This window comes from Chrysemys picta, chromosome 1 (genome assembly GCF_011386835.1).
Source record: "Chrysemys picta bellii isolate R12L10 chromosome 1, ASM1138683v2, whole genome shotgun sequence".
In the NCBI taxonomy this organism is placed as follows: domain Eukaryota; kingdom Metazoa; phylum Chordata; order Testudines; family Emydidae; genus Chrysemys; species Chrysemys picta.
The window spans coordinates 308,509,118-308,653,296 of record NC_088791.1 but is presented as its reverse complement, the minus strand read 5'-3'; the positions used below and the strand labels follow the sequence as shown (position 1 = coordinate 308,653,296).

The window sequence follows — 144,179 nt, the reverse complement described above, 5'->3', positions numbered from 1 at the left end:
TGCTCTGGCTCCCACCAGTTGAGCACCTACCACCCAGTGCAGATCAACCCTGGACTTCCCTTAATCAATAGCGCACTGGAGTTGGCCCGGTCTAGAGAAGTGATGATCAAGTGGGGCTATATCACTGGCCCTGGTACGTGTGGCTGCGGCAGAGAGCCTCAAAATACAAAGCATCTCCTGTGATGCCAGCTGCTTGAGTGTGATGCTCTTCCAGTGACCTGGCGAAGTGCAATGATTAGGCAATGGCATGCGCGTGGATGTGTCAGAAAGCAGTATGAGGACATGACAAGACGAATCCCTAAACCTGACTCCCTGTTATCTGTCTGCTTGGAATGAACATTGGCTCAGAAGGACAAAATGAGCATTACCCATTTGGTATTTTCCTTCAGGACATATGGCGTGGTTGGGCCATCTCTTTAATGACATGATCTTATATAAGAGGTAAATATTATAATCCATCATGGCCAAAATAGGAAATACTCTGTATGCATGTGAGAATGTCCATTTCGCCTTGACTAGTGATAACAGTTTAGGCCCAATAGCAGAGAATGTTACTTATATTAGAATCCCTGTCCTACAGATTTTAGCCCTGATTCAGCAAAGCACTTAAACATCTACTTATGTCCGATTGGAATCAATATGATTTAAGCACGTGCTTAAAGTTAAGCATGTGATTAAGTACTTTGACTATTCAAGGCATTTGAGATTATATGTGAAAAATGCAGTGGGAGCACCAGTTCACCAAAAATCTTTAGTTTCCATCAGAGAGACAAGTTGGGTGAGGTCGTATCTTTTATTGGAGAAAAGTTCTCTTCGTGAGAGAGAAGCTTTCGAGCTACACAGAACTCTGGGAAAGCTAGATACAAGGTGGAACAGATTGTTTAGCATAAGTAGTTAATACATATTTCAAGGGGAAGTGGCCTGTTAACACCTCCCCAGTCATGAGGGGGGATGGTGAAGAAGAAGAAACATGGGAGGGGGATTAGTGAGTTATAATTTGTTGTAATAAGCTTTAAATCCAGTGTCTCTAATCAGTCCATGATTTTTAGTGTCTAGCACAGTTATGAATTTAAACTCCCAGGTTTGTCTTTTGAAAGTGTTGTGCAGGTTTCCTTTAAGGATGAGGCCTGAAAGGTCAGATATAGAGAGATTGCTTTGTGAAAAGTGTTCCCCCACAGGTGATACTGTGGTTTTGGCTTTTATCATTTTTTTGTGTGAGCTCATTCAAGAGCATAGTGATTGTCTGGTTTCACCCACGTAGTTGTTGGGCCATTTAGTGCACTGGATGAGGTATACCGCATATTGTGATAGGCATGTTGCGGGACCTGTGGCTCTTGAAAGATGTATTGTGGTGGTGGTGATCATCATAGCAACAGAGATATGTTTACAGGTTTTGCATCTGTTGTTCGGACGGGGTCTGGTGCTGCTTTGAGCTGGTATGTCCTGGTCTCTGGGGAGCTTGCTTCTGATGATGAGATGATGAACTGGGAGGGTTGTTTGAAGGCCAGAAAAGGGGGTTCAGAAAATAATTCTTTCAGGATGTGGTCCCCATCGAATATGGGTTGTTACTGTTTGATAATACCCTGTATGGGTGCCAGTGTGGAGTGGTAGGTGACAACTAGGGGTGTGTGGTCGGGAGGATTCATTCTGTACCGAAGTAGGTTCTCTTGGGATATTTGGGTGGCCTGATCCATGATGCAATCTACTTCTCTGGTGGCATGTCCAGGTCTGGTGAAGGTGGTTTTAAGTGTATTAAGGTGTATATCCCAGACTTTCTCCTTGGAGCATATTTTGTGATATCTGAATGCCTGGCTGTAGATAACAGATTTCTTAGTGTGTTTACTGGATTTGTGAAGTTAGGCCAATTGCCTTCATCAACAGTACATACCCAAATCAGTTGCCACCATTCCCCAGCTCAAAACCAATCCATTATCCACGTCCCTCATTGCTTTCTCTCCCAGACTTACTGTTGTTAATGTTGAGCAGCACGTCCATAGTGCAGTCACTTACACTGCGCCACGGACACAAGGTCTTAGACACAGATAACTGTGCCACTGAGTAAGTCTGTGTCAGATAGGATGATGCCCTGTGTGGCCTGAAATATAGGAGATTAGTAAAGATCTACTGTTCATGTGCAGGGAATGTGTGGCCCTGGAAAGCCCTTACACAGCCAGGCCTGTCACAGTCAGACCTGCCTGGCGGGCAGAGGAAGGACTGGGATAAGCAACTACACCCCTGGCGGCATGTTTTAATGTATGGAAATGTGAATGATCCTCATGTGGATCTCTTTGGCAGCACTTAATGGGGCCCATTTCAGGGGCAAAAGACAGACATGTCTGCAGCCCCTATGGAAATATTCTAGTGTAAGAACATCTGGAGATTTATCTTCTGGAAATTCCAGTGCCCCCCTCCCCACGAGGATGATTTGTTGTTTTCTCTGGTATTTAATAGTCTATTATAGAAGAAAAATAACTCTCTTGGATCTTTGATTTGGTTTTACTGTGTGTATTACTGCTTTTCATACCTGAAGGACTAAAACTTCTGTTGAATCTCACTACATCTGAAGCAGCAGCTGAAAAATATCAGGCCATTATAAAACTTGGGACCATTAAAAGAATGCCTCCCATTTCCCCCACCAAAGAACTATTGTTTGGCTAATTGCTTTGTCTCGTCTCACTATTTTATTACAAGACTGGATGTGTCATTTTTAAATCCTAGTGTGTCTGATTCAAAGGTCTTGTTCCTGTCTTTGTGCTCCCCAATGGTACCTGTTGGTGTTTTGGTTGTCTATGTAGGATATCACATTATTTGGGTTGTTGTACAGCAATCTGATACTCTCTGACTGATGCTTCTTGCTCACATTTTGTTTCCTACTGTGTGACTATTAACATCACTTTATTGACTGAGCACTGTCATTGCACTGCACATACAGAGAGGAAGACACAAGGCTCAATGCTGAGTCCCACTGTGGCCCTTTTATGCTGCTCTGGGGGCACAAAGATGCCGTGACCAGCCAACTGGGGATTTCCCCTACATAAGAGGAATGTGTTGCACTCTGGCAATCCACAACTGTCAGGTAGTCCATTAGAGGCTGGTGCAGCCTGGGTATAGCTTAGAGCAGTCCTGATGCTGCTCTAACTGCTTGGGGGTCCACAGTGGCTTCCCTGACCCTGCCCCCCCAAGACCAGGGAGCCACAACCAGCTCCCCCAATTCCAGTTGCATCAAGCAAAGACTGGATACAACAATGGGTTGAACCCACTATCTCTACCCTAAAGCTCTTATATTCTAAATTAGGCAAGGCAGTACAGTTCAGACAATTAACTCTTTCCCGTTTTATTTCTGAAGCAAAATAAATGTGCAAAGTGGGGAAAAAGCAGGTACATTTTGCAAAAAGATATAACAGACCCTGCTAAATAGGTGCAGTTGGCAGGTGCTGTATGTTACGGTTATAATGCATAACATGGGCAGGAACAAAAGCAAATATGTGCAGTTCAGTTGTCTTATTGTATTTTTGTAAGAGCCAAAGTATCAGCAGGTGCATCTATGTACTGGTCATAAATTTCTTTTTATGGGAACAGTGTTCCAGTTCCTCACAATGCTAAATATTTTATGGAGATAAAGGACAAAATAAACAAAGGAATGAGAAATAGAAGTATATTAGCACAAGTCTGATTCTAGCTACCATACCAGAATCTATGCCTGCTGTCTATAGATCCTTATGCAATATGGAGCCACCTACAAGGTAATCTCCTCTTTTTATGTTCTTAGTTATTGGCACTTCTCTTCGTTCAGTCCACTTCAGCATCTTCTTGTCAGTTCTTCCCATCTCCTAAATGATAAAGTACTAAAATATCTTTGTGAAATTAAATTCTTTATTAAATTGGGAGGAAAATGCTAAAGATGACCTAGAAGGGAAAAAGAGGACAGTGAAGGGTTCATATTACTTTGGGGTTTTCTGGTCCCAGACAAACAAAACTTTATTACAAATGGTCTTTGCTGTTGTGTCAGGTTTGATATTTTAAACTTGACAGAGGAAAGTGTCTGAGTGTCTAAATGCAGACTGAAAAAACTATCCTTCAAAAGGACATCCTATAGTCCAGAGACAGTCTGAAGTTTCGAAGTGTTTATGCCACATTGAGACATTGCAAAGTGCAAAGAATAATGGCTAGCGTTGGTTGAAATTCTGCTCTGGGCAAATCTGTATTGGCACTGTAGCTTCACCTCATTTATCAATGGACATCAAAGAATGGCAGACTAAAAAGGATAGGGGAATGCGGAGGTAAAATCAGTGTTTAAAAATGTTTGAAGAAGTCATTAAAGAATAATCTATCCCACCCTCTCACTTTCGGTCACTGACATGTCATAAAGATAAGAAAAGTAATTTCTAGGAGAAATGGTAAGGGAGAATGCCAACCTCATCACTAAAAGAACCCTTACCGGTGCTCGAAGCCAGAGATAAAGTGACATCCAGCACCCAGCAATGAGCAGGGAAGGAAGGGATGGTTGAGAGCCAGAAGGCTAAAGTGGGAGCCCTTGGTGGACAGAGCCAGAATATAGATGCAGTTGCACTGACACTGGGCCCCCTTTGGCTTAAAGGGCAGCATACCCTATTTACATGTCACAAAGACCCTGTTCCAGGAACACTGGAACAAACAAAGGCTCATGAAATGTCCAAAGCTGGAAGAGAGGAAGCGGTCCCAGGGAATTAGTAGTTGAATGAGAAAAACCCAGGACACTGTTCCTTTAAGGGCCTGGGACCAGGAACCCTGTACTTTAGGGTGGGGCAGAGGTCCCCTCTCTCCCAGCCACCCAGGAGGAGCTCTCTGTAGAAAGGCAATACATGTTCTGCCTTCTGCCTCAGAACAGGAAGAGTCTGGCAGGAGAAGCAAGCCAGAGCTAGGAGTTAAGAAAGGGCTGGCAGTGGCAGCTTCAAGAGGAGCAGACGGGGACAGAAGGATAGTGCTGTGTATGGTATCAGAGCCAGAGATGAACATGAACTTTTGTGTAGTGGCGATAGACCTTATTTTGGGAGCCTGTGGATTGCTTTCAGCTCCCTCTGTTATTAAACCAGCCCTGAGTGCAGGGGCAGTTAGCCACGAGAAAGACTGAAGAAAGGAAACAGAGGCAGGGTGCTGCACACCCACCTCTGGCCACAAAGGGCACGTCTAAACAAACCCCATAGCAGTGAGTTTCAGAGCTTGGATCAACTGAGTCGGGCATGCAGGGCTGGCAGTACAGGGCTAAAAATAGCAGTGTAGATATTCCTGCTTGGCCTGGAGCAAGCCCGAATTCCAGCCCAAGTGGGGGCAGCTACACTGCTATTTTTAGCCTTGTAGTGTGAGCCCCTCAAGCCTGAGTCAGTTGGCCTGGATTCTGAGACTCGCTGGTGCAGGTCTTTTTTTGCAGGGCAGACATACCCAAAAGGGGTGATCAGGAGGCAGCTGCCCTTAAACAGAGTATTTAAGGTTAGAGTCAGAGCATCTACAATAAATCCCAGAAGGTTTAGACTTTAGCATAGATGTCCTTCATTTACTGAAGTCTGTCCATCCCTCTCCTCCCTAACAAGACACTTAACAAAGGTACGGTGATCAAGATATGCAGTCTTTGGCCTGGTCTACACTACACAGTTAAGTCAACATAAGCTGCCGTGTGTCGAGCTCACTGTGGAAGTGTCTTCACTTAAATTTGGCTCCCGCTGACATAAGTGCCTCTCTACACTGACTTAATAACACCCCCTCCTCGAGTAGCATAGAGTCATGGTCAATGTAATTACGTTGACGCAATGTAAGTGTAGACACTGCATTGGTTACGTTGGTTGTTGCTGGCTTTTAGAAGCCATCCCCTACCCCTAATGCCCCACACTGACAATACAATCGATACAAGAGCTCCTGGTGAGGACGTGCACCACCATCATGAGGAGCCAAGTGTACACACACACAAGCAATTTAATAACTACGGTGGCTGGATGCTGGCGTAAATTAAGTTGACATAATTTTGTAGTGTAGACGTGGCTTCAGGAACCTGTGAGGGCTTTGGAGGGTGAAAGGGGAAGTGACTCACATTCAAACAAGACTAACCTCTTATCAGATTAGGATATCATCCCAAGAAGGAAGAGGGCTGTCCAAGGAGTCAGTGGATATGTGACCCTGACCCTGTCTGGTATTGGTCTCCTAATATAGTCTGGAACTGGAGGAAAATACCTGTGTGGAGGGTTGGTTGGACATAGGTCTAGCCTCCATCTCAGTGGTATTTGCAAGTTCCTGCAGAACAGATGCACCATCAGACCACATCAAAATCGAGTGAGGGCTGTAAGCAAAGAAATCCACAAGATAGGATTTTTTTCCCTAGCCTTTGCAGACGGTCAGAGAGACAAGTTGGGCAAATGCTCAGAAGGCTGCACCTAAGGAGAGGAGGGGCTCCTCCATGTGGGGGGTCCAGTGATGAGCATCCCATGAAAAGATCAGCTCTGTCTGGAAGATAAACCTTTATAGACCGAAAAGGAATTCACACTTATGGCATGAGGGACTTTTAACCATCACTTGACATCATCTTAAAAAGCGGGGTGATTTTCTAGCCATAGAAAAATAATGTGATGTTGGTGGACTCTTGAATTTAGGGACAAACTACAAACTCAGTTCATAGCTCACCTGAGCACTGCCACAAAAGTCAAAGGGTACAGCAAAGCCCCTAGAACAGTGAAGAAAACTCCACACAGATTCCTTTGTGGCTGTTTCCCCATCATTCCATCAGAAGGTTCCCCCTTCACAGAACAGGCTGCAGGACCCCTATGTAGAATGCTCCTGGGGAACCTATTTACCATGCCTCACCTCGCCACAGCTGCCCCCAGGACTACACTTAAAGGAGGATGCTCATTGTGCAGGATCCATCCCGCTGGCTGTATAGCCTGTCACAGGTAATCTCTCTTTGGCCTGTGTGGGGATGCTGTGCCTTCTATGCAGTGCTTGCTCCCATTCCATTTGTGGATCCTTGAACCAGTGGAAAAGCCTCCACAGAGTCCGGCAGAGGGGTGGTGAGAGTGTGGTAGCAGCTGACCAGCTCTTTTGGGGCGGAGCGGGCCAAAGGGCAGCAGATCTACATATAGGGGTCCTCTCCGCATGGTGATTTAAAATGGGGGTGCAAAATCCCCCCCTCCCCATTGGGCCTGTTCACATAAGTAAAGTTACTCACTAAGTGTTTGTAGGACCAAGCCCTGTAGCAGTTATTATAAATATATTTATTTCTTAAGCCTCCTGTGCAACCCACCTCCATTACTAAAGCCAAGTAAAGCTCGGAACACTGCACAGGGCAGAGTTAAAATACAGCAACACACAAATGTTATATAAATTATATACTGCAGCATCACTTTAAATAATGTAGGGGGAGGGAAAGAGTCTTGCACAAAAGTTGGCATTAATTTTAATGCAAAACATTTCTGAGGGCGAGGGTTACTAGGTGAGATTTGAAATGTATGGATATTTTGAAAACGTACATCATTATAACTAGATCTAAGTAGGATATTTATTTGTGAAAGCACACATCCAAATGTATTAATGAGAAGAAAATAACCAGCAAGCATCATGTGAAATCTTTCATGTGTTAGATTCTACCTGAAAAGGGACCACCTGAACAGTAAATTCTCATTAAAAATAGTAAGTAGGAGATTATATTACTGATATTTCACTAAATCTGCTTGTCAACTACATTGGACTACAGGGTATAGATCTCCTTTAATTAATGCAAATGGGCTCCTATAGCTGCTGCTCTACAGTGATTCAGGCAGTTAAAAAAAAGTGGGGGCAGGGGGGACCTAGCATGGGACAATAACAATACAAGATCATTGTCATGCAAATTGTTTTGGTGACATGGACTGATTGCTTTTCTATCGGTCTGTGAAAGCAATCCATTTAATTAGGTTTAATTAATCTTTTTGTACATTGCTTTTTGTGCATTACTGGACCTCTTTCATTTTTGCATACGTGGCAAAGTATGAAAGATTTTTAAAAAGAATTCATTTGGGTAGGAAAACTGGGACACATCCTTTAAATCCACTGAAATACATTAGCCTAGGAGAGTTGTCTTGAGGAATGCAGTGGAAAAATGATTAACATTTCATTTCTATTTTGTTTTAAACCCTAGAGCCATGCACCTTTGAGCTTTGAGAAGTTCTGATCTGGAAGCTAACTTTGTAGTTCAGAGCCATCCCTTAATTTTTTTTTAAATGGATTGTCTTTTTCAATGGGGTAATTGTCATGTATGATCTACGAGCCACATAAATACTGAATTTTCTACCTTACATCTCTGAATATGCAGGGACACCTGCAAGAGGAAGTATTCTAAGAATGTGTGCAAGCATGTTTTCACCCATTGGTGGTCTCATTCTTGCAAGTGCTTTGGGCTTGTCTTCAATGCAAGTTCAAGTTATAACTCAAGTGTAGCCTCTAACTCAAGTCCCATCCACACACTAAAACCCTAAAGTGTGATGGTGCTGTTAACTCAAGTTGGCTGGCCCACCAGGGTATAGTTCCAGTTCAAGTTAGAGCAATTAATCAGCTGCTAACATGACCACTGTGTATTATGGGCATAGACTAGTGCCACTTGAGTGCTACTAGACTGCCAATGCTTTCCCACAATTCCCTTTGTGCCCAGAAAGGACCAGACAAGTTCCCTCAGGATTCACTGGGAAATAATTCATAAGCGACTCAGCTTAGTGTAGCACTAAAAACAATGAGATGTCCCCTTAGATGTGTTAGTGCCACACACGAGTGAGTACAGCACCAGTGCAAACATATAGATGCAGCAACTCCACGGTTATTTCACAGTGTGGCCACTCTTACTTCAAGTAGGCTAACTTGAGAGGAGTAATTCAGTTAATTCTGCAGCAAAGACATGGGGCAGGTCTACACTTAAAATGTTGCATTGGCACAGCTGCCTCAATGCGGTAGCACCACTAGAGTGCTTTAATGAAAATGCTCTGCACTGAGGGGAGAGAGCTCTTCCTTTGGCATTGTTAATCCAGTTCCCTGAGAGGTATGTTGATGGGAGAAGCTTTCCTGTCATCTACACCAGGGGTTAGGTTGGTATAAAATATCAGAGCTGGATGGGACTTCAGGAGGTCATCTAGTCCAACCCCCTGCTCAAAGCAGGACCAATCCCCAGACAGATTTTTGCCCCAGATCCCTAAATAGCCCCCTCAAGGATTGAACTCACAACCCTGGGTTTAGCAGGTTAATGCTCAAACCACTGAGCTATCCCTCCCCCCCTTTTTTTTGTTTCACACCCCTGAGCAACATAGTTATAATGATATAAGTCTGTAGTGTAGACAAACCATAGCCTTTGAGTGTGAGACTCCCACAGCAGCCAGCTGGAATTACACATGTGAGGAGGTGAAGGATCGTTATACATTTGAACATAAAAAGAAAAAATATATTTTAAAACTTTAGGGAGTGGAAGGATTTTCTGGTGTATGCACATACTTTTTGATGGAATAAGTATTTCTGTCTGATTATTCTTTTTACTTTGTATTCACCTCATGGACAAATTACTGCTGTCCCTCTCTAAGGTCTGGTCTATACTACCCGCCTGAATCGGCGGGTAGAAATCGACCTCTCGGGGATCGATTTCTCGCGTCCCGTTGGGACGCGACAATCGATCCCCGAATCGGCGCTCTAACTCCACCAGCGGAGGTGGTAGTAAGCGCCGCCGACAAAAAGCCGCAAAAGTCGATTTTGCCGCCGTCCTCACAACGGGGTAAGTCGGCTGCGATACGTCGAATTCAGCTACGCTATTCACGTAGCTGAATTTGCGTATCTTAAATCGACTCCCCGCTGTAGTGTAGATGTACCCTTAGACTGTGCATAGTTTGAGTGTAAATGACAGTATGAATGAGAAATTCACAAGTAGTTGGGTTTTCTCTGCTTGCCTTAGTGAAGTAATGACAACAAGCATTACTCAGAAAACTGAATTAACCAAAGAAAGATGTTTCTGTTGCAAATACAATGTAACCAGCATCTTCACACTTCCACAGGTATCGGTAAATTGTAAATAAGCAGTGTAGAATTTAAAGTGTAATCAGTGTGATAGATAGGAGCCCAGTATGCTCACAGATCTCACCACATCACAGTAAAGTCCAAATTGCACTTCTTTGAATTAGCTTCTTCACAGCCAGAATAAAGCCAGCAACAAAGACAAGGATGGGGAGGGCAGTGGGGGAAAAGAAATAAAAACTTCTGTGTGTCTGGAGATATAGGGCGGAAGCTAGTCCACTGGTTAATTGTGACAATGTTCTCTTTACATCGGGCTCAGATACTTCGACATAAAATTGTAGATAGATGAATAGTAAGAAAGTAGCAGGTAAAACCTGAAGTCAGTTCAAAACTTTAACTACTCATAATAATGGCCATACTGGGTCAGACCAATGGTCTATCTAGCCCAGTAGCCTGTCTTCTGACAGTGGACAATGCCAGGTGCTTCAGAGAGAAAGAACAGAACAGGCAGGAGTGATCCATCCCCTGTCACCCATTCCCAGCTTCTGGCAAACAGAGGCTAGGGACACTGAGAGCATGGGATTGCATCCCCGACCATTCTGGCTAATAGTCATTGATGGACCTATCCTCCATGAACTTACCTAGTTCTTTTTTTAACCCTGTTATAGTTTTGGCCATCAAAACATCCCCTAGCAACGATTTCCACAAGTTGACTGTGTGTTGTGTGAAGAAGTACTTCCTTTTATTTGTTTTTAAACCTGCTGCCTATTAATTTCATTGGGTGACTTCTAGTTCTTTTGTTACATGAAGGAGTAAATAACACTTCCTTATGCACTTTCTCGACACCAGTCAACATTTTATAGACCTCTAGCATACCCCTTCTTAGTCATCACTTTTCTAAGCTGAAAAGTCCCAGTCTTCTTAATCTCTCCTCATACAGAAGCTGTTCCATACCCCTAATCGTTTTTGTTGCCCTTTTCTGTACCTTTTCCAATTGTAATATATCTTTTTTGAGATGGGGCAACTAGATCTGCACAAAGTATTCAAGTTGTGGTGTACCATGGATTTATATAGTGGCATTATGATATTTTCTGCCTTATTATCTCCCTGTTTCCTAATATTCCTAACATTCTCTTTTTTGACTGCCACTGCACATTGAGCGTATGTTTTCAGAGAACTATCCACAATGACTGCAAGATCTCTTTCTTGAGTGGTAACAGCTCATTTAGACCCCATCATTTTATATGTGTAGTTGGGATTATATTTTCCAGTGTTCGTTACTTTGCATTTATCAACATTGAATTTCAGCTGCTATTTTGTTGCCCAGTCACCCAGTTTAGTGAGATCCCTTTGTAACTCTTCACAGTCTGTTTTGGATTTAACTTCTTAAGTAGTTTTGTATCATCTGCAAATTTTGCCACCTTACTGTTTTGCCACCCCCTTTTCCAAATCACTTATAAATATGTTGAACAGCACTGGTCCCAGTACAGATCCCTGGGGGACACCACTATTACTCTCCATTCTGAAAACTGACCATTTATTCCTACCCTTTGTTTCCTATCTTTTAACCAGTTACTGATCCATGGAGGACCTTCCCTTTTATCCCATGACTGCTTACTTTGCTTAAGAGCCTTTTGTGAGGGGCCTTGTTAAAGGCTTTCTGAAAGTCTACATACACTATGTCCAATGGATCACCCTTGTCCACATGTTGGTTGACCTCCCTAAAAGACTTATAATAGATTGGTGAGGTCTGATTTCCCTTTACAAAAGCCATGTTGACTCTTCCCCTACAAATCGTGTTCATCTATGTGTCTATTAATTCTGTTCTATACTGTTCTGGTACTGAAGTTAGGCTTACTGGCCTTGAATTGCCAGGATCACCTCTGGAGCCTTTTTAAAAAATTGGCATCACATTAGCTATCCTCCAGTCATCTGGTACAGAAGCTGATTTAAATTATAGGTTACATACTGCCGTTAGTAGTTCTGCAATTTCATATTTGAGTTCCTTCAGAAATCTTGGGTGAATACCATCTGGTCCTGATTATTTATGACTGTTTAATGTATCAATTTGTCCCAAAACCTCCACTACTGACACCTCAGTCTGGGAGGTGGAAACTCATATATGACACACTATGGCGCAGTTTATAGTAAGACACTGAGCCTCAACCTTCCCCCAAGAATTTGGCCCAGAGGCTCACCCCTCAAAATGGGGAGAATTGTGTATGAGGGTTACATGAGTCCATGAAATCCACAATATAAGGAAGAGATCAAGTTTTTATATTATCTCTGCAATTGAACTCTGATGTGTTAATAAAGTTACCCTGAAATGCTGCACTTATTTCAAGGAACTTTTTAATAAATTTTCCTGCATGCCTGACTTTGATTTTTGGAGTGATCATTTAGTATATTTTTGTCTTTTTATTTTTGTTTTACACCAGCTAACTTATGAAAAACTGTCTCCATTTAAAGAATGTCAGAAAATAATCACCTTCATATGTGCCAAGGAAATGGTCTTTGTCCTCTTATCTCTTACCAGGTGACTTCAAACTTGAAAAAAACACAAAGGAAAAAACTACAAGCATTAGCTGTTTCTCGTTTGACAAACGTAGTCTTTCTTCTACATCTACTTATTTATTCACATCCTTTCAGTGTCTCATAGATCACAGGATGTATGGAGTCTCTAGAGAGAATCGGATTGTTATTATTCCACAGAATCCATCATACTTCTTCTAACTTTGCTCATTTTGTCTCAAACAATGTGTGCACGGAAGTCTCATTACTCACCATGGACATGACTAGTCATGTTATCACGGAGGGAGAGGAGTAGAAGAAGCTTGGTGTGGTTGTCTATCAGTTTACAACTGGAAAACATTTCCTTGGCTTTTATATTTTTTAAACTCGCAAAATGCGTTATTAATGTATATAATATGCCTGAGGACAACTGCAGTCCAAACTCACAGCAAGTAGTTACACTGCATTGTTAATGATATATAGGGTTAGGGTTTGTTTAGGAATGAACAGTATGTTTTCAATCTGAAGGGTAAATGCAAACTGAACCAATGTTAAAGGCTGTATTATGTGGGCTTTTAAAGACTAGATTGGCAAATACACAGGAGGGATCAATGCTGCACTGGCCTCAGAAAAATGGCCTGAATAATATAATAGATGTTTTTTATTTCTAATTTCTATTATTAGATTCCAAACAGTTTGGGAAAAGACAAACACATTGTGGGGGTTTGCCCATCACCAAATTCCTGATGAATGACTCAGCACTTCTGTAGTGTTTTGATAATATAAGATCTCCCATTTTTAATTGCTACATTTGATCTTTATACCTTTATCTTTGCATCTCGAGTACAGTTTGAAGCAAATGACATAGTTCTGATTTGGAAATTTAAATATTTTTAAATACACACACGTGAACAAATGTTCAAAAGTTAGCACCTAAATTGCACAAACTGAACCCATCTTTGCACCCACTGACAGCGTGCAGTTACCCATATTGCAAACAGAAGTGCCTATTTCCACATGCAAATACAGGCTTTAAAAGAGCTACAGTACTTAAGCCAAAGCTTTTGGAAAGGTGGTACAGAGATACAACAATGAATAGCACACGGCTTGGTTCCTGGCTGCCTCAGAGACCACCTCTCTCCACAAGATCTGTCAGTTAAGGTCAGCTGCCGCACAGAATCCAACACACCGTAATGTCTGGGGGCTAATGGTGAGATGTTCTCATTGAAAAGGCCCTTGATTCATAAATCTGATCCCCCAGCTGGTCAGAGAGAAGCTACATTTTTGACTTTTAGGATATAGGGCTAGGGACAACTCTTTTCTCAAGAATTTGCCTGCGGATGATGGGCTTGGTGAGAAGGCCAGTGTTTGCTTTTGGGGATTATGCTACTTTCTTTTGCCTTTCATGGTCTTCCTAAATCCCTTCCCTCTAAACATCAGGAGGTCCACAGTGCAACAGCCAGAATACTCACCCTCCAGAAAGCAAGACTACAGTCATCAACCCCTATCATCATCATCAGCTCCTTAGCCAATCTTAAATCTAATTAGAAATTGCCCTCCTGGCTTTTAAAATTCTCCAAGGACTTGCTCCATTCTACTCCTCTGACCTTGTATCCACCTGTTCCTCACCCACTCGCTCTGCTCCACCAATCTCTGTCCCCTCTTTCCTCGTCTTCCCAGCTGGAAGTCATTCTGCCGCTGTGCTGCTCCATCTGCTTAGAATTTCCTCTTCGCCTCTCCTCGAGTCACTGAGTTGCTTTTCAAATGTAACATTACATACCTTCCCATTCATGTAGGCTGAAGGATGTCAACCCACTCCTATTTCCCTGCTTTGTTATTCATTGTTCTGTTCTTCTCTCACTGCAATATAAAATAAATTACTAAATAGCAATTTACTGTAGCTTTACTAGTTGTAGATTTCAGCCTTCATTGCTCTTGCTCTGCTCCATCTTTGCACAGTACAGTATGTTGTTTTTCCCTTGCAGCCTGCTTCAGAGCTGCTGTTCACCCCTCCGTAAAGAATTATCTGTCTATTACGCTATCCCTTGCTGCAAAATGTTCTTTGACGTTTTGTGACCTGTATTGCCATCAGTTCCGGGGTATAACTCTCATTGCTATCAGGAGAAGTAATATATGCCCTTACCATAAAGAATACTACGTAAAAAAAATTGTGTTGTACTAGTGAGGAGTTGAGTTGGTGTTTGATACCTTTCTTTCCTTGTTGCTTCCTTTATTTAAACTGAGATTTAATGTTTTGGATTTTTGCTGCCTGTCCCGTGTTTGGGGGTCAGAGCCTGTACTAATTCCCCATGAGCTCCTTGTTCAAGTCTTCTTGAAAAACAAAATAGTTTTGTATGTCCCTCGTCTCCACTGAAAGCATTTCCTTTTATCAGTATTTTCCTGAGACTTGTTTTCTGAGTGTCCTGGCAGATGGCCTACTTGTGCATCACATTTTTATTGGTAAACCACAGAAAACCCAAGGCCTCACTGCCATGAAAAAATAATTCTTGCATCTGTAACTACATAAATTATAGCTTGTAAAATGAGCTCTCTGTTTTGTCTCACAGCTCCCATCACAGGTAGCTTTCACTCAGTCACTAGTAATGAAATGGCAATATAAACCTGTTTTTATGTCCTGCTCAGTTGTGAAGTACTGTATAGCAGATGCCAGATCCAGAAAATTTATTTCCTCAGGCATTTCATTGTGAAATGTGTTAATCACAAATGTGACTCTTGGCCTCAATATTTCCAGTTTACAAATGTCCCAGAATATATTAGAAATGTTCTGAAGTCGTAGTGTAAGGGGGACTGTCCTCATTCCCAGGACTGGGGTCGCATGGAGATTCACTGATAGGCCTTTACCTTCCAGTGCTGAATGTTGAGGTGATTAGAACTTACCTGAACTTCTCAGAATGGTGCGACTCTAAGAAGATGTTAGTTCTTTTCTTTGTGTGCCATCCTACCAGCTGTTTCGGTTTGTGTTAGGCTATGTCTTCACTAGAAAGGCTGCAGTTACATTGCTATAGTGCTTCAGTGTAGATACTCACAACATCAACAGGAGAGGTTCTCCTGTCGCTGTAGTTAATTCATCTCCACAAGAGGCAGTAGCTAGGTTGACGGAAGAACTCTTCCATCGACCCAGTGTTGTCTATATCAAGGGTTAGATCGACGTAACTACGTTGCTCCAGGGTGTGGATTTTTCACAACTTTGAGCGATGTGAAGACAAGCCCTTTGACTGTGAGTCGCATCCATGGGTATCAGGTGAAAACAAAAAATCTATTAACATGTGAGACTTGTACTTACCTATAACTCTAAAAGAGATTCACCATGTCCTTCAAACTCTGTGAAAAAAATTCTAACAAGAACCTCAGTCCAAAAGTATTCTTCCCCCTGCCTCCCTTTGGAAACAAACAAAAGAATATATTATCCTGAGTGTCCTGGTTTGGGGCTAATTGTGCCCCGTCTTTTTTCTGGTCTCTCTAAGGGCACCCCCTCGTGCAGCAGCCCTCATGCCTTTTCCTGACCTGAGGCGGAATTTTGCAGTTCTCCCACTCTTAGATTGGGCCCTGGACTCCGGTATCATGTGTGTCAACCTTTCTTACCCAGCAAGTCTGACTGAGTTTGATCACCTGCGGTTCTTCCATTTGGGAATGTGTGAGCAGCGGTATGCAGTGATCAGACAGCTTTCTTAGATCAAAGGTATTGTTTGTTTTAACAAAAGGAACAAGCCATTAGAGAAAAAAAGGATTTTAAAACAATAAACTATGTACACACATGTCGATCTTACTTAAAGGCTTACCAACCCTGATGGTAACCGAGGCAGGCCTAACTTCTTCAGACACATCCAGGGGGTCCCATGTTTCAGTCCAGTTCCCCCAAACAACCTCCCACTTCTCTCTTAAAAGGGTCCCTTTTAACATTGCCAGAATGGTGGTGTTTTGTGTCTGAGGACCTTTTCTTGTTCTGATCAAAATCAGTTTTGCAGGGTTGCTGGAGGTGGAGGCAAAAATTTCTGACAAAAAACTAAACGTTCTGACATTGTCCCTTAACAAAGCTTAAGTGTTTGCTAAGGAGTAGTTATCTTGAGATATTTTTCCTTCCTATTTTTCCAGACAGACTCTTGTTGTATTAAACCAATATAGTCATACAGAAAACAATCCAATAACAAGTCCAACAAACAATATTCATAAATTATTACAGAGAAGCTCCAAATCTGTCACATAGGGCAACTGTTCTATTCTGAGGGTACATCTTCACTACCCGCCGGATCAGCAGGTAGTAATCGATCTATAGGGGATCGATTTATCGCATCTCGTCTAGATGCGATAAATCGATCCCCGAATGCGCTCCCCGTTGACTCCGGAACTCCACCAGAGCGAGAGGCGGAAGCGGAGTCAATGGGGGAGCCGCGGCCATCAATCCCGCACCGTGAGGACCCAAGGTAAATCGATCTAAGATACGTCAACTTCAGCTACGCTATTCTCATAGCTGAAGTTGCGTATCTTAGATCGATTCCCCCTGCCCCCCAGTGTAGACCAGCCCTGAGTTACAATACTGTTAATCTGGAATAATTTCACTGGTTTAACTTCAAAGTTACACTGGTATAACTAAGAGCAGAATTTAGGTCAGCCTCTGTGTTTGCTGTGACAGGAGTGCTCTATAAAAGAGAGATGTCTGTATGTAAATGGTTAATTTACAAAGTGCCAGAATGTGGCACTAAAGAATATGTAGCATAGTTCCTGGTATTGTAGGAATAATAAACTGCTTGTGCACTGCAAATGTCCTCTTGTGTGTAGCTCATTTCATGCAGCTCTTAAGATGTGGTGAAGGGAAGGTGGTGTCAAAAAACAGGGCATATCATGGGACCCAACTTGTAACTCTAACTACAGCTTTGAATATTATGAAAACTATGTTAATCCAACAAGAATTTACCTGCAGGATTTTAATCCTAATATAAGATTACCAAACTCTACTGTCCTCTCCCCGTGTGCAGCACACAGAATTGCATGAAGCAAAATGGAATAGGGTCTCAGACGTGGGACTAGTCACTGAAACTGATAATTACAAAATGTTTTTAAATTGTACCAACAGTGGCTTTGTTTTCTGCTTCAGATATCCTGCAGGGTACACAGCGCAATGTAATTGTTCTATTTGTCATTTGTCTAGCAGACATATGAATGTACATATGAAAGATGTGGAAGTTCATAATGTGAACATTGTTTATCCTCTATCAGAAACCATTTTTGTGTTCCCTTTGTTTGCATTGTATTTCCAATAGCTGTTATACAGTCTGAGAAATACAATTTAAAAAAACTGCAAGTACTAAAAATAAAAAAGGCAAACAAATGGGAAATGTATTTGAATGGTTGGCTTTTAGCTTTTGTTTTCTCATTCTTCATAACTTATGCAAGTAAAGAGCTTTTTATCATTGACTGAGTAGAATATTGTGTGTCTGTGACTGTCACATGGTAAGGAAAGCGGGAGAGCAATGTCTGCACAGTACTGTTCTCAGGGTGACTTTTAATTGTACTGTATGTTGATCGGTGGAACTGGAGATGGACGGCCCATCTTCCCTGGAGGGACTATTATTGAGGGGACACCAGCAGAACAGGAAACACAGGGCATTAGGCTGGAAGCAACTCAGCCATATGGACAGGGCAGCGCACAGGGGTTAATATCATTTTACTGATTCAACTTAAGATGCATTGGGCTTTATGCTTTGTGAATGAAACAATCATGGTGGGTAGAGGCGATAACTCTAGGCTTCGGTGGTCACATAAGCATCCAAGAGGGAAAGCAGTTCCTGGATACAAGATCTACCCTCTCTGACTGAGAAGCCTCGAGGACTGAAGAGCTTTTAAGAACCAGCTGTTGAAAAACTGCAGGTTGGAGGAGGAAATAATAAAGGCCATGTTACTTCCTCTTCCTTAAAAATTAATGGAAGGGGGAAAGCTAATACAGAGTTTCCATGGCTTCCTAGCCAATGAAATTCCCAATGCATCACTGTCAGTGGAGGGGCAGGGTGAGTGGCTGCACGGGGAGGCGTGGAACCCGCAGAGCCAGTGTTGGGTTGGTGAGTGGGCACATGCTGGGCTGCCAGTGCACTAGAACCATATGCTGGCTCAGCCTCGTGGGCAGCAAAGATAATGGCATGGATTCCTTTGGCACCTGGAGCTGCCAGATCACGTCTTGCACTGATTTGGTTGGCATTAATTTACACTTGCTATCATGGCATCAGCTATTCTGAGGGAAGCCTCTTCCTCCTTCCACCACTCTTCCCATTCCCTGGCAGACCTGTAGACCTTCAAATTTGCTGAGGAGCTATACTGGGCACAGAGGAGCCTGCCTCATAGGCTCAGCTCTGTTTCATCACAAAGTGTGAATCTGAATGTAGTTTCAATCGAACACGTGAAACTGTATTAGGCTAGGTCTACACTACAGGGGGGGGGTCGACCTAAGATATGCAACTTCAGCTACGTGAATAGCGTAGCTGAAGTGGCGTATTTTAGGTTGACTTACCTGGCTGTGAGGACGGCAGCGAGTCGACCGCTGCCGCGCCGCCGTCGACTCCGCTTCCGCCTCTTGCTGCGGTGGATTTCCGGAGTCGACGGAAGAGCCATTGGGGATCGATTTTATTGCATCTAGTGAAGACGCGATAAGTCGATCCCCAATAGATCGATTGCTACCCGCCGATTCGGCGGGTAGTGAAGACGTGCCCTTAGATCCCATGCACTGCTCTCCATGTGGCTGAGTTACTTCCAGCCTAACTCCCTGCCTTCCTTCTTCCACTGGTGTCACCTCAGTAACAGTCCCTCCAGGGAACATTGGCCCTCCAGCTCCACTGATCAGGATACATCTTTCCTATTTTACAAAAATTTTAATATAAACATAAAAACAAAATACACACCCAGACTCCTGCCCCTGTGTATCTTCAGCCAGAGGTTGCAGGCAGGTAGTCATGTTGGAGTCTCATCTTAACCACAGACTCAGCTGATTACAGTCTTTGAGATAGTTTGGTTTCCTCAACAGGCAACCACACTGGGATAGACCTATCCCTATCTCCCTGTCACCTGTCTCCGAGTCTACCAAACTGTCTCTAGCATCTCCTCCCTCCATGTGGGGCTGGCCACTCGCTGGGTCTCTGTGTGTCTATTCTGTGACGATCTCAGTATCTCCACAGGCTCTCTCTGGGTGTTGTGTCTGCTTGACTCACAAGTGTCTCCTGTTCCTTTGGATCACTTGTCCCCCTGGCATAGTCACCTTGTATGATCTGGGTGTCACTGTGCTCCTCACAACTCCTTTAGTTCACTCCTTCTGGTGTCTCTCTAATGGCTGGATCCTCACAGGAGTGCCTGGCTCCAGGACCAGTAGGTCCTTGGCTGACCCGTCATACTCTAGTGCCTGCTTTCTCTGATGGTTGGCCATCTCCTCTTAGCGGTATCACCATCCTTCTGGCTGCAACAGGTGTCCCTTCATTGGTTAACAGGGCTTTGATCCTCTGTCCCTTTGTCCCATCTGTGCCTGTGCTGGACTGGTTTGGCACCCCTGGAATGGGATATTCATGTGGTCCAAGAATGCTAACATGGGGTCAGAACCAGAAGAAACAGCTTTGAGTAACCAGCTGATTCCACTTTACCAATACTTTGCAGTATGCTGTGGAGGAGGCGTGGTAGTCAAACTCCCATTTGCATGCAAAATCCGTGAATTCTTCTGAGGCAAACTGGGGTCCGTTTTCAGTGAGTACAGTGTCTGGAATGCCATATCTCACAAAGTGGGCCTTCAGTTTGCCAGTCACTGACTTGCTTCTTGTATCAGGCAGAACATGGACCTCCAAAACCTTTGAATAGTAGCCCACTATAATTAAGTACTGCTTTTTCATGTTAGGTAAATAGGTCTGTTCCCCTCTTTTGCCATGGTTGGGTGGGCAGCTCATGTGGTAAGAGTCTCTTTCTGCTGGTGCCTATGACACAGCTGGCAGATGTCATACTCTTCTATCAAGGAGTGGAATTGTGTATTCATTCCAGGCCAATAAACACTAACTTGAGCCCATCTAAGAACCTGCCAATGCCCAGCTGTAAGGCAGGTATTTTTTGCATGACATCCTCATGTAATGGGTCAGGAACAACTGCTCTCTGTCCTCTAAATATGATTCCATCCTGCACACTCAGCTCCTTCTTGTAGTGGCTTTTGCCTTCTGTCCTCTCTGCTGGTCTCACTGTCTTGACTGACTTAGTTGGATGTCCGTAGCCTCTTTGATTTCCATCAGCTTTGCTGTTGAAACTGGGAGATTGAATCCATTAATATGCTGGACTGTATCCCTTTCCTCCAACTGGCTGATGCTGGGTATATATGTCCTGCTAAGGGTGTCAGCTAACACCAGTAATCATCCTGGATAATATCTATTCTCTAACTGGTAGTGCTGGAGATGCATCAACACATGCTGCAATCTCTTTGGAGTCGTAAGAAGAGGCTTTGCCATGACTGTCTCTAGGAGGTTGTGGTCTTATTGCAGCACTGTTATTGAGTGACCATAGGTGTACTGATAGAATCACTCCACTCCAAATACAACACCCAGAAGCTCTTTTTCCATTTAGGTGTACCCCTGTTCAGTTTCTGACAAGGCTCTATTGGCATATGCGACCGGCTTGTGATGAATTAAACAAACCCTGCACCAGCCTGGGAAGGGAACAAACCCTGCACCAGCCTGGGAAGAGAACAGGCAGTTGAGCTCCCCAGCTCCCAAGGAGAGGGCTGATAGCCAACAGAGCATCTGCTTGTGCCAAAAGGAGAACACAGATCCCCTGGGCTAAGAAGGGGAAAGAGACTGAGATTTGTACTAGAGACCCAGAGGACTCTGGGATGGACTGGGATACCGCCAGCACTGTCTGAAGTAAGAGAGGCCAATATCCTCATAGACTTTAAGCTCAGATGGGACCATCGTGATCATCTAGTCTGACCTCCTGCACATTGCAGGCCACCAAACCTCAAGATGAAGCTGCCTACAGGTTTTCTTTCTTTTCCTTTATGCTTTTATTTAACCTCGTTTGCTGACTGGGGGAACCTGAGGGGGAAAAAACATTGAGAAGGTCTCAGCCAGAGGGTTGAGCAGTGACCTCACTAGACTCATACACCCTGCAGTGTCCACCGCGATGGGGGCAACTGGACCTGCACACGTGTGCTCCCCCGTAGCTCATGAAGGGGGTGCTTTGCCATGGATAGATTTATGACACGGCTGTTTGTGGAAAAAGCACTACATCCAGCCTTTTCTCTGATGTACCACACAGGAGTGTCCGTGGCTCTCCTGACAGGTAGTATTACAAGACAGGGGCATCTGTATTCATTTATTTCAACGTGTCAAATGCTTGCTGTTGGGGACCTGTACAGTCCTACTCAACATCCTGCCTTGTGACCTGACATATGGGTTCTGTTCCTGCAGCCAGTTGTGGACAGAACTTGGACATAACATTTATCATTCCTATGAAGCACTGTATCCCTTTCACATCTGCTGGAGTTGGCATGTCTCTGACTGCCTTGATCTGATTGGGATCTGCTTTCAGTCCCTCTGCTGTGAGCAGATGTCCAGTGTGTGTCACTGGATACTGCTTCAGTTGCGTTTTTTTTTTCCTAGGTTGAGTTTCTACATCGCTGTAGAAAAGCTTGTAGTTTTCTGTCATGGTCTCGTTCAGCTTCTGTATCATTGCTCCCTTCACCTATAATGAGGATATCATCTGCGATTACTTTCACCCCAGCCAATCTTTGGGCAAGTCTTCTCTGGTACACCTCTGGTATTGGACATATGCCCAGCAGCATTTGCAGCCATCTGTAGCGACCAAATGGTGTTGCAAAGGTTATAAGCATGGTGGACTCTTAATCCAGGCTTATATACTAAAACCCATTCCCTCACATCACAGACCATAAAAATTCTGGCTTTGGAAAGTTCTGGTAAGATGTCGTCAATTGTGGGCTGTGGATAGTGGACTCCCCCTTTTGCTTCTTGCACTGCAGCTATACAATTCTGATGCTGCATCCATATCAGATCCATGTCTTGTATGGCTGTAAGAGGAGTCTGTAGTGCTTACCATCCACCACCACAAATTGCAGTTGGTGTGGTCTGTGTTTTTTGGGGTTAGTTACTAGGAGATCATAATTTCCTGTGGGCTGCATTATGCTCTCATTGTACGTTATTTGAGTGCACCTGCTCATGTAACACTGCTCTACAGCCAAAATGCTTCTGAAATAAATGTAGTCAAACTTTACTAATTCTGGGTCACTGAGAACGAAAATTATGCTTAAAATTGTTGATTGGCTCTAGTTTTCAAGATATGCTATTGGGTCAGTATATACGACCCTTGACTTGGGAATGACGGAGGATAAGTGAGTTATAAAGGGAAGGGATCTCAATTTAAACCAGAAATGACTAAAATACATCTTTGACTGGATCTATGAATAAATCTATGACTGGGTTTGGACAGTACTTGCTTTTTAGGCAAAACAATGAAGGATGCAATCTGAAGCTGGTATTGCATCATACATGATATGAATTGCATCATGTTATTCCTAGAAGTCATGGACGATGCAATCATAACGAAGCTTACATCACTCCACTGAACAAATTGCCCTATATCAGCTCTAGAAATCATACAGTGTCATGCTCTCTTATTTGTCAGTGTTTGATTTTGCAAAGGGACACATTTCTGTTTAGCCAAAGTGAGCAGAGTTGCTTCATACTTGTGTGAACAGTGCAGATAACTTCTGCTATGTTTGTAGTGAAGTGACTTTTGCATCACAAAAGTGCAATATAACTACTATGGTTAAGAAAGCCTATCACCTTTATTTTGGCTGCAAAATTGGAGATCAGGACAAGAGGTGGGCCCCACACATATGCTGCAACACTTGTGCAACAAATCTTCGCCAGTGGCTGAACAGGAAAAGGAAATCTATGCCTTTTGCAGTGCCAATGATTTGGAGAGAGCCAACAGATCATACCAGCAATTGTTACTTCTGCATGGTGCCTCCAGTTGGGAAAGGCGTGTCAAAGAAGAAAAAGTGGACTGTGCATTATCCAAACATTCCATCAGCTATACGCCCAGTACCCCACGGAGAAGGACTGCCGGTTCCTGATGCACCAGAATCATTCTCACTTGAGTCAGAAGAGGAAGAGGATGAAACTTCTGGTCCTGAACCATCAATGTCACAGGACCCACATTTTCTCCCATCCTCCTCCTCTGAACCACACCTCATAACACAAGGTGAACTGAATGACCTTGTCAGGGATTTGGAACTACCCAAGAGTAAGGCAGAGCTGTTGGGCTTCAGACTACAGCAGTGGAATCTCCTGGCAGGTGATGTTAGGGTTTCCATGTTCCGTGACCGTCAAAAGGATCTTGTCCCATTCTTCTTCATGGAAGGTGATCTTGTAGCCTGCAACAACATCGATGGTGTGATGGCAGCCCTCAACATCGTTCACAATCCAGATGAGTGGAGACTGTTCATTGATTCATCGAAGACGAGTCTTAAAGCTGTTTTACTGCATAATGGCAATGTTTTGCCATCAATTCCAGTTGGTCATGCAGTCCATATGAAGGAAACCTATGACAACATGAAACAACTTTTGAGGTGCATAAACTATGACCAACATCAGTGGCAGCTTTGTGGCGATTTGAAGGTTGTTGCTCTCTTGCTTGGTCTGCAGACTGGATACACAAAGTACTGCTGTTTTCTCTGCGAATGGGATAGTCGTGCAAGAGATTCCCACTACATCAAGAAAGATTGGCCACTCCGACAGTCATTGGAGCCTGGGAGGAAAAGTGTTCAGCATCCACTACTTGTTGAATCCAGGAAGATTTTGTTACCACCCTTACACATCAAGTTGGGTCTGATGAAGAACTTTGTCAAGGCCATTGACAAAACACAAGCAGCTTTCAAGTACCTCCATGGAAAATTTCCAAGGTTAAGTGAAGCTAAGATAAAGGAAGGTGTCTTTGTTGGTCCTCAGATTCGTGAACTTCTTCGAGATGATGCATTTGACCATGCACTGCGTGGCAAGGAAAAGACGGCATGGAAAGCCTTCCAGTTAGTGGCAATAAATTTTCTCAGAAACAACAAGGCAGACAACTACAGGTTGTTGGTGGAAAACCTCCTCAAGGCATACAAAAGCTTTGGTTGCAACATGTCACTAAAGATACATTTTTTGCACTCTCATCTAGATTTTTTTCCACCGAACTGCAGAGCAGTGAGCGGCGAGTGATTTCACCAGGACATTGCAACAATGGAGAACTACTATCAGGGCAAATGGAGCCCATCAATGCTTGCAGACTATTGCTGGACAGTGACAAGAGATGCTCCATTTAATGAATACAAGAGACAAGCCAAGAAGCGCTGAGTAGACACTGAATAGGACTAAACTATGTACATAATAGTTTTTTGCCTTTTGTTTCATAATAAATTTTATTTATATAACCCTTTTGCTGATTTTTAAAGTGTTACATAAACAGGACAGGTGAAATATTATCATGTAAAGCAACCATAAACACATGAAAAAACCTAGGTTTACAATTTATGATTAAAACTCTATCTACACAATAAACATAGACATAAAATGTAAAAACTTAAATATCTTAGAAACAGTAGCCAATCAGTTGTTTTAATTGTCATATTTGAATTCAGCACATCAAAATACATAATAAATAGCACATTTTATCTCTGAAGCAGACGACTTCTCAAAAATTGTAGACCAGTGTAATAGGAGTGTTTGAGCCAATTCACCCTGAGGAATCACATTGCAGGAGGCCCTACTATCCAGCTGAAATCACATAGGGCGTTTTCCTGTTAACGCTGCATGCATGGAGGTTGGTATTGTCTCTTGTGCTTTCCTGTCATGACAGCCTGAATCTGATATGCTCCTGGACTCAAGGAGAATAAAGCTGACATCTGACATGCCATCCCCATCTGGTACAGACCTGACTGAATCTTTCTGGGACTTTCCTCTGCTCTTGCACAAACTACTAAAGTGGTTCAAATTGCCACATTCCTTGCAATGCTGTCTTAGTGCAGGGCACTTCTCCTTTACCTGCTCATGTTGTCTCCCATAGTACATGCAGATCACTATAGGTATGGAACCCTGGCCACCTGCTCTCCCTTGCTGTTGTCTCACTGCCTGTACTTCTGAGGGTGTTGTGCCTCCTCATGCTTTCATCCTTTCTCTCAAGGCATCCACTGCACGCCCCATGGCTAAGCACCTAATGTGAGATTGCCTTCCTGGAGCAGCTGCTACTGCACATGGTGATCCCAAGTGCCACAAACTGTCCTGTCCCAAATCAGGGAGTCCCAAATCAAGGAGTCTGTCAAGTCCCCAAAATTGCATGTAACAGCTAGTGTGTGTAAAGCTGCAGCATGGGGGTGTATTCCCTCCACTTTATATTGGTCGCCAGTGAAAATCTTGTGCCGCTCCATGGTTTTGTTCTACTTTGGGGAGTACTCATTCCCTAGGGCTCCAAGGAGTTCTGTGATGCTAGAGGCAGTGGTGAGCTGCAGATCTTTCTGCCTTGGTACCCAGTAAGGTAAGGTAACAGTTTTACTTCTGTGCTGGTGTCCTCCTGCATGGCCAGATCCGTGTACTGCTCAAACTCCTCCATCCACTGGGTCCATCCCTGGGCTAGGTTTGTGTATTCCAAATCCAGGGCTCCGGGCGCCTTCAGACACAGTTCCATGGCTCACGCTGCCAGCTGCTGCACTGCAGAGAACTCACAGCTCAGATGCTGCCGCCATGTTTCACTCACAAAGCGTGACGCTGAATGCAGTTTAAATTGAACACGTGAAACTTTATTAAACCCTGGGGACTCTGGGTACCTATGGCTGAGTTGCTTCCATCCTAACTGCCCCGTGTTCCCAGTTCCACTGGTTCCCCTCAATAACAGTCCCTCCAGGGAACATGAGCTCTCTGATTCCAGTTCCACTGATCATGATACTGGCTTTGCTCTTAGCTCCGCTTTGGAGCTCATTTTGTGCAGTTCACATGGCATAACAGTGCATTCCATAGCAGGGCCCAACTCATACTCTGATCAGAGGCTCTTTACTTCAAACCTGTGTTTGTATTTGAAATTTCCCCCCAGTAGTCTGATCAATAACAAGGGAAACTTTAGTTTAGAGATGGCCTTGAGCTTTCAGGAGAGCGCTCCACTGTGCACCAAGGTGCCCAGCTAGATGAGTGAGACAACCATGTGCTCACCCTGTCAGGACTCAGAAAGTAAATGCCTGTTGGTAAGAACAGGTAAAAGCATCTCACAAATAACATGGTGCTGTAAACCAGAATAGACATCAGGTGCCAGATTTTTTAAGGATGTGTGTGTGTGTATGAGTGATGTACACCACGTGCAGAAGGCCAGAGGATCTCCAGAGTGTGCATGACTTTGTGCTGGCCCTCATTAGTGTGGTGAATTTCACCCCTATTTGCATGTGCAGAGATCCATATTTGCAGAGGTGCACGGTCAGTTAAGTGTCTAACTGGCCATGTGCTCACTGAAATACCCAGTTGGCACACAGCATCATGATATCTTCATGCATGCAATAGGCATATGTGATTGTCCACGTGCAAAGGCATATGCAAAGCTTTCAATATCTGGCCCCAAAGTAATATTGAAAAAATATTTGTGTTTTGCCATGCTGTTACACTGTTTAGAGGCATGCTTCTGTGTGATGGCAAATCAAGTAAAGATTGGGTTTCTTTTTTAAAGCAGGTTTGAAGAAAGAAGTACAAAAAGATCAAGATGCAAATAAACCCACAGTGTCATCCCCTAAGAGATTAGCAGTATCAGCCACCAAGCTCCATTCACCAGGTATTTATAAACCGCCAGAGCACGCTTTTGAGGGAAGATTTAAACTTGTCGAATTTGCAGCTCTTGTTAATAGACAAACATCTGAGACCCACTATTGTTAAAAGAAGATCGATTGTGTCCAAGTCTCATTAATCAGGCAATGAGGGCAGGAGGTTTCATCATAGCAAAGCATGAAGTGAACAGTCTTATGTTCTCCCTGGTAGTAAAGTAAAACCATCTGTCTTCCAAAACAGAGTCATTGCTATTCAATGTTTAAGGGTACAAGGATCATTTTAAAAAATCTTTATTGTTTTTACATTTAAAAAAAAGAAAACAAATATAGTGACCAAAAACCTCATGTAATACAATCACCAACAGTAACAGTACACCACTTGATATCTAAGGTCACTGATGTGCAGAAGTGTTACATTTCCTAAGTTATTTCTGTAGATAACTGGGAAAGAGATGATCTTTAGAAATAACCTTCAGACAGCTATAGCAACACTGTCAACTTAAAAAATAATGTTGTAAACAAACACATTTCTTTACTAGTGTTACCAATAAAACCTTAGATTCTTTACAGCTAAAATATTTTTTAAAAATCCAGAGTACTTCTTACTAATTATGCTCTTTGAGCCAGATTTACACATGTATTTAGGCACCTAAAGAGGCAGATAGGTGCCGTAAATCTGTCCCTTTGGGCCTGAGACAAACACCATTGAAATCATGAGCCCATTGACTTCAATGGGCTTTGGATCAGGCCCTTTGACTTTTCAGGTCAGACCTTTAAAATCACTGAAGTTAGTTTCACTTTCAGCTTCTCAGTGCTACTGTATTTGGATTAAGAAGAGTTCAAGGAGAACATTATGTTTTATCACTCTAAATTAATAAACAAAAGAGCGTGTGTCCCTTCTTCAGATGGCAGGGTTAAAAGATGAGCATTCAAGCTGTTTTGGATCATGTGGAGTCAGGGAGTGAGTTCTAAAGGGAAGGGCATCTTCATGAAGAAAGCCACGCCAGCAGCCCCCTCTTATTTATACCAAGGGGGCTCCAGTTTAAGCACCTCGCTGGTTGCAGCTGTGGCACCATGGCAGAGGGAGAGCTGGTTAAAAACAATTGTTTCCGTTAGACTTGTAAAAGAAATCACAGGAACATGTCTGTTGGCTTTGTTCAGCTGCCGGGTTTTACAAAGGCCTACATTTCCAAAAGTGACTAATCATTTTCAATGCCTTAATTTTTGGGTGCCCAGCTTGAAACAGCTTAAAGGGCCCTGATTTGCATAAAGGGCTGAGCACTTGCCCTCTGATGATCTGGTCCTTTTAGGGTATCTCAGGTTGGGGGCCCCCAAAATGAATGTACCCTAAAATCATCAGTCACTTTTGAAAATTTGGGCCTAAGTCAAAATTTAAATGAAGTCTGAGTTTCTTCAGTGGCCCTTTGCTTTCTTTAAACAAAAATAATACAATAAAATAAAATAAATAATGACAAAGGAAAATTGTACTGCAAATAGAGTAGTTTTCTATGACAGCATTCTGAAAACTTGCCAAACTATTCAAATTAGTTAGGTAATGTGCTGTGGAAAATTGCTATTCATAGTATAACACGTTTATTTTCCTTCTATTATTGTACTATTCAAATACACCACCCCACACCCCACCTCCGACTGTTGTTTTTTGGCTGTCACATAAACCCCTATTGCTGCCACAGAAGGAGGGATTATCTGGTTTGTTTTAGCAATGGATCTGACCTTCAGAGTTTGGATCAATATCTGGATCTGGATTTCCCCAAAGCTCTTGTGAGAGTGTTTTTTTAGAGTTCAACATTTCTGGACCTCTATCTGATCTATCACTATAAACCTGATCCTGCAATTTGATCTGTGGAGGACTTTGCAAAGACACAGGGGTCCACCCACATGAATGTGACTGAAGGATTAGAGCCCTCATCTCTTTTTAAGTCATTTCTAACGTGCCTATCACTGTGGTAGCTAACATTGTCCAATTTGCTTATTATCAGCCTCCTCAAAATTACTTCTTCACTTGCTTTATCTAAATCCTGGAAACTGGAGACAAAAATGTATTAGCTCATGTACCATATCTAAATCTTCATGGATTGTATTAAATATCACTAGGTATTTGTTACAATATTTTATTTCAAACAGTTAATTAGAAAAAAAAGTGCTAAAAATTTTGAAGCTATCAATGATTCCAAATGATTTCCGAGTACAGTGGGTGTGGTCCTGCTTTTCCACAGCACCCCATATTCTAATTGACAAGTGGAAGCAGGATCAGAGCCAGCATCCTTGGTGTATTTCCCATCCTGTGCAGAGCAACAGAACAGAAACACCAATGGGCAGCAAAAGTTTAGTGAGCTGCTTTTCAAACCCAGAGGAACTGAGAAGTTCAGATTTATCCCTGAGGAAAATATCAGTTTAATTTACAAGGACAACTTCTGCCATTGACAAGGACAACTTAGAGATGCACACTTCAAATGTTAGAAGGCAGGGGAAATCTAGAATGGAATTAAACAATTTGATAGTTTGTGTTAATTTAATCTTGACTGATTTCAAGGTGATTTTTTTTCTCTTTGCGTTTATGACTTTTGTTGCATCACCATCACAATGGTGTCTAAGCAGTGAAAGACTTTTGTATCAAAAAGACAGACAAACACTTACGGTGGTTATTAAATATTTTGTATTGTGGTAGCACCTACAGGCCCAGTCAGGAAGGAGCTCCACTATGTTAGGTGCCGTACAGTCGTACAGGAAGACACTTCCCTTTACTGAAGTCAGTCTAAATAGAGAAGACAAATAGTAATGAGGGAAAAGGGACCAAATGATGAGTGTCATAGTTGAGCCTGACTGAGAAGTGATCATCTATTTTACTGTTAGAGAGTTTTCTGTAGCACCCATCACTATAGTATTTAAGTGCTGCATCATAATTAGGGCCCTACCAAATTCATGTCATGAAAAATGCCCCATGGACCATGAAATCTGATCTCCCCCATGAAATCTGGCTATTGTAGGGGAGGGGGGATTCTACCATGCACCGAGCTCCAGCTGCTAGTTCCAGTAGGCTGGGGAGGGACGGGCTTCCTCTTCCCCTGCCAGGGTTGCTCCCAGGGGGGTCAGATCACCTCCAGGAACTTTCCTGGCTGCAGGAAGTTTCGCGGCTGCTGGCTGGGAGCCCAGCTTTGAAGGCAGTGCAGCCACAGAGCTTCCTGTAGCCGGGAGGAGGTTCCCAGAGATGGGTCTGACTGGCCCCGGGAGTGGCCTCTGCAGGGGAAGAGGAAGTTCCGGCCCTCCCCATAGAATCATAGACTATCAGGCATAGGCGTGCGCAACCCATTTCATTAGGGTGTGCACCCAGGGAGCCCCGCCCTAGTCCCGCCCCCACCCACTCCCTCCTACTTCCCGCCTTCTGACTTCCCCTCTCAGAATCCCCAACCCCCCCCCTGCTCCTTGTCCTCTGACTACCCCCTCCTGGGACTCCTGCCCCAACTGCCCCCCAGGATCCCACCCCCTACCTAAGCCTCCCTGCTCCTTGTCCCCTGACTGCCCCCCAGGACCCTACCCCCTACCTGTCCCCTGACTGCCCCGACCATTATCCACACCCCCGCCCCCAGACATACCCCCAGGATTCCCAAGCCTATCCAACCGCTCCCCACCCCCTGACAGGACCCCCAGAACTCCCAACCCATACAACCCCTCTGCTCCCTGCCTCCCCCAACCTTTCTCCACACCCCTGCCTCCTGACAGCTCCCCCGCAGAATTCCTGACTCATCCAACCCCCCACAGCTCCTTGTCCCCTGTCCACTCCCTCCAGAAACCCCACACACACTAACTGCCCCCCAGGACTCTTCTTGCTCCCAGTCCCCTGACCCCTATCCCCCCCCCTGCCCCCTGAAAGACCCCGGGACTCCCATGCCCCATCCAATCCCCCCTGATCCCTGACTGCCCCCTCCAGAGACCCCCCACCCCTAACTACCACCCCCTGGGATCCCAACCCCAATCCAACCCACCCTGTCCCCTGACTGCCCCCAGCCCTTATCCAACCCCCCTGGCCCTGTACCCCTTACCATGAGATGAGGCTCCTAGCCTCCTCGCAGAGCCAAACACTGCCCCGCAGGAGTGCGCAGCCCGGCCCCCAGAGCGCTGCGTGTGTGGCGGCATGGCTCTAGGGGAGGGCGAAGGGGGGGAGGGGCCGGCGGCTTGCTGCGCTCAGCCGAGCATTCCAGCCCAGGAGCGCAGACCCCGCGGCTTGCCAGGCCAGGGGAGTGGAGCCATTTGCCCACCCCGGCATTAGGGTGTGCCTGGGCACACCAGGCACACCCCGTGCTCACGCCTATGCTATCACGGTTGGAAGGGACCTCAGGAGGTCATCCAGTCCAATCCCCTGCTCAAAGCAGGACCAATCCCCAACTAAATCATCCCAGCCAGGGCTTTGTCAAGCCTGACCATAAAAACCTCTAAGGAAGGAGATTCCACCACCTCCCTAGGTAACCCATTCCAGTGCTTCACCACCCTCCTAGTGAAAAAGGTTTTCCTAATATCCAACCTAAACCTCCCCCATTGTAACTTGAGACCATTACTCCTTGTTCTGTCATCTGGTACCACTGAGAACAGTCTAGATCCATCGTCTTTGGAACCCCCTTTCAAGTAGTTGAAAGCAGCTATCAAATCCCTCCTCATTCTTCTCTTCTGCAGACTAAACAATCCCAGTTCCCTCAGCCTCAGCTCATAAGTCATGTGCCCCAGCCCCCTAATCATTTTTGTTGCCCTCCGCTGGACTCTTTCCAATTTTTCCACATCCTTCTTGTAGTGTGGGGTCCAAAACTGGACACAGTACTCCAGATGTGGCCTCACCAATGTCGAATAGATGGGAATGATCACATCCCTCGATCTGCTGGCAATGCCCCTACTTATACAGCCCAAAATGCGGTTAGCCTTCTTGGCAACAAGGGCACACTGTTGACTGATATCCAGCTTCTCGTCCACTGTAACCCCTAGGTCCTTTTCTGCAGAACTGCTGCCTAGCCATTCGGTCCCTAGTCTGTAGCAATGCATGGGATTCTTCCATCCTAAGTGTAGGACTCTGCAATTACCCCTGTTGAACCTCATCAGATTTCTTTTGGCCCAATCCTCTAATTTATCTAGGTCCCTCTGTATCCTATCCCTACCCTCCAGTGTATCTACCACTCCTCCCAGTTTTGTGTCATCTGCAAACTTGCTGAGGGTGCAGTTCACGCCAACAAAACCAGCCCTAGGACAGACTCTTGGGGCACTCTGCTTGATACCGGCTGCCAACTAGACATGGAGCCGTTGATCACTACCTGTTGAGGCTGACGATCTAGCTAGCTTTTTATCCACCTTATAGTCCATTCATCCAGCCCATACTTCTTTAACTTGCCGGCAAGAATACTGTGGGAGACCGTATCAAAAGCTTTGCTAAAGTCAAGGAATAACACATCCACTGCTTTCCCCTCATCCACAGGGCCAGTTATCTCATCATAGAAGGCAATTAGGTTAGTCAGGCATGACTTGCTCTTGGTGAATCCATGCTGACTGTTCCTGATTGCTTTCCTCTCGTCTAAGTGCTTCAGAATTGATTCCTTGAGGACCTGCTCCATGATTTTTCCAGGGACTGAGGTGAGGCTGACTGGCCTGTAGTTCCGCAGATCCTCCTCTTTCCCTTTTTTTAAAGATGGGCACTGCATTAGCCTTTTTTCAGTCTTCCGGGACCTCCCCCGATCACCATGAGTTTTCCAAGATAATGCCCAATGGCTCTGCAATCACATCCACCAACTCTTTTAGCACCCTCGGATGCAACGCATCCGGCCCCATGGGACTTGTGCTCGTCCAGCTTTTCTAAATAGTCCCAAACCACTTCTTTCTCCAAAGAGGGCTGGCCACCTCCGCCCCATGCTGTGCTGCCCAGTGCAGTAGTCTGGGAGCTGACCTTATTCGTGAAGACAGAGGCAAAAAAAGCATTGAGTACATTAGCTTTTTCCACATCCTCTGTCACTAGGTTACCTCCCTCATTCAGTAAGGGGCCCACACTTTCCTTGACTTTCTTCTTGTTGATAATGTACCTGAAAAAACCCTTCTTGTTACTCTTAACATCTCTTGCTAGCTGCAACTCCAAGTGTGATTTGGCCTTCCTCATTTCACTCCTGCATGCCTGAGCAATATTTTTATACTCCTCCCTGGTCATTTGTCCAATCTTCCACCTCTTGTGAGCTTCTTTTTTGTGTTTAAGATCAGCAAGGATTTCACTGTTAAGCCAAGCTGGTCACCTGTAGGGTTACCATATTTAACAAATAAAAAAAGAGGACCCTCCATGGGGCCCTGGCCCCGTCCCATTTCCCACCCCCAGCCCCACACCAACTCCGCCCCTTCCCCGCCCTAAATCCGCCCTAACTCCGCCCCCTCCTCCTTCCCACTCCCAGCCACGCGAAAAGGGCTGCCCGAGCACTACCGGCTTCATGGTTTGCCGGGCAGCCCCCAGACCCTGCGCCCCCGGCCGGCGCTTCCCCAGCGCAGCTGGAGCCCGGGAGGGGAAGCGCCCAGCCAGGGGCACAGGGTCTGGAGGCTGCCCGGCAAACCGTGAAGCCGGTAGCGCTTGGGCTTCGGGCAGCTCCTATGCCTCCGGACCCTGCACCCCCGGCTGGGCCCTTCCCCTCCCGGGCTCCGGCGGCGCAGGGTCCGGAGGCATAGGGGCTGCCCGAAGCCGGTAGCGCTCGAGCAGCTCGGCTCTTAAACAGAGCCGAAGAGTCAGGGGAGGAGCAGAGCCTCCGGCCGCGGCGGCTCTGCTCCTCCCCTGACTCTTCGGCTCTGTTTAAGAGCCGAGCGCTACGGGCTTCGGGCAGCCCCCATGCCTCCGGACCCTGCGCCGCCGGAGCCTGGGAGGGGAAGTGCCCGGCCGGTGGCTGGGGTCCAGAGGCAAGGGGGCTGCCTGAAGCCCATAGCGCTCGGGCAGCTCGGCTCTTAAACAGAGCCGAAGAATCAGGGGAGGAGCAGAGCAGCCGCGGGAGGGGAAGTGCCCGGCCGGCATTTTCCCGGACATGTTCGGCTTTTTGGCAATTCCCCCTGGACGGGGGTTTGATTGCCGAAAAGCCAGACATGTCCGGGAAAAACCGAACGTATGGTAACACTAGTCGTCTGCCATATTTACTATTCTTTCTACAAATCGGGATGGTTTGTTCCTGCAACCTCAATAAGGATTCTTTAAAATACAGCCAGCTCTCCTGGACTCCTTTCCCCCTCATGTTATTCTCCCAGGGGATCCTGCCCATCAGTTCCCTGAGGGAGTCAAAGTCTGCTTTTCTGAAGTCCAGGGTCCGTATTCTGCTGCTCTCCTTTCTTCCTTGTGTCAGGATCCTGAACTCGACCATCTCATGGTCACTGCCTCCCAGGTTCCCATCCACTTTTGCTTCCCCTACTAATTCTTCACGGTTTGGGAGCAGCAGGTCAAGAAGAGCTCTGCCTCTAGTTGGTTCCTCCAGCACTTGCACCAGGAAATTGTCCCCTACACTTTCCAAAAACTTCCTGGATTGTCTGTGCACTGCTGTATTGCTCTCCCAGCAGATATCAGGGTGATTGAGGTCTCCCATGAGAACCAGGGCCTGCGATCTATTAACTTCTGTTAGTTGCTGGAAGAAAGCCTCGTCCACCTCATCCCCCTGGTCTGGTGATCTATAGTAGATTCCCACTACGACATCACCCTTGTTGCTCACACTTCTAAACTTAATCCAGAGACTCTCAGGTTTTTCTTCAGTTTCATACCAGAGCTCTGAGCAGTCATGCTGCTCTCTTACATACAGTGCAACTCCCCCACCTTTTCTGCCCCGCCTGTCCTTCCTGAACAGTTTATATCCATCCATGACAGTACTCCAGTCATGTGACTTATCCCACCAAGTCTCTGTTATTCCAATCACATCACTCCCCAGCCCCACCGGAGTAGCAGCTGGTGCACTAGTGCACAGTAGAAGGCCCCGGCTGTGGGCAGGACCATGGTGCCCCCCGGACCATGGAGCCCCTGGGCAGTTGCCCACCTGTAAGGCCAACCCTGCCCCCCCCCCAAAGTGATGACCACCCCATACCCTGAGACCCTCACTTCTGCGCTGCTGCTGGCAGTGGAACTGGCTTTAGAGCTCGGTGCCCGGCCAGTAGCCGCTGCGCTTCAGCTGCCCAGCTCTGAAGGCAGCACCCCTGCCAGCAACAGTGCAGAAGTAAGGGTGGCAATCCTGCGATCCACAACTCCATTGTGGGTTCGGACCCCCCACAGTTACAATACCGTGAAATTGACTATTTTAAAAATCCTATGACCATGAAATTGACCAAAATAGACTGTGAATTTCATAGGGCCCTAATCATAATGTACTCAATTATGAAATGTTGCAAAATCTGGCCTCCTTTGCAGCCACATGTTGTGGACACAATTAATCATGAATGCTGGTTTTTTTGTTGTTTTTTTGTTTGTTTTTGTAGCTGTCATTTAAGTCATTTGCAATTCTAAGAACCTGACTGCACACTCAAATAGGGTACTTAAGCATTTACAATATTTGAATCGTGCCTGCAAATACTTGTGGGTCTCAAAATGTCAATGCTGGCCCATTAAACTGTGTAATGTCACTGGTGTGTAGACTGGCTGTCCTACAAAAATTACAGGTATTTTCTGTTGCCATATTGCCAAAAATGAGGTCAGTGAATTCCCTGAGAATTGAAGTTCATGCAGCATTTGTGTTAAAATTCTGTTTGTTCTTCTTGGCAGTTGTGTGAAATGTAAGCTCACTCATTTGTAACATAAGTTCAGAGTTCTGCATCGCTGTATGAGAGAGCTATTTATTCCTTTGTGATTGAGTTAGATTTGTCTTTTCAATGTAATAGCTACAGAAATAAGGATTCTTTTCTGTCACACTTAGTGGTGAAGGATAGTTGGAGATGAATGTCCCATTTTTATTTTTACATTTGGCAGGGCCATGCAATCTCCTTCCCTTTTCAGCCTTCCCTCACAAACGCATATTCTATTTTTAGCTTTCCCTTTCACGAATACACACACCCTTCTTCACCTTTCCCTTCCATCCACACTCACGGTATGCACATGCATGCACACACAGAAGTCTCTCTCTTCACCTCTGCCTTCCTCTAACACACACACACACTCATTTTGGGTATGGTACATAGGCCAAGTCTATCCTCTACTGGAGCACCTATTAACAAGGCATCTGACACTTTTCTTCTCTCCCTGTTGCTGAATATAGCCCCTGGGACTAAGGTTCTGGGACCAGTGAGGAAAGCTCAACCAATGAGACCCAAGGAGAGATTTAAAGTAAATGAGCCTGTAGGAGCTAAAATGTTCCAGCACAGTATGCAGGAGGGAGCTAAAAAATATAAAGAGATCAGAGATGAAGATGGAAGACAGTGTTAAAATCCATGCAAGGTGTTGCCCAGTAGAACACAAAGTGTTTGGTGAGGAAGCTTCTTAATAAAAATATGAAGCCAGTGCAAATTTCCAAAGTGATGAAGCCAACACCTCAGGAACATCACCTTTCCTCGTTTCTTCAGTGTGGCTGAGTAATAACACCTAGGGAAATGATATATGCTAGTCAAGTATCAGAGCAGGATTTGGAACATGACCATATCTTATGGAGCATATAAAGTGGCTCCAGTATGACTGACAGTTTAGACAGAGGCGGAGGCTAATCAAGTCAACATACACACAATAAGGCCCTATCTGCTCTATAACTATTAACAAGTCTTACAACCCAATAAAAAGATGTAGTGTAGACAGGACTTACTTTTGTCCGTGGAATTTCACTAAAGCCATGGACTGTCTAGGGTTTTAACATGTTTATTGGGATACAGAAGTCCCATCCATTGTACATTGTAAATTGTAACTGTTTTGCAACTGGGTTCCTGCCTGGACTCTGTTATAGCTGTAGATGGGATCTAGAAAATGGTGTATGTATATTCGAAACCAGTGAACCCCAGCAGGGTTTTGTTTTCAGGGAGAGACAACTCAAACCCACAGCAGTCCGATTTGTGGAATGGTGGTAGAAACTTTCTCCAGTGTAAAGTCTCCGGAGGGCAGACTATAGCTGTAGCTCAGAAAAATGCATCAATGTTTTCAAAAGGCTCAAAGCAGACCTGAACCCATGACAAGCCAGAGGTGCTCTAACTCCCGCCTGCAGCTTGCTGGTTATGAGTTTTGCCCAGGGCTGCTGTCACTGTGGGTGACTCCCTTAGCACTTCCCATAGCGACAGCACCAGGAAGCTGCTAATGTTGCACAGGGATAATAGAAACTTCCAAAAAAAAGGGTGTGGGTGGGGCATGATGGTAAAATTTAAGCACTATATTTCCAAGTTGATGTTTTTTATATAGACCTGAAAAGTAATTCCTGTGGGTTCCTGTGGGTTCCTGTGGGTTCTGGTGAGTCAGTCAATCAATGGAGAGTTAATTATAACTTCAGGAGGTGGAAGTTTTAAGTTCTGCTCTAAAAAGTAACTGTAAAAATAGCATATTGGGGGTTCTGTATGGCTTGTGTCTCAGTGACTCCAGAGCAGCTTTTCAAACTGCCAATCCTGCAAACTCATCCTCAGCACTGCTAGTCAGACTGGTTTATTTCTTCCTCACACATCATCACCAGGTGTAAAAGTTCTACAGCTGAACAGGCTATCAGTGATGGCTATGCAATCTTATTTTCTTTATACTGCTTCCTCAGTGACACACGTGCAACTCCGTTGTCCTCAGTTGGGTTGCACAACTGTAAGTGATTGGTCCTGTAATTGGAATTTGTTCACATATCTGTTGATGAGGCACAAAAATGAATAGAATCCAGCTTGCTGTCGATTGGCTGCACTGGCATAGCAGGGTTAACAGGAGCACAACTCTTTGGCAAAATACAGTCAGTGCTGCAGCCCTTGGGGGTTGTGTGTGTCACTAAATGCTCGTTCAATTTAGAGCAGCCCCAAAGCTGCTCTAAATTGCACCAAAGGCTGAATTGGCCATCACCCTGTTCAGAGGAGGAGCAGAAAGGTGAAGTAAAGCTACCTTTAGTGCCCTCCCAGGTACACCAATCAATTCTCTAGCACACCTGAGGTTTGGGTCCTCTGTCTCCATTCCTGTGCTTAGTCCACTGGATCCCTGTTTCCATGAATTCATTCTTTTAAAGGCAGAATCTCTTCCTGTTCCTCCTCCCCCTTTTCCAATCTCTAGCTACATGGACCCTGAATCAGAATTCAGAAAGCCACTGACCTATGAGTTTGATTACCTGTGTGCCAGATAGCATAGGAAGTACAGTATTCAGAGAAGAAGACTACCTTAAATCCATACTCACAAAACAGTTTCACAACAAGTGAGCAAACATACATGACAGTCACCCTAATTCTTGTTTAGCTTTCCTAGAAGGATATGACATTTGTCTGACCGACCATGCCTTTCCTGTTGATTTTCTGCCCGTCTTAGCTTTTATGTAACTGGAGAAGGTACAGAATACTAACAAGGAGCACAGGGTTGTTAATGAGAGGAGGACCATTGGGCCCAGTCCTGCAGTGACACCTCCTGCGAGGTGCTATCATTGCATCAGTGGGAGCTCAAGGTGCTCACCACCACGCAGGACACACTTAGGGTATGTCTACACTGCAATTAAAAACCTCTGGCTGGCCTGTGCCAGCTGACTTGGGCTAGCGGGGCTTGGACTAAGGGGCTGTTTAACTGCGGTGTAGATGTTCAGGCTTGGGCTGGAAGCTGGGCTCCAGGATCCTGCAAGGGGGGAGGATCCAGTGCTTGGACTCCAGCCTGAGCATCTACACCGCTGTTAAACAGCCCCTTAGCCCAAGCCCCACAAGCCCATGTCAGCTGGCATGGGCCAGCTGTGGGTGTCTAATTGCAGTGTAGATGCACCCTTAACTCCTTGAAGGATCAATCCCAAAGGAGTAACTTGTGCTTTGATGTGCCTGCACTTTTTACAAGTAAAATCACTGGAAAGCTTGTGTGAATGCAGCAGGCTATTTTTTTAGTAGAGTTCCAGGAGCCTTCAAAGCATGAGAGGTTGTGTCACTGCATATAGAGTAACTGATTATGGTTTTGGTTTTTTTATTTCATCTTGTAGGATACCCTAAACAAAGGGCAGCTGTTCCAAGGAATGGATTTTCCACCAAGGCAGATCTGCAGACTCGAGAGACTGAACGGCAGTTCATCCAGCAGCTGAAGGAAAAGTGTGACAAGCAGTCCAGGCAATTCAGCTATATTCAAGAGGAACTTAAAAGAGCCAGTCGTGGCTTCGAGGTCTTCGCTATAACAACACAGCATTTCTTTTGTAAGGTAAGTGCACCCCATTAGAAAGCATTCGTGAGGGTGTTTAACGCTGTGTCTGAATGCTAGTCATCTATATGAGCTACGCATTACTCCAGCCCCATTTTAACTCTGCTCTTAGGAGCCAAGGGTATAATTTCATTGTAACGGTTGCTATGAGAAGGGTATTATAATTAGATACCACGTAGCTGGGAATCGAAGATCGGTGCATTGAGATAGAGGAGAGTGCTGTAACTGATGTCTTTGTAATGAAGGTGGAGGGGATTCAGAATGGATTTAAGGATATAAGATATGCAGAAATAAAAGGTGCCAGCCATCTGTACATTAGCGCTGGAATGGACAACTTCACTAAAATTGTGACAGCTGCAATAAAGGTGCAAACTGGTCATAGACTTAATCTTTCAAAGTGTGGCAGAGGGAGGAAAAGAGACTTTCCTACTATACCTCTGCACTTCCCATTCACCACAGGCTGGGTAATACTGACTTGTCATCCAAATTACAGTGATCACTCTTATAAATCTGTCAATTCCCTTAGATACATGAAATAACGATGCCTCAGTATTTGCAGCATCCCTTATAGCAGGAACAGACTAATTATAAAATCATATCTGTTTACCAAATGCAGGACAACATTGGGAAGACTTAAAGAGAAACCACGGTATTCTTGAAGGATTTTAATTATCACTTGCCTCAAAAGCCGCTTGCTCTAGGATATGAGGCCAGATTCACCAGTCTGTTCTGTTTGCTTTGTACCCCTCCAGGTGAAGCCGGATTTGTGACTGCTTTGTGTTGCTGGAGCAGTGCAAAACAGACAGTAATCTCAGTGGATCTGGCCTGGGATTTCTGTAACATCCCAGAACTGTCAGCAGGGCCCGCTCTAGACACCAGCGTTCCAAGCATGTGCTTGGGGCGGCACTTCTCAAAGGGCAGCATTCCGGGTTTTTTTGTTTGTTTGTTGTTGTTTTTTGCTTCGGCAGCAGCACTCCGGCTTTTTTTTTTTTTTTTTTTTTTGCTCTGGGCGGCAGAAAACCTGGAGCCGGCCCTGAGTGTCAGTTTATCTCTAAGTTTGGAACAGCCGATACTATACTTTTAGCACTGAGTGGGGGGAAAAAGAGCCCAGCTTTAAACCTTCTAAAACAATTCAGGAACGCTTTACATGCTTTTTTATGTTTGGTTTGTGGTTTTGATGGGGCAGGAGAGAGCTAGCCTTTGAGGTGGCACCAGAAGCTCTGCCTTGTTCCCAAGTAGGAGTTGATCTAGCAGGCTGGCTGGGGAGTCTGAATGAGGGGGAAAGAAATTGGGTGACAGGAGGATTTTATGAAACACTAAATATTTAAAATATTTTTCTGAGGCTTTCTTTTTCCTTTATTTTTTTTTCCAGTCTTGAGACTTCAGGGCATTTTTGAAGCTCTTTTCTGAGCTGACTGTGGAGTGTCCTTGATTAAAAGCAGAGGGAAATACAAAGGAGTGCAGCAGTGCCTGCATAGCTTTGTCTATGTTCTATCTACTGGAAAGGGATTTGCCTTCTTGTGCATCATTCACAACTTGCTACAGGGATTCTACAAAATATGGGTGCATGTATAGTAGCAGACAAAGAGAGAGAATATATATTTATGCTGTTGCTTTTGTGTTAGAAATCAGGTAGATGGGCAACAGATCTAATTTTCTGTGCATGGCAACTTCATGAACAGCATTAGTAACAGAGCTACAAATCCACCTGGACACAACTATTAATGTGTTCTATTATGGAAGTGTGGTATTGGAAGGGAGCTGTAGCATGGCTCGGGATTTGGTTAAAACTTGTTTAGGTCCCATCCACAGTGCAAGGTGGAACAGTTTTGAAATTGTTTTCCCATTAAAATAATTTAGGGTAACATTTTTAAAGCAGCTAAGTTTCTTTGGCGCGTAGACACCTACGACTCATTGAATTTCAATGGGACTTAGACTTTTAAGTCAGTTAGAATGTTTTGAAAATGTGACCTTTGGGTGTTGTTCTGTGCTTGGTCTCTATTTCAAGGTGATTTTTTGTTGTTGTTGAAAGTTTGAGCAAAATCAGTCCTGCTGCTTTTGAGTGAGGGAAGTGTGAAAACAAAACAAAACCCTTTTCATGTTAAAAAAAGTATATTGTGACTGGTTTTGTTGGTTTAAAAGATGGCTACGGGCAAAATGATTGAGGGTTGAGTTAAATTTCAATTTGGCAGGGGAATAGTCCTCATTATGGAGAGAGACATAGCTTTGTTCCTTAAGAATTTAGTTCTAATTTGTACAAGCGATGAGTGCTTGAAAATTTCATGCTCTGCGTGCATGGTGATGTCCTGCTAAGCTCGCAGAGGGCCTGATCCATCACTCATTGAAATTAATGGGAATCTAAATGTGCATGTAAGGAACAATGTACTGTAGACAAGTAAAATGCTAACTTTTCTGCTGTGCCTCAGAGTTGCTCCCACCTGGTTCAGATAAATGTCCAGATTTTGGGGAAAATCCAGGATCTTATAAAAGATTCTCTCCCCTCTCCCTCCTGCTGCTCTATTCCCAGACAAAATGCTCCCTTGGGTTGAGGAATATACACAGGCCTGGGAGCCAGTTCCTGATTCCAGTCTCACCTCTTTCACGAACAAACCTTCTTTAGGGCTTGACTGTGCACCTGTTACTCAAGTTGAGTAGTAGTCACCATTGGGAGTAGTCCCATTAAGTTCAATGGTACTAACTGCACAATTGCTGCTGTTAAGGCTAGATGCTGCAGTTTGCACACAGCCCTGCATTGGGGATGGTATAGAACTGCACCACCTCATGGGTGGGAAGCACCAAAATAGATCATGTGCGAGGAGGCATCCTACAAGTTTCCCAAGGCGCTAGTCCTATCCTACAGGACAGTAGACAGGACAGGGCCATGGTCACTTCCTCCCTATCTTTCGGTAATTTGCTCACTGAAGGGATGAGCAGTCCCTGCTTATGGTGATGGCTATTGTGATTAAGCATTTGTGCAGCCATGCAAAGGAAGAGGCAAGGTTTCTTGCATGCTTTCACACTAACATTTGTGCAGATCTGGCCCTTACCAAGGTAAAGATCTCCCTCAGACAAAAACCATAGAGTTAATTTAGTTACATGGCAGTATTCTATTTCTCCTTTAGATAAAGGCTGTATTGCAGTGTGTACACCCACAGGGACAGAGTTAAGGTTACATGTGCAACCTTAACTTTGGTATGCCCTAGCTTTTAAGTGACTAACCTTGCAACTTTAAAGTTGCATGAGCTTTTTCCATTTAATTTATACTAATATGTCTTGGCAGCCATTCTGAGAGAAATGTGACTGTTCAGTGATATCTCAGAACTAATGTTCCTTTCTCCTCCTCCACTGAAAATATTCTTAAAAAAAAAAAATTAAGAACTGATGTAAAACTAATAAGTACCAAGGAATCTGAAGCACATAGTAATGCTTACTATATACCCATCAAACTGCAACTAAAACAGACCACCACCTTGTTATCTAGAAGGATAGATAATCAAATGCGGTGCTGACTCAGAGTCAGAGAGCAAAGGAAAATGAAAGCAGTGGTTCTTACACAGGCCATTAGCCAGTTATGAACGGTAATGATGGCTATGCCTGTGGACAACTGTATTTTAATTAATTATTAGTTAGCAGATTAATTAGCTATGGTCAAATTTTGCCCTCAGATATATATGCATAACTCCTATTGACTTCAGTGGGAATTTTAAATTTATCTGAAACAGGACAGTTCTTGCTTAATGTTTCATATTCATAATGCTTAATTCTATCCTCAGCTTATGTGCTGAGGATACCAGCTGTGATGGTGTATTACGTGCAGTGAAGAAACTGTCCACGTGGAATTGAATTAAGATCATCAAGTCATTTCACACAATACAATATAAACAGCATTCGGTGACTTTGGTCACTACTGACCTCCACCAGCTAGATTAGCCTGATAATCAATGACATTTCTGGCCCAGTTTCAAGCTCTGCGTTAAATAAAGCCAAAGGATTTTCTTGTGTTGCAGTTTGCCTGTTAGAAGTGGCAATACTGCCATCTACAGGAGAGTAGCCCCAAGTGACATGTTTTGGAAAGAATCCCTTATTTAAATAAAGAGTAGACAAACTATATCTAAATATTTCTATCGTATTTATAGATAGAGCTTTTTCTGCTGAACACTAGCCTGGCCACACCACCCCAGTGCATTGGGCTACTCTGTGATAATTGCATCACTTCCTCTTCTGCCAGTTCCAGCTTAGATGTAAGTTTGAAAAACAGTGGAGATATCTTGTTAACAAGCTCCTGATTCTTTGGGTAAATGAGGAGTTTATGTAAGTAGGTACAGAGCTTCCCAACCTTTCTCAAAGAAAATTGTTGCAAGAAATTGCTCTTTATATAACGTGTAGGGATGTTGTTATTGGAACATCCATTTCACTGAGGAGCGGACTTTTCTTTTTATTCCAATTAGGAACAAAACATGAACATTTTGAAATCGACTGAAAGAAAGTTCCAAAAAAAGTTCCTTTTCATTTCAATTATGACTTTTAAAAATTGAACATTCTGTCATAATACATACTATAATACAAAATAAAACCTTGCTAAACAAAGAGTCATTTTGAAAAGAAAAATCTAAGTGTTTTGGAACTTCCCCTCTCCAAAAAAAATTCAGCAAAATCAATATGATTTCAGGAAGCATTTCAATTTCAGCAGAACTGCATTCTTTGATGGAAAATGGGTCCATTAAAGATTTTTCAGCCAGCTCTAATTATTATTATTTATTTATACATTGTCATAAATATTAATGGAGCTTTACAGAGAAAGCTTTATACCTAAGGAGGGATATGTGTGCATTTGCAGTCCCCTAGGTGTTCCTTGTAGTGCTGACAGGGAAATACAGGGATACTGCAAATAATAAGGTAACCAGATCAAAGGCAAAACTGGTATATTAATAAGGGTGGCCATTGTGTGAGTGTATATATAAAATACTTCATTTATAGATCTTTGAATCAGATAAGTAGTCATAGACAGGAAACTTTTGCTGTGTCCAGAGAAATATAACAAAGCCAAGGAAAGTGACCCCAGTGGCCTAATGAATAAGGCATTGGCCTCCTAAGCCAGAGATTGTGGGCCCAAGTCCCATATGAGGTGAACAGCTATATTCTTTGTGGAGGAGGGATAGCTCAGTGCTTTGAACATTGGCCTGCCAAGGCCATGGTTGTGAGTTCAATCCTTCAGGAGGCCATTTAGGGATCTGGGGCAAAAATCTGTCTGGGGATTGGTCCTGTTTTGAGTTGGGGGGGGTGGATTCAATGACCTCCTGAGGTCCCTTCCAACCCTGATATTCTATGAAAGTGCCCCTGTCCTCTCTGTATATGTCTGAAGTGTAGCATTTTTGTCCTTTGAATGAACCCTATTGCACCAATGTAATGTGTTTTCCCAGGGGGAGCATACAAACCTTAGAACACTACATTCCCCAGCAAACATTGGAGAGAAAACCCGTGGAAGGGGGTTAAAAGGGATCAAGTCCCAGGGAGGTTGTTCTACCTGAGATTTCTTCCTTATTGTTCTGATGGAGTTTGCTGTCCTGCAGAACAGGCCATAGGGTCAGACTCCATGGATTCCCCAGGAGCTGCACAGATCTCAGGGGCTTCAGCAGGACACCAGGGCTTCTGCATAGAAGCTCCATGCCACAGCAGCAGTCGTGGCCACCCTCCTTGGCAGCATGGCTCCAGCAGCACCACATTGCCAGGGACTCCCCGGCTGCAGTTGCCTCCAGGACCCTCTCTTGTTCATGAGCAAATGCTGGCAGCCAAATAGCTCCAGAACCAGAAAACTAGCATTTTGCAACTTAGCTGCACTGATTCTGCTGGGTATGAGACTCCAGAAGGTGTCATGGATCATGAGATGGCATCACAAGATGTACCGTGAAACAAAACGTTACAGAAGATGAAGTCAGGCCATAGGCGATGCGTGGTGGGGGGAGGCCTGCGGGGTCAAGTGACTCCCCCCCAGATATCTGCTTGGCCTGCGGGGGGGAGAGGGGCTCTGTCCTTCTCCTGCTGCGCCCGCCCCCAGGGCATGCTCGGCCCCTGTCCCTGGCAGCCAGACCTGGATGGGAAGTGGCAGGACAGATACTTCTCACGCCGGCCACTCCAGGTTGCTGCTCTATGCAGTGTGATGGCTGCTTAAGAGAGCCTGCCTGGGGAAGCGGTGGCGGGTCGCCCTCCACCCCAACCCAACTGCCAGGGACAGGGGCAGAGAGAGAGCGAGCCAGAGTCCCTCTCCCACCCCTGGCACATTTCCAGATCGCTCTGCCCCTGTCCCAGCAGCCAGGCCTGGGTGAGGGGCAGCCCCCCATGTCCTCCCCAGCCAGGCTCTCTCAGACAGCCTGTGCTGACCCGAAGTGACCAGCTTCAGCTGCGTGAGAAGCAGCTTCGTCCTGCTCCCCGCCCGGGCCCGGCTGCCAGGGAGAGCGGCTGAACATGCCAGAGGTGCAGTGGGGGAAGGGCAGAGCCCTTCCCCCCACAGGTAAAGTGGGACAGGAGAGGTTGGTGGCCCCGGGCTAGGCGCAGGGTGTGGGGGAGGTTGCTGAGCAGAGGAGACATGGGGCAGTAACATGTCCTCCCCTTTAGAGTGTGCTTCCACCCCACCCCACCCCCCCAGAATGGGGAGGCTCAAGACATCTTTGTGTCAGGCATAGAAATCTAAGCACAGCATATCCATCGCTTTTACTGCAGTAAATTCTCCAGCGCTTCCCAGGGTTAGTACTCCAGAAGAAGAGAGATTTTCTGGTGGATCAAATGTGAAAAATGCTTCTTTCCATCCGCCCTTTATATCAGCCTCCTGTTTTCCATTCACAACTATTCTGCATCTCCACATTGGACTTACTTCTTCATGCTCTCTTCCTTTCCATCCCTGCTGATCTCTCACCCATTGCTGTTTGTATTATTTCCATCCAATTTAGACGTTAGTGCCATGGGCCATATCTAACCTATGCGTTTTGTAAAGGGCTGCACACGTCGGTGGCGCTGTGTAAGTAACAAATAGTGAGTATTGTACATCGCTAGGTAAATGCTGTGACGAATAGGAACTCTGGGGTTGGGGGGAGGGGAGGCTTGGGAGGTGTACACAATATTTCCTACTTTCCGAGCCAGATTTGTAAAGGTGGCTGTCCAAGCTCAGTGTGCACTAATGTGGGCAGCGTAGAGCTTGTGCTCTTACTGATTCAGAAGGAAAAACAAGTCAGGGAGAGAATGAAATTCCTAACCCAACTCTCACACACCTGTATTCCCTGGTTCTCCTCTCTTTTCCCTCTCCCAGCTCCAAACATCTGGCCGCCCATTGCTTGATGAAGATAATTAGCTTTCAATTAACACCAGATACATTTTTTTTACTTGTTCCACTTGCAAATCCCTAGGCCTCTGAACTTGTCTAGGTTTCAGAGTAGCAGCCGTGTTAGTCTGTATCCGCAAAAAGAAGAACAGGAGGACTTGTGGCACCTTAGAGACTAACAAATTTATTAGAGCATAAGCTTTCGTGGACTACAGCCCACTTCTTCGGATGCATATAGAATGGAACATATATTGAGGAGATATATATACACACATACAGAGAGCATAAACAGGTGGGAGTTGTCTTACCACCTCTGAGAGGCCAATTAATTAAGAGAAAAAAAACTTTTGAAGTGATAATCAAGCTAGCCGAGTACAGACAGTTAGATAACAAGTGTGAGAGATTCAATGTTTGTAATGGCTCAACCATTCCCAGTCCTTATTCAAACCGGAGTTGATTGTGTCTAGTTTGCATATCAATTCTAGCTCAGCAGTTTCTCGTTGGAGTCTGTTTTTGAAGTTTTTCTGTTGTAATATAGCCACCCGCAGGTCTGTCACTGAATGACCAGACAGGTTAAAGTGTTCTCCCACTGGTTTTTGAGTATTTTGATTCCTGATGTCAGATTTGTGTCCATTAATTCTTTTGCGTAGAGACTGTCCGGTTTGGCCAATGTACATGGCAGAGGGGCATTGCTGGCACATGATGGCATATATCACATTGGTAGATGTGCAGGTGAACGAGCCCCTGATGGTATGGCTGATGTGATTAGGTCCTATGATGATGTCACTGGAATAGATATGTGGACAGAGTTGACATCGGGGTTTGTTACAAGGATAGGTTCCTGGGTTAGTGGTTTTGTTCAGTGATGTGTGGTTGCTGGTGAGTATTTGTTTTAGGTTGGGGGGTTGTCTGTAAGCGAGGACAGGTCTGTCTCCCAAGATCTGTGAGAGTAAAGGATCATCTTTCAGGATAGGTTGTAGATCTCTGATGATGCGCTGGAGAGGTTTTAGTTGGGGGCTGAAGGTGACAGCTAGTGGTGTTCTGTTATTTTCTTTGTTGGGCCTGTCTTGTAGGAGGTGACTTCTGGGTACTCGTCTGGCTCTGTCAATCTGTTTTTTCACTTCAGCAGGTGGGTGTTGTAGTTTTAAGAATGCTTGATAGAGATCTTGTAGGTGCTTGTCTCTATCCGAGGGATTGGAGCAAATGCGGTTATATCTTAGAGCTTGGCTGTAGACAATGGATCGTGTGGTGTGTCCTGGATGGAAGCTGGAGGCATGTAGGTAAGTGTAGCGGTCAGTAGGTTTCCGGTATAGGGTGGTATTTATGTGACCATCGCTTATTAGCACAGTAGTGTCCAGGAAATGGACCGCTTGTGTGGATTGATCTAGGCTGAGGTTGATGGTGGGATGGAAATTATTGAAATCATGGTGAAATTCCTCAAGGGCTTCCTCAAGCTCTAAGATATAACCGCATTTGCTCCAATCCCTCGGATAGAGACAAGCACCTACAAGATCTCTATCAAGCATTCTTAAAACTACAACACCCACCTGCTGAAGTGAAAAAACAGATTGACAGAGCCAGACGAGTACCCAGAAGTCACCTCCTACAAGACAGGCCCAACAAAGAAAATAACAGAACACCACTAGCTGTCACCTTCAGCCCCCAACTAAAACCTCTCCAGCGCATCATCAGAGATCTACAACCTATCCTGAAAGATGATCCTTTACTCTCACAGATCTTGGGAGACAGACCTGTCCTCGCTTACAGACAACCCCCCAACCTAAAACAAATACTCACCAGCAACCACACATCACTGAACAAAACCACTAACCCAGGAACCTATCCTTGTAACAAACCCCGATGTCAACTCTGTCCACATATCTATTCCAGTGACATCATCATAGGACCTAATCACATCAGCCATACCATCAGGGGCTCGTTCACCTGCACATCTACCAATGTGATATATGCCATCATGTGCCAGCAATGCCCCTCTGCCATGTACATTGGCCAAACCGGACAGTCTCTACGCAAAAGAATTAATGGACACAAATCTGACATCAGGAATCAAAATACTCAAAAACCAGTGGGAGAACACTTTAACCTGTCTGGTCATTCAGTGACAGACCTGCGGGTGGCTATATTACAACAGAAAAACTTCAAAAACAGACTCCAACGAGAAACTGCTGAGCTAGAATTGATATGCAAACTAGACACAATCAACTCCGGTTTGAATAAGGACTGGGAATGGTTGAGCCATTACAAACATTGAATCTCTCACACTTGTTATCTAACTGTCTGTACTCGGCTAGCTTGATTATCACTTCAAAAGTTTTTTTTTCTCTTAATTAATTGGCCTCTCAGAGGTGGTAAGACAACTCCCACCTGTTTATGCTCTCTGTATGTGTGTATATATATCTCCTCAATATATGTTCCATTCTATATGCATCCGAAGAAGTGGGCTGTAGTCCACGAAAGCTTATGCTCTAATAAATTTGTTAGTCTCTAAGGTGCCACAAGTCCTCCTGTTCTTCTTTTTGTGAACTTGTCTAATTAGCATGTTCAGAGGCATCTCCTTCTGGCACAGAGCGAGAAAGCAGCCTTTTCATTAAGCAATTAACTCTTCATCTACCCCTTTTCTAGGTATGTCTCAGTCTGAATGAGACCAAACAGACCCTAGTACTTGTCATTAGTGTAGTTCTGTTCAGGGCCTGGGCATACTTGCCATTTGAGATAGGAAAATCAGCTTGATGCTGCCTACTTCATGCTGCTGGGCCCTCCTCACACCTGTAGCTAGTGATAAGCCCTTCCTTCTTCCTGTTTCCTCCTGGTGGGCAACTCTGGTGAGAGGAGGGGATTTTCTACCTCTGCTGCCACAGAGGACATTGGAGGTCCTGCTAGAATAGTTTTTCTGTGGAGACTGGGAGGGCAGAACAGAGAAATAGTTTTCCACCTCCATTTCTTTGAGTGGCTGGTACATGTTTTTCTTTCCCCTGCCCTGCTGCTCAGTGTAGCAGGACCTCCCTTGCTGACAGCCATATTTCAGAGCTAAACTAGAGAGAAGGAGGGGGACCATTGGGCTGAAGATGATTCCCATTTATCTGCTATTGGAAGGAGGAAAACACCATTTCGTTCTCTTGGCAATTAGGGGGCGTTCTCTGTACTATGGCAGTGAGGTTCCCCAGCGTCATAACTGCAGTGAGGGGGAAGAGGACATGCTTCCCACATTCTTGGATGATGGTGGACAGGAATCACCACCCCATTTCCAGTTCCATGCCCCCTCTAACAGATTCCATGGGCTACATGTCCCCAGTGAGGAGATATAGATAGACCCAGGAGAGGCAGTTGTGCAGCTCACAGGATGAGACTATGTACCTGTGTTCACCTCTCTGTGAGCCCCTTTCACCAGAGTTGGTCAGATTTGGTTTATGGGGGATGAACCTTTTTCAGGTCAGCTGATCTCCTGAAGAAAACCACGTGCCATAAAGGCAGTATCCAGGGCCACAGCCAAAATTTACAAGGCCTGATGAGTCCACCCTGCCCCTCTAGTGAATGCATTGTCATCATCTTCTGCAACCTTATAGCCTCCCACCAGAGGGCTCACCTCCATCTCCATTCTACCTCACCCCAGTGTTTTTATATCCCTGCATTACCCACCCAGCAACCCCCACTTTGCTCCAGCCACATGTAGACTTACTTTTCTTTCTTCATATACATTGGTAATTACATTAAAAAAACTATATTCAAAGAACGCTACAGTTGCAAAGTCAAGCACTCAGAAGTTAGGAAATGCAAGAATAGTTCAGCCCCCCTGGGTGTATGTATTATGATATCACCTTTAATTACATGTTAAAATGCCATTTATGCACAGCACTCTTGCTTTATTCTGTGAATGGCAATGGTCCAGTCCTTTCCTTCTGTGATAACAAAAATACAACTAAAAATCCAAAAACATCCCAACTAAAAAGATCTTTCTACCCTGTCTTGGGCTGTTCCTTTACCTCTCCTTTAGTCTCAGTCTTCAGTCCCAACCTGGGCTCAATAGTACTTAGATCGGGTTTCTATGCTCCTGCCCTTGGGGCTGTTAGGGGAACCCGCTTGCATCTGGTGCTCTGGGATCTGGCCCAAGGATGATATATTAAGCAGGTGGGTCTGCTCCTTTAAGATGTGCTGCTGTTTCCCTGGGCCACTTGCTACCTCTGAGCCCTATGTGCTGTTTCCCTGTAGCAGGTGCTTAATACAGTCTGTCCTCTGATTGTGAGTCCTGTGGCTTCTCCCTAGGTCCTTTCTGTTCCTTTCTGTGGTGGAACTGACCCTCAGGACTACTTCTCCATGCCTTGTCCACTTTCCAGGGCCCACCGCAGGATTAATTCTGTCCCTGTGGGCTTCTTCAGGCTGCTTCACCCAGGCCCTTCCCAAAGAGAGGGAACTCCCTACTTCCTCTCTCCTGGGTTTCTCTATTCTCTCTTTTTCAATAGCTCTTGGAGCACTGGGGAAGACAGGAAGAAAGCCAATGTTGTGCCAATTTTTTAAAAACGTAAAAGGGATGACCTGGGTAATTATAGGCCTGTCAGCCTGACATCAATCCCGGCCAAGATAATGGAGCAGCTGGTCTGAGACTTGATAAATAAAGAATTAAAGGAGGATACTATAATTAATGCCAATCAACATGAGTTTATGGAAAATAGATCCTGGCAAACTAACTTGATATCTTTTTTTTAATGAGATTACAAGTTTGGTTGCTAAAGGTAAGAGTGTTGATGTAATATACTTACACTTCTGTAAGGCATTTGACTTGGTACCACATGGCATTCTGATTAAAAAACTAAAATATTATAAAATTAACACAGCACATATTAAATGGATTAAAACTGGCTAACTGATAAATCTCAAAACATAACTAAATGGGAATCGTCATCAAGTGGGTAGGTTTCCAGTACCATCTGACGGGATTTGGTTCTTGGCCCGATGCAGTTTAACATTTATTTCAGGTCACTGATAAAAAACTTAAAATCACTACGGATAAAGTTTTCAGAGAACACAAAAATTGGGGTAATGGTAAATAAGGAAAAGGACAGGTCACTCATACAGAGTGATCTGGATTGCCTGGTAAACTAGGCTCAAGCACATAGTATGCATTTTAATGTGCCTAAATGTAAATGCATACATCTAGGAAAAAAGAATATAGGCCATACTTATAGAACGGGGACTTTATCCTGGGAAAGCAGTGACTCTGAAAAAGATTTGAGGGTCGTGGTGGATAATCAGCTGAATGTGAACTCCCAGCATGATATTACGGCCAAAGGAGCTAATGTGATCCTCGGATTCATAAACCGGAATCTCAAGTAGGAGTAGAGAGGTTATTTTGCCTCCGTATTTGGCACTGGAGCAACTGCTGCTGGAATATTGTATCCAATTCTGGTGCACACAATTCAAGAAGGATGTTGATAAATTGGAAAGGGTTCAGAGACGAGCCACAAGAATGATTAAAGGGATAGAAAACCTGCCTTTAGTGATGGAAACAAAGCGTAACTATTAATGAAATGATGTCGGATTGGAGGGAGGTCTCAAGTGGGGTTTCACAGGAATCTATTCAGGATCTGGTGTTGTTTAACATCTTTATTAATGACCTGGATGTAGGTATAGAGAGCATACTGATCAAGTTTACAGATGACAATAAAGGTTCGGGGGTGGGGGGGAGGTTGCCAAAACTTTTGAAGACAGCTAAAATTCAGAGAGATCTTGATAAATTGGAGAACAATAGACAACAAAATAAAATTCAACAAAGACAAATGTCAGGTACTACACTTAGGGAAGAAAGCACTGCTAAGAAGGATATGGGATTTGTGGTGGATCACAGCCTCAACGTGAGCCATCAATGCAATACTGTTGCAAAAAAAGCAAATGCAGTTTTAGGTTGCATTAACAGAGGCATAGCATGCAAGTCACGGGAGCTGATAGTACCACTCTACTCAGTGCTGGTTAGGCCTCAGCTAGAGTACTGTGTCCAATTTTGGTCACCAATGTATAGAAAAGATGTAGAGAAACTGGAAAGTATTCAGAGGCAAGTGACAAAGATGATCAAAGGGATGGAATGCAAGTCATATGAGCAAAGACTGAAGGAACAGGTATGTTTAGTTTGGAAAAGAGGAGATTAAGGGGGCAGGATATGATAGCTGTCTTCAGATACTTGAAAGGCTGCTGCAAAAAAAATGGAGAAAAGTTGTTCTCTTTTGTCAGAGAGGGCAGGACAAGAGGCAGTGGTTCAAACTACAGCATAGCAGATTTAGATTAAATCTCAAGAAAACTTCCTAAGAAGAAGGAACAGCAGGGCAAAGGAATAGATTGTCTTGAGAGGTTGTGGAAGCTCCTTTACTGTATGTTTTCAAAAAAAAAGTTGGAAAGCCATCTGTCTAGGATGGTTTAGATACAACAAATACTGCATCTTGGTAGGGGGTTAGACTAGAATGATGACCCTTGTAGTCCCTTCTAACCCTATGTTTCTATAGACACAAAGAGTTCAATATATTTAGATTAACAAAGAGAAGGTTAAGGGGTACTTGATTAGTCTTTAAATATCTACACGAGGAGCAAATATTTATTAATGGGCTCTTCAATCTAGCAGAGAATGGTGTAATGTGATCCAGCAGCTGGAAGTTGAAGCTAGATACATTCAAGAAGCTAGATACATTCAGAATGGAAATAAGGCATAGATTTTTGACAGTGAAGGTAATTAACCACTGGAACAATTTACCAAGGGTCATGGTAGATTCCCCATCACTGACATTTTTAAATCAAGATTGGATATGCTCTAGAGGTTATTTTGGGAAAGTTCCATGGCACGTGTTATGCAGGAGGTCAGACTACATGATAACAATGGTCCCTTCTGGGGTTTGGAATCTCTGACTCTAGTCTTAGAGAGTGACTGCAGATGCCCTCCCTACATCCTTCTTCTGCTCTCAACTCCTTCTGCTTATAGTCCTTTCCCAGTCTCTTCCCAGCTGGGCTTCATCCTCAGTTGAACATGACTCTCCCTCCAGGTGCAGCTATGTTAATTGACCATTCAGGCCCTTATTAACCTTTTTGGATCCTATGCGGGGGACACATCTCATGACAGGGTCCAACAGCCTTCTTCACGGCACAACTCTGATTCAGCCTGTGCACTGAGTGAAGCAGGAGTCCCATGGGAAAAAAATGTATCTGTTCACATAATTAAAGACCATCATAATGCATAAACACAAGGGAGACAAATTAAGGTTTGCACAGGCAACTTTAATTCTGGCATTTCATAACCTTTGAGTCCTCGATTTTGCAACTTTACATTCTGTTAATGTAGTTTTTGTATGTACTTTCCTATGTTTATTTGAAAAAACAATTTAAAAACAGAAAATCAATCATTTGGAATCGTACTGACCTCCAGCTTGGATCATCAGCAGGGCTCAGCCCTTTAGATCCAAAGCACAGAGCTCTACCACTTGAACTAACAGTAACAGGTAGCCAGTAGTAGGCTGTTATCCTCTATGTGGACCAGTCACTAGATGGAGGATGAGACGCACCTTGCAAATGGGTTTCACATCTATTTACTGACAGCACAGAAATGAAAACTCGTGGGTTCAATTCCAAGTTCTTTAAGGAAGTGTGTACTTGTGGTATAGACCCTTCTGCCCCTAGTCTGTGTCTGTCCCCCACTGTTCCTGTCCAACCCACCCCCTCTGGCTACTCCTCCTTCCGCTCCCCCACTTCATTTCTCACTCCTTTGCATTCCAGTGTAACATTTTCCTCCTCCCCCACGCTGTCTGGCACCAGAAGTAGGAGTACAGAGAGCACAAAGGAAACAGTCTCTCTACGGTCAGTTCCAGTGCCAGGGTCACAGCAGTCCCTGGCAACTGGGTGAGCAATTGCAGAGAAAGTTCAGATCAGCCCCTGCAGCCCAGGATGGGACATGCTCAGTCAATGTGGTGGCCGCCTGGGTGCAGTTAGTGGTTGTGAGGGGCTGGAGTATGCTCAGTGCCAATGGACTCTTCATCGAATTTAGCTGCCAAACGCCAGCGTCTCTACTGATCCGGCGCAAACTGACATTTTTCTGAGGCTTGTAGCCTGAACAAATTTGATTGAATTTTCATGACAGTGACAAAAGGCACATCCTTAACACAATTTCTGCAAAATCATTTAGAGCCTGCTCCAGCTCCCAGTTATAGTCAATGGAAAGACTCCCATTGGCTTCAGAGGGCTTTGGGTCAGTCCTTTGCTGCGTTAGTGCCGCGTCTTTTATGTCAGAAATATCACAGTAACTTCTATTATGCATATAAACACATGGCATGTTACAGTCCCTAATTGAAATGAGTCTTTAAAAAGTCCTTTACAGAGAATGTGCACATCCCGCCTTGAGACCTGTGGCAGACCAATTGTGTAAATATGATGTGCTTTAAATATATATATAACATCAGTTTCTATTCACCAGATAAATGGCAGTGATTATGCAATAGTTGTTCTCGTCTACTGAATTAATAATCTATGGTTTTTAAATTGCCGTCACACCAGCTGTAACATTACACCTCACTAACTAACGACTTTTACCACAAAGTGCTCCATCCCAGACTGTGCAAAGATCAGCACTTCACTAACAGCATTGACCTAGTACCCATCTCCCACACTTAGCAGTAAAATTCATTAACTGGAGTTGGGCAAAGACGGCAAAAACATTTTCTACACATGTTCATTCAGATCTTTAAAAGAACTGGCTCTGGCTGGGTCTGCCCCACTGTTGTGTTTATTTTCCACGCTTATTGTAGCAAACAAGTTTTCGGGCAGGAATATTTGGGGAAATGAAATAATTTTATATTAACCAATTATTCACACCAGAATCCTAAATCTAAGAATTATACTCACCCAATCAGGGAACACAAACATGCCATATGACCTACGTGTCCAGTAAAAAGAGATTGAATTTCTGATACTGAATATTCACAGTGGGACTGCACGCTAGCATTTATGGCTAAATGAACTGTTGTTGAAATGTTTTGAGGAGACGTATCTGTTTTGATTAAGTTTTTATGGGGGGTGTTGGGAAAGGAAGACTCAGGCTCTATAAGAAGAAGAACAGGAGTACTTGTGGCACCTTAGAGACTAACAAATTTATTAGAGCATAAGCTTTCGTGGACTACAGCCCACTTCTTCGGATGCATATAGAATGGAACATATATTGAGGAGATATATATACACACATACAGAGAGCATAAACAGGTGGGAGTTATCTTACCAACTCTGAGAGGCCAATTAATTAAGAGAAAAAAAACTTTTGAAGTGATAATCAAGCTAGCCCAGTACAGACAGTTTGATAAGAAGTGTGAGCATACTTACAAGGGGAGATAGAATCAATGTTTGTAATGGCTCAGCCATTCCCAGTCCTTAATCAAACCGGAGTTGATTGTGTCTAGTTTGCATATCAATTCTAGCTCAGCAGTCTCTCGTTGGAGTCTGTTTTTGAAGTTTTTCTGTTGTAATATAGCCACCCGCAGGTCTGTCACTGAATGACCAGACAGGTTAAAGTGTTCTCCCACTGGTTTTTGAGTATTTTGATTCCTGATGTCAGATTTGTGTCCATTAATTCTTTTGCGTAGAGACTGTCCGGTTTGGCCAATGTACATGGCAGAGGGGCATTGCTGGCACATGATGGCATATATCACATTGGTAGATGTGCAGGTGAACGAGCCCCTGATGGTATGGCTGATGTGATTAGGTCCTATGATGATGTCACTTGAATAGATATGTGGACAGAGTTGGCATCGGGGTTTGTTACAAGGATAGGTTCCTGGGTTAGTAGTTTTGTTCAGTGATGTGTGGTTGCTGGTGAGTATTTGCTTTAGGTTGGGGGGTTGTCTGTAAGCGAGGACAGGTCTGTCTCCCAAGATCTGTGAGAGTAAAGGATCATCTTTCAGGATAGGTTGTAGATCTCTGATGATGCGCTGGAGAGGTTTTAGTTGGGGGCTGAAGGTGACAGCTAGTGGTGTTCTGTTATTTTCTTTGTTGGGCCTGTCTTGTAGGTGACTTCTGGGTACTCGTCTGGCTCTGTCAATCTGTTTTTTCACTTCAGCAGGTGGGTATTGTAGTTTTAAGAATGCTTGATAGAGATCTTGTAGGTGCTTGTCTGCTGAGCTAGAATTGATATGCAAACTAGACACAATCAACCCCTGTTTGAATAAGGACTGGGAATGGCTGAGCCATTACAAACATTGATTCTATCTCCCCTTGTAAGTATGCTCACACTTCTTATCAAACTGTCTGTACTGGGCTATCTTGATTATCACTTCAAAAGTTTTTTTTCTCTTAATTAATTGGCCACTCAGAGTTGGTAAGACAACTCCCACCTGTTTATGCTCTCTGTATGTGTGTATATATATCTCCTCAATATATGTTCCATTCTATATGCATCCGAAGAAGTGGGCTGTAGTCCACGAAAGCTTATGCTCTAATAAATTTGTTAGTCTCTAAGGTGCCACAAGTACTCCTGTTCTTCTTTTTGCGGATACAGACTAACACGGCTGCTACTCTGAAATCAGGCTCTATAGTATTGCTGGGTGATTAGGGCACTGCTCAGAGAAGTAGGAACCCCAGGTTCAAGTTCCTGATTCAGAGTTATCTGGGATGAAAAACTCTGCCTTGAGTAAGGCAGAGCAGGGTCTTGAACATGAGTCTTTCATATCCCAGGCTAGTGCCCTGAGCATCCAGATACACACACCCCTGAATCAAAAAGTTCAGATTTTGATCTGAAAATGGGCATTTCTGCACAATTGCATTTTCCTGAAAACATTCAATAGGTTTTTATTTGGTTCCAGTGCAGAACAGCACCAAATTTTGAAACGTTGACAGTTGCCATGAAACAGAATTGTCGTCCTCCATTCGGCTCTGGGGCTGATATATAAACTACCAAAAATTATTTCGTGAAAAATTCTGAACAACAAATGATATCAAGAAAATCATGATCAGCCCAACGAAAGGAGCAAATAGTTTATTTATTATAAATTCTCCACCAACATCCATCGAGTTACTTGACAACTACTTATTGTTATCCAGGAGGTATTATTTCCAGGGGATAGTTATGATAGCATTATTCTGGTAGGACTCGGCACAAGAATAACAGAACCACCACACGCCTGTGAATTCAGCCGTGAAACCAAAGCCTAGCACTGGCGCTATGGGGATTTCTCCATGGTCTGGCCTGCCCTCACGTATACACTTATTCTTTCCACATGCTACTAAGGGCAGCTGCCTGAAGAGTCAGCCATGTGCACACACATATATCTCCTGGCTCCACCTGCACATGTACTGCTTTAATGGGTTTTTTTTTAAATTATGCTTTTGCACACGTGAGAATTGATGTATCCACCTGCCAACAAATGTACCTGTAGCATTTAGCTTCCTCTCCTCTCACAGTAATGCAGGCTGCCTGTCCCACCAATACCATGGAGGGTGAGCAGGTAGAGGCTGTGATTTTAGCAGCAGCGCTTTACAGGTAGGATGCACTCCAGATGCCCCTGCGGACAAGTAGAGCCAGGTTGCCTCACTGCCATACCCGCCCTCTGCTGGTATCACATCACAACTGATTTCTCAAGTGCACGCACAGTGACGCTGTAATTGTGGCATTCAGTGCTAGTGCCGTGGTGCTACCATACTTACAGTTACTTCTAATTAGGAGTTAGGGGCAGGGAATTCTTTTGTTCCAATTTTTCACCATATTCATTTGTTTGTATGTTGTATCCCCATCCCTTATGTTTTATCTGTAGATTCCGATTGTAGGTCCCTTTTAGGCAGGGATTGTCTCTCTTTCTATGTCTATGCATCACCCAGTTCAATGGGGCCCTGATCCCCATAATATAAATATTTAATAATAATGAAAGTTGGGCTTTTTATTGTTACTTTATTTTAGGGATTTTTATTGTTACTTTTGTAACATAGCAAGATGAACAACTTATTACCGATGACAAAGGGTAATGAGACTGCAATATTAAGTGTCCATCAAGCCATTTGCACTTTTCAACTGCAGAAACAACAGTCTCAGCACACAATTGCCTTGAGTTGTTTTTAACCATCACAAACCAGGAAGCTTAGCATTATTTGAAACATCCATTATTACCCATGTGTTTCCCAGCGCAATAACATCACTACAAATAACATTAGCATGTTTTGCTTAATTTAATTATGTGGAGAAAGGAGTAAACAGATGCATTCTGGACTGGAATTAGATGAATTAAAAGAAAGGAAAAAATGTGGCTAATTGAGGGCTTGTCTATATTACAGATTATGTCGGCATAATTTATGTCACTCACGCTGACCTAAGTGCCGGTGTGGACTGCACTATGTCAGCAGGAGAGCTTCTGACTATGTCAGTGCTAGGTCAGCGCTATGTCAGTGGGAGGACCTGAAGGCCAGGGTTATTTGTGTGGCTTGATTGAAATAAAGGCAACAAGGGTGGGTGTGCACACATGCACATATGAAATATGGAAGTGACTACATTAAGTGCTGTTTTCCTTTTCTGTCGATAAGGATGTTGTTGGTGTTTGTATTCATTTACACTGAATGAATGCGATTAATATTTTAATGCGATTAATATTTGACGTCCCACAACATGTTCCTTCTGTAGTGCTGTGGGACAGCCCCCAGCAACAATTCCAACTGGAATTCCTTTGGAATCCCTCAGGTTATAAGATGCCACGGCTGTACACCTCTTTCCCTTTGTTGTGTTTTAAGCACACAGTATGTGACCAGAGCTTTACAGAAATGAGCATTGTAATATTTCATAGGCAGTATTCCATAGTGATGGCACCATTGGAGATATGGTGAGTTTCTGGGGCATTCTCGTTGCCTCACTCTGATTTCACTGGTGGGCAAGTGAAATATTTTCAGTGGAATCCTTGGAGGGATTGCCTAAGAAATTGAAAAGGGGGAGCAGCTGTGAACTATATAATATGAAACATGATAACTGAAGGGAAATAAAACAGAAGAAGGAAAAACTGTAAATACTGGATGCTTATATAACAAAATGTGACTGGCTAATGTTGATAGAGGGTATGTTTGCCACAGATATGAAGATCCATACGTGACGGGTTGGATCACAGAAACCCCCTTGGGGCTGCCAACTGATGTGCCAAGACTACTTCTGCCCCTGCTTTCTGGCCCTGGCAGCTTGGGACTTCAGTGCCCTGCCTGGTTTGAGCCAGACCCGCTAGCCTGCTGCAAACCCAGACCCAGGTCTGAACCATGTCCCCTAACAGCTGTAGGCTTAATTGAAAGCAGCTTAAGAAGTGTTCATGTCTTTAACACTCAGATGCCCAACTCCCAATGGGGTCCAAACCCCAAATAAATCTGTTTACCCTGTATAAGCTTTATACAGGGTAAACTCATAAATTGTTTGCCCTGTATAACATTGATAGAGAGATATGCACAGTTGTTTACCTCCCCTCCCCCAGGTATTAATACATACTCTGGGTTAATTAATAAGTAAAAATTGATTTTATTAAATACAGAAAGTAGGATTAAATGGTTCCAAGTAGTAACAGACAGAACAAAGTGAATTAATAAGCAAAATAAAATAAAACACGCAAGTCTATGCCTAATACAGTAAGAAAACTGAATACAGATAAAACCTCACCCTCAGAAGTGTTCCAGTAAGCTTCCTTTTACAGACTAGTCTCCTCCTAGTCTGGGTCCAGCAATCACTCACACCCCCTGTAGTTAGTGTCCTTTGTTCCAGTTTCTTTCAGGTATCCTTGGGGGTGGAGAGGCTATCTCTTGAGACAGCTGAAGACAAAATGGAGGGGTCTCCCAGGGGTTTAAATAGACTTTCTCTTGTGGGTGGACACCCATCCCTCCCCCTGTGTAGAATCCAGCTACAAAATGGAATTTTGGAGTCACATGGGCAAGTCACATGTCCATGCATGACTGAGTTTCTTACAGGTAGCAGCCATGGTTCACATGCTACCTTGAAAGTCCTCATGTAGACTTCTTGTGTGGATTGGAGCCTTCCAAGATCCATTGTCCGTTAAGTGCTTCTTGATTGGGCACTTAACTTGCAAATTCCTTTCTAAAGAAGCTGACCAAATGTCTTACTAAGGCTATTTAAAATCGAACAGGTATACAGTCGATATTCATACTTCGAATACAATAATGACACATGCATACAAATAGGATGAATATATTCAGTAGATCATAACCTTTACATAGATATGTTACATGGCATGTAGCATAAAACATATTCCAATTATGTCATATATACATGCATAAGCATATTTCCATAAAGCCTTATGGGGTGCAATGTCACACCATATTTTGACACTAATGTTAATCAGACAGTGGTGTGATTTCTATAGTGCACTAGTTATGACACAGTCATAGGATGATGCTGGGGAAAGGCTAGCAATCTTTATGGAACAAAGAGCTAAACTTTAAGAAGACAGCCTGTTTGAAGCAACGATCAGGATGAGGTGATCCAAGAAGTTCTTGATTTGATGAAAATCAAGGACCAAACCCTGCTCACTTGACTGACCTGAGGAGTCTCATTGGGCCAGAGAGGAAAGCTGGCTATTTGGTCAGCCCAGGAGACGCAGGTTCAATTCCCTGTTCCACCACGGACTTCCTGTGTGACCTTTGTGAGTGACTTGGAACATGTCTACACAGCAGTTGGGAGTGTGCTTCCCAGGTCAGATAGACAGACATGCTAGCTCTGCTCGAGCTAGTGTGCTAAAAATAGCAGCATGACACAGTCAGCGGCTCAGGCTAGCCACGTGAGTACATACCTGGTGGGTGGGACAGGATTGTACTCAACTGCTGCCACTATGGCTACACTGCTATCTTCAGTGCGCTAACTCAAGCAGAGCTAGCAGGTGCCTGTCTAACTATGCTGGGAAGCATATTCCCAGCTGCTGCGTAGACATACCCTTAGTCTATCTGTGCCTCAGTTTCCCCATCTGTGAAATGGGGTTAATAGTCTCCAAGTGATGTGAGGATAAATTATTAAATATTGTGAGGCGCTCAGGTACTACAGTAATGGGGGGCCGTATCAGTACCCTAGATGGAATAAATTCATCCCTGATGTCTTGAACGGGATGGCACAGGAATTAATTTGGCCCGACAGAACACGTTTCTGAGTCTTTTCCACACTGTAAAGCCATGTCGCAACAGGAAAAAACGGTTCAGGAACCCCCTTCCATCTAAAAGAGAGGGCGGTTGTGGTCCCCAGGTTGAGAACCCATACAACAGAACTTGGCATGTGTGGGGAACTGTAAGACATCTGATTTATTTTTATGGGTAGAAAAATGTATGATCTAGTTCAGAATTGTCACTCAGTGGGTGTGAAGCAGTGAAGTTCATTCTGGAAACAGGACAGGCAATGCTCTGACTGGGGTGGAAATCACATAAGCATGTATAAACTGCCAAGGACTGTCAACCTATGAACTAAGCTATAGAATCATAGACTATTCAAAATGCAGTGTCATGTTATGCTGAGAGATACTGGTGACTGTGTGGATCACAATCCTCCTTGAGATTGATGGGAGTTAACTTTCAGTTAAAATAGCTGTAAGGATAAATTAATCACAAGCCCCCCACCTAAGACAAAAGTGGTATATGGACCCACTCAGTGAGTGGGCAGAGGACCTTTGCTAAGTATTGTCTGGGTAAGGAGTGAGGGGAGAGGAGGCAGAACACAGAGAACCACACAGACAACCTGAAGGAGCAGCTAAAAGTCCAGTGTCTGACCATGGAAGAAACCTGGGGAGAGGTTTTTGGGTCAGGGTGCAGGTTGAAAAAAGTGATTTTGGTGCTGCGAGCAAAAGAAGCTATTTCCTGGTCTTGGATTCCTTCTGTGTTCAGAAGACTTTGGGCATTCTTTGTAATCAAAACTGCATCAGAGAAATGCCTATCACCAATTTCTCCTAACTAGAATAACCTAGTAGACTGAAATTTTGGGCTAGCTGCAGGGGTCAAAAGGAGTAACAGTACTCACTTTATAAATGTTATATGTATCTGTATGGCCTGAGGGCAGTGGGGGAGTTACTGGAGTTTCCTGCAGGAACTAAAAACACTGGGGGAGGTGGCTAATTAATGGAAATCCCTAGGCAAGTAAACAAGTCAGGAGAGAAACCTCACCCTCTGGGGGGAAAATGCATATACCAGTTGAAACTGGTTAAAGGAGGCTATCCAAACAAAGCGAGTAAGAACTGAATAAACCCAAATGACCAGCCTGCTACAGAGGAGGGGTCATACTCACTGGACCCAAGAACTGATTCAACACTATGATAGGCCCTGCAGAAAGGGTTTGAAGGACTTTGATATCTGCTAGGGTCCTAGGAGTAGATAGGCATTGCCTGGTAAGTATGCAAGTACGCTGTTCATTGTTTTATATGTTTTTTTCTGTAAGGCTTTCATTGTAAATAAATACTTTGCTCTATGAAGGCTGGCTGGTTGCTGGTTAACCCTCTCTTTTCCCCTGGGAGAGAACAGAATAGCAGGTGCTGGCGTGAACTCAGACTTGCTAAGGTGGTTGCACTGAAAGGCAGGTGCAATTGCAGCCTAAATCCCTGGTCTTGGCCAATGGGAATGTGGGTTTTCATGCTGAGAGAGGTGATGGCTAGATGCCTCAGACCTGAGCAGTGGCAGGCCTCCAAGGAGGTCACAAAGGGGTGAAAGGCGCAGTCAACTCAGGAGCTGTGACAGCATGCACAAGGCAATCAAGATTTGTGCCTAGATTTGTTGATAGGACTCCAAATATTTGGCCAGAAGTTTTGTCTTTGCAACAGGAATCTCTAAGATCAGTCATACTGTAAAACAGTACAGGCTGCTCAGAAAGAAAATGACTGTAGTCACGTTACAGCTATGAGTCAAGTATCAGAGGGGTAGCCGTGTTAGTCTGGATCTGTAAAAAGCGACAAAGGGTCCTGTGGCACCTTATAGACTAACAGACATATTGGAGCATAAGCTTTCGTGGGTGAATACGTTGTGTCTGACGAAGTGGGTATTCACCCACGAAAGCTTATGCTCCAATACGTCTGTTAGTCTATAAGGTGCCACAGGACCCTTTGTTGCTTTTTACATCTATGAGTGTAATTAATAAACACAGAACTTTTGAATATATTCCACTTGCCTAAGTTCTTACACCATACCTATGACTAATATTTCAGCACCTTCCCTGTTGTATCTGAGCACTTTCTGTCTCCAATAAACCAGCTTTTCATCTACTTTTAGCCTGTAAAATGCTGGAAAATAACTATTTCTTCAGATCCAGGGGCAGGGGAAGAAGCTTTTTCCCCAAACAATTTTAATCATCAGTTGCGGAATGAAAGAGTTTGGGGGATCATTTACCATCTTCCCCTTGCTATTGCATTTAGTTAAGTTAAAAGGTCCTGCTGGTATAACTCACTGTCTCTCCTAAATTACTGTTGCAGTCCCAGAGGACAGGAATGTTAATAGCATAACTCTTCTCGTGAGAATCCATCAATCCATGAACAGAGGCATTGTATATTAGGGATTTTTGCAGCACTGTAGTTGCACAGATGTAGCTACACTGCTGCAAATTCTCAGTGTAGATGAGTTGCTCCAGTGTCAACCAGGGCTTGAAACTGGGGTAAGTTACACCAATCCAAGCCATGCTTTAAGCAACATTCAAGGGCTTGCATTGGTTTGGCTACACTGGTGCAAACATCCCTAATATAGACAAGCTCTTGAAGAAGGCTATTCGCTTTTTTCAGTCAAGCAAGCTTAGTCAAGAGTAATTAACCACTGGAACAATTTACCAAGGGATGTGGTCGATTCTCCATCACTGACAATTTTTAAATCAAGGTTGGGTGCTTTTCTAAAAGATCTGCTCTAGGAATTGTTTTGGGTAAGTTCTATGGTCTGTGTTATATAGGTCAGACTAGATGATCACAATGGTCCCTTCTGGCTTTGGAATCGATGAATCTAGGAAAGCTTCAATTTGACCTCAGATTTCCTGGATGCAATTTTGTATCTACATTCAGAATGGATTGTATTTGCAAATTTTAGCAGTTAGATATCCAAATGCTGGATTTGGAGGCATAGATCCAAGTGGTTGGGTCACCTAAGTACTATTATTTGTGCCCTCAATTATTGTAGGTGCAAATCTGAAGGGGAATTGTCTTGCAGGAGCAAAAGTGTTGTTACATCAAAGAAAATCGCATTCTTTTTTTTAGTCATACATTTAGTCATACACTTTCAGAAAGCAAGAGCAAATTAATAAAATGTCGAGGAGTCCAGTGCCACCTTAAAGACTGATTAATTTATTTTGGGATAAGCTTTCGTGGGTAAAAAGCCCACTTCTTCAGATGCACAAAAGCTTATGCCAAAAACTCTGAAGAGATTTTTCGGATTGAGTAAGATCATGTTTCAGACCTCTGCTCTCAACATCAAACAGACCTCGGCAAATTAAAAATGTTGAAAATACCATTAAGAGTTGGTTACAGTCCCCAGGCTCACACCTGATTTTTACAGGATACTTCAAAACCCCACACGACAACAATTTGAACATCAGCCTTAATTCTGCTGTTGTCCGATAAATTGCTCTTGCCTAATAGGTTGCATAAACACAAATAATTTGACAAAGACCACCTGCATATCCCCACGCCTCACATCACACATAACTGGAGTTGCTATGAAAAGCCGGCTAGAAAGACATTAGGGTGAAGAGAAATCAGGATTCCATACAATCACTTTTCCATGATCACAGGAAGTAGGCATTGCTGGAACTCAATCTTTCCTGTCATGTTTATTATCCATATCAGTAATTACAACCTTCTGCACACAAGAAACCTTCTAAATAAACTCCAAAATCTCCCACTCTTAATATATGGTTTGAATAACAGCTTCATTCTACCCAGACTGCAGCTTCCTTAGACAACAACAAGCTTCCACCCCCTGCTAAAGGTGGTGCTGGTGGGCCATCATGGAACACTAGTGCCATAATCTTCAAATGTGGATCCCTCAGGTTAGTCACTTAACTAAGTGGTCTGATTTTGACATGAGCTTGAGCACTCACAATTTTCCCTAAAGTTAATGAGAGCTGGGGATGATTAATAAATATGAAAATCAGCCCTCCCCCTCTCTTCCCCCCAGCTCTAGGTGCCTACATGTGGATTAAGATGCCTAACATTAAGCACCCAGGTTTGGCCTATATTTTATTTATTCAAAGCACCCACAGTGTGCCAGGATGCATTGACATACCAGATACAATGCAACAAGTGGGAGCGATAAACAACAAGCGAGGAAATGAGAGGATGGGCAGATGAGAGATACAGCAATAAGGTCACCGTATTATTTAGTAGCCATGTATATGTCCCATTCAAACTGTGTTCCACTCCCTTAATTCTATGTTGCCTTAACTACTGCAGCCCCCTGCTCTCTGACCTCCCTCTCTGCCATCTTACTCCATGCCCTCCAAAAGAGTGCCTCCAAAATCCTTTTCCTTTCCTGCCATGTGTCATCCCCCTCCTTGAATGTGTGTGCTGGTTTCCCCTCTTCTAAACAGCAAGGTCAAGCTCCTCCTCTTCGTCTTCAAGATGCTCTACAGTTCGGCTCCAATTCGCATCTCTGCCCTTATCCTCTCCGATATTCTTCCTGTTTTCTTCAGTCTTCTTGAGCATCACTGCTAACCTCTCACTTTATCTCCTTCCCAGTTTTATTTGTTCATCAACATGACCCCTAAACATGGAATAGCTTCCTAGGTAACGTATCCCAGGACCATATGCTCTCCTTCCAAACAACTCCTTAAGCCCATGTGTTCCCCGAGACATTCCACCTTTGTGCTTTGTTTTATTGTTCTTTACTGCACTTGAAACAGCTTGTGTCCTTGGACGATTATCCATTCAGCACAGGTTTAATATTTATTTGATATACTTCTGTGCAACTCAGTGTACACGTACAGTGCATAATAAAAGTTTAATAATAATACACGGTTCACATAAGGAAACCCCTGCTCAGTGACATAGATATTGCACCAGGATACTACCTTTATTTCCTTTCAGATGGGGTGTATTTAGTGAGTCTGTTCCCAGTGGTATCACCTCTGCAGTGAGCTGTCTCTTGTCTTCCATTCAGGCTATTTGCTCTCCCTCCCAGCAGCAGAGAGTTTACTAAAAGTCACTTGAGCTCAGACTGGCACTTTGAGGAAGTTCATGAAAGGCACAATCTGTCTCCTGTGGATATTAGCCAGCATCCATGAGGTGGAGAAGACATTGTGTACCGGCTTATGATTAGCAGCCCAAAGGTTATTATGTATATTGCTCTTGTTAGAAAAAGGATTGGCCACAGCTCTGCCAGCACAGAAAAGGGAAATTATCCTACATAGCAACATAGTCTGATTTTCCTCTCGCACTAGTGTAAATCAAGAATAATCCCACTGAAGTCAATGGAGTTACCCATTGTAAATCTGGTGTGAGTTAAATGAGAATCAGGCCTCCAGGATATTGCATTTTAGGGGCCATTGCATAAATAGACCAGCTATGAACATACTCTTTATGTAATAGAAGCACAAAACAATAATGAGTGATAGACAGCACACGTTATCCCTCATCTGTCTAGTCTGGGGTTTCTTGCAAGTTCCGAAGTATCTGGCGCTGGCCAAAGTCTGAGACTCGCCACTGGACTAGATGGACCATAGGTTTGATCTAATCTGACAATTCCTATGTTCCTATATTGATCTGATTGGTTTGTAGCCACTATCAGGTTAAGCAGCAAGTCCAGTTTCTCCCCTTGATTGGCGTTTGGACCAACCAGTGAGATGTGATGTGGGCACAGTCCATGGTCTTCACAGGGCAGGGGAATGTGTTCAGCAAAGTACACCCTGCCTGTTTCTTCAGTAAAACTGTTAAAAGAGTCTGGAGCAGGGGGCTCCTCGTGATTGTGCCCAATGTTTGTCTTGTCAGCAACTAAAAATAAAGCCCCGGGGTGGTGCATGAATTGAAAAAGCAGCAAGCACCAGCAAAGACCTTCAGCCTACCGAAAACATCACTGCTGAGATTATTGTCCCCTTCCATCATTCTGACCTCATCAACCCTCCCCAAATACTTGTGCTTGCTTCCTCTTTCCTTTCACCTTAAGTTCAAACTCCTCATCCTCACTTTAAAGCGCTACACATCTCAGCTTCTGCCTACAATTCTCCAATGATTTTTTCCTACCCCCTTCTCACTACCTGTGCCCCTCTATTCTGTCTCTCAACTACTCCCATAGCGTCAGATCCCAATACCTTTACTCATGCTAAGTGGTATCCTACTCCTCCAATCAGAGGTGCTGGAACAATTTGTATAGTGGGGGTGCTGAGAGCTATTGAACCAAACTGGAAACCCTGTATATGATAGCACCCCTAGTTCCAACACATATGCCTCTAATAGTCCCATTGATGTAATGGGGCCCACTAGAGGAGTAAGGCACTACTCCTCTAAGGGTATCATAATTTGGTCCTTAATCATCTTCTTCCACTCCCTGCTTCATACTTTCACTCATGCGTCCCGCCCCCACCTCCCTCAATGCTTGGAACAGCCTCCTATTCGTTGCTCATCAGATATCCTCCCTTTCCTTGTTCAAAGCCTTCCCTAAGGCTTGTGGTTCTACTCTGACAAGAGATTCTTTTAAGAACAGATCAGACAAACACCTGTCAGGATAGTTATTACGTAGTCCTGCCTTGAGTGCAAGGGACTGAACCAGATGACCTCTCGAGGTCCCTTCCAGTCCTACACTTCTATGATTCTATAAGGATGCTTACACACCCAGTCCTGTGCCCTGAGCACTGGACCACATAGTTTTATTTTCAGACGGATTAAAAGGGAGCATTACTCTGACTAGTAGAGCAGGATTATCTCTGACTTTGTCCAGAGCTGCGGTGTGGGGACTTCTGGAGAGAGAGACTGCTTCTTTCTTCTGGTTCAGGTGGAAGAGGACTAAAAGACTGTAACCTGAACAATGCCTGTGTTTTATCAGTGGGCCAGAACCTTGGTCCTGAGCCTCCCTCCCCTCTCCTGAACTTTGTGAAAACTTGGGGTTATTTGAATCTTGGCTTGACAGATTGCTTTTGTTTTTGTCTTTCTGTTTGTCTTTTCTTTTATGTTTGTACAGCACCATAAGGCTTCTGTGCTAGCTGTAGCCTCTAGGCACTACCGTAGTACAACTAGTGCAGTTTCCTGAGATGCAAACTGTTTGGCTCATATTACTAACACGCCGGGAAGGCCCTGCTTTTTCCTTGGAGCTGTTATTGTAGCAGTTATTTTATTGCACATTTGTAAAATTTTGTTTCCAATTACGATTTTCACTGGCAGTGTCAGATGTCTGCACCATTTGTCCTTTTATGTTGCTTACAGACCTTTTACATGTTTATTCAATGCTCCATCTGCATATGAAGAATTATAATAAAGAACAGTCTCTATCAAACCTCAGCTCCATCTCCAATATGTCATGTGGACTGAAGAAGCTGTTCACTTAGGAGTACCATGAATGGGGGATAGAGCCTTCTGCTCTAGAAGAGAGGAAGGATGGTTTTGTGGAGAAGGCACTGGAATGGGACTCTGGGCAACTGGCTTCTCTTCCTGCCTTTGAGGCAGATTTTCATAGATTCCTAGAATCTAAGGCTAGAAGGAACCACTGTGATCATCTAGTCTGACCTCCTTTTAGTTCAGTCCGTAGGACTTCCCCAAAATAAATCCTTGAGCAGATAGATCTGTTAGAAAAACATCCCTGCTTGATTTAAAATTTGTCGGTGATGGACTTTCGTGTGTGCCACTGGACAAGGCACCTCATCTCTCTGTGCCTCCATTCCCCATCTGTGGAATGAGGATAAGGGTATGTCTACACAGAAAAGAAAAACCCACAGCAAGCTGACTAGGGCTTGTGGGGCTCGGGCTGCAGGGCTGTTTCATTGCTGTGTAGACTTCTGGACTCAGGCTGGAGCCCAAGGTCTGGGGCCCTCCCACCCCACCAAATCCTAGAGCCCAGGCTGCAGCCCGAACCCAAAAGTCTACACAGCAAAGAAACAGCCCGCAGCCCGAGCCCCGTAAGCCTGAGTCAGCTGGCATGGGGCAGCCATGGGTGTCTAGTTGCTGTGTAGACATACCCTTACTGTACATTATACAGGTATTGTAAGGATAAATTCATTCATGTTTGTTAGGCACCTCAATGTTATGGTGATGAAGGCCCTAGGAAAGCCTTCAAGTACATAAATAATAAAACATGTTCTTATATAGGAAATGGCACCATCTGATGCAAACTTAAGAGAAGAGACACATATCATAGTTCTCGCACTTTTTGTGTTGTTACTAAAAAAATAAAGCTAGAGCATACGAATATTTTAAGTAGGAGACTTAAGTGTTTCTTGCATGGAAATCCTGTAAATAAAATAGCTTCACAGTTACAGGACTTTTATGTAAAGATCCTCCGCAAAACTGTAAAATATATGGTATGTTCTGTACTATTTTTAGTCTTTTGAATCTCTGCTGCAGTATTTTTAAATCCAGTAGAGCTGTTTGCAGAGCATCCATTATCTCTGTGGAGAGCACATTAGCTTTTGAACTTGCTCAGACTATAAATCATTCCGTTTGAAGGGGACCATGGGCCAGATCATCAGCTGGGGTAAATTGGCCTAGATCCAATCTGGCCTTCTGTGTTTCACGCATTGCTTTCACAATACTCCTGGTACCTATTCAGGGCTGGCTCCAGGGTTTTGGCCGCCCCAAGCAGCCAAAACATAAAAAAAAAGAAACAAAACAAAACAAAAAGCCGCGATCGCGATCTGCGGCGGCAATTCGGCGGGAGGTCCTTCACTCCCAGGCGGAGTGAGGGACCGTCCGCCGAATTGCCGCCGAATACCTGGACCTGCCGCCCGTCTCCGGAGCAGCCGCCCCAAGCACCTGCTTGAGAAGCTGGTGCCTGGAGCCGGCCCTGTACCTATTTCAAATGTTTGGGGGACAAATCCTGTGGACCTTACTTATGCCAAACTCCTACTGATTTCATCCAAGAGAGATTATTGTGGTCTGATCCTGCACCATTGAAGTCCAAGAGAATTTTGCCATTGACTTCAGTGGGAGAAGAGCAGATCCATAAGTTTATTTCGTAACTGACAATGAGTTGTGCTTTGGATTTACATTTATATAGATCTAGAAGCAGAAGCATGTAAAAAGAAATGGGACAAGCTATCTTGTGTGTATGGCTAAAATTTACAAACCATCGTTAAAAACAGCAAAATACAACACTGACCTAAAATTAAGAGATATCGGACTTTATGTTTATAATGAATTACTGCGATAATGTTGTCTGTAGAAGGCATTTTAGGGAATGTTTTACAAATAAAGCAAGGAGATGTTGGTTTAAGGCCTGATCTTGCAAGGTGCAGAGCTCCACTTCTGAGTGGACTGGAAATTCATAATAACAGGCTTCTCATGGTCTTTCCACCATGGCCTATATTCTGTTGGGCTGAAAAGATCATGAGAATGGGTTTTTTTAGGGTATTTTAGAGGGATGGACGAATAACCTGATCACTAGATGATATTCACATTCAGAGGTTTAATTGGTTGGATGATACTCTAGGGTGTTTGAAATCAGAAACGTTTGGAATAATTATGGAATAATTTAGAATATATTAGTAGAATATATAGAATTTAGAACAATAACATCCTCCATTGGAGGATCTCAAAGCATTTTACAAACAGATGATTAAACCTTACTAATCATCTCTCCCAGTTTAGCTTAGACCGAGATCAAATGAAATGTATTGGAACTGACCCTTAATTAAGAACTGTATTGGGCCTGAGTGGAGGAAAGAATTGATTCCGTCAATGCAGGAATGAATTAATGCCCACAATGCCTCTTTACCATTAGAAAACGTTGTTTATAGAGTAAGCTCCTCTGGGACATTGAGAAAATATAGAAGACCTTCTTGGGGCTTTAATTACCCTGAGGCTTCAACCTGAGAGAGGCTGAGCAGATTCAGCTTCCACTGAAGTCAGTAGGTTTCAGAGCATCAGTGCCATGCAGAACTGGAGCATTAGTTTGCGTGGTAAGTGACAATATTTTGGTGCTTTTTCATTATTTTCAATATATAATGTTTTTATGATGTTCCATCTTATCTTTGTTCCTGTTCTAGCATCCCACACTTTTGTGAGAGGGGCTTTATTATCCTTACATTACCAGTGGGGAAACTGAGGCACAGAGCCTGTAAGTGACTTGTTCAAGCTCACACAGGGAGTTTGGGGCAGAGAACCCAGATTCTCCTGATTCTTATTCCTCTGGGCCTTTTTTCTGCAAGACTCTCCTTTCTGCCCTTACTATCAGTCTTGTATTGGATCTGCCAGCATGGACCCCTATTTGAGGCAGTCTTGGCAGAGAGACACATGCAGTTTGGGTGCGTACAAGCAGCAAGTGGGAACAGAATGCGCAGCAAGTATTGGTGGTGGTGAGGACACAGGCAGGTGGAGTTCAGCACATAGGTTGGAATTCACCCAGGGACAGAGGAGCAACCCCAGGCCTTTGCCCAAATTAAGACCTAACTCTCAATTCATCATCAGGGTTTAAGTGGTGCATAGGCCTTCACTAATTCTCTCCACTTAGGTGAACATCATAAGTAGAGAAAATACATCACTAAATCAGAGTGACTAAAAAATGGGAGGTACTTCACTTCCGCATCAAGGGAGGTTAGGGGAGATATTAGAAGAAACTTTCTGTCTATCAGAATAGTTAAGCTCTGGAATAAGCTTTTAAGGGAGGTTGTGGAATCCCCATCATTGTAGGTTTGTAAGAACAGGTTGGACAAACACCTGTCAGGGATGGTCCAGGATTACTTGTTCCTGCCTCAGCACAGGGGACTGAACTAGATGACCTCTCGAGGTCCCGTCCAGCCCTATATTTCCATGACTCTATGAAAAGCAGATAAAGAGGAGAACTGAGGGTTTGGGGTTTTTTTATTGTGAATGTCAGTCAGGGTGATCTAAACATTATAATCTTAATGGCCAAGTCTCTCACACAATTTTTGTGGAAATTTGACCTCAGCAGGATTTTTTTCTTCTCCAGCACTGAGAGCAGCAATCTGGCTCCAGTCCCTCCAGTCCCCAAATCGAGTGAACAATGACTGCAAAATCCCCAACTGCCTAGATAGGACACTAGATGGGGAGGGCTCTGAGTTACTACAGGGAATTCTTTCTTTTGGCTGATGGGTCTTGCCCACATGCTCAGGGTCTAACTGATCACCATATTTGGGGTTGGGAAGGAATTTTCCCCAAGGTCAGATTGGCAGAGACCTGGGATGTTTTTCGCCTGGGGCACGGGTCAGTTGCAGGTTTAAACCAGTGTAAATGGTGGAGTCTCTGTAACTTGAAGTCTTTAAATCAAGAGTTGAGGACTTCAGTCACTCAGCCAGAGGTTACGGGTCTATTTCGGGAGTGGGCAAGGTTCTGTGGCCTGCGATGTGCAGGAGGTCAGACTAGATGATCATGATGGTGCCTTCTGACCTTAAAGTCTATGAGTCAAATCACAGATTTGGGGGGCTGGGGCTGTGTCTACACTACAAGCTAGGGATGTGATTCCCCTGCTGGTGTGCACATACTCGGCCAGCTGTGCTGAGTACAAACCCCGCTGACACCAGTGGATTTGTGCTCAGTGTGGTTCAACCGTGCCTCCAAAGCGTCTATCCCCGCTACCATGCTTACACTGCTATTTATATTTGCGCCAGCTCAATGATAGCTAGCATGAGTATTGTACCCAAGCAGGGGAATCATACCCCTAGCTTGTATTGTAGACATAGTCTGAGTCATGTGGCAGAGTCTAAATCCTCCCGCTGAGGATGAAATACTTTCACAAGAGTAAGGCATTGCCCTCTAACCTTACCCTGTTGCTCCTGAATATCCAGCAGCTAAATAATTTCCAGGTGCTATGTGGAAACCTTTGATTCTCTGAACAGGGTTGTTAAAACTCAAGGCCACAGAGTGGGATTATTCCTTTATTTTTCAAATTCACCCATCCCTGATAGTCTGACACTTTGCTCCAGCCCTCACTGGACCCAGGAAGAACAGAGGTTCACAGAAATGAAAGCTAATATGGACCAGGGAGTTATCTGAACCTTTAGATTTGGTTTGGCTCAAATTTTGACCAAAGGTTCTTTGTTGGTTCCTCTTTTATCCAAGACACTTCACACATCCCTGACCAGACTAAAAACAAAACACTGTGCCAGAACTGAAGTATGCTCAGGCCCACCGACGGGGGGACCATGAGGGGTAAAGGGGGCAATTGCCCAGGGGCCTGGGCGATTTAAAAGGGCCCGGGGAGCCCCCGGCTGGGAGTTCTGGGCCCTTTTAAATCGCCCAGGTGGGCTGCAGGGCGCCTAGGCACACAAGACCACTCTGGGCTCCGCGCTTTGGGGGGCCCTGCGGGCCAGCATGGGCCATCCCAGAAGTGACATATTCGTCACTTCTGCCCCAGGCTCTGCCCCCCCAGGGATGGCCCTGGGGCCTGGAATTTCTGCCGTGGTGCCTGGCTATGCTAGCATGACACTTAAGTAGCTCCCCCACAGTGAAAGTTGCTCTGGGTTAATTGAAGGCCAGTATAAATGTTTTGTATGTTTGATTGGTTTGAGATTAGGCTTGTGGAAAAATAATGCACTTAACTTTTCTGTTTCTACTCCTTTAACATTCACAGTACAAATGTTTCCTAAAAATAGGGAAGGGGTGGGGTGTGACTCAACAGGCTCTCTTGTCTGTTTTCAGCATTATAAAAAACCAAAGGTCTATTCTATAGATAGATAGATATAGGGTCTCTGAAGAGGACTCTCCTATAAATAGCTGCCCATTTAAGGTATTTCAGTAGAAGGATGCTTGGAGGCTACAAAGCCTTTTATAAACACAGGGTTAATTATACAAGCACTCTAACAGATTGCACTACCCAGCCACAAGCAGTCACAGACTCAATTATGTATTTAGCGTAAAAATCTCATCTAACACCAGTAATTAACTAAATAAAAATTCACAAGCAGTCACAGACTCAATTATGTATTTAGTGTAAAAATCTCATCTAACACCAGTAACTAACTAAATAAATAAATGAAAATTCACCAGGGCTGCCCAGAGGATTCAGGGGGCCTGGGGTCTTCCGCGGCGGGGGCCCCCGCTGCCGAATTGCCGCCGAAGACCCGGCACTTCGGCGGCGGGTCCCGGGGCGGAAGCCCCCCCCCCGCCGTGGGTCTTCAGGGCACTTCGGCGGTGGGTCCTGGAGCAGAAGGACCCCCCGCCGCTGAATTGCCGCCGAAGATCCGGAGAGGAAGAAGCTCCGGGGGCCCGGGCCCTGCAAGAGTTTTCCAGGGCCCCCGGAGCAAGTGAAGGATCCCGCTCCAGGGGCCCCTAAAACTCTCGTGGGGGCCCCTGTGGGGCCTGAGGCCTGGGGCAAATTGCCCCACTTGCCCCTCCTCCCCCCTCCTTGGGCTAGGAATTCTGAAAGGCAGAAAAAGGCAAACCAAACACATTCATACCATAATAATAATACTTAGCGCTTATATATCATGTTCCATCCCTCAGTCTCTCAAATGCTTTACAAAGGAGAGAAGTTAATATTATTCCCATTCTATAGATGCAGAGAGTGAGGCACACAGAAGTGAAGTCACTTACTCAAGATCACCAGGGCCAGATTTACACTTTGGAGTCCCCCTCCCCACCACCTGTGGCTCAGAGCTCCAGGGGGCCCCGCCACTTGGAAGCAGCCCAGAGCTGCAGGATACCCCCACCATCCGCAGCAGCTCAGAGCTCCTAACCACCACGAGCGGCAGGGGTACCCTGCCACTTTTAAATTTAGGCACCCCACCGCCCAGCACCCCTCCGCCCACAGACCCCCACTGCCCAGAATCCCCTGCCACCTCACTGCCCAGAGTCACCCCACAAACTGTCTCTCCAGAGACCCACTTTCCCAAGCCCTGCCTCCTGGCCCTGCTGGGAGGTGATGCTATCTGCCAGGCTGAGCGAAGAGTGCTCCAGCAGGGCTGCATGGGGCTGTCTCCCCCTCAGCTGGCCCCACCCCCTGCCGGGACCAGCAACATTCGAATTTTTAGGTGCCCCTAGAATGCCTGCTGTGCCTAATGGGAAATCTGGCCCTGAAGATCACACTGCAAGTCAGTCTCAGAGTCAGGAACAGAACCCAGGTCTCCCAATCCCAAGCCAAGGTCCTATACACTGCATCATGCTACCCCCACAGAGGGCTTAGTGATTAAAGCAATTGATTGGGAGTCAAAAAGTCTTTTGTTCCTATTGCTGCTGTTGACTTGCTGTCAGTGTGTCACTGAGCATAGCACAACAGTGTGCCTCAGTTTACCCATCCATAAAACAAGGCAAATAGTTAGGGTGGCCAACTTTCTAATCGCATAAAACCAAACACCACTGTCCCGCCCCTTCCCTCAGGCCCCGCCCCTGCCCCCTTCTCCGAGGCCCCACCCCGCTCACTCTCCCCCACCCTCACTCACTTTCACCGGGCTGCGGCAGAGGATTGGGGTGCAGGAGGGGCTGAGGACTCCAGCTGGGGGTTCAGGCTCTGGGGTGAGGCTGGGGATGAGGGGTTTGGGGTGCAGGAGGGGGCTCCTGGCTGGGACTGGGGGTTAGGGTGCGGGAGGGGGGTGAGGGCTCCAGCTGGGGGTGTGGACTCTGGTGTTTGGCCAGGAATGAGGGGCAGGGGGTTGGGGTGTTGGGGAGGTGCAGAGTGCAGGCTCCGGGAGGGAGTTTGGGTGCAGGAAGGGACTCCGGGCTGGGGCAGGGGGTTAGGGTGTGGGAGAGGGTTCAGGCTGCAGGGTCCCGGCAGCGCTTACCATGGCTCCTGGGAAGCAACTGCCAGGTTCCTGCAGCCCCTAGACTCATGGGCGACCAGGGAGGCACCACGCGCTGCCCTCGCACCCACAGGCACCGCCCCCACAGCTCCCATTGGTCGCGGTTCCCAGCCAGTGGGAGCTGTGGAGCTGGCCCTCAGGGCAGGGGTAGCAGGCAGAGCCTCCCTGGCTGCCCATTGATTTAGGGGCTTAAGGGACCTGGCGGCCGCTTCCAGGAGCCACACAGAGCTAGGGCAGGCAGGGAGCCTGCCTTAGCCCTGGGCCCCCGCTGCACCACTGACCGGACTTTTAATGACCGTTGGGTGAGCCGCTGGGGTCCCTTTTCAACCGGGCAGTCCGATCTAAAAACGGATGCCTGGCAACCCTACAAATAGTGCTTCCCTCTGGCACAGGGATGTTGTAAGAAATAATGAATGTTTATAAAGCATTTGGAGATGTTTGGATTAAAGGCAGTATATAATTGCACGGTATTATTATTATCATAGTAAATAACTCAATGTAACTTTGAGGACCAGGACAATAAAGACCCACCTTTTATGGGAACACGGATCCTCAGCTAGATTTCACTGTATTTTGTGCTTACTCTGTTAAGTTTCAAAATCTTTTTCCTTTTTTGCTTTGCTTGTATACATCCATATTATCGTGTTCTTCGTTACGGTCTTTTGTGGACAAGCATGTCAGATAAACCAGAACATAATGCTGAAGAGGCTTGAGCAGGGCAAGCTGATGGCCATTGGTTTGCAGGGAAGAGAGTCTGGCTGTCCTCGGAGGGCGATGAAATCCGTAAATGCTCTATTATTGCATCTCTATTGATCTGCCTCACTCTGAACCTTCTAGTGGCAAAGTGACTCTCCCTCCTTACATCAGGGTGCTGACAGGCTGCTCACCCTCTGCTTGCTCCGCCTCCTCTTCCTACCCCTCCTTCTTCTGGATTCCTGAAGTTATTAAGAGAAATAAGGTAGCTGAGGGGACCACATGCAAGTTGTGGCAGCCTGCAGCAGTGCGCACCTGCCTTTTGTGACATTACTGCTGCCTGGGAATTTCACTCTGAATGAAGCCGGTTTCCTTTTCAGCAAGCCTGCCAGGATGGGCCAGTGCTGCTGCAAGCTTTATTACTGCCTTCAGTGCCTGGACAAGACGGTACTTTGCATCTTCCTTTTTATGCTTCATTGAAAGGGCAGAGAGCTAGCCGTTACGCTGATTAAATCTGTGCTCCTTCCTCTAGCTAATGTAGGTAATGTGCCTGGGGTGACTAAGAGGGGTGTAATGCTCATCTTATTTAGAATGTGCTGACTTCTCATTCATTAGTATCACATCAAACCATTGGTTTCACATACACTGCAGTGCCTTACATAATTTTATCCTGCAGTCTCAAAGTGACAATTGCATTTTCATAAAAACAATAAGGTACCAGGGACATGGGCTCTAGTTACAATTGCCTTGATTTGTTGTTATGATTTTCATACATTTTTCATAGACCCGCGGAGCTCGAGTTATGCAGGATCCCTGCATGGGAGTTTTAAAGTTAGCTTTTCACTTGCAGAGATTATTCATTCTCATGCTGTCCTAAGATTTTACCTCTCTATTGTTCCTCCTTTTCTGACATTATATAATCCATTAGAAAAGAAACAAAGCAAACTATACATCTTCCTTTGTGAGGGTGAATCTGTACACAAGCAAAACCTTGAACACTGAACTGAACTGTGTTACATGTGTCAATACCAAGAGCAATATCATAGCCACAGGTAGTTAGAGGATAGCATGTGGGAGAGAATTTGTATGCCAGTTCTAATACATAGCTCGTCATGCTATTCTTTTGGACACTCGCCTAGATTTTTGAGCATACACAGAACAGGAAGAGAATGTACATACGATTTTAATTTGCTTAATAGAAAAGATCTTGGCAGGAACACTTGCTGGTGCAGTATATTTAATAAAAGGCTGGATTTTTGCAAGATCTGTATAATAGGTCTAATGAAAAGCTCTCCCTGCCTCCCATTTATTTAATATATGTTCAAATATAGCTTGAGGTATGTTGCCAGCCAGGTTAAGGAAAATATATGGTTTAATATAAAACTCATTAAAATATAGTCACTGGGGAACATCCTGGTGATCAGTTTTGCTTGGAAACTTTAACCTAAGGGGAATTGTGGGGGGAGGTTGCCTGCTATGTACTATGATTGAAATGGCACTTTTAAAGTCACCCCTTTTTGGAAAGGAAGATAGTCGATCATTATGAACATCGGTTGCAATGGGATTTCGTTATTGCGCCTGCAAGAATCAGCTGAAATGTTTATTGCGGTAAGCGTATTATGAATGTGTATGCTTGCCCTTCCAATGATAATATAAGGCCTTGCTCCAAGTGACTGTGAACCAAGCACAACGGTGACTAAGCACCATTTCCACACCAAAACATTCTGAAATATTTTCAAAGCAATAGGTGCAGAGAGGTAACGTGAAACAGTAGCTATAATAACAAATGCTATAGAGCATCTGTGTGCAACACATGTTTGTACTATGTGTAGTTCAAATGGAAGAAATGCTCAGGGCGATATTACATGTATGGTTATAACTTGGAATATAACACACCAAAAGCATCCTTATTAAAGACCTTGTGGCAGAAGGGAGTATGGTCTGAGGAAAGAGCACAGACAGGGTGTCAGGACTAAGGGTCACAAGATACAGACCAATATTGGTGAATATAATAATGATTATTATTACTCTACTTTACATCTTGACCCTATTTTTAGTTTGCACTATTCCATAATATGTGCAATGTAACCATGTGCATTACTTCATAGGATGTGGCAGCAAATGCTTCTGAGCAATAAAAATACAATTATCAAAACCAAAAATCACACTTGATAAGGCGGCGATGGAATCAAAGGCTGGTTACATGGAGAGCTTGATTCTCCAGTGTGTCTCTTCAGCTTTACCTTGGTGTAACTCTGTTAAAATCAGTGCAATTACACTGGTGTAAAACAGGCTCCATAAGCTTTGGTCCCAATCCTGTCTGCCTTAATGAGGCAAATTTCCAGTTGCCCAGTGTCTCATTTCATTGTCCCTGGTGTATCCCTTTGTCTGTAATACCAAGGCATTTTTAAAATGCCCAGTCACCATGGTACCTGGATGCAGAATGAAGCTTGCAAGTCACTTAACCAGAGATGATGGCACAACCTATCACTGTGATTAGCTGCTGTTATTTATTTGGATTAATTGATTTTTCTTTTTTGTGACTTTGTTGGAGTTACATTGGTGTAAATCCTGTGTAAGTGAGGTCAGAATCTGGGCAAAGGACGTTTTGATTGAGTGAGGTGTGTACAATCAGGCTCATAGTTTTATTCCTTTCTTATTTAGTAGAAATGGAAACACTGTAAGATGTGGCACTGGCTTCACTGGGAGTTGAGCCTTTTTACACCGGAGCTGAATTTGGCCCTCAGCCACTGTCACCTAGGGCTGGATTCAAACTGGTGACCTGGAGAAGAAAAGGCTATAGATCCCTTTAATCCCTTGAGCCCTCTAGTCATAAAGCTTGATTATTAAGGCTCAGGGCTAGGGAGCATGATTGTTCCTTTGTCTTCTGTTACATATTCTTTGTTGCTATAAATATTAATGGAGTGGATTAATTCAGTGGTCTGTCATGTTCATTTTGATTCTTACACATTTATTTTGGCAGATGTTAGCTTTTGTTTTGGGGAGTTATGTAAAAATAGTGATGTTTTTGACACTAGACCCAAATGAACCTCAGCACAGAATTTGATGATGCTGTGTTTTCTCATCGGATTCAGTTTGGCTTTGCAGTCATGTTTTGTTTAACTAGAATCCCTGATTTGCTGGTTTTATTTACCAGAATTGAAGTAGTGGCTCTGAGTAGAGTTGTGTTGATGAAGATGAAGAGAGGCTTTTTCATTTCATATTAGTGTAGTATTTACACTGGTCTCACAAATACCTACAGTCCAAACACATAATGTACCACCAACAAAGCAAATTAAGATAATAGAACATGTCAGGGATTTGTGAGTTCACTGCACATCCAGGATATTCTTGGTCGTTACGAAGATTAGCTAATGTCATACCTATCTCCTCTGTCAGAGAGAGAAATCAAAAGCGAATCGCTAAACCATCAGTTAAAGGCTCTGAAATCAATGGCTATTTCTCAAGGATGTTTATAAAGAATTGGAAAATTGAATGTATGTGGCATTGTTTTAATAAAGAGAAAAAAACTTTTTCAAAGAGGGATTATTTTAAAATATTTGGCACTGAATTTAATCTATACATTTCACATCCTGCAAACTGCAAGATGAGATCCAGGAAGGCAGTCAGAAATCTCTGGCCAATAAATAAACTGGGCTATTACTGACAGCGCAGGGCCCAGGGGATGCTAAGTGTGGTAGCACTGTGGTCTTCATATGGGTGAACTCAGTGTCCAATTACTGCCCATCCTCTGTACTCAGAGAGCATAGCACATTCAGAGAAAACATTCTGTTATTCTGGAGAGAGTAATCAATATATCAGTCATCTCCAAGACTAGGATAAGCCTTTTAATAGGAATAGTGCGGGCAAACAACACAACTAGTTTTAAGATGGAGTTTGATAAATTCATGAACAGGGTTATATGATGGGGTTGCCTGTGATAGCAGGGGTCTGGACTTGATGACTGAAGAGGTCCCTTTGAGTCCTATGTCCTCTGTTCCTAGCACTCTAGTAGCAGTAGGCATCTTTCAATCTCAAGAGACTACGGGTATGTGCCCCTGAGAGGTAAAGAATTTACTCAGTTGGTGTTATGGCAGCTGTGCCTGAAGGGACCCACTAGAGAGAGACAATCTCTGCCGTATCTGTGACATTTAAAGGTGATGTTTTGACCCTTTGGGCTCTGCCTTCTGTGAGCTCTTTTTCCCCCGCTAAGCTGGACGGCTTCCTCTCTTAACTCCGGAGACCTTTGTTAAGCTCTTGTTTCCAAAGGCTGCGGTCTTGAGTGTGATCTTCCCAGTTGTCCACATCCATGTCCATTTCTTTGACGTATCGCTTGCACACATTCTTGAAACGCAATTCTGGGCGTCCTTTGGGTCTTTTTTCAGATGCCAATTGGCTGTAGAGGATGTCCTTTGGGATGTGCCCATCATTCATTCGGCACACATGCCCAAGCCAGTGGAGGCCTCTCTGTTCGAGGAGTGTTTGCATGCTGGGTGTGCTGGCCTGCTTGAGCACCTCAGTCTTGGTGACTCTGTCCCTCCAGGGGATTCCAAAGATTTGACGAAGGCAACGCATATGAAAGCTGCTGAACCTCTTTTCCTGATGAGAGTATAAGGGCCATGTCTCACTCCCATACAAAAGTGTGCTGATAACACATGCACGATACACACAGATCTTTGTGTGTTCTGTCAGTTTGCTATTTTACTAGACCCTCTTGTTCAGTCTAGACATTGTTGTGGCGACTTTTCCAGTGAAAGGTTGACTGCGATAGGGGATCCCAAGTATGTGAACTCCTTCACCACTTCAAGTTACAAGGTAGCATAAAATGATCCTATGAAGAGAGCTTATACATTCATTCATGCTGGGTTTCATCGCGGGATTTTTTTTTTTACTTTAACTGTAAGATAAATAACTTGGCAGAAATTTGCTGAGGTTCCATTTTTAACAGTCTCTCTCTCTTTTTTTTTTTTTTGCAAAGGTGATAATTTACTTGTTTTTCAGTGTCTTCATTTAAGTAGAATAATAACAAGTGTCTGTCTGACTTCAGTATGTATGTATGTGTTTGAAATTGGTTTATGTAGTGCTTCCTTGCATTAAATAGATTTTGTTTGAAAAGGTGAGAGCTGGTGAGACGAGTGAGTGCTGCCCAGCTGCAGCAGTGTACCTGGCAATAAAATAGCCGATGTACCCCCTTGCACTCTGCCTGCAGCCCCTTCCCCCCCTCCCAATTCTTTTACATCTCTATTGACTGTATCACCTCTAAAATGCTTCTTAAAATGACCCCAGTGTGTTAGTCAACTAGTATTGGCTAATGCTGTGATGTTCGGCATAAATGGGATCCTGTTCAGGGCTGCTGCTTTGGGAAACAGCTCTCAAGATTGCCAGTATGCTGTCACCAACAGAGAGCGCTTGGCGGAAGCAGAGGAGCGTTGAACATACCCATACATTTCTCAACCAGTTCAGCTCACCTCTTTGCATGTTTTATTCAACAAAACTTTGCACGCTGCCTAGTGTAGTGGGGTCTCCAGTCCTGAGTGAGGCCTCTAGGCATTACTGCAAAACAAATATCATGTAATAATGCTGATGGGTTTACTATTTACTATAGTAAACAACAGTGGTGAAATGGTAAATAAAACTACCCCCTCCCTGCCCAGGGGCCGCAGGGACGTGTGGGCTCCTTCCGGGAGCGTCGCAGAGCCAGGGCAGGTAGGAAGCCTGTTCCCCGGCATGCTGGGAGGCAGGGGGAGGAGTTGAGGGAGGGGGAGGAATTTGTCAGCTGTGCCCGTGGACCCCCTGGAGTACCCTCAGGGACCCCCAGGGGTCCGCAGACCCCAGTTTGAGAAACGCTGTCCTATGGTGTAAACTGACTTTAACAGCTGTAGAAGCTTAGCCAGTAAATATTGTCATTTCATTCACATAGTGTTTAGAACATTTTTTTTTAAGTGGGACACAGCCCAAGTCTGATGCAGGATGTAGGCAGGGCAGGTCACAAATCTCAACTCACTTGGTCTCCGTGCTGCCAGAAACCTTCACTAATCCCCAGCGTAGCATGCCCAATGCCACTTGCTTACCTGCTGCTGGTTCCCAACCCAAAAGCTGAGGAACTAACTAGAAGAGGAGGAGGAAGGTTGGCTTGGAACATACACCGGTTGGTGTGTGAAAGCACTGGTTGGAAGCCGAAGTGGGTGATAACAGCCTGGCAGCAGTGAATAGACAGGTGGATGTGGTCACAGTATCACACTCACCGACTAATGGTTGGAACATATTTGACAACAGATATATAATATATTCTGATAAAATGGACCTTCTAATTCTTGTTGACTGTTTGGTCGGATATTTTGTGACATCGCCTTCACATTTACTAAGAGTTTAAACCAGCTGATTTATTTAAATTAAGGCCATTTTACACTGCTGTAGTCAAGTAAAAAGGACCTTTAAGTGGATGTAAATATAAATCACTTCCCATTTGGAAGCTCCCCCACACTGCCAGAGTGGTGAAAAGTGACCTAAGTGTGAATGGGAATCAGGCCCAGGGACCGTGGTGCTCTGCAGTTCTGTGGCAGTAAAAGGGGGCTGCAGAATCACCCATGACTACAGTCTGCTCCCAGCCATAAAATAGTGCATTTAACATTATTTCTAGATCTTTTCTAAGACTATAAATGATTTGTGTGTGTGTGTGTGTGTGTGTACATATAGTTTCTACTCTAAAATATGGCCTAGATTTTAGAACAATATATATATATATATATATATATATATATATATATATACACACACCTTTTTTTTTTTTCCTTTCAAAATGCTTGCTACAGTTCATCCAAGATGGCCTAAAACCAGTCAAATGGTGTTGTGTCATAGAGACAGGCACCGGGTGGGAGAGGCTGTGCTGAGACATGCCCATTACAGAGGCAATGTGAAAGCAGAACACACAGGAGCACGGGAAGGTTGCAGAGGGGATGTGCTCACTGCAGGCTAAAGAAGAAACAACAGGGACAGGAAGGGGAGTCTATTAATCTTTTTTTTTTTTTACTGTATTTCTGCCCTTTTTATAAAAAGCTTCTTCTTTAGTTCTTGATTTTATCTTTTTTATCATTTATTTTTGTTAAATTAACTGTTGGACTGCAGGGAAATAAAAATAGTTTACAGAATCACTAGCTTTCTGCCATATGTTTCATAATGCCTGCTGCTGAACTGGTCCTTAAAGTGCCTGGATTCCCTTCAGTCCTGCATGCTGCTGACCAGTTTACTTGCTGGGATTCCTTTCCATTGAATTTGCTGCTACCTTGCATGTTGCCTTGACTATGATTTTTCTGTAGTGCCTTTTAAAGACTCTGGTTCTTTTCTTACCGGGGGCATATTTATAGTAGCTTGATTTAGTTTTCCTAATTATTGGGGACGTTCCCAGTAGGATATGTTCCTTTGTCTCCTCCCTAATGTATCACAGAATATATTCCAATTTAAAAGTGGCTTTGTGTGCATGCTGTTAGTCTGGGATCACTTGTACTAAATCACTCTCCTGTGGATTTCCCTGCAGCTAGCTTTCTCTCGTGATTCATTCAGCTCTTATGAAATATCTGCTACCCAAATCCTTACTCTTTAGTAGAGACATCTTAGTATTGCCAGTATCAATATGTTTTATATTCTTCTGGCTAAATGTCTGTCTGAATTCTTTATTATATGTTAAAAGAATTCAGGGGTTCCTTTTTTGAGGTGGTATTTTTTCTTCTGGTCTAATTAAAATGTACCATGTCCATACATAAAGCTGGAAATATAGAATTGAAAGTCAGGTTATTACTGGTATTTGCGAGTGTACTGTATGCATACTATGTACAGAATGCTGTATATTAATATACACAATCAGATTTATGTGTATATTGCTCTATCTAGCTCTAGCTGTATTGCAGGGACACAAACATGTTTGTGTATGTTAATATCATTAACACCCTTTTGTATGTGCTGTCCACACAAACTGGAACCCAGACATGCACCGACACTGACTTGCAAATACAGAGGTGTGTGTAAATATAATATTGTGTTCCTTAGTCTACTGTGAAACATGATTGTGTCAATGCTGGCTTCCACAGTTGGTTTTAAAAGAGAATTAGTTCATAATGATTACAAAACTAGATCTGAAGAATTTACCTAATCTGGTTTAATAAATAAACATGTGAGAGTGCTTATCTGGGATAAATCGAGGGACTATACATATCCTTTTTTTTTTTTTTTTAACAGAATGAAAGTGCCCTTGTGAAAGAAAAGGAGCTATCAGTCGAGCTTGCAAACATCAGGGATGAAGTTGGTAAGTAGGGCTTCGGATACTAACAATGTGAAAAATGTCCTTTCTCACATGTAACAAAAGCAGTTATTCCTTGTCGTGTGGTACAAGGAAACCCGCAGAGCTGTAATAAAGTATCTTACTAAGCCCAGTGGTGAATTTTTGTGGCTTTGCAGGGAACAATAATTTTACCTCATTGTTGTTGTGGAGACAGGTTCATAACCGTACACACTGGAGCTAATCATGCATTATCTTTACTATTCACAGACGGTGATCTATAAATCTGTATCCTCTGTTCTAACAGCATCTGAACATGCCACCCAGCTCAGAAGGCCTTCAGATGTGGCAGTGCACGGTTAGCTAGGAATTCATTACTTTGGTTGTGTGAGTTTACACGTACTGCACCCTGGTTACAAACAGAAGAGCACCAAGATCAAAACCCAAAATCAGTGTTCTACAAAAACTAACACTTAGTAAATCGGTTATAATCTCTCTGTGCCTAGAAAGGCAGGGACTAACTCAGCTGGTGCCACTCATCCCATTTATTCTATGTACATCTGGGTGAGCACATTTCCCTTTTTTTTTCTGTTCTGAAAGCTGATCGGAAAGGCAGTGACCATTAGACCATTGATTGCATCTCTAGGGAGAGGAAAACGGGCCCTACTCAGGGCCCAGACATCAGGCTGAATTCTTTGTACCTGAATCTTCCCAGCATAGATGGAGTGTGTTATGCTTACCATAGAGCAAAAAGCAATTAACGGGCTGGGGAGGTGCGTGAGGGGGGGCGGGGACTGCTGAACATGTATCAATGAAAGCATGGCTGTACAGCTTCCACACTACTCCTGCCTAATGGCAAGACTAAGGCCAAAGAGGGGAGCGGGGAGCTAAGAGCCTCATTAACTTGGTTGCATTTGATATGAAGGTTGCATTTTAAAATGGTTCATAAAGGGTTAATAAGTGATCAATAGGTGTTTTATATAAATTGTTATAGAGTCCGATAGAGTAACTGATTGCTTATAATCATCGATAACCCATACTCCAACATGCTTATAACATATAGTAACCCTATATAAACAGAATCTTAATATGAAGTGTTATTATTAGCTTGATCAGGCTTGTGATTAAGTAAATAGAGATATCCTATCTCCCATGGAAGGGACCTTGAAAAGTCATCGAGTCCAGCCCCCTGCCTTCACTAGCAGGACCAAGTACTGATTTTTGCCCCAGATCCCTAAGTGGCCCCTTCAAGGCTTGAATTCACAACTGTAGGTTTAGCAGGCCAATGCTCAAACCACTGAGCTATCCATGTCTCCCCAGACCCTGCTATCCTGTGTCCCCCACACCTGATTCCTTTTTAACCCACACTCTGGAGAGTCAGAGTAGGTGTGAGACACCCACTCAGTGCAGAAGACTTTACTTCGGGCTTAACTTTATTTGCCTTCTTCCATTTTTAAAAACCCTTACACCACCCTTCCCTGACACCTGTGCTGGAGCTCAATAACCTGGGCTCCCTGCTGTGCCCCTCAAAGGGATTTGCATTACCCAGACTGTGGTAGTGCTTCGCTGCTCCATCCCCACAGAATGGTCCACCGGGGGCCGAGATCACATTTGCAATATCACTTTTATCTCTGTTTTCATCTCTACTGTGTTCTCCCCTTCCCCTCCCAAAGGAATTGCCGCAGTGTTTTTGCTTTTCAGGCAGGGAGGGAACATTTGAAGGGCTCTGCTCTGGTTCGCAGACCTATTCCTTGTTTTCAAGTTCTGTGTATCACTAACAGTCTGGCTTTGATCCTGCCTGTCTCTGAGTCTGACAAGCGCACAGTAGGGAACACAAGGTTGTTGCACTCCAGTGCATTTGTAGGCACAGAGAAGAAGAAGCACTGGCTAGGGCCAGATTCTACTTCCAGTTACTCCAGCTTTATGCCAGTGTAAATCCACTGAAATCAATAGAGCTCCTTCCACATTTACACCAGTGTTGCTAGGAGCCAAAGGTGTAAACTACTGTACACAGTCTAGAGGTCACACTGCAGCACTCTCAATAATGCAGGATCAGGTTCCTCTTTGCTTCCTGCCCTACTCATCACTATTTACCTGGCACTTATGTACACAACAATAGACACCTTTGCTGTGAAGGATCCAGTCCCAGCCGAGGAACATAGGCAGCTGTTTTAGGTGCTAGCCCAAGGAAATAAAATGCACCTGAAATGGTCTCTGCTCCTAGGCTGGGGGGAGGGATAGCTCAGTGGTTTGAGCATTGGCCTGCTAAACCCAGGGTTATGAATTCAGTCCTTGAGGGGGCCACTTAGGGATCTGGAGCAAAAATCTGCCTGGGGATTGGTCCTCCTTGGAGCAGGTGGTTGGACTAGATGACCTCCTGAGGTCCCTTCCAACCCTGATATTCTATGATTGATTCTCAGCTATAGCCCAGAGCACCAGCTGCAGGGTTTTCCCTAGACCCTACACGCCCCCTGAATTTCCCCAATTGGCAGTGTTGCCAATTTAGTTGTTGGTTGGAAATTTGAATTGAAATTCAAACTTTAATACACACTTTCAAAGCATACACAGTATATGAGAAAATACTTGTACCTGAGAAAGCAGAATGGGTTTGAAAAGTATGAACAAAGACTAGCTTCCTCATACAGCTGTTATTTATGACAATGTCGGCACATTCGTTTCGGCAATGTTGGCCTACTTTATCATTTAAAATTATGATTTGTAAGCAAGGTCTGAATGAGCTCTGCCCTGACAGCTAGTGATGAGCCAAGGGAGGGGGAAAGGCTTCAGGACCAGACTGTATTTACATGAACACACCTACTCTGCCTAGGTATCCAGCAGACAGAGCTTTGCTGCCCAATTGATCAATTTTGGCTGATGCTGGGTTACAAATCACTGAAGTATTAAATGTGGGGGTCATGACATGTTGTTATCCTTATTGTATGAGTAAAGGGCAGCAGAACTGTACTTAGCCTGACTGAATGAGGGGGGTCTCCCTCAGTGCTTAATTCGTGCTAGGGCTTGTCAGCAGGGCCGGTGCAACCACTAGGTAAACTAGGTGGTCGCCTAGGGCGCCAAGTGTTTGGGGGCGCCAAAAAGCGGCGAGCCCCAGCCATAGAGGGGCCAGCGTGGCGCAGGGTGGTCAGCAGCCCTGCAATGGTGGCGGTGCCACTAGCAGGGAGCAGCCGCGCCCCCCACCCCTCCTGCCCAGGCTGCGGCCTGGAGCCCCCACCGCTCCTGCAGGCTGCAGCAGATGCATGCGTGCGGCAGTCCCCATGCACCCCCCCGGCTTCCCCCTCACCGCACTCGGGCTCTGCAGCTCCCGGGCATGTGAACCGCTGCTGCCGCCTGGGCGCAGGGCCCTGAGCCTGGTCCCAGGAGCCACAGAGCCCGAGCGCGGTGAAGGGGGAGCTGGGAGGGTGCACGGAAGCTGCTGCCCGCATGCATCCGCTGCAGGAGTCCCCCGGGGGGGGGAAAGCATGGCGGGCTGCAGCCCGTGCAGGCGCACCCCCCAGTTCTCCCCTCACTGCACTCGGGTTCTGCGGCTCCCCGGGGTGTGAGCTGCCACTGCTGCCACTGCCCCTGCTGGAGGGCTCTGGCGATCTGTGGGGGCAGAGGCGGCGGGCAGCATCCGAGCATGCAGCCGCCTCCTCCCCAGGCTCCAACTTCCCCGACTCCTGCCGCTCTCCAGCCTGTGCGCTCCCAGCCAGGCGCTTCCCCAGCGCAGCAGCAGCCAGAGCTGGGGAGGCGGGAAGTTGCTTCGGGCCTCGCGGTTCAGGGAGCCAGGAAAGTTGGAGCCCGGGGAGGAGGCAGCTGCGCACTCGGATGCCGCCCATCGCCTCTGTTCCCCGCAGATCGCCGGAGCCCTCCGGGAGGGGCAGTGGCAGCGGGCAGCATCCGAGCGCACAGCCTCCTCCTCCACGGGCTCCAACTTTCCTGGCTCCCACTGCTCTCCAGCCCGTGCACCCCCGGCCGTGCGCTTCCCCTATGCAGCAGCAGCGGAGCTGGGGGAGGGGAGAGGGGAAGTTGCTTCGGTTCCTGTGGTTCAGGGAGCCGGGAAAGTTGGAGCCCAGGGAGGAGGCGTCTGCGCGCTCGGATGCCGCCCGCTGTCTCTGTCCCCCTCAGATCGCCAGAACCCGGCGTTGGCTCCTGCCCTGGGAGGAGCAGCGGGAGGCGACGCAGGACTAGGAGGATGCTGCTGTGAACCGTGGTCACCAGGCAGAGTGGGGTTCCCAGGAAATGTTCCTGACCATCACTGTCTGGCTGGCTTGGCAGGAAATGTTCGCAGCGCCGACCTGAACCTGGGAGTTGTAAGTTGCAGCCACTTGGGGTCCCCTTCCCCACATGTTGCATGGACCAAGCCTCCACAGCTCAAAAAACCCCTTGGACTTTCTAGTTGTATTTCCCTGTATGGATTAACCTGGGATTTCTATGAGAAAACAACCTATTTAAAAAGTTACATGATTAAATACTTGATACTTGCATTAACCTAACTTTCAAAAATATGCCCCAACTTTTTTTATTTGCAGTGTTTAAATCAAGAAAACAATTCCAGTTGCAATGATGTATCCTGCTCTTTAAACTGTTCAGAAAGCCACACCATACAAAGAAATTAATGTAGCTAACATTTTAATAAGTAATTCAACTGATTATAAAACACAGCCACAAAACTAGGAAAATCATGCCAAGACAGAGGGTCCTGTGGCATCTTTAAGACTAACAGAAGTATTGGAGCATAAGCTTTCATGGGTAAAAACCTCACTTCTTCAGATGCAAGTAATGGAAATTTCCAGAGGCAGGTATAAATCAGTATGGAGATAACGAGGTTAGTTCAATCAGGGAGGGTGAGGTGCTCTGCTAGCAGCTGAGGTGTGAACACAAAGGGAGGAGAAACTGCTTCTGTAGTTGGATAGCCATTCACAGTCTTTGTTTAATCCTGATCTGATGGTGTCAAATTTGCAAATGAACTGGAGCTCAGCAGTTTCTCTTTGGAGTCTGGTCCTGAAGTTTTTTTGCTGTAAGATGGCTACCTTTACATCTGCTATTGTGTGGCCAGGGAGGTTGAAGTGTTCTCCTACAGGTTTTTGTATATTGCCATTCCTGATATCTGACTTGTGTCCATTTATCCTCTTGCGTAGTGACTGTTCAGTTTGGCCAATGTACATAGCAGAGGGGCATTGCTGGCACATGATGGCATATATAACATTGGTGGATGTGCAAATGAATGAGCCGGTGATGTTGTAGCTGATCTGGTTAGGTACTGTGATGGTGTTGCTGGTGTAGATATGTGGGCAGAGTTGGCATCGAGGTTTATTGCATGGGTTGGTTAGAGTTGTTATGGTGCGGTGCGTGGTTGCTGGTGAGAATATGCTTAAGGTTGGCGGGTTGTCTGTGAGCGAGGACTGGCCTGCCTCCCAGGGTCTGTGAAAGTGAGGGATCATTGTCCAGGATGGGTTGTAGATCACTGAGGATGCATTGGAGAGGTTTAAGCTGAGGACTGTAGGTGATGGCCAGTGGAGTTCTGTTGGTTTCTTTTTTGGTTCCTGTCTTGTAGCAGGAGGCTTCTGGGTACACGTCTGGCTCTGTTGATTTGTTTCTTTATTTCCTTGTGTGGGTATCGTAGTTTTGAGAATGCTTGGTGAACGGCTACCCCTCTGATACTTCATGCCAAGACAGTTGGTTTCACACTTCCCAGATAAGGAAGTAATCAGTAAAGTAAGAAACACATATTATGCATAAGCGGAGTCAATGTCAAATAGAAACAGAAGTTTCAGTAAATATTAATTTAAACTTAAAGACAAACTTTACAATATGAAATCATATGGGAGGGGCCTATTTTATAAAGAACATTTCAAAAAAGCACTTGTCATCACTTGTTGGAAAGTTATCAGGTCATTTTTAAGTCGAGATATCAAAGATCTGCAAATCTGTTATTGAACTTATTACTATGAACACTTGAAAGGGACCAGGGTGATGGGATTTAGCTACAGGGACACATGATTTTTATACAATTCCTTGTGCTGTCACATTATTTAAAAGAGACAAAGTGGATGAGGTGATATCTTTTATTGGACCAACTTCTGTTAGTGAGGGGGCAAGTTTTCGAGCTACACAGAGTTCTTCTTCAGGTCTGAAAAGGTACTAACAGTGTCACAGCTAAACACTAGATTTAACAGATAGTTTAGCACAAGTAGTTAGCACATATTCAAGGACCATTCAAGGTCAAGTAGCCCATTCACTCCCTTGTAATCCCAGGACAAAAGGGGATATTAGTGGGTTGCAAGTTGTTGTACTTAACCATAAATCCAGTATCTTTATGAAGATCATGATTTTTAATGTCTAGCAACGTTTTGAATTCAAGCTCCCAGGCTCATCTTTTGAAAAGTGTTTTGCAGGTTTCCTTTGAGGATGAGGACTGATAGGTCAGATATCGAGTGAGTTTGTGGGGGCCCAACTCATGAGTTCTGAATGTTTGAGGTTGGCAATACTGAATATTACATCATGTCACCAAAGAAATTTAAGTCAAGGTTTCTCAAACTTTTTCACAGGCCGCATCTTAATACAGTTTTTGTTTCATTGGCCAAATCCTCCCTCTCTGTATTAATTCTAATGAACAATGCCACATTATGCAGTATTCATTTTTGAACGTTTATAATAAGCGATGCTTGGGGGGAGTGGAGGGGGAGGAGGGTGCAAGGTGGAAGTTTCACCTAGGGTGCAAAATATCCTTGCACCGGCCCTGCTTGCCAGGGTGAGCCCTGGCACCTCTAGGCTTGGCAGTTCATAGCCCTGGGACCTCTGGGCTTGTCACATCAGTTATGAAAGTAACAAACTTGCTTGAGCCCCAGCACCTCTTTAATTACCAATTAAGCACTGGTCACCCTGAACTGAACTGCACTCCCTAAGCAGGAGGTTTGGATGCCATATCCTAGTGAAGAGAGAAAGGGTGGGGTATAGGTGTTTTGCTTGGTGGTGTGGGCTCTGCCTAAGAGTCAGAGGCACTATTTGACCTGTCCCTCTCTCCTGTTTAGAGAGAGAGCTGATTAGGCTTCATAGAAAGTCTTTTGGTTTGTTAAGTGACCACTGGAGCTGAAATCACTGATAATCAGATCTAAGTGCTTAGACCTGCTGCAGAACAGCATTTCTGTGGAAGAGACGGCCCAGCCTGCACTCGCTGTGAGATTCCCCCACTGAGAGCTAGGTGGAACCTCGAGAGACTGACTTATAGAGCTCATGGTGGCAGCAGAAGGTGACAGTGCAGGGCCATTGGGGTGGAGCAATAGAGTGAACGGTGGCATGACAAACAACAGTGGCCAAAGCATTGGACCTTGTTTTAGTGACTTTGTTCCAGAATGCTAGATTTGTGACTGGAAAACTTATATAAATATATATTTCCTAGTAGGCCAAGATTTTTAAAATGCATTATTTGCCAAGGTATTGTCTCACATAGTCACTATCTCAAGAGGTCATTATCTTGGGGAGTTTCTGTACTAAACTTTTTGATTATTATAATTATTTTTTATGTAAGAATGGCATGTTGGGTCAGACCAATGGTCCATCTATCCCAGTATCCGGTCTTCCAACAGTGACTATTCCAGGTGCTTCAGTGGGAATGAACAGAACAGGGAATCATCGAGTGATCCATCCCCTTTCATCAACTCCCAGCTTCTGGCGAACAGAGGCTAGGAACACTCAGAGCATGGTGTTGCATTCCTGCCCATCCTGGCTAATAGCCATTGATGGACCTGTCCTCCATGAACTTATCTAGTTCTTTTTTGAACCCTCTTATAATGTTGGCCTTCATACCATCCCTGGCAAAAGTTCCAAGGGTAACTGTGCATTGTGTGAAGAAATACTTCCTTTTGTTTGTTTTAAACTTGCTGCCTATTAATTTCATCGGGTGACCCCTGGTTCTTGTGTTAAGTGAAGGGGTAAATAACACTTCCTTATTCATTTTCTTCACACCAGTCAAGATTTTATAAGCCTCTATCATATCTTCTCTTAATCATCTCTTTTCAAAGCTGAAAAGTCCCAGTCTTTTTAATCTCTCCTCATATGGAATCTGTTCCATACCCCTAATCATTTTTGTTGCCCTTCTCTGAACCTTTTCCAATTCCAATATATCTTTTTTGAGATGGGGTGACCAGAACTGCATGCAATATTCAACATGTGGGCATATCATGGATCTATATAGTAAAAGTGGAGGAGCTTGGTTTGCCAGACTGATCAGCTAAGCCAATACGGACAAGCTATATGAAAAGGTGGCAAAACACCATGCCTCTGGACTACATCAACATGCAGAAAGCCTTATAAGCCAGTTACTGTCCAAGCCAATTTTAGAAGAAGTTAATTAGGCTGTTAAGAATGCTAGAGACACAACTCAGTTTATGTGAACCAACATGGCTGTTGCATCATACTTTCTATTTAAGCAAGAGATACCTCACACTACAAACCGGACACCAGTGTTAAGTGCATTGTCACTTGTTAATCCTGAAGTTGGACACTGGTTTTGAACAAGACTGGAAAATGCTCGCTATCTTTCTGAAAAAAACTCATCTGACTCTCTAGAAGCATGCGGTGTAACAGTGAAAGACTCAGCAATTGAAAAAGTGAAGAACTCTCTCACCATATTCAAAATATGTGCATACATGGCTGATGAATGCACCAATGCAAATAGGCATCAAGTATTAAGTCATTGCATATGTTATCTTGATGTCCGTAGTAGGCCAGTAGATGCATTCCAGATGTTCAGGTTATAGAAGACACATCAGCTGCATCTGTGACATCTTAAAAGAGTTAAATGCTTGTAAATTGAACCCCAAACAGATGGCTGCTTGTGCATTTGATGGAGCTACAAACTTCTCTGGAAGACATAGTGGAGTACAAGCTTTGCTCAGAGAAAAGTGTAACCCTAATCTCTCCTATACACACTGCAGAGGCCATGTACTCCGGCTAGCACTAGTACAAGCTGCAGAATCTTCAAAAGACATTAAAACATCATAAATGTAATGGCTGTTTTATACTCTTTTCTTCAGCAAGAGTCCAAAAGAACTGAACGTCTTGGAAACAAATAGAAGATACACTGGGATTGAAGTTCAAATTAGTCCAACCTGGGAAAACCTGCTGGCTTTCTCATGAGCTATTCTTGGCTGTTGTCTTAAAATTACTGCAGCCATTATTACTGGCTTTGGAAAGTATCCACCAAGATAGGACAGATCTAAGTAGTGAGGGTGGTGGACTACCTTTGTTACTAAGTTCAGAGAAGACTATCGCCATTCTCTCTCTTGTAAGTCTACTGTTGAAACCACTTGGGTCATTAAACAATGTCATCCAGGCATCTGCTATAACAGTAGTAGATCTTTGTCCAGCAATAAAGGCTACCCTTGGATCTATCAGAGATATCCATTGAAAATGTACTGGAAGAAGCAAAGACTTCAGTCCAGAAGTTGACTAATGAAGGTACTTATATTGACTCCTTAAGTGAAGAGGACAAGAAGTGTTTGTTAAGCCAGCTGAAAAAGTACACAGATTTGATTCTTACAAATCTACAATAGCGATTTCTAGATTCTACTCAACCTCCACGTAACTTTTACAGATGCCTGTCTTATAAAACACCTATAGTTGAGTGGAGTGAGGCACTACCAGCAATAGGGATGCTATGTGATCAGGACAGACTAGAGAATTTTGAACACAGAGTGGAATAGCATATGATGAACGAATAAAGATTTAACTTCAACTTCTTTATCATCACTAGTGGTTCGACTCAATCTTTGTCCTATGTTTCCTGCGATGAAAGAAGTAGGAATTCATCTCTTGCTACTCCCAGTCACAACAGTTACAGCTGAGCGTTCTTTTTCCTCATTGAATAGAGGGCACCATAGGTGGCTTTAGGGCAGTGCACTGATCTTGTCCCCTGTGTGAGATAGAGCAGTCTGAGGTGTGAGCTATCTTGCAGTGGCTGCCAAAGGTCAAAAGGGGCCAACATAGAAGCCAGGAATCAATAGGGCACAGGAGCACCCTGGCCTGAGCCCTTTAACCCAGACCAGATCAGAACTCTTACTACGACATTGGCTCCATACCACTGGAGGGTTCCCCCTACACCGGGGTAATCCTCCCATGGTCAGCTAGAAGTCTACAGGGTCCCTTTGTGCCAGTAGGTCAACACAAAATGGCTGCAGTACAGCTAAGGATCTGGGCCATAGTACAGTATTTTTCTCTTTAAACATCTGAGTAACTTCTGCCTTCCCTACTACCCAAACAATGAACTCTCCTTATCCTTGCTAACATAGTATTGGTTTTGTATTAGAAAGTTTCTGCCTTCTCTTATTAACATTCAGAGTGAGTCAAGGACTTACAACATACTTACAGAGCTCAAATACTTGACAAGGAGATATCTTCTGGGCACACAGGGCCCCTAATCCCGTGGCCATTGAAATCAAAAGGGAGGCTTTCCATTTACCTCAATGGGTGTTGAATCAGGCTCCTATTTTGGAAAATTATTATTGCTTCTTGTTTATTATGCTTATGAAATAAAATGTTTTTAAAAAAGCAGAGACCATACACTGGAGTTGGGTGCTGAGGTGGCCTGAGGCAGTACAACAGAGCTCTGAACTGTGGATTTTTAGTTTTTATTAAAAATACCTGTAAAAAGTCAGGAGGAAGGAAATCTTGGTAGGACATTTTCAAGTCATGGATTGAAGGATGAACATGTGCAGGTATTTCACGAGGGCAGAGTATTTAAAAAACTGATCAGCAGGGCACTTTTTGATGTATATATCCATCCATATGAAATATGAACTTTTCTGCTTTTAATAGGTTTTTAAGGAAGACATGTTTTACAATAACCTGACTTGTTTAATATTTTTTCTTCATTAAAAAATCTGTTCTACACAACTTATTTTTAGCCTTTTCTTCAATAAAAGAAAAGAATTTGTGTTTTATATCTGTGGGCCTGGGGAATGGTGAGTGCAAAGATTTATGATATCTCTTCACTTTAGCACAATCTTTTACTTTTTTTTTTAATAGTAGTGATGCAAAACAGGGGCTACATATATCTTAATGAAGAAGTAATGCATAAACTCCTTATCTCGGCATGTGTAACTCAGGGAGCAGTAAGGAAGGTTTGACACTTTGCAGGGTTAACCAAGGTGTTCGGGGTGAATCACTATCATCTGCTTGCAGCAGGAGGGAGCCTTGTCTATGCCAACCGGGGAAACTCTCCCCAGCTACCAGCTGATGGCAGCACCAATATGCCATTCTGGGCTTCACAAGCCCCACTTTTTCCCTCTGCAGGTTAGCTACACACCCCACTTTGTTACACTCAAGTGCCCAGTCCCTTGTCTTCTGGACACATGCAGTGTGACCATTCCGCTGCCTCTGTGGAAGGAGTGCAATCCAATTTACAGGCTTCACCACTGTTCAGCACGTCTTTATATTACATATGGGCTTAGCACCAAGCATTTAGAAGTGTCTATAGTAAAACCAAATTGAAGTGTATTTAACAGAGCTTGAGTAAAGATTCAAACGAAAGCAGGTACAAGGATTTGGAAACAATAATGTTACAGGTAAAAGAAAAACATCCAATGCAATCTGTAGCCTATACTTATTAACTAGTTACTTTCTTGACCCAATGGTCAGTCCCTGTAGTGCTTGCCCAGTCCGGAAAGCTCGGGTTTACCTTTCATAAGACGCCACCACTGGCAGAGTGACTTCCCCATAATGGATAACACTTTGTGCCCTTTCTTATGCTCTTATACAGTTACAGACTATTGTCTCTTAGTCCAAAGGGGTTGTTTCTTGGGGTTCTTTTGTCTTTGTAAACACTGACATCTGCACCTTCCCCACAGGGCTGGGCTGAATTGAGGATGCTGATTGTTCTCAGTGTTGATTGAGTCAGTTCAGAGACCTGCTTTGCCTCCTGTGTCAAGTTTCACTTCAACAGTTTTAAAACCTACGATCCTACATTTTACTTATCTCTTAAACTCTTTCCCACACAAACATTGTGCAATAACCATGACAATTAGCGAGTTCTTAGCTTTCAGCAGAGACTGCACATGACTCTCTTCAGTGAAATATTGAGAAGAGAAGCTAGTCGGACACAGGTGTAATATGCCCACCAGGGCATTTCTGTGTCACAGAAGGCATTTTGTTCTCATATTTGTCTGGTTTTTTATTGCCAACCTTTAAGCAAACCAAGGAATGAATCATCATAGGCTAGAATGGTAGGTAAAAGTTCCATGGCAGGGATTTGGGGAAAACATATAATGCATACCTAACTCTTGGATATTCTGAATACAAAGTGTTCTGTCTAAATAAAAAGGAATGTCTCCCAGTCACTTAAAAATAATGAAGTACAGTCTGGTTAATCAGTTTGTACATTTGTCAGCTGTTCGTGATTTCCCATAAAAATACTAATAATTTAAGGCTTTCAGACATATAAACATCTGAATAAACCCATGTACCAAGCCCAGACTAGACAGGTTTGATTGGGATCATTTTCTGGAGTAAAAACATTTTGTCTATGAATCATAGAATCATAGAATATCAGGGTTGGACGGGACCTCAGGAGGTCATCTAGTCCAATCCCCTGCTCAAAGCAGGACCAATTCCCAACTAAATCATCCCAGCCAGGGCTTTGTAAAGCCTGACCTTAAAAACCTCTAAGGTATGAGGTAGTTATAGCTCAAGATTACTGCTATAGGGCCCGATCATGTGATGGGCTGAGTGACACAGCTGCCATTTTCTTCAGTGGGAGTTGGTGATAGGCCTCGTATAATCAATAGAGTAAAATAACAAAACTTAATCCTAATTTCAGAGCATTTAACATCTTGGTTTCAAAGAAAGCTTGCTTGGCAAATGTAACCCTTACTGCTAAAGTAGCAGCAGTTATAAGACTCTTAAATCTGCCATTAGAGTGAAATAGGGAAGTACATTTCCAGTCCTGGTACTCATGGGGGATGCATGGATATCCAGTGCTATAAACACTGAGGAATTTGTGTTATCTTATACAATCAAGATCTGCCCACACATTATGCCAGAAATGTGAGTGCTCTTAACACATTACACACAGTCAGTGCCAGAACTAGAAGCCAGTTCTCATAAGTGTTAAACATATGCACTTTTCAGTCGTTCCTGGGAAGCCATTGAAGCTGAAAAAAGGCCTTATCCGGAAGGTGTTGAATACCCTCAATTCCCCTTCAGATCAGTGGGAGATGAAGCCATTCCAAACCGTGTTGGATCTGGTTTTAAAATGATCAAAATAATCCATTAGTTTGCAACAAATAAAGTAATATATAGAGAGAGACATGTAAATAGCTAGATATTTAGTTAAATAGGAAATACTCACATCCTGAAGTACAATCCAGATCATCCGAATTTACAGGTGTTTAAAAACACCTGTGCATAATGCTGCTATAGATGTCTATGGGACAAATTGTGCAATCCTTATTCACAAAAATCCCATCAAAGTCTGAGAAATAAGGCCTGCAGGACTTTTCTGTTTATCTACAACGGTCAGTCAGAAATAAGGTTAAGGAAAAGAGAGCCCATATGTAATATAAAGATACGTGGATCATAATCTCTGAACAATGACTGTAGAGCCAGTCCTCTGATCAGAAACCGACAAACTGTGAGGGAAACAAGGTGGGTGAGATAATAATGTATCCTTTATTGGACCAACTTCTGTTGGTGAGAGAGACAAGCTTTCAAGCAGCTACACAGAGCTCTTCTTCAGGTCTGGGAAAGGTACTCAGAACTCACAGCTAAACACAGGTGAAACAGATTGTTTAGCATAAATAGTTAACACATATTGTAAGAGACCATTGAAGGTGAAATGGCCAGTTAGCACCTCTGCAATCATAGGACAAAAAATTGTGGGGGGGTTAGTGGGTTACAGATTGTTGTAATAAGCCATAAATCCAGGGTCTTTTTTAAAAACAGGATTTTTAGTGTCTAGCAAAGTTATGAATTTAAGCTCCCAGGCTCCTCTTTTGAAGGTGTTGCACACGTTTCCTTTGAGGATGGGGACTGATAGGTCAGATATAGAGTGATAGTTTTGCGAAAACTCTTTGCCCTCAGATAATAGGGTGTTTTTGTCTTTTATCATTTTTCTGTGTGAATTCATGTGAGAACATAATGAGTGTCTGGTTTCACCCACATAGTTGTTATTTATTTAATTCACTGGATGCGGTATACCGCATGTTGTGATAGACATGTGCAGGACCCATGGATAGGGTTGCAAATTTTGGTTGCACATATTCATGGAGTTTCATCACATGACATAATCTTTAATTAAAGATTAATCTTTAATTTCTGGAGACTCCAGGACAATCCTGGAGGGTTGGCAACCCTACCCATGGATCTTGAAAGGTGTGTTGGATGGTGGGGGGTGGGGGGAGTTTGATCATCATAACAGTGGGGATATGACTGCAGGTTTTGCATCTGTTGTTCTGTCAGGGGCTGGTGCTGCTTTGAGTTGGTGTGTCCTGGCCTGGGAGGAGCTTGCTTCTGATGATGAGCTTGGAGAGGTTGAGGGCATTGTTTAAAGGCCCAAAGAGGGGGACTAGGAAAGATTTCTTTCAGGATGGGGTCCCCATCGAGTATGGATTGTAATTGTTTAATACCCCATATGGGTTCCAATGTGATGTTGTAGGTAACAACTAGGGGTGTTCGATCGGAGATTTTTGGGTTTGGGTTTTTTTTTTTTTCATATTGAAGCAGGTTCTCTCGGTTCTCTCAGAGTATTTGGGTGACAAAAACACCATATCTCCCAACCAACCCGGCTACAACAGCACTGCAACCAGGTCAACTATATGAGTGGTTACACTGGCATCAGCACTCGGTTTCGCAGTCCACTTGAACATAAAGGCTGAGTATAAAAATACATTGCTCAGTTAAGTTTTATGCGAGAGGCGCAGGAGTGACATTCCATGGTGACATTTAGCTTTTCCTTGCATTGTGAAGTGGGCCTGCAATACATTTTGATTGTCTGTTGCACACAATAGTCTATAGGTCATTCACCAAGGGAAATAACATCAGCTTGGTGCTAGGAAAGCTGTGGAGCAGTGATGTCAACTCTGTGATTTAACCTGGAGCAGGTTGTCATCCTAGTAAATGTCATTTTATATCAAAAGTCCCTTCCAGCCTGGAAAGTACAAGTGAAATATCCACCGGGGGAAAATCCAACCTGAAATCCTCTTGATGGGATGTAGATTTTGTTTTGTTACCATGTTAGTGACTGTTGCAATTTCCAGGAGCTGATAAGTTTTAGAATTTTTGCATTAGTTTGGGCACATATGGACTTGCTGTTTGTTACCAATAAACACAGCCTTCGTCCTGACATTGGCCTTGTGCCGTTGCACCATATGCATTGTGCTTTGGACTCTCTTCTGAAGCTTTGTACTATAAAATGAAGCCCATGTCTGTTTCCAAAAGTGGGGGCTAGGGCATTCATTTTCATAGTGAAGAACTGACTGTTAAATATGGGTTAACAGACCAACCCATAAGCAAGGCCATTCCAGCCATAAATCACTGGTTATTATTATCTTCTTTTCATTAAATATATGTAGGGCCCCATTGTGAGTTTGATGCCAGGACCCAGGCTGCACTAGGAAAACCCAGGAATAATTCTCAGACAGAATTCTTCCTGGAGACTCCCAGGGAGCACATGATACAGCAGCAGCTCTGCCACCCCTTCAGTGGGTGCCACATGGATGCTCCTCTCCATGCCCAGAAAGCTCTGGTAACCAGTGCAAAGGAGATAAGAGAGATGGCCCCACCCTACCCTCTGAGCTACCTCTCTAGGTTAGTTAGCACCTGCAGGGGTAGTAGCAGAGAGAAATACCTGTATTCCCTAGTAGTTTTGTGTCTGGACAGTAGGATTGTGTCTGGAGCCTACAGAGAGGCACAAGGGAGGGAAGGGGAGGACTCCTTGTGTTCTCTGCACTTTCCTCTTAATATGCCCCAAGCTCTAACCAAATCACAGATGGTCCTTTTAAAATAATAAGTGTCAGATCAGTCCCAGGTGAACTTCAAATAATGCTGGTCCAAATTATTTCCACTTAATGTTAACTAGGAATCCTTTTTCATTTCCTGAAAATCCAAGATGTGACAACAAGGAAAATGCAGAAATGTGGGACCATATGTAGGGTTACACATGCATTAAATATGGACCTTATTTAAAAGGGGGGTTGATCTGATAATGCTATATGCTCAAGAAGAGATCCAGAAAAATCAAAGAGCATAATTATGATCTCAGTTCTATTGCTCCTACTGCACACAAAGATCCAACAATATTTTGAAGTTATGGGGTGTGGATCTTCTAAAGGGGAGAATGGAGCTCCTAAATTAAAATTCTCATTTACCTGTGGTATTTATTCTGTCTGCCTATCTCACCTAATCTATATCTGTAGGTATGTACTGCATCTAATCTAAAAGGTCACATTCTCAGCTTGTGTAAATCACTATAGCTCCACTGACTTGCTCCATCTGAGGAACATTATATTTTTTAATTTGCCATCTGTCACCGCGACAGTGAAGTGCTGGGGTTTCAGGCATTTATTTCACATTGCTCATGTTTGCATTTGTGTTGCAATTTCCTTATGTTAAGAAAAGCAAAAGATCAGTGTCACAATACCAGTGACTCACTAGCTGATAGCAAGATCCATTATCATAAGAGCGGCCATACTGGGTCAAACCAAAGGTCCATCTAGCCCAGTGCCCTGTCTTCGGACAGTGGCCAATGCCAGGTGCCCCAGAGGGAATGAACAGAACAGGTAATCATCAAGTGAGCCATAGAATCATAGACTATCAGGGTTGGAAGGGACCTCAGGAGGTCATCCAGTCCAACTCCGTGCTCAAAGCAGGACCAATCCCCAGCAAAATCATCCCAGCCAGGATTTTGTCAAGCCTGACCTTAAAAACCTCTAAAGAAGGAGATTCCACCACATCCCTAGGTACCCCATTCCAGTGCTTCACCACCCTCCTAGTGAAAAAGGTTTTCCTAATATCCAACCTAAACCTCCCCCATTGTAACTTGAGACCATTACTCCTTGTTCTGTCATCTGGTACCACTGAGAACAGTCTAGATCCATCCTCTTTGGAACCCCCTTTCAGGTAGTTGAAAGCAGCTATCAAATCCCCCCTCATTCTTCTCTTCTGCAGACTAAACAATCCCAGTTCCCTCAGACTCTCCTCATAAGTCATGTGTTCCAGCCCCCTAATCATTTTTGTTGCCCTCCGCTGGACTCTTTCCAATTTTTCCAAATCCTTCTTGTAGTGTGGGGCCCAACACTGGACACAGTATTCCAGATGAGGCCTCACCAGTGTCGAATAGAGGGGAATGATTATGTCCCTCGATCTGCTGGCAATGCCCCTACTTATACAGCCCAAAATGCTATTAGCCTTCTTGGCAACAAGGGCAAACTGTCAACTCATATCCAGCTTCTCGTCCACTGTAACCCCTAGGTCCTTTTCTGCACAACTGCTTCCTAGCCATTCGGTCCCTAGTCTGTAGCAGTGCATGGGATTCTTCCGTCCTAAGTGCAGGACTCTGCACTTGTCCTTGTTGAACCTCATCAGATTTCTTTTGGATCAAACGTCTAATTTGTCTAGGTCCCCACCCTACCCTCCAGCATACCTACCACTTCTCCCAGTTTAGTGTCATCTGCAAACTTGCTGAGGGTGCAGTCCACACCATTCTCCAGATCATTAATGAAGATATTGAACAAAACCGGCCCCAGGACCAACCCTTGGGGCACTCCGCTTGATAGTGGCTGCCAACTAGACATGGAGCCATTGATCACTACCCGTTGAGCCCAACGATTTAGCCAGCTTTCTATCCACCTTATAGTCCATTCATCCAGCCCATACTTCTTTAACTTGGCGGCAAGAATACTGTGGGAGAGCGTATCAAAAGCTTTGCTAAAGTCAAGGAATAACATGTTCACTGCTTTCCCCTCATCCACAGACCCAGTTATCTCCTCATAGAAGGCAATTAGGTTAGTCAGGCATGACTTGCCCTTGGTGAATCCATGCTGACTGTTCCTGATCATTTTCCTCTCCTCTAAGTGCTTCAGAATTGATTCCTTGAGGACCTGCTCCATCATTTTTCCATGGACTGAGGTGAGGCTGACTGGCCTGTAGTTCCCCAGATCCTCTTTCTTCCCTATTTTAAAGATGGGCACTACATTAGCCTTTTTCCAGTCATCTGGGACCTCTCCCAGTCGCCATGAGTTTTCCAAGATAATGGCCAATGGCTCTGCAATCACATCTGCCAATTCCTTTAGCACCCTCAGATGCAGCGCATCCGGCCCCATGGACTTGTGCTTCTCCAGCTTTTCTAAATAGTTCCGATCCACTTCTTTCTCTAAAGAGTGCTGGTCGCCTCCTCCCCATGCTGTGCTGCCCAGTGCAGTAGTCTGGGAGCTGACCTTGATCGTGAAGACAGAGGCAAAAAAACCATTGAATACATTAGCTTTTTCCACCTCCTCTGTCACTAGGTTGCCTCCCTCATTCAGTAAGGGGTGCACACTTTCCTTGACCTTCTTCTTGTTGCTAACATACCTGAAGAAACCCTTCTTGTTACTCTTAACATCTCTTGCTAGCTGCAACTTCAAGTGTGATTTGGCCTTCCTGGTTTCGTTCCTGCATGCCTGAGCAATATTTTTATACTCCTCCCTGGTCATTTGTCCAATCTTCCATTTCTTGTAAGCTTCTTTTTTGTGTTTAAGATCAGCATGGCATCCATCCTCCATCCCCCATTAGCAAAATTAGTGGGCTTTCTATGCAGACCTCTACAATTGCTTTGTATTTGAGGGATTTTTTTATCGTGTTGGTTTGTGGTTTGTGTTTGAGAGTTACTTCTAGTTCAAAAAGTGTCATTTCGTAGCCTATGCCTGTGTGTTGTGCAATCTCATTAAAGAGATTGCTGAAGGACAGGTTTCATTATAATTCCAATATAAAGCTTGAGTAGGTTTCAATTATAATGAATACAGACCTTGAAGCTTGATCTCATTATACTTTGGCTCGTTGATAGTTTCACACAGCAATGGAAGCTAACACAAAATGTAGCTCTGTATAGTCACGCAACAAAATAATAAGAGAGCGTTTAAAATTATAACACAAAACCGCAAGAAAAAAGAAACTTCATCTAATGTCTATATAAATTGCTGATCTTCTACTTCACGTACAAGGCATGTAATAGGACTTCATACATTGCGTATATTGATCTTGCAGAATTATTGGTTTTTCCCTCCCCCTGTAGGGTGCAGAAGACTTGGGAAGGGCAGAAACTCCATTTCAGTGCTTTCAAAAACTATCAGATGGAGGGAAACACACTCAGAGAAGCAGCAGCCACCTGCTCCCTCCAGTCCTGTGAAACCTCATCTGTGCAAAAACCCATAGCCAGGGCCCTGGATTTTGATAGGGGCATGGTTGAGTGAAGGTAGTGGCACTGGGGGATCAGCTGCTGTGCATGGCACCATTCCTCCAGGAAACCTGCTGGCAAATTCTTATGGAAGTTAATAGCGACCCTGAAATCATTAACTTCCACAAGTTCCATTCCATGCTGTCAGCCCCCACCAAAGGGGTTCCAGGGCTCAGAGGCAGGTGGCAGGCCTGGCAGCCTGGCTCCGGATCAGCCATGGTGCCATGGAAGAAGAGAATCCGAAGAGTAGCACAGAGGGGCAGATCACCTGTGTAGATGCTTCAGGATCCATGAATCTTAGAACATCAATGCCTTTGGGCCCTACTGCAGTCAGTAGAAAGATTCCCAGGGACTTCACTGGGAGCTGAATTACACCTGGTAGGGCCATGCCTTCAGGCCTCTCTGCAATTGCCATCCCACCAGCAAGACTAGGCCTCAGGAATTCAGGAAGTACAAACACACATATTTCCCTGGATCACGTTCCCCTTCGCATGGTTCTTATGCAGGAAGGAATGAGGGGAGGTGGTGGAATCCTCATCATTGCAGGATTTTAAGAGCGAGGTTAGACACAAACTTGTCAGGGATGGTCCAGGTTTACTTGGTTGTGCCTCATTGCAAGGGGCTGGATTGATGACTTCTCGAGGTCCTGTCCAGCCCGACATTTCTATGACTCTATGAATGATGAGGGGATTTCTAGAATACATAAACTAAAGAGGTGCCTCTTGGTGAGGTCTTCAATATTAGGCTGAATACATTGGAAATAGGCTGTCTCTTGAGATTATCAGTACTTCCTGCTTCCAGATGGGCGGAAATCCCACATTAAAAGCCTTTTATCCTGATGTTTCAGTACTTATGCTTATGGTTCCAGCCAGACCAAGAGCTGCAAAGGTTCATGAAAAAGGGTGTGTGGGGGGGGGGGGGAGGGGGAGATTCAAAACAGGTTAACTGAAATTTTTCAACCCTCAAACACGGTTTGGTTGGGGAGTTTGGCAGAGATCCTGGTTAGGTCTTACTTTATCCAAACCCCAAATGAGACTGTGTTTATGATTTATTAATCTTTGCCTTAATCCATTTTAAAGTATCTCTTTAAAAATAAAAAGTATCTGACACCATTGCTGTAACTAAGGCTATGTCCGTACTGCCCACCACATGTGGCGTCATGTAGGATATGGGTAGCTACGCACTTCAGGGAAAAGAAGGCTGTGTCCACACTGAAAGTGAAAGGCTGTGGCAGGGGGGAGGCAGCGGGGAAAGGCTCCGCCATCTCCCTGCAGTAGGAAAAGGCTCCAGCAGTGTAGATGGGGAGGCACAGCTTGGGTGAGAAGAGAGCCGTGTAGGATATTTACCCGGGTACACACCCACAGGGTTCAGGCACGTCTTTATTCTACTCACCTAAGCCATGCCTCACAATCTACAGTGCTGTTTATAGCCGTGTTTGTACTGTATGTACTCTACAGGCCGCTGAAAGTAATGCACAGTGTAGATGTACCTTATTTGACAAACTAGTGCTACCATGGCAGCTTCTGCATGAAGAATGAGCTCAGACTGATGACATAGCAAAAAGGAGAAAAGAGCATGAACAGTGATAAAAGTAGTAACCACTGGTTTTGGCAAGTAAGCTGAGTGAATGTGACATGGAAATTATAGAGCAAGTGTGTTTATGAAACAATATGAGCCTTGTTCACAGAGAATTGCAACAGCATCCACCATTCTAATTTAGGCCATTATTTTGGTCAGCAATCTCGAGATTTCAAAATGGGAAGGCAGGATGGGTAACTAAATTGGTGCAGCCAGTCTCATCAGAAGCTGCTGCTTCTTCCAAACAAGCTATGCCTATGGGTGGAGGATCTCAGATAAATCAATGCCATAATACAGTTCAAAACACATCTGTTTCCTTGCTTCACTAATTTTTTTCTAACTTTAAATTTCCTGTTGATTTCAATCTTCCCCTACTTGAGAGATCTCAAAAAAAGTTAGCAAGCTTGCTCTCTCCGTGGGTTCTATCCAACTTCACTCAGCTTGAACCCAGACATGGATTTTGAAACTCTCCGATGGTGCAGATGGATGAAGAAAACAAAGAACCATCCACACCATTGACGTACTCAGAGCTTTGGAACAATATCTGTATGTTCCTATAGCCAAATTCAGGCCTGGTGGAAGCAGGTTAAACTTCATTGACTTCACCGGCACTTCTGCTGGAGTTGCACCCAGTTACACCAGTTCTGATATGGCCCATTAACTCAGAGGAATAATAATAATGATGGATCATGAGAGTGTAAATCCCACCATCGCTTGTTGCCTTAAATGTTGCTCTTACATTTATATTCTCTAGGTCCATGAAACACACAAACCACTCAATACAAAAACAACTTTAAAAAGTGGGCATTTGTTTCTTCAAGCTCTTCTTTTTATATGTGATTTGTTGCTGAACCAGGTCTGTGCTGTTTAGTTTCTTTCCGGGCTCCAATTTTTCATGTCGATAGAATGATTTCTAACTGTGTCTCAGCAGAGAGCAGTGGAAATCCACTTCTTTCCTATTAATTGTTAGACAAAGCATAAAATCAGAATCAGAAAACAAAAATAAAAATTATGACATCAGAAAGTTAGACTCATATTCTAGATCCGGATAAACACGTATGACAGCAATAGAATTGCCCTCCCTAAGGCAGCACATAATGCCTTGTTAAATCTGTATTGTGAGTTGAAATGTCTGTGTGTGCGTCTGTGGTAATCATTTCTGTATCTATTGCAACTTTGTTATTATTTGTTTAATACAAATAGTACTGTGGTGGTGCCCAGGAGCTCCAGTCATGGACCAGGACTCGACTGTGCTAGGCACAATACAAATACAGACCAAAAAGATGGTCCCTGCCCATAGAGATTACTATCTCAGACTTTACCGATTGTGCTGTCTTTTCTCCACAGCCCTCAACACAGCAAGATGTGAGAAATTACAAAAAGAGAAGGAGGAACTGGAGAGAAGGTTCGAGGAGGAGGTGAGGAAGCTGCATTGGCAACAGCAAGAAGAGCTGCGTGCCTTGAGGAGAGGTTGCAGTTACAGTACAGGGGCGAAATGGACCTCTTGCAAGAGGAACACAGACTTCAACTTGTGAGGATCAAGTGTCAGCACCAGGAACAGGTCAGCAATAAGTTATTCATGTTAGGGGGATAGAGCAATGCAATTACAGTGCAGGTTACTGTCCAGCTGAATGTTGGGACCTTCTTCAGTATGAAGACATTGTAACAAGCTGATAACTAGTAGAAGATCCAAGTTTCTTACCCTTCCTAGTCTAAAGAAAAGCACATACTTCTGACTGTACAATGCCTTTCAGTCACACATCCTAAAGTGCTTTACAGATAACTCACTTGTGCAGTACCAAATATAAATATTGGGCCCCGTCCACCACCCTTACTCACAATGAGCAGTACCGTACCCCATTGATTTGACTGAATCTACATGTTAAGTAAGATACTTCTCAACGCAAATAAGGGCAGCAGAAGCTTGCCCAGTTATATTTCAAATTACAGATAAAGTGGGGCAGAGCGGTGAAGTGACGTACCCAGTGGCACATGTTTTGTCAACGACACAGGATAAAATCCAGATTTCCTGACTTCTGTTGTTCAACCATTAGACATTATTGCCTCTAACTGAGCACATAACTTTGACTATGAGCCTCAAGTATTTCTCCTGCTTTTCTTTCCTAAATAAATGGGATTACATAGCATATAGTATTTTTAGCCGTATTTTTTTAATAAGTTAACTGCATGGCCATTTTAACTCACATATGGGCCTACTACTGTACTCGTGTGTAGACCGTGGTAGAATCGGACGTGCTAGCAGGATGCTCTGCTGTGGTTTATGGAAATGACTCCTTCCATTGACTTTGATTAATTATTCATATTGCACACAATTAACAATTGACATGGTTAAAAAGATTTCAGCCCTGACAGACTTTATCCAAAGACTAAAGGCAAATCGACACTACAGCGCTACATCGGCACAGCTGCACCACTGTAGCCCGTCCGGTGAAGACACGCTAGGCCGACGGGAGAGCGCTTGCCTGTCGGCATAATTACTCCACCTCAGCAAGAAAGAGAAGCTATGTTGGCAGGAGAGTGTCTCCCACCGACACAGCACTGGCATGGACAGCGCAAAACTTGCATCTCTTGGGGGAAGCTTTTTCGCACCCCTAACAATGTACATTAAATGGACTTAAGCGGTAGTGTAGACCTGCCCTAACCAACGCTATTCATGGAAGGCTCTTCTCATTGTAATTTCTTTATCTTCATCATGTCTGGGTGGAATCTAACCCTGAAACCTAAGAGACAGACTAGTCCTGTTGCCTGCAGGGTCTCGTGGCTGAAATTTCACATAGGGATGCATGTACGGTACTTGGATTCTCTAATATGTATCTCATAGTTTCGTGTTTGGAGCAAAGCCTGGGACTCAGAATTCCAGGGTTCTAGTCTTGGCTTTGCCTCTGAAACACTGAGTGATCTTGGGAAAGTCATCAAACTTTTCTGGCCCTGATCCTTGTACCTTGTGTAGTCATTAGCAATTGTGTGAGGTGAATGTAAAGCACTAATCAATCAGAATGACCCTGACTTTGCACAACAGTAAATGGCTGCATAGTGGTGCAAGACATGAGAGTGAGACCCAATGTCTCTGAGTTCATCTGTCTGTGAAATGGGTAGGATATTATTCACCTTCTGTACCTCGTGTGTGGTAAAATACTTTGAGATCCTGGGAAGAGAGTACGAGTACAAAGTGGGGAGATGATGATTTTATTTTTATCAAATGGTTCCTTATGGAGGCTCAGAGTGTTGGCCTGGAAGAGATGGGGTGCTGCACCAAGTTATGTTGATATCTACTGTCCTGTCATCTGGATGGTATGCAGAGGAGGAAAATGGTGGAAAACTTGCATCTAGGACTCACAGCCAGAGGGTCCGGCACTAGCGTTGTCACGATTAGAATTGGGCAGGAAACAGTCTTCCCGTCCTGCGAAAATTGTTAAGATTTCAAAGCATCGGGTTGAAACTGAGACCTTCCAAAATTAAGGAGAAAGAGAGAGCGAGCCATCCTAAAATAGCCTATAGCCCAGTGGCTAGGGCACACCCTTGGGACGTGGGTGACACAAGATCCTGCTCTGAATCCCAACTAGCTCTAGCCAGGATAACTGCATAGCCACAAGCTCTCCAGTGTAGCTTAACGCTGAAAAGGAAGCTTTTTGTCTGAGAATGTACATAAAGAATATCCATCTTCCTCCGTTTCTAGCCTGAAGATGTTTGTTCACATGTTGTTTATTTTTTTTCCCCTCACAGTCAATGAACTGCTAATCTCTTATGGCAGATTCTAGTTAATGTCTTTATCAAGGATGTTTTCCTTCTGTCTCCTATGTAAGGTTTGATTCCTTTGTGGCGGGGATGGGAGTGCTCTCGCTGGGGTTTGACCATTCTGAATTGCTAAATCCTTTTATAGTTATTGATCTTAAATCCTTCCCAATTGTGCTGTTTTACCCAATGCTTTTGTCTGAGTATTGATTTCCTAGTATGTGGTGGGAAGTGTTGTGAAAGTTTGAGTCAAAAGCTCTTTGTGTTTTAAGCTAGAGAGTTTCCTTATCTTCGCTCTTAATCTTTTACCATCTATATTGACCCGTACTTCGTGTTGTTTTTACCCCTTTTATGTTGAGTCATTTTTGTTGGCTAAAGATGTCTTGTTGTGAAGTCTATGTACTATCAGACATTACTGATTGTTTGGGAACTCATAGGTGAGGTTTTCAATTGCTGAGGATTTAAGCTTTGGGGTTTTTTGTTTTTTGTTCTTTGTTTTCTTTGCAGTGCTGTGTTTCTATTTATTTCTTGGGCAGCTCTTAGAGATATTGGGCAGGATGGTGCTTTGCTGTTACTCTAGTTTTAAAATAAGCTGACTCAGGTCAGACAGGTTGTGCTGGGATTGGATTCTTAGCATATTTATCTTGCTCGTTTCCCAGTCTGTTATGGTTTAATCTGCCACATTATTGCCAGCTGAAGCAATGGGAAATAAGTCTGTGTCATTCAAGGGTTGCAGTGTCCCATACAAAAATATGAATTAGTCTTCAGGGCTGTTAGTCCAACACTAAGTTAAATCAAGATTTTTTTAAAATCCAAAGTAAAGTTGTGTTCCAGGTTTTCAAACATTTTCTTAACAATCTTAACCATGTACAGCACTCTCCAGCTCATTACACTTCTCCAGTTTGGGCCTCCTCTCAATATTTATTCATTAGTAAATGAATTAATTAATTTCATGGAGGAGAGGTCCATCAATGGCTGTTAGCCAAGATGGTCAAGGTTAGGGTGACCAAACGTCCCATTTTTAAGGGGACAGTCCTATATTTAAGTTCTCCTGCAGGTGTCCCAACTTTTTCTTTAAAAATGGGCAAATTGTCCCATATTTTCTGTCTGTCCCCTGCCCGCACCCTCCATCAGTACTGGTGAGTCCTGCTGCTGGCCGGATCCCTGATCGCCAGCCTCTTGCCCACCAGCGGTGAGGGGGGCGTCCAGTGGCTGACAATGGGGGTGGGTAGTGCAAGGCTGGTGGTGGGACAAAGCTGCAGAGCACGGGGCCAGCTTCTCCGTCTGCTGGTCCTTCAGCGCAGCCCTCGCTGGGTGCCGGCTCTTGGCTAGCAGGGCCCCACCCTCCATCCCATTTCCGGACGGCACTGGCTGCACGCTGCGGTGGCTGGTGAGTGTGGGCAGGCATCAGGCGGCGGCCAGTTACGTGTCGCCTCTGCTGCCCACCCATCGGTCCTTTACGTCCTCCCCTCTCGCTGTCCTCTCCCTGCTTTGCCCTTTCACCCCCCAGCCCAGCTGCTCCTCCATATCCCCCCCGGCGGGATGCATCCCGCTCCCAGCGCTGCACAGAGAACCAGCCTGGGTCAGAGCACTCAGCTCACCAACAGCCTGGCCGGCAGGCTCCTTCCTTCCCCCACTGCCTCTGGCTGGGCCGGCACCCTGGGAAAGCCAAAGACCCTCCGACCTGGGGCGCTGGCCAGGAGGAGTTGAGCCCTGTATGTGCCAAAGCCACACACAGCACTTGACACAGGGAAGCCTCTCCGCCCCTCAGCTAAGCTCTGGAGAGGCGGGGGTGGGGCGATTTCCAGCCTGTTCGCGCCCCAACACTGCAGTCTCCACAGCAGCACCCCAGGCAGGGGCGTAGCACCCTCTTCACCTGCGCCTCCTCCCCACCCAGGAGCGGGGCTGCTCCATCCCCTAGGTACCCTCCTCTGCTGAGCCACCTCTCTGGCCGGGTTCGCTGAAGCCACTGCAGTCAGGTTCCCTGGGCCCTGGTGCACAATGCATCATTAGGGTTTAACCCCTTCCTGCCCGCACTGTAGTGAAGGGACAGGAGGCAGCTGGGTTATGTCGGTGGCCAGCAGCAGCCTGGAGGTGTTAGCTGCCTTTGACACTGTGCGGGCAGGAAGGGACAAGCTGCTTCCAGTCACAGGTGATCTGGGAGGCGGGAGGGGAGGAGAGATGAGATCTGCAAAGAGACGGGTCAGGTCATCCCTCCTCTCCTCCCGCCCGCCCACATCTGGAAGCAGCTCCCATCCCTTCCCTCCCATACAGTGTCGAAAGGCTGCTGCTGGCCACATTCTGGTTTGAACCCTGGCTGAAATCTGGGGAGGGGGGCATGTGACCTGGCGTGCCCCCCCACGCTTGGCCTCAGGAAGATGCGGCACCAGGTACCAGGAGCGGCGAGTCCATCCCAGAGGCCCAGCCAGGCATGGAGAGCAGAGAGCACCAGACAGGGAGGGTCAGGTCGGTCGGTCACCCACCCCCACCCATGTGAGAGAGGTGTATGAGAGTGAGGTGTGTGTCGCTTCTCCCCATGTGAACCCTAAAGCCTTAACGATAAGAAGGTAAATAAAAAGCATCTGAGTATGCAGTATTTCTTTTTAACAGGGGCTCAGTCAACTTGATGTTAATTTGAATGTTTGTACTGCGTAGTTCTGATTGATTGCCGTTGAACTCTCTTGAATACAAGTAATTTTACCAGGTGTCCCGTATTCAGCATAGGAAATATGGTCACCCTAGTCAAGGTTGCAACCTCATGGGCTGGGTGTCCCTAAGGGTACGTCTACACTACCCGCTGGATCAGCGTGTAGTGATCGATCTATCGGGGATCGATTTATCACGTCTTGTCTAGACACGATAAATCGATCCCAGAACGCACTCTCCGTCAACTCCGGAACTCCACTGCTGCGAGAGGCAGAAGCGGAGTCGACTGGGGAGTGGCGGCCATCGATCCTACACCGCGAGGACGTGAAGTATGTCAATTTAAGTCGATCTAAGATACGTCGACTTCAGCTACGCTATTCTCGTAGCTGAAGTTGCGTATCTTAGATTGATTCCCCCTTTCCCCCACAGTGTAGACCAGGCCTATGCCTCTGACCGCTAGAAGCTGGGACTGGATGACAGGGGATGTATCGCTCGACAGTTGCCCTCTTCTGTTCACTCCCTCTGAAGCATCTGGCATTGGCCACTGTCAGAAGACAGGTCTTTTGAACCACTGGTCTGGCCCCACATGGCAACTCTTATGTTCTTACGCCTTATAACTCCTTTGGGAGGTAGTTGTTACAGATAGAAAAACGAGGGTAGGTGACTTTGTCAAGATGAATGAGTGAATCAGTGGTAGAGCTAAGTTTAGAACCCAGGAGACCTGATTCCATGTGCGAAAGAATCTACCTACTATGAAAAGTGGCAGAGAAGGCTACACTGGAAGAACAAAGGGAGCCAGAAGGAAAATGGGTATGGAGTCAGAAATGTAGGCTGGGCAAAATCCATGGAGAAATTTTTGAAAACTAGCTTTTTGGCTTTATTGAGAGGGAACCTGCCAGTGAAGCTGATGAAGAAAGGAACTCTGCCTCCTGTTTCCTAGATCTCAGAAGATTAGGGATTTAGCATAGTCATTCCAATGCAGTGGTGTTCATACAGAAAGCAAGTAAGGCATGAATAACGATTTAAGCAAGTACAAGGTAAAGAATTCTGGCAGTGCTTCAGAGGTGGTGATAGGCTGACATACAAACAAATAGAATATACATACCAGGGGAAGGGGCTGATGGTATTCATGCACCAGTACCAGCTCACTAAGCCACCCAGCCCTCTACTCACTCACTCTTTAGATCTCATCTCAGCAACTAAATCCCACTTTGTTTTATGAATAATTCTTAACCATAGCACTGTCTCTTCCATGTTATCATCAATTCAAGTTTGTATAATTTCAAATTCCAAACTAAATGTATATTTTTCATTCTAAATGTAAATCTTATCTAATTTAATTAGCAATTTGGCAGCTGATGTCTGAGCTAACTTTGATATTTTGAATGATTAAATGTAGTAAAACATTTATTCTTATCCACACTAGTTCTGTGGCTCTGTCTTTGTTCTTTAATCTAACATTAAGTGTAAATAAAACAGCTGTGTGCATGAAGCAACTTCACAGTGAACAGCTGTTTCACTATAAAAATACAATTGTTTGATACACCACATTACAAAACAATGCAAGAGAATATGTTTGATTAGGGAATGTAATCATTATAACTCACAAAGCCCAGAAGAGCAAGTGACTTATATAGTCCTTTATATGTGGCAATCAGAAGATTACTCTGACAGAGTCTGGTGGGCCCCGGAAATTGGAAGTGGGATACAGATCTTTTCAGCATTAGGTCATTGGGTCAATAGTGGCAAGGACTCATTGCCATCCAATGGTTTTTCATTAGCCGATGTGAGTTGATGGTATTAGTCCATTTTCATTAGGACAGTTGTCCAAATCAACAGAAACCACCATCGCAAGTGGTACTACACGGCACCATTGTAGACTAAGGTTTGAACAAGCCTGGAGACCAAACAAAGAGGCAGTTCCTCCTGCTCCAGGTTAGAATGATTAGGAGAAGCTTGTCTTGTCACAGCTGGTGATGTGTCTGTTCCATAGAGATGCCAGGTGCATCAGTCTCCAGGAGTGCCAACCTGGCACCTTTCAAGAACACTAACTGCATTCAAAATGTAAAGTGCGGGGGAAACCACCGGTAAAAGAGATTGAAATAATTCCAGAGTCTCATGTGGTAGATTAATTGTATGATCAGTGCTGTCACAAGAAACAATGTCGCTGTAGAATCCTTGCAATAGTTAATCAGAATGAGATGGTGATTATTTGTCACCGGACATGTATGTATGAATATTCAAAAGGTTGAGGCTGTTTTACTTGATTTTTTTATGAGCATTGTGTTTTGATTACAGATACATGGCACAATCCCATCATATTTGACTTGATGCACATCTCTGGTGCTAAGAATGAATCTCAGCTAAATTAAGAGGTCTTGATCCTATGTGATTTATTCAGACAAAACTCCTATTGGTCTTATTTATATATATATTTATTCTTTATTGTCTTTATCATATCAAAAATAAACCAGTGTGTGATCCACCAATGGGAGCTGAAGAATAAAGTGCACTTTGTTGAACCAGTTTTTTTAATATATTCACCTCCTTGCCTATTCAGTCACTGGATTGGCCTAATATTGCAGTCAAGTAATTCTATATTCTCACTCCTGGGTCTCATGGCCACAAGAAAAATTTGGAATCTGGCTATATCTTATCCACACGCCCTATAATAAAAGATGTGAAGGAACGATCCATTGATGCTCCTTACACAGAACCAATGGGTGTGTTATCTGCATATAGGCAGTGGAAAGTTTTCCTGTTCTATATATTATCATGTAGCTTTTGTCATTGTTTGCATCAGTAAGTTACTGCACTGACTGAACAACAGGAAAGCTCTCGGTAATCAGACGTAAGAGAAGACGAAGGGAAACTTGCTGATTTCAGTGGCATCTCAATGATTTATTTCTGCACCAACTTGAAAATGCTTGTGCATATATTAACAAAGGGTATCACTGACTTACTGGGATTGGATTAATAAGCATATGAGCATTTTATCTGGGAATAGGAGTTTGTAATGATGATTCTCTAAATAATTATTGTTCCATTTTATATTTGCCGATAGCTATTATTTTCATTGTTTTTCTATAAATAAATGCTAAATCTTTTTGGCATCTTCCATTGAGGTTAATTCAAGGTCTTAAAATAAAAATAATTGTAGTAGAATACTATGAAGGGCAATAAACCCAGGATATCTTGGAATTGGGTCTGTTTATCAGATCATACGGGAGAGTCTGGTTTGTTAATAGCATTTCAGTTTATGGGCTGCTGAAGTTTCTGAACACATAAATGGCCTTGACAAATGAAAGGTTTTCAGCCTGTGTTGGTTTTTTTTAATATCACTGTTGTTACCATTAAGTTGCAAGAGCAGCAAAGCAGGCTGTAGTGCTCACATCCCATCACTCGGGGAGTCATAACACACTTCCTGCAATTAATCATTACACTTGATAACATAAGAACTGTTGCCCTCAATCTGTGTCATCTGTAACTTTCCAAGTCCCTGGTGTTTTCTGATAGTTCCTCCCGTTGGTGCTCCATAGCACTAATATTTTTCTGTCCATAACTTCATTTTGTTGTCTTTTGAACAGGTAGAAGATATTTCAGCCACTCACGAAGCTGCAATGTTAGAGATGGAAAACAGTCACACAGTTGCCATTGCAGAACTCCAGGATGATCATGACAACAAAGTTCAAGGTAATGCTGGGACACTTATACATATGGAGCCATCCGAGTCCTAAAGTTGGAAGTGCTGTGAGATAGGCTTGAAGCTCCTTAATCCCAATCAGATGATAAAATCGCAGTTGGCTGATAACCCTGGCCCTCTAATTTTGGACTGAATTCTCACCATGTAGTTGCACTGTAGGGAGGCCTTAAAAGGAGGAAACAATATTCCACAATGAAACCCTATAAACCTTCATTGGCTGTCTTTGCTGCCAAGGACGAGAGCAGAAAAGCACCTCAGTACATGCATAACGCTTAAGATAGGGATTGACTAGAAAAGGCAGAACCCATGCCTTCCGATCGCTCAGTATACCCCGACATCCATGCCAGAACACAAGAGGACTCCAGTCACTCTTGATGGAAGCATCATTGTTGTAGACATTTAAAATTAGACTGAACCCACTAGTAAATACAGGGCAGGGAATAACTCTGCATTTTAGAGTCAGTGCTGCAATGGGCAGAGGTTTGATTTTACCAGGTATAAGTTAAGGGCCATTGCTCTGGGCGCCAGCATAGTAGAATGGCTGCTCCCCAACACCTCCCCCTTCCTGAGCAGCCAGTATCAAAATGCAAGACATTACGCACACCTTGTCATTGCAGAGAGGCTCCCAGCAGCCACATAGTATCCAGCCCAGTTTAGTCACCGATTCCTCCCCTTCGTTTTGTAAAGCTGCATGCCAGCTTTTCTGTTACACCAGGGGCTTCAATGAGAATAATGTCATAAGCCTAAACATTACTGGCCAGTTGTAGGGATTTTATACTGATTGATGTGGTGTATAATAGATACCCTATCATGTGTGCAAATGGTTTTGACCTCTGAATAATGAAAGGACAATTGTTTTTATGGCAACATGGTTACAGCCTTAAACTAGACATTGTTGGTGCTAATGTCGAGTTGGACCCTGCAAGGTGACACCTGCCCTCCACTCCCTAGGGGTTAATGAGAATTGAGAGGTACTCGGGACCGTGCTCAGTCAGGCCCTTCGTGAAATGAAACGTTAGTTTTAGCTAATTGTCTTAGGCTGTGAAGGATGGTGAGCATTAACTGTGGAGACAAAAGGAAGGAAACGGCTGCTTTGGAGAATGCAGCTGTGACATGATTTAAAATGAAGACCCTGATGCTAATGGTGTTATATATAAGCCCACTGGTGAATAGTATTAAACACCTATAAAGGGAGCTAAAAAAGGAAGAGGTTAGTGCTGCAGTGCATTTCAGACAGAAATACTGCATCGGAAGAATCTTTCACTTAGATTGGAAGGAACTGTCCTGCTGTGACCAAGCACTGGAATGGGTTACCTAGGGTTACCTAGGCAGGTGGTGGAATCTCTTCCTTAGAGGTTTTTAAGGTCAGGCTTGATAAAGCCCTGGCTGGGATGATTTAGTTGGTGTTGGTCCTGCTTTGCGCATGGGGTTGGACTAGATGACCTCCTGAGGTCCCTTCCAACCCTGATAGTCTATGATTCTATGAAACTGAGAACAACTTCAAGCCTGATCCCTCAGCTTCCCATAGCTTCACTTGACGGCTCTCTGCACCACTCAGGATTGCACAGTATAAGAAGTCTGCATTATGCCAAATGAGATTCAAATGCATGACTCCCTTTGAAGTCACTGAGAGCTGCATAGGTGCAACTGAGAGCTGAATTCTGTCTGTACTGGTGATATTCCCAGGTAATGAAGATCCAGAACTTAGGGTAAAATTTTCAAAAATGTCATTGTCTTAGAAGCCTACGTCCCATTGTCAAGAGAGATATAGACACTTAGAAGCCTAAACTTCATTGAAAGTCAATAGGAATTAGGTTTCTTAGACCTGCATTTTAAAGATATGTAGATGTTGCTCCGCTCAGCACTGTAATACCTCAAGACTTAGGAACCTAAGTTTCATTTTCAGAAGTGACTGAGGCATTTAGGAACTTAAGTCCCCTTGACTTTCACTTTTGAAAATGAGATTTAAGCTCCAAAATCACTTAGGCCTTGCAGTGCTGAGCAGAGCAACACCTAAATACCTTTTAAAATCTGGGACTAAATCTCTTTTGAAAATAGACATATGCTTCTTAGTCACTTAGACACACATAAAAATTTTACCCTCAATCCTTTGCCTTATTGTTGTGTGTCCATGTGATCTGATCAGACAGGCACTTCAGAATAAAACACAAACCACATCAATTTTCTTGTGTGGATTGATATTCAGTGGATACCACTCTTTCTTACACACACACACACACACACACACACACACACACACACCAGATGCCTAATATTTAAATAACTATGTAACGGCATGGTACCCCACCTCTCCTGAGCACCCCTTCTGATTGAGTGTGTCTGCTGTCCTTAAATAGTCCCGGCCCTGGTATCGGGCCATACCCCCAGGGCTTCCTGCCTGGAGGCAATGGTTTTGCCCTCTTAGTCTATTCTGGTTCCTAGCTCCCCAGCTGGGCCACTAAGTAGTTCAGTTCCTTTTCTGGGGGTTTATTGCTGTCCGATTGTTGGCCAGCTCCCCAGTGGCTATGGGAGGGACCTCTGGTCCACCCACTACTCTGGGTCCCAGCCCAGGGACCGTAAGAATAACAGCCACGTGCCATCGTGTCTCTAATTACACTGCTTTCAGTTCCCTGGGCCACTTCCCCAAGGCTCCAGCCTTCACCAAAGCTTCACCCTTACCTCAGGGCTCATCTAATTTCAGGCCCAGCAGCCAGGCAGGAGCTTTTCCTTGCTCCCCTGGTCCCTGCCAGCACTGAGCTGTCCATGGTGCTGCAGTTCCCTCTGGTCAACCAGGAACACCATCTGCACTCCTCTAGCTCCCTGGTTCTCAACCAGGGGTTTGCATACCCCTGGGGGTACACAGAGGTCTTTCAGAGGGTACATCAAGATATTTGTCTATTTTAGACAAAGCTACATAAAAAGCACTAGCAAAGTTAGTACAAACTAAAATTTCATACAGACAATGACTTGTTTATATTTCTCTATATACTATACACTGAGATGTACATACAATATTTATATTTCAATTGCTGTAGTTTATAATTCTATGTAAGACTACGATTTAGTCACAGGTATTTTTAGTAGAAGTCATGGACAGGTCACGGGCAGTAAACAAAAATTCATGACCTGTGACCTGTCTATGACTTATACTAAAATTACCTGTGATTAAATCTTGGGGGGGGGGTGCTCAGAGGGTGTGAGGGCGCTGCTGGAGGACATCCATGGGGGGGCACTGCTGGGGGGGAGGCGCTGCTTCTGGGGGGGCGCCCAGGGCAGCTGCTCCGGCCGGACATCCAGGGACCGCTGCTGGGGGTCGCAGACCATGGCTGCTCTGTCCAACTGCCCAGGGACCGCTGCTAGGGACAGTGGACCACAGCTGCACTGGCCTCTCCGGGACTGCTGCTGTGGGCCGCAGTAGCAGCAACTGGTGTGGCTGTTCCCAGGGCTGCTCCAGCAGCGGCTGGTGTGGCTGTCCTGGGAGGCCACCTGAGCAGCTGGCCCCAAAGCCACCTGCTCAGGTGGCCCTAGAGCCACGCTGGCCCCTGCAGATGTCACAGTGATCGTGGAAAGTCACGAAATCCATGACTTCCGCGAGTTCTGTGACAGACACAGAGCCCTAATGATATGGTAAAAACGAGAAAGTCAGCAATTTTTCAGTAATAGTGTACTGTGACACCTTTGTATTTTATGTCTGATTTTGTAAGCAAGTAGTTTTTAAGTGAGGTGAAACTTGGGGGTACGCAAGACAAATCAGACTCTGGAAAGGGGTACAGTCGTCTGGAAAGATTGAGAGCCACTGCTCTAGCTCCAGCATGGAACTGGCTTTGGCGCTGGAGCTTCTTTTATATGGCCCTCCTGCAGCCTTTCTGACTGGCTTCTTCCCCTGCAGCCAGTCTAGGCTACTTGGAGGAGTCCTCTACTGCTCCTTTCCTGGGATGGGCGTGGCAAGACACTGAAGCCTCTTGTAAGGGGTCTTTTGGCCTAGTCCACCCTGTAACACCATTCTAGATTTTTCTGTTATCTTCCTGAATTAAGTAATATTGCTTAGGTTTGTGCTCAGCCTTTTAGAAACAGAGTTCAGAACCATCTAGTCCAGTGGTCCCCAACCTTTCAGTGTGGTGGGCGCCGGATGACTAGCCACCGAGGAGTGCGGCCGCCGGACAAGTAGCCGCCGAAATGCCACCAAGAAGCACCGGGCATTTCAGCGGTGATGCTTCTTGACATTGTTGGTGGCGGGGCACTCCCTTGTCAGTAGGCAGGCGCACATAGATGCTCCGGCGGGCGCTAGGGCACCTGCGGGCACCGCGTTGGGGACCACTGATCTAGTTTATGTTAGTTGAACTGTGCAGCCTGTTTCTTCATTCTATAGACAGAAGATAGTTTGCTATCTTTTAAAATTATTATTCCTTTTGAAAACAAAACTGTTCCCTGATTGAAGATGTTTTTAACTATTCAGCTACTTTATTTTTCAATGATGGAATTCCAGTGTTACTATTGAGGCATGTTCTGTCAGAAACGTTGTGCATTCTTCTCCTAGCACAGGTTTCAAGTACCCTCTTGTGAATGAAAATGGCATTGCACCAGTTAAATTGTAATGTACTCCAAGCATTAGTGAACAAGGCTGATTGGAGAGAGACGATTTTATTTATTCAATCATAGTTTGCTACAATTGGTTTCGTTATTAAAATTTAATCTACTTCTGATTATTAAATCATAGTTGGGTGACTTATTCCAATAATTATAAAAATAATCATATAATACTTATATTGTACTTTATGATCTTCAAAGTACAACATGCTTATTAATTAATTAACCCTCCCAGGATTTCTGTGAAGAATCCTAAGTAAATATTCTTACACACATTTTTGCAGATGGGGACCTGGAGACACATAAGAGATTTAAGGCCCAAACTTAATATTTCCACTCATTTGGGGTACCTCAATTTTTGATGCATGCCTGGAAATATGAAGAGCCTAGTTTTCAGAGGTATGAGCACCCATCATTCCAGTCAGACTCAGCAAGAGCTGTGTGTTCTCAGTACCTCTGATTACAAAGCCCTCAGAAATGGAGGAACCCAAAATCAGTGGATGCTTTTAAAAATTTAGGCTTTTGTGATTTGCCCATGGCCATGCAATGAGTTATTGCCTGGCTCCTAGGCTCTACTCAGTCCACTAGAGCTGCCTTCTTAATAAAGTTTAGTTCATGTTAAGTAAGATAAATGTACTCGCTGTCCATGATTTATACTGTTTGTTAGACCCATTTAGCAATGTAATTTTTATGGATTTTCCCTAGAACTGATGTCTGCCCATGAACTGGAAAAGAAAGAATTGGAAGAGAGTTTTGAAAAACTGCGGCTGTCACTCCAGGTTAATACTTTCGTTGTGTCCAAACCCCAATGATGTTGCAAAACTGTTCATTATGATAGCACGTTAGTGAAATGGAATTTTCTCCATCAGTCTGAGGGCACGGGTGCTGTATAGTTACTGATCCTCAACTGCACGGCGTTCTCGTAAGGCAGTTCCCCGCACACTCATTGGTTCTGGATGTCTGATTTACAAAATTACCATGCCGATAGTTCTCAATAACTATAGTATGTGAATCCCTGCACTCTGATTGGCTAATTGCCATTATTAGTCAATCAGAGTTTAGGGATTTGCATAATTACTGTATGATGATTTTTAAATAACTGTCCAGCAATTATGCACATTTTATCTGTGCCGATTGGCTAACCCCTCTGCTCTGCTTGGCTCTTTTGCTCATTCTTTTCAAGCTGTATGTTAGCTACAAAGATGCCTCCTCAGCTTCTCTCCCTCCAGCGGAAGCAGCAAAACGCTAAATGTGCCTGAAGGAGAAGAGGCAAAACCCCAAAAACAAAGAAATTGCAGATGAGGAAATGGATTTTAAGAAGTTTTTTAAAAACTGTTTTGATTCATTCGCCTTCTTCAGGCCCATCTTGCTCCCAGCAAAATGAATGGGAGCAGAATCTAGGTTTTCCTATCCATCCCAGCAGGACTCTTGTCCTCAGAATAGTTTTATATACCAATTTGTAAAATAGTTTTCTGAAGCAAATCTCCCCTTTTGGTTCTGCAGCTCTAATCTGTCGCTTGCACTGTCCTGTCTCTGTTTACCTGGCACAATTTCTCTCCATAATGACCAGCTGAAAATCAGATCAACTTAAAATGGTTATAGTAAAATTCAGCTGTTCTGGTTCTCTAGACTGAGATAGAAATCCACCGGGGAAAGTGTGTCCCTGTGATGCATGGTAAATTTGGAGCTCTTGCATGAACAAGTAAAGGTGCCATGTTAGATGGTGTTAGCTCTGCTTGTTTATCTAGTCAAAGACTAATTTTGCTTTTCAAAAAACAAGTAACGTGCACGATTCCACACAGCTATTGCAGCAGCATTGACTGTGCAGCTATAGAATTTAAAGTTGTATCAGTGGTTCTATTATTTGATGCAATAAACTACATTAATGGAAGGTTATGGTTAAGATTTTACACACACAAAAGACAGAATATCAAAATTATTGGCCTCCACAGCAACTGCAGCTTTTGCAGATGCTGTACGTAAGGTAGTAATATTAAAATCTTGACCTAATAATCGGTCCAGAAAAGTGATTGTATTAAAATGGTACATTGTTTCTCAAATCATTGATCCCCTGCTGTGTGTCTTGCTTACTTACAAAAATAAGATTTCCCTGCTATCGTGTAAAGTTATCCACAGGCCATAATCAGGAACTCTGTGCTCGTCATGAGGCAGAGCTATAACTATTAAATAATGCACCTGCATCAGTACTGAATCTTCCAAGACAGTGGTTCACTGAGTTTAACATTTAAAATCCTTTCTTCCATAAAGTAATTAAAGAGACTAGCTACAGTAGTAGGATCAATAGCACCTACATGTTTCAGTCTGAAGCCTTCACCAGGGTCAAAAGTACATTGATTGTCTCATGAATCCCATCACTGATCTAGGTGAGTTGTTTTATAACCTGTAGTATTGTTTTAGTGCTGCAGAGCTAATGCCGTGAAGAAAGAGTAAGCCGGATTCTGTTCTGCCTCATACATCATCATCATCAAAAGAGTTACCTACATTATGACTGCAGAATCTCTGCCATTGCTAATGATGCAAGAGGCAAAAAGAACACAACATAGTTTTCAGATCCCAAGTTAAATTTTCTAGCAAGGCAAAGGAAGAAGCGTTGCAAGCAGATCCTTTATTACTTGGCTCCACAATCCTTAATTCCCCACCCCATCGTTTTCCTCATGTAGATGGCAGAGATCCCAGATGCTGCTAAAGCTGATGGATAGTGGCTATGCAACTATTCTGAACCAAGCTGCTGGACTGAGAGGGAATTATTTTCTCCTAACCCATCTGAGGCCTCCTAGGAAAGCCCATTTATTTGGGCTTTAGCATTTGGTCCTTAGAGTGGTGTGAATCACCCCCTTTCATCTTAGTGGAGTGTTAACTCTGAAACATAATGATGACAGTCCAAAGTCAATAATGTTAACTCTTTCCAGTGGTGGCGCTGTGAGGGGGGGGGAGCTGGCAAGGGCTATTGCCATCCCAAAAATTGCCTTAGCCTCCCATAGCCACCCCTCCCAATGCAAAGGTCAAATATTATGCAGATACTTCTCAGCTGCTGCTGGCGGCAGTGCTGCCTTCAGAGCTGGGTGCCCACCACTGTCTGGCCACCCAGCTCTGAAGGCAGTGCCATCTCCAGCAGCAGTGCAGATGTAAGCCCAGAAAGGAGGCCGGGAGGCCCGAGAGCAACCCCTGGTCTGTGTCCCCGCCCGCCGGGGCACACCACTCAGGGCAGGTGGAGGGTCCATGGTTCCGCACAGCAGCCTGGACTGACCCACTCCAGCCCATGCTCCGGGGCCCTGCCGCCATGGTTGCTGCTCTCTGAGGGCTCTGCCGGCCGTGGAGCCAGGTCCCCCTGCCCAGGAAGCTCTTACAGGCGCAGCCCTCCCTATTTTCTGCCTAGCCCACCTCAGTCTCCCCACCGGGAAGAAACTGGCACCGCCTCTGACTCTTTCACTGCTTATCATTTTAGCAGAGATATCTAGCTGCTCTGAAGCTTAGGATTGTGAGCAGCATTTGAGTATCTCCCCATGCTGATCCCTGAGGAGCAGTAACCTTATAGAGGTTATCTGCTTCATGAGTATGACACAAACATGCCTGTCCTTCAAAGCAAGGAGACTGGGTCTCACACAGCTAAAAGGGCTGGGATGTCTTAGCTTGATGCAGGTTTAGAAGCTGCTGTTGGTGGCTAATTTAAGCTAGCCACATGATTAATCTCAGGTTCTCCACATGAAATCCTGATTCCGTTAGTTACCAAGTTATCAAAATCTCCACTGCGAGTTTGAGTGATTCCATGTAAAAATGTCCTCTCACGGTAGCTTCTAAGCCCTTCTCCTCATTGCCCTCACATACTTTGGCAGTGGTGGGAAATGATTTGTATAAAAGTATCATCAGAGCTTAATGGTTTAGGGTTTTTATTTGTCATTAATTGCAGGACCAAGTAGATACCCTCACCTTCCAGAGCCATTCTCTAAGGGACAAGGCAAAGCGATTTGAAGAGGCGTTAAAGAAAAACACTGAAGAGCAACTAGAGGTAGCTGACAGCCTTAATATACATTTCAAAAACGGCAGGACATGCTTGTAAATATGGCCACATTGGTAGGTTATTAGCAAAGGAAATCTCAGCTCAAATGGGCCCGAACCAAAGCTCTGGAACCTGAGCTTTGTAGGGGGGGTTGGAATCTAAGAGTGGCTCTGGATACAAAGATCTCCCACTCTCTCTTATTGTTGGGTCATTAGCCATCCATTTCTGGTTTTGCTTCATTTTGTCTATATCTCACTAGCATCCTGCCTCTATAGTTCTATTTCTTGGGCTTTTTCTCTGGCTCCCTCCGTTACTTTTTTAGTACCCTCTAATCCTCTCTCTCCTCCCCTCTGTGGTGTTTCTCCTTCCTCTTCGCTCTTCTCATATTTTCATATGAATGTGCCTCTCCCCCTCACCCTGCTGGGATTCTTTGCTGTCCCTCTTCATTTCTTCTGTAATGGACTGTCTGGCCCTGAGATATCAGAGAAGAAGTCTATTCCATCAACATCCTGTTCAAAATACGACAAATCGATAGAATCCCTAAAGCTGATGGTCGAAATGAAGCCCATTATTAGCAGACTCTATAGGAAATTGGTCCTAATGAAGACCATTTTCTAACTTTGTGCCCCACCTACCTTTTGAGAATTCAGAACTCCCCCCTTTCTAGTGCATTGGCACTTTCCATGGGCTAGACTGAAGTCAGCGCCTTCTTCTTTCCACCAGAGCAGCACAAAACAACTGAGCTGGTGAACTTGCCCTCTCAGAGCAAAATGTGTGTAAAGGGCCAGATTCTGTTCTGAGTTACACTGCTGTAAATCCAGAGTATTGACACCAGCGACAGTGGAGTGAGTTGTACCATTGTAAAGCCAAAGTAACTGAAGTCGTTGGTGTTACTCTGGATTCTATTCAGTGTAATTGAGAAAAAAATGTGGGCCAGTACTGCTTTGGTAAATGGAACCCTAGCCCCCTAACTTCAGAAGTACTAAGCTGGAATGGGGAGTATCTTTGTGTCCTGATTCACTGTCTTTCTCCCCTCTGGGAGTTGAATCTTTATGACTAGTTCACCTGTTTTGCCACACACATCACAGACAGAGTGATCCGCTATTGTTCTAACCTGCAAACACCCAGCCCCAGTCTCTGAACTTTGTTGCTATTTCACACTTGTGCTCTTCTACAGAAAGGGTAAAACTCCGCACAGACAGAAACAATTCTGTATATTAGGAGACTTAGCAGTGGGTCGGGTTGTGGGTGCTGAGCAATATTCGGACCTCTTTCACCTACTGCAAGTACCTCCACCACCTTGTCTCTCTTAGGAAATTAGGTATTCAGCTAAAGTGATTCAATTGTTATTAATGGTTCCCAATCCTGCTGGAAAGGCATAACAAGTGGGGTTCCGCAGGGGTCTGTTTTGGGACTGGCTCTGTTCAATATCTTCATTAACGACTTAGCTATTGGTATAGAAAGTACACTTATTAAGTTTGCAGATGATACCAAACTGGGAGGGATTGCAACCGCTTTGGAGGACAGGGTCATAATTCAAAATGATCTGGACAAATTGGAGAAATGGTCCGAGTTAAACAGGATTAAGTTTAACAAAGACAAATGCAAAGTGCTCCACTTAGGAAGGAAAAATCAGTTTTACACATACAGAATGGGAAGAGACTGTCTAAGAAGGAGTACGGCAGAAAGGAATCTAGGGGTTATAGTGGACCACAAGCTAAATATGAGTCAACAGTGTGATGCTGTTGCAAAAAAAGCAAACATGATTCTGGGATGTATTAACAGGTGTGTTGTGAGCAAGACATGAGAAATCATTCTTCCGCTCTACTCTGCTCTGGTTAGGCCTTAGCTGGAGTATTGTGTCCAGTTCTGGGCACCGCATTTCAGGAAAGATGTGGAGAAATTGGAGAGGGTCCAGAGAAGAGCAACAAGAATGATTAAAGGTCTTGAGAACATGACCTATGAAGGAAGGCTGAAAGAATTGGGTTTGTTTAGTTTGGAAAAGAGAAGACTGAGAGGGGACATGATAGCAGTTTTCAGGTATCTAAAAGGGTGTCATAAGGAGGAGGGAGAAAACTTGTTCACCTTAGCCTCTAAGGATGAAACAAGAAGCAATGAGCTTAAACTGCAGCAAGGGAGGTCTAGGTTGGACATTAGGAAAAAGTTCCTAACTGTCAGGGTGGTTAAACACTGGAATAAATTGCCTAGGGAGGTTGTGGAATCTCCATCTCTGGTGATATTTAAGAGTAAGTTAGATAAATGTCTATCAGGGATGGTCTAGACAGTATTTGGTCCTGCCATGCGGCCAGGGGACTGGACTCGATGACCTCTCGAGGTCCCTTCCAGTCCTAGAATCTATGAATCTATGAATGGTGATAGTGGGTAACATTTTCAAAACAACCCCAGTGATTTCGGAGCCTGCATCCCCTTGACTTTCATGGGAGCTAGGCTCTAAATCAGTTGGATGCTTGGGAAAATTTTACCAAGTGGCTGAATATGTGATTATGGTTGGAAGACTTAGAATTCACTGTCATCCTTCTTTTCCTAGGTTGCACTAGCTCCATATCAGCACTTAGAAGAAGATATGAACAGCCTGAAGCAGGTTTTGGAAATGAAGAATCAGCTAATTCATCAACAGGAAAAGAGGATCATGGAACTGGAAAAGCTGGTCAGTTATCATTTTCCCCTCACAGAACAGGGAGATAGGAAGCCAGGAGCTAAATTGGAGTGGAGGAGGCCGGGACTGGAAAAACGCAATGAAGGGATCACAAAGGGCTAAATACTGTTTTCTGCCCCCTGCCCTTTCCTGTGAAGTGTCCCAGTTTTTCATTCTGAAAGGGAGAGTGGGAAGGAGGTGCTTCTTTTTATCTACTTCTCCACCAGCCTCCTACCTCCCACATGACATCCCCAAAACCTCTCCATGACTCCCTGCGCTGGTCTTTCTGGTTTTCATTTTGAAATCTGCTCTGCCTGCAGGGGAGGTTAGGTAGGGGACGAGACAGTGGAGGGGGGGGGCCTCTGTGATACCTATAACATATATACCTATAACTAAGTATGGGGCACCAGCTGTCCCCTGCCTCCAAAGTAGGGAGACCAGACGTCCCGATTTTATCGGGACTGTCCCGATATTTCCTTGTTTGACCGCACGTCGGTCGGGACACTGGACAAACAAGGAAATGCGCCGGAGCCTGGAGCCCGGAAGTGCTCGCGCACCCCACCCCCCCCGACTCCGCCCCCTCCTCCCTCGATTGGCTCCCTCCACGAATCCCCGCCTCTTCCCCGGGCTCACCATTCCTCCTCCCTCCACAAGCGCTGGAGGGAGGCCCGGGAGACTATGGGGAAGCGAGACTCAGAGGAAGCGCGGGGCTGGGGTGAGTAAGAGTCCGGCCTGGTCCCCAGCAGGCAGGACTCAGTTGGGTGGTAGGGAGAGGAGGGGGGCGGCCCGCGGGGCCAGGCGGCGGCTGTTCTCACCCCCCGGGCAGCGGGACTCGGGAGCAGCCGCTGCTGCAGCTCCCATTGCCGCGGGGGGAGGAAGCGGCCATGGCGCTTGGCGGCTGCGGCTCTGGCGCCCCCGAACCCCCCAAGCCGGGGCCTGCTGCAGGGACCCAGCAGCGCGTACACTGCGCCCAGCCCCTGGCCAGTCGCGTCTGGGCTGCTGCCCAGTTGGTGCTATCGCGCGGCGGCCCCGGGGTGGAGGCATCAGCAGCCCAGCCCCGTTCGTTCCCCTGCGGGACCCGAGCGGAACGGGGGGGCTGGGGCCTGCTGCCCCCACTCCGGGGCCGCCGCGCGATAGCACCAGCTGGGCAGCAGCCCAGACGCGCCTGGCCAGGGGCTGGGCTGGGCGCAGCGTGCGCGCTACTGGGTCCCCGCAGCAGGCCCCGGCTTGGGGGGTTCGGGGGCGCCAGAGCCGCAGCCGCCAAGCGCCATGGCCGCTTCCTCCCCCGCGGCAGTGGGAGCTGCAGCAGCGGCTGCTCCCGAGTCCCGCTGCCTGGGGGTGAGAACAGCTGCCGCCTGGCCCCGCGGGCCGCCCCCCTTCTCTCCCTACCACCCAACTGAGTCCTGCCTGCTCGGGACCAGGCCGGACTCTTACTCACCCCGGCCCCGCGCTTCCCCTGAGTCTCGCTTCCCCTGAGTCTCCCGGGCCTCCCTCCAGCGCTTGCGGAGGAAGGTGGTTTTTTTTGGCCCCGCCCCCCCCCGCGTCCCGATATTTGACTTGGGTGATCTGGTCACCCTACTCCAAAGTCAGGAGTAGGGGCAGCCAACAAGGTGGGAGCAATATGGGTGGAAGAAGGAGACACTTGTGCCGTGTGGCTCTTTAATTCAGTATTCGGCATGAAGTCTTGCCTCAGTAGTGTAAATTAGCGAGGGGCAACCAGAAATCCCAGGTTAGGGTCACGCTGCGAGTGCTTTGAATTATAGCTCCCCACCATAAAGATAACACTGCCTCCTAGCCACTCCATTCTCTCTCTCTTCGTGTTTTGGTCTCCCCAGGTATGAACTTTTCAGTTAACCAGGAATTACGTTTTCATTGTAAAGTGGAGCCATTTTGTGAGACTTGACCTGTAGGCTTCTGGCACAGTGACAGGATGAGCCATTGCCACGACGGGGCAGCCGGGCTGGCTGCTTTAGCACAGCACTTAGCAAGCTTTGCTGCTATTTATGGGGAAGTTTGGGAACCCAGTTGATTATTTTGTTGAACTGTCCAACTGCTGGTGTGAACGGATATAGAGTGAAATAGCTCTTCGCAGCTGAGACTTCTTAACAACACACTGTAACATGCTGCTTCCTTAAGCTAGAGGAATGGGGAAACGGCTGATACAGTTACATTCACTGGCCTAGGTGGACTCCAGTCATTCTGCTTGTGCTATTTCTCAACCAGGCCAGACAGTAGGATTCTACTTCCACTATGGATATGATTTATATAACCCTGTTACAGAAGGTCTCAATGTGGGGGGGTGACCCCAGCAGATGTCAGGGGATCATGACTCCCCTGCCCTTTGGGAGGGGGAAGTCGGACACTTCAGTGCCATACCAGTGTGACATGCTGGTAAATCATTTACAACCAAAAATCCCATCTGCAGCCAGAATAATCTACCTTCCTTTGACAATGATTCTTAGCTGTTACTGTAAGAAAAATAGAGCTTCTTCCTAGGGATTCAAATCCAAATTCCCCTGCATCAAGTGCTGCAATTGCTGTAAACTCAACGAGCCCTCTCTTGTTGCAGGCTGAAAAAAATACAATATTGGAAGAAAAAATTCAGGTGCTGCAACAGCAGAATGAAGACATGAGAGTCCGGATTGATCAAAATACCGTTGTGACAAGGTTTGTACAGATACTTGTAACCATCTGAGTTTTACAGGAAACAGTAAAATTACAACTATCCATGGCTAACAGCCGCTTCAGAAACAGTAAAACTAAGCATATTTCCCCCCTTGAAATTTATTTTAATTCCCATCTGCTTATTTTAGCATAAAGGAGGTTGGCTACATATCATGTTACATTAAGCTCCTGGCCTCATCACTGAGAACAAAAGTCCCAGTTGCCTCTGAGTTCAGACTCAATGCCACACTATTAGTCAGCAGCTAGTGGGTGCGGGAGAGCTACCAGTTTGAACAGTAATATACTAACTGTGCTGTTAGCCTCACTGTACCTAAGGCTGCTTTAGCATATTAAATTATATTATATTGCACTAGAAACTTTTGTGCTAGGCGCCATATAAACAGAGAACAAAAAGACAATCTCTGCCCCAAAGAGCTTACAACCTAAGTGTAAGACACCAGACAACAGATGGATACAGAGAGACGGGGGAGTACAAGGAAACAGTGAGATAATACTGATAGGTTGTGGGCCGAGCACACCAACAACCTAACCGCTATCAAGTTTTTTGTAGGCATTATGGCAAAACAAATGGTATCACATCTCAACCATTTCCAGTCTCACCAGGTTAACACCCAATGTCAATTAGATACAATTATTTTCTACAAATATTTGCAGAAAGGATGCTGCTAAGTTAAAGAAGAGTTTCTCCTTAGTGGCTGGGTTCCTTACGGATCTTAACTTCAGGAGTCTCCTAATATATGTATGAACCAAAGCTTCCTGAACGTAGCTATTTAAAAGCAAATATTCCCCATCAGCATTCATCTAGGACTGTGGTTTTCAACCTGTGGTCGCAGACTCCTGCAGGTCTGCAGACTATCTAAGATTTCCAAAGGAGTCCACACCTTGATTTGAAAATTTTTAGGGGTCCACAAATCAAAAAAGGTTGAAACCACGGATATAGGCAATAGGTTCCTACAGTCACTAATAGGTGTTGTGTTTTGTTTCTTTTATATACATTTCTCAGTGTGGGGAATGTTGAGGATACTGAACTTAATATCTACCTGGAAAGTCAACTTTAAAGCAAATCATTTTTCAGCCTTGTTACATAGGTATAGGGAGGGGTTAATATAAGAATTTTAATACAGAGACATTTAATGACATCCAGTAGTTTGTCTCTAACAGAGGTTAATGCCTGATGGTTCAGAGGAAGACATAAAACTCCCACAATTCACCCTGTTATGTATGTGGTGAAATGTCTTCTTGCCTTCAATTGGTGGTCAGGTTGAACAACAGACAGGAGGATAGCCCATATCATTTTATCTTAGTTAGTGTAACAGCAGGGACTATTCTCATTCACAGAAATGTGTAATCCTTTAAAATAATCTATGGCGCTGCTTGCCCCCTTCAACAAGGGCTCTGTCCAGTCCACAGCGTAAACCTCTAAAAGGCACATAGCTTAGCCCTGCACTAGGCCAGCTCCAGAAACCCATCTGCCACTCAAGGGGGTAACACAAGCCAAACCCTCAGCGCTGCAGTGTACAGGAGTGGAGCAGCTCGGGCAGAGTGATGGGTTCATGTACTGGGCGATCTAAGATCATATAGTGAGCAGTACCCAAGCCCCCTGTTCCTCTGCCACCTTCTGGGTAGATGCAGGGAATAGGAGTGACCCCCTGCTGCTTGACCTTATTAGGAAGGAGAGAGGCAGCCCCACTCTGAGATGGGGACATGAAAAGATCTGTATATGGGGGGATCTGCATAACTGCAGTGGTGGGGGTTCCTGACGCCCAATCAGATGGCGTGGTGGGGGGCTCCCACAGTGGAAGGCGGGAATCAGCGTATCATAGAATCATAGTATATCGGGGTTGGAAGGGACCTCAGGAGGTCATCTAGTCCAACCCCCTGCTCAAAGCAGGACCAATCCCCAACTAAATCATCCCAGCCATTGTCAAGCCTGACCTTAAAAACTTCTAAGGAAGGAGATTCCGCCACCTCCCCAGGTAACCCATTCCAGTGCTTCACCACCCTCCTAGTGAAAAAGTTTTTCCTAATATCCAACCTAAACCTCCCCCACTGCAACTTGAGACCATTACTTCTTGTTCTGTCATCTGGTACCACTGAGAACAGTCTAGATCCATCCTCTTTGGAACCCTGTTTCAGGTAGTTGAAAGTAGCTATCAAATCCCCCCTCATTCTTCTCTTTTGCAGACTAAACAATCCCAGTTCCTTCAGCCTCTCCTCATAAGTCATGTGCTCCAGCCCCCTAATCATTTTTGTTGCCCTCTGCTGGACTCTTTCCAATTTTTCCACATCCTTCTTGTAGTGTGGGGCCCAAAACTGGACACAGTACTTAAGATGAGGCCTCACCAATGTCGAATAGAGGGGAATGATCACGTCTCTTGATCTGCTGGCAATGCTCCTACTTATACAGTCCAAAATGCCATTAGCCTTCTTGGCAACAAGGGCAAACTGTTGACTCATATCCAGCTTCTCGTCCACTGTAACTCCTAGATCCTTTTCTGCAGCGTACAGTAGATAGTGTTAAAATAGGTGGAGACAGTGAGGAGATAATATTTGATTCTAACCCTTTCTACATCCTCCTCCTCCTTCTCGAGAACTCTAGGGGATTTAGCAATCAGAGGAGAGGGCTGGGCTCCCAAGGTGGAAGAATGGCTTTGTGGTTAAATTGCTGGAGATCCACGTTCAGTTCCCAGCTCTGCCATAGATTCCTGTGTGGTATTGGATAAATCACTTAACCTCTCTATGCCTCTGATTCCCATCTATAGAATGGGAATAGTAATCCTTCCTTCCCCCACTCTGTGTCTGTCCTGGCTCTCTAGACTGTGAGCTCTTCAGGGGAGTGTATCTTACCTTTGCTGATACAGTGACTAGTACAATGGAGTCTGATCTCGGTTGGGGTCTCTAGATGCTACAAGAATAACAACAGGTCTCTTTTCCATAGCACCCGTGACAAATCCTACCTGAAAGATGGAAAAGAACTGGTTGGGGCATATGTCTTCATAGGCAGCGTGTGTATCATTAATGTGCAATCACTTTGCATCTGCTCATACGCCATCAACCTCAAATCAGCCCTGAAAAAGTTTGCGGATGACACAAAAATTGGGGAAGTGGTAAATAATGAAGAGGACAGGTCACTGATTCAGAACAATCTGGCTCACTCAGTAAGCTGGGTGCAAGCACACAGTATGCATTTTAATACGGCTAACTCCAAATGTATACAGCTAGGAACAAAGAATGTAGGCTATACTTACACAATGGGGGACTTTGTCCTGGAAAGCAGTGACTCCGAAAAGGATTTCTGGGTTGTGGTGGATAATCAACTCAACATGAGCTCCCAGTGTGATGCCGTGGCCAAAAGAGCTAAGGCAATCTTGGGATGCATAAACAGGGGAATCCCAAGTAGGACTAGAGAGGTTATTTTACTGCTGTATTTGGCACTGGTGCGACTGCTGCTGGAATTCTGTGTCCAGTTCTGGTGCACACAGTTCAAGAAGGAAGGTGATAAATTGGAGAAGGTTCAGAGAAGATCCATGAGAATGATTAAAGGATTAGAAACCATTCCTTATAGTGATAGACTCAAGGAGCTCATCAGTCTATTTAGCCTAACAAAGGGAAGATTAAAGGATGACTTGATTACAGTCTATAAATATCTACATGGGGAACAAATATTTAATGATGAGCTCTTCAGACTGGAAATAAAGTGTAAATTGTTAACAGTGAGAGTAATTAACCATTGGAGCAATTTACCAAGGGTCCTAGTGGATTCTTCATCATTGGCAATTTTTAAATCAAGATTGGATAGTTTTCTAAAAGATCTGCTCTGGGAATTATTTTGGGGAGATTCTATGGCCTGTGCCATGCAGGAGGTCAGACTTGATGATCACAGTGGACCCTCCTGGCGTTGGAATCTATGATTCTGTGAATAAAATTACACAGGCAAGGCTGGCATAATGTGACCACGCACGTGTCAGGGTTGCTGGCGTGTGTGCCAGCACACAGGCAGCAGGAGTACTGTATTCTACCTAGGAGGGAAAAGCCGCCTCAATCTCCAATGCAATGTGAAGCTTGTTTCTCCTTGTGTCTGGTTACATGACATCAGACGACACAGCATAAACTGCGATATCCTGACACAGCATGTGGGAGATTACAACAAGCAGTGTAACAAGCGGGGGCTCTTTTCCCTATCTGCATGCTAAAGCAGGCTGTCTTCTGAGGACATGTCTGTACTGCACAGCCTATTCACGGGTGCTTGACTATGAAGGCACTTTCCTACTCAAATGTCTCTCTAAATTACCTGTAGGTTGTGCATATAACTCACAGCCCTCCTCCCCATTGCCAGCTGCAGTGTTTATTAGTGTCACGGAAGAGAGTATGTCGGCTGACAGACTACCAAGTTGACTCTAAGACAGGATATCACCCTGTATAGCTGGCAAGCAATATTACATGTAAAAGAGATTAATATGTTCTGAGGGCCTGATTCTCCAGCTGCTGCATGCATCTTTCTGCTCATGAGGGCAGTCCCATTACCTTCACTGGCTTTGAGAATCATTCATGGGAGTAGGAGCTGTAGGGTTACTCCCTAAATGTGCTCAATGAGCATCCTGCTAAACTGTTCTCAGAAAACAGGCAGGCACATACTGGTTGGTTGGTGGCCTATCTGGGCTTGCATAAAAGCTTTATGGCCCACATTGCTACGTGGGGAGGGAAAGAGGAAAGTAATACAATCTTTTAAGAAAAATCAAAAGCCCTCCCCCAAGCAAAGTGCTGACCCTGAAAAAGGAGACGTGTCAGAGACTCCATGAAGTCCCCTAAGAACTTCGCTATTGTTATGGATTTTACATGGCAGGTGCTTAAATACTACAGTGATGGGCATCAGTATAAAAGCAATTCATGGGTAGTTCAATATGTCTCCTTAGAAACACCCTCCTCTTGCAGCTCAGAGCATACATGGAAAAGTTAAAAAAGAGTTAGGTAGAAATCTCTCCAAAAACGTTCAGTTTTATATTTAATACATTTTGTAAACATGAAGCCAAAATAATTAATAGTGTAACTGAATAGAGCATGGGCAGCACATGAACCACCTGTTTGGGGAGGCTAGCTCCAGGTCCTGCCCTGCCCCCACCAGAGCCCCGAGACCCCCAGCATGGCCCCGGCTGCCCTCCCCCAGCTCTCGACCGCCCAAGCACCCCTAGCCCCAGAGTGCCGGTCGGCGCAGCCTCAGTGCCCCCAGTGCTGGGCAGTGAGGCCCCAGCATCCCCATCGCCAGGTGGCGTGGCCCCAGCGCTCCCAGCCCCAGAGTGCCCAATGGGCGGCCCCAGCACCCCCAGCCCCAGAGTGCCTGGCGGGGCAGCCCAAGCACCCCTAGCCCTGGAGCGCCAGATGGTCATCCCCAGCACCGGGCGGCCCAAGCACCGGCCCCAGCGCCCCAAATCCCCGGCCGCAGGCTGGCCCTCCCTAGCCCCAGCCCCAACCCTGGCCACGGAGGGAGAGAGGGAAGCAGGAGGGACCTCGGGGCAGATCATGGACAGGGCCATGCCTGGCTGTTTGGGGAGGCTCAGCCTCCCCTGGCCTGCAATACCCGACATCCATGACATTGAGTGAAGTGGCCCATTGTGCTCATGATCAGTATTAGCTTGACCACCCTAGAGACTGAAAATGTCCAATTTATCCACAGAAGAGGTTCGGCATGTTAAATCCCAGTACACAGTACCCCAGCAACATGCTTTAAGCCTGACCTGAAGGGAGCATCAGTTTAGTCTTCATGATCTTTTCATCCTGGCTGCATACGCTGCGATTGCCATCGAGGATACCAAGAAGAGCCAATAATAATTGGGGGGAGTGGTTTGTTTTGCACTATGGACACCTGTCCACTAGGAATCAGACTAATTTTACCCGCAGTTTCATGTGGTCCTCCAAACACCCATCGGATGGCAACAACTTTGAGTCACTCCCCACCTGGACCTAATTCAAACCCCAGGGACAAAGCCTTGAAAGGCTCCATGTCCCATTACGTACCCCTGAGCCATCCAGTCCTGTCCCTGTTTCTGTGATTGCTTTAAAATGTATTATTTGTTGTGTCATATGGGGAAAAGTACACAATTCTAACTGAATTGCTTAATAACAAACTCACGAGTGTTTGCCCTCATGCTCACATGCAGTATACATGCTGTTGTAACTGACTGTATCTAGAAGACAAAGTGCCGGGAATTTTCTTTCAAGTTGTCAGGTTGCGTTAGGTCACTGTGATCTGACTCAGCAGCATGTGATGGAATCATTGTGCCGGGAACTGCAGGTGTATTACCTGAACTATGCTGCTTGGCTTCATCAGGAGCAAACCATTGCTATGCCAGCCTGGCTCTGGTGTGAAGCTGTCACAGGGGGTGACTTTAACAGCTGTGTGGGGTACTGGCCTCAGCAGCTGTCATATGTGCTTTAATGACAATCCAGCAGTGTTTAGCCGTGTGAAATGTTAACGGGTTCATTATTTCCCTCTGCAGGCAGTTATCTGAGGAAAATGCTAATCTTCAAGAATACGTGGAGAAAGAAACCAAGGAAAAGAAGAGGTTAAGCAGGACTAATGAAGAGCTGCTTTGGAAGCTCCAGACAGCGGAGCCCATGAGCCCCGTTAAACTGTCTCCTACGTCTCCTACACCTATTTATCGCTGTTCATCGGGGCCTCCTACTCCCGCAAAAGTCAGCACGGTGCCAAGATGACCGCTCCACGCGGCTGCAGACGTTAACTGGGCTTTTACACATTTTTCCAATCCGCTGAATGTGATCATCCAAGAAAGTATTAACAACCATAGACACCTAGGGTTGGTTACTGCAAGCATGCTCTGTAGCTGCATAAGTGTAAGCTAGGCAGTGTACTATTATCATTCCAGTATAGACGCTCCCGGTACTGGCACACTGATGTCTTAGAGTAGTATAACCAGTGTAGTCTGATGTGTAAACATTTTGCCTGGTTAGAGCCGAAAGAAAGAAAATACTACTACTAATGGTTCATCAAAATGAACCTTTGCTGCAGTGGTTCAGGTTAGTTACAAACAGTTCACGTTTTGAATATCTATATATGTATGTGTGTTTATATATATATGTATGTATTGTACCTATATAGGTGTATATATTGACACACACAACATATATGGAGTTGAAGATGTTCTGAATTGCATTTTTTATATTATTGGATACTCTACTAAGTGCTGATATATTTTCATGATGGTCAGCAGTTTTGTAACTTGTGCCTAAGACTTATAGCTAAATGAAATGCATTTCTGTCAAGCCTCCCAGGAATATTTCTACCCAAAATAGAAGAAAGTTACTTAGAAATAGAAGCGCCTTCCAAACTACCACCAAGTGGTACACTGTATAACGTGAACACCAGCGACATTGAGATTCTGAAATAGTACTGCCTTCAAAACAATCACCTTCATACTCAATGCCAGATAAGGTCACTCATTCCAGTCTCCAAATTACAATTATTATTAGCATCAATATTGTGAATGGATGTAGGATAGAGACCAAAACCTGGAGGGTTTTAGCATGTTCCATACAATTTATTTGATAGAGTGACTCCATTTTACTCTCTCAAATCCTAGTTAGCCTTTTTATTTTTAACTGAACACTTTTGGAAGCACTCAGAATCTATAACAAATCCAGTCCCGTGTTATTTTATTTCAAGCCCCAGAAAGACGAAAAAAAATATTTGCTGTGACCTTGACATTTGGCCAAAAGCATTAACCCCCTAGTCGGATATTCTAAGAATTTAGATCCAGTTTGCCTCAGGGTACAGGGGATCCTGCACATACTAGACTAACGTTTGCCCTTGTTAATGGCCAGGAGAACCCCAGGGAAGATCTGTGGGGGGCCACATGGATCCAACTGAGGCCAGAATTTGATCCCTCAACATATATACCCATATATTTTGAGGCCAAACTACCTTAAACCTCCGCCTTCCAGGCAAAATGCAAATACTCTTAGGTTTCCCTGTTATATTAACCCCCTTTGCTGCACCTGTTAACCATGCATGTGTTGCAGTGGCAACTTTCCGTGCCGTGCCTGTCTAGACCAGATGGACTGTCACGCCATACTGAGTGAGCATGCTGGTTTCCCAGGGGCACAGCACCTCAAACATCAGTTAGAATGAGAAGGGGTTAACAGTATTTCATCTGGATCCTGGGTACAGGTAGGGAACTGCACAAAGCCAGGCGAGGCCCTGTTGTCTTTGATGTTCTCTAACTGTGGGTTCCAGCATTTGCATCAGATTTGTTTGGATTAGACTGTGAAAGCGTTTGATGTAGCGCAGCGGCAGGTTAGGTGTGTGAGTCACCCACACGACAGCAAAATGTTTTTTTTTTAAATGATGTGATGCTTTTATTTTCCATTTGTGGCAAAGACCCTGCCCATTTTCCTGCCCATTCACAGAGCGCACTGCATGCTCCAGGACCTGACCAAGTTACAGCCAGGATGTAAATACCGACAGAAAATATTCCAGGGTCATGAAGCAGTGGGAAAGAGCTGTTGTGACAAGGTGTGTATACAGAGAATGACTCGCATGGAAGCAGGCAGGAAGGCATTTACTCCAGCAAACATGCGCGTTGTTTGCACTTGAAATATGCTTCAGCTTTCCTGGGATGTATTCAGAATGCTCAGGCTGCAGCTTAAGTACAGCCAGCTTCGATCTAAGTGGCTTTGGCCCATCCCAAGATGTAAAAATTAGGTTAATTTTTTTTGTTAGAGAAATTTATTTTTGTAGCAGTTTTGCATGATATTATGATACTGAGTACATTGAACATCTTATTTGATTAGACCAGGCCATATTTGACTAACACTGTCGAAATACGTTACTAGCTTGTATGTGTTCAGCAAGTACACCCTGAAAGTAGGAGAGTTGTTGAAGAAGAAAAACCACTATCGCTATCATTTTGGTCACTTTCATACTGCACTTGCTAAATGCACAGGTACTCTGCAATACCTACTTCATTGTTATGTTCCAGGCTGGGGCAATGTGTTCTATTACAGTACGAGTTGTTACCATGACGTTAATCTAAATTATCCCATGGGCGACTCACCAGAACGTTATACTGTCCCGATCTGAGCTGGCTGAGCCAGTCTGTTTTCCTTCATCTTTTCTCTGAGAAGTTTACGGTGCTTTACTCATCCTTTTGTCAGCTAAGCGCACATGCAATGGATGCTCCTAGCAATGAATTGGGAGTTGGGGCTTTAGTGGTGGGTAGACTGGGCTGCCAGCGATCCCAACATCATTTCCATTCTCCCTGTCTTACAATAGTCACTTCCTGATGGTGTTTGATACTGGATGCTGATGCTTCCATCCATGTGACTACAGGTGGCTGCCCGGGGCTTCTCTTCCCCACTCATCCGGTTCCCTGCAGGAGAGGGGGGAGCTGCCTGGGGCTTCCCCTCTCCCGGCTTGCTCCCTGCGAGAGCTAGGCATCCTTGTCAATTTCACACCTCAGCTATGAAATTGACAAGGCTGCCTAACTCCTGGCAGAGAGTGGTCAGGGAGGGGGCCCGCTGGGGCTTCTGGCCCTGGCTGCTGGCTGAGAGCAGGGTCTGAAGCCCCCCACCCCACCCTGCTTCTGGCCCCGGCTCTCAGTCAGGAGCGGGGTCCAGCCACCCAGCGGAGCGGGGAGAGCTGGACTCTAGCTGGGGGTGGAGTTATTATGTCGGTGTAGTAGGGCACTTACATCAGTGGGAGGACGGCTGTAGTGTAGACACTGACATTATTAGGTTGACATAAGCTGCCTTATGTTGACTTAATTGTGTAGTGTAGACCAGCCCTCAGCAGCAGTATACCACCAGTGAGCCTTTCCCTGACCAGTAGTAAGCATATCTCCCTCCAGTATTATCCATAAACCAAGCTTTCTTAAATGGCAGTGGAGAACACTGCCACTCTGTCATATAATCTTGTTTCCTGACCTAGCACCCTCCGCTTTCTCTGCCCACACTTCCACTTACAAACGCTAACATCTGCTGGCATGAAGGGTTGGTAAGGGAGATGTAACTGTCTGGTGCAAGAATGGCATTGAAGTGAATGCAGTAAGAGCCAAACCTTTTTCCTTGCGCACCAGAATTCCCACTAAAATTTCAGTGAAAATCATAGGTGCACTAGGAAGCAAGTACCCAGGTCTGTAGGTTGGGGAAAAGATTTTGTTTTCGGGACCTGGATTTGTTTACTGGCTGAACTTCAGGCACCAGCACATTTGTGGCTGACTTGGCTGATCTTTCATCTGCCATCGTTAGTGTGTTGGCTGAAATGACAGGAAATGTACTGGCATCTGGATAGGATTTAAAAAGCAGAAGCAGCAGGATTTTGATAATTCATCACTATCTATTCTATGGGTTGGTAAAATGCATCGCTGCTAACTCCACAACACAGGCTTTTTTCAGGAGAGATGAATTTCACTCTGTTACAGCAGCATTTCCTGATGCTGTGAGTGCAGGCCTGCGAAGTCACTTGGGGAGGATTACAGTTTATTGGGTGAATTTATCTATATTTTGCAGCCAATGTAAATAGCAGGATTTTCAAGCACATAACTAGGGTGCATAATATGGCCTAGACAGTAACAAAATGTGGGAATTCACTTTCAAAACAGATGTCATTAAATTAAACCAAAACAGCAGCAGGCTAGCAAAGCATTGTGATTGTAGCTGGAGTTCTCACCTTGTCGGCGCATGCTCTTAACGTTGGGTAGTATGGGGCTGTAGCATTGTGCCTCAATACCTGAACAGTAAATGTTCCACTTACAAATAAACCCTACTGGCTAGTGAGGGCTGAATAAGGATTGTGGGGAGAGGGACTATCTTTTACAAGGCAAGTGCTCCTGAGACTTAATTATGGAGGAACTCTATCGATTCCTCCGCTTGCTCTCCTCATTAACCCACACTGTGAGAATACAAAGTAAAAGCTGTCAAACCATTCTTTGATTTAGCCAGCCCTGGACCCACTAATCATTAGTTTCTGCATCTCTCAAAGGGCTACAGAGTGTATACTTTTCCTCCACAGCAACTATCCATAAAGACAGCTATTTAGCTACTAAAAGTGATTTTATTTTTATATTGGAAGCCGTCCAATAGAAAGTGAAACAACAATTTTACAATAAAGGAACCAAAATACACACCTGAACTTCAGTGAGCTTTGGGGATGCTCGGCAATTCTGCTAATCAGGCTAGTTTAACTTAGATGCTTAAATGTGGGTTTTACGAACTTTAGGCATCCAGGTTTGAACATTTTGGCCTAAGTTTTTAATTCAATGCACATAATTATGGCTGTACTGTAAACCTCTGAAAACCACATTTTATAATGGAAAAGCCTTTAACTATGGAAGGATAAAATAAATCCCTCTTTTCCTCCACCTCCACTGCAACCTCAAACAGTCCAGTAGCTAAAGCAGAATTACCTTCACTTCTATAGTTCACTAGGTCCCGCTTTCATTAATATGACTAAGCCACAGGGCTAGCATCTGAAATGAGATTCTGTCCTCATGTTGGTGGGGGGGCTCAGAAGCCAGGTTTTGGTTCAGTCCATTTGTAGGACATAGCAAGAGGAAGTTGGCAAGACTAGTCGGATTGCTCCCAGTCATGGCACATCACTTTAGCACCAAATTCATGACTGGTTTATGAATAGCATTCTACTTTAGTTTTCATTTAGTTTGTAAGTACTGAGCAGGTGAAATGATCAGTGTTGGGCTCAGCGATGGGTAGGGCGGGGGTGGGGGGTGCAACATTGGTGGCACAGGGCCTGTAGGTAGCACACTTTATGTGATTATTCTTCCACTCCCTTTCCCTTACAGAGATGATTCAGCCAGGCAGGTCAATGATACTTGATTATTGCTATTACCTTTTAGATAGCAAAAGGATGTAGGTGACATATGCATAGGGAGGAATTACTCCGGGGACCATTGCTCTATAAAAAAAAAAAAAAACATTGTCACAATTGCTCTATAAAAATACAACTGCAAGCTTATTTGGGGGGCGTGGCCTTAAGCGTATTTATTATCTCTACTGCAGCAGCACCCAAAGGACCCTATCAGACTGAAGGCTCCATTGTAGTTGCTGTACAAATACAAATTAAGCCATGGCCTCCGCCCCATGGATGGTCCCTGGAGAGAGTTTTTAAACAGCCCATCCACCCCAACCATCTTCAAATTCCTCCCACCCAACAAGTGTCTTCCTCAGAAAGAATGAGCATGTGAAGCAGGGCCTCCTTGAGACCATAGCCAGCTGGTGGGCAACCTCACTTATGGCTTGTCTATACTTCTGGCTAAATCAGCATTGCTGCGAGCGATTCAGTGGTGTTGATTTAGTGGGTCTGGTGAAGACAAGCTAAGTCGATGGCAAAATGTTCTCCCATTGAGATCTGTACTCCACCTCCCCAAGAGGCAGAAGGTAAATCAGTGGGAGAGCATCTCCCATTGACACAGTGTGGTGTAGACACTGCTGTCAGTCGACCTAAGTTCCATCAACTTCAGTTATTTAACTGCAGTCGCGTAACTTAGGTCGACTGACAGCTTTAGTGTACACTAGCCCTGAGAGGCAAGTGATGAAAAAGAGTCAGAGAGCAACAAATTCTTTCTTGTCTCTTTTTTCTTCACATCTGTCTGTGGGACATGAGCAGTGTTTGAATTCTTGCAACTAAGAAATTTGCATAAATCAAATCAGTAGATAAGTTCCTGCATTTCACTGAAATAATTTGCTTATGATAAATCAGCAGGTACCTAATGGTTAAGTTCATTTTTTGGTGAGAAAACAAACAAACAAAAACAAAATCAGGTATTTTATGTCTCTGCACTGATTGCATTTGTGTCCTATGGACACACTGAGGATCCTTCTGTAAAGTTTTTCCCATGCAGTAGGAGTTCTGTAGTCTGATTTAATACGTGGTTAATGAATTACAGGAAAAGTTTGTATTATTTCTGTTATGATGTACAGATGAGTGTAATATATTCCTGATAATAAATTCATGCTCCAGCACAAATATGGATGGAAGCATGCAAACTGGTGTGTCTTGTTGTGTTTTCTTTATGGCTGTGTATATGTGGCTGGGGAGAAGAAGGGGGGAAAACAGGTCTGGTTGATTAGGTTACATGACAGCATCTCCCATGCTATAAATTAGATTCAAATCTTAATGACTAAATTTCTCTGAAATCTAGATACAGTAAATATATTTTCCTTATTCTTGATCCTCTCCTGAAATTAGGAACTGTTCAAGTGAAAGAGATGGGTGGCACTCACTCAAGAGACATGGATCCTGGGCAAGATAATGGAGCAGCTGATACGAGACTCATCTGACAAAGAATTAAAGGAGGGTAATGTAATTAATGCCAATCAGCATGAGTTTATGGAAAATAGATCCTGTCAAACTAACTTGA

At 44.6% G+C, this 144,179-nt stretch overlaps 1 protein-coding gene across 1 annotated transcript; it reads left to right on the top strand.

Moving 5' to 3' along the window:
• The first annotated feature begins 77,736 nt into the window (after positions 1 to 77,736).
• LOC101942595 (microtubule-associated tumor suppressor candidate 2) lies at positions 77,737 to 143,809 on the top strand. Its single transcript, XM_008167479.4, is given in 10 exon segments — positions 77,737 to 77,920; positions 85,706 to 85,772; positions 108,091 to 108,198; positions 108,201 to 108,304; positions 116,730 to 116,835; positions 122,138 to 122,211; positions 125,361 to 125,459; positions 127,999 to 128,118; positions 130,676 to 130,773; positions 137,286 to 143,809. Coding segments are annotated over 10 exon segments (1,158 nt in total). The 5' UTR covers positions 77,737 to 77,755; the 3' UTR covers positions 137,503 to 143,809.
• Positions 143,810 to 144,179: the final 370 nt, after the last annotated feature.